The sequence below is a fragment of the Xiphophorus hellerii genome, chromosome 18 (genome assembly GCF_003331165.1).
Source record: "Xiphophorus hellerii strain 12219 chromosome 18, Xiphophorus_hellerii-4.1, whole genome shotgun sequence".
NCBI classification, from domain to species: Eukaryota; Metazoa; Chordata; class Actinopteri; order Cyprinodontiformes; family Poeciliidae; genus Xiphophorus; species Xiphophorus hellerii.
Genome location: NC_045689.1, coordinates 32,365,163 through 32,509,341, shown reverse-complemented (window position 1 = coordinate 32,509,341; position 144,179 = coordinate 32,365,163). Strand labels below are relative to the sequence as shown.

The window sequence follows — 144,179 nt, the reverse complement described above, 5'->3', positions numbered from 1 at the left end:
AGACAAGACTGACATGAGATAGCAACATGTGTGTATGTCCGTGCAGAAGCCCTTTGGAATATTTTTTTTATATAGATTTAGGACTATGATAAAAGAATTCTAGAACATTCAGTAACACTTTACATGAAGGGGTGTGAATAAGACTGACATGACACTGTCATAAATAAAACACCTGTTATGAACATGAAGGACTCTTTGTAATTGTTTATGACTGTTGTCATGAATCCACAGTTGACACCTTTAATGCACCATTGCATTAAAGATGACATTATATACTGAATGACACTTCATGACACTGTCATAAACATTCATGTTCATGTTTATGACAGTGTCATGTCAGTCTTTTGCACAGTCCTTAAAATAAAGTGTTACACAAAATTCTACTAAGTCACACAAATAAAAAGTAAAGCATTTCACATTACTGTACTTTTATTATCATCTCAGCCTGTTATGATCCTGAGGTCTCACTGGGACAACTTATCCTGTCTAAACTAAAAACAAAAATGTGTTTACCAGTCTTTCAAAATGAAAACCAGGCTTACAGCATGAAGGTACAACCAAAAGCAGAGCTGACTGAAACATCAGAATTAATACTCGCCTCCTACTGTGAAAATCTCAAACCAATATTTCATTTAGATTTCTCAGCAAACTCATGTTATATGTTTTGAAAGGAACAGGAGTTTGGAAGAAAGGCCTTGTCCTAGTCCTTGATATAAATACACATATTTTTTGTGTAGACAAAATAGTGGTTAGTTTAAAGAGGAGTATTAGAGGGAGCAAATAGGACAGGAAAAAGAACCTGGGAGAATTCTACTGAGGACAGAGGGATGACTAGGGAGAGGAAGTCCAGGTGACATCATGACTTTTTCTGTCTCACCTAACACTGACATCTCCTGAGCTTGAGGCCGACATAGACAGAGTATCTTCCATCTGTGTTATCTGGGATCAGATAGCAATACATGTGTGTATGTCAGTGCAGAAGGACCTTTGGAATTATGCAATGTATTTACAATGGACCACACTAGAGCATGTGTGTGAGTGTGTGTTTTGTATGCTGTCTTCTCAGATTGGCCACATAAAAACACAGAAGCATTTCTATGTAATTGCACAGGTCTCCGTGTGTATTTGTCTAAGTGTGTCTTTGAAGCCCAAACCCCTTCTACATTGTATTAACATTCATGGAGCCAGCAGGGCATGTCAGAGCCAATAATGACCCCAGAGAGAGGGCTGGGGGATAAGGGAGGGCCACGGAGGTGCCTTGGGGTTTGGGTGTTGAAGGAGGCCGGTGTGGAGCCGCTGCAGCCAAACAAGGAAAGAAATACAAACTGTTCAGGCATAATATTAATGCCAAGAAAGACGACTGTAGAATGAACTGAATAGCCTGGATGCAAGCAGAATAACTCATGGAAGATTTGATCCATGATTATTCAGTCATATTAGTATCTACAGAGTTTGGAAACATACCTTAGAGACTCTATGTTCTTAAGCAGTTTTTCTGTACCTGCTGCCGTCCCTTTGAGTGAGAGCTGCTACTGTAGAAGAATGCTGTTGCCAGTTAAAATGTGTGAATGATCCTTTTCTCGTTTACTTGTGACAATCAGCCTGAAGAGTGATTTTTATCACATGATATTACTGATGATTTTTAGGAGCTGCTGCATATCGTCCTGAATCAACCAACAAGAATAAATCTATTTCATGTTAAAAGCTGCTAAATATTGAAACTGCTTTTTTTTCTCTGATTATTGTTGCAAAAGAAAAAAGCACATTATGTGAAGCTCTTCATACATCATTCAGTTTTTGAGAAGATACTGAATGATGCATCTTCATCAGTATCTTGAATGGAGATACATTAATTCAAAATACTTTCATAATCTTATGAAAGTACATTCATAAGATAAGATTATGCTTCATCCATAAAGTTGATTAAAAGCTGATGATAGCAGAACATGGATAAAGTTGGTAGTTTTGGATTGGATTGGTAAAAATCCTCCTGAAGATTCTAGTGGTACGCACAGACCAATGGAAACTTTAAGTTCCATTCTACCATCCTTACAGCTGAATATTTTAGACACACATTTGACAGCAAAAAGTCATCAACATCTCCTCAAAAAGCAACACATAAACATTCAGTCTGAAGTGATTTATGGCGGTATGAAAAGCAGTCACTGACATATTTCAGTTTAGAAAAGAAATACAAAGCTATTTCTAAAACCTTTAGCCTCAAATGAACCACAAGACGAGAAATCGTGAAATATATTTACCTATCCCAAAAACGGCATACCTACCAAAGCACAGCGACAATTCATCCATAAGTTCACAACGGAACCATACTTCAGGCCTCCAGCCTTGGTTATCATGATTGTTAATTATTAGACAGCAAGAAAGACACTAGATGAGGGAAGAGGCTAAAATTGCTGCTGAAACCTGAAGGCTCATTAAATTAAACCAAAAAGCATCTTTCTGATCCCCAACATTTCTGGAAAAATATTTTGTTTACTGCTTTTAAGTTTTAGTACAATTAAGTTTTACTGACAGACAAAATGTGTCTGTCTTGTTACATCTGGCACAAAACTAACTCAGTATCTCAGAAAAAGAATCATTACCCTAATCATCCTTTTTGGCCAAGGCTCTTCACCCCAAGTTGCCTGTAATCTGTGTATCGGTGTGTAAATGTGTACACATTTGTGAGTGTGAATGCGTGAATGTGTCTCTAGTATAAAGTGGTCAAAAGACTGGCAAGCTTTACATAAATTCAGTCAATAATTGATTGACAGTTCGAGGTGCAAATTGTGTAACTCAATAATTATGTGTAGAAAATTAGAAGTTGATGCATGATTTTAGTGCTGAATGAATTTACTTGAGTGCAAATTACTTGTGATGTTTGTTTTTTGGTTTATCAGAAAAAAGAGCAACCAAGCACAATGACATTTCTGCAAGTTTTACCTGCACAAGGTTATGTTGATGGAGGTTACTGGGTTATTAGGAGCAGATTGGCTGCTACCACCTTTGAGCGAGGAGCATTAGTTAAGGTGGAAAAAGGTACCACCTGAGCATGAGCATGACAGATGTGAGCACAGGGGCTCACAGCAGACTTCAAGCTGGGGCTTGCTGTCTGTCTCTGCAGCTACAGGAAGAGAGAGGAAGTGGGTTGACCTGGGGGTCATCATGACAAAATGGTTAACAACAGTAACAAAGCACTTTGGGTTGCAGGTCAGGGTCATATGGATGAACAAAGAGGAGACTTTTATGTTGCTGTGGATCATTAGAATACAGGTGCTGGGATAAACTGCCACACGGTAATGACTTTAGACTGCTTTAACAAGATGGCGCATTAATCACACTCCAAAAGTCTGCTTGGTGTGATCGTTCTCGTTGCTGCTCTGTGGTAACGGAGGTTGTAGAATTATAAATCCGGTTTAGAGTGCTTTCCCAAAAAAGTGATATTGTCATTCCTATAAGTACAGTGTCTACAAGAATGCCATAAGTAATAAATTCTGATTATTCTCTGAGAGCGGGCTTATCACTGTCACATTCGAAAGATTTTAAATCTCAGCCCAGAAAAAGAACATGCAAGAAAATCTCCTGTGAGCTGCTTCAATTACAACACATCACTGTACTAAACCCTGCTAAACAGCACATTGCCTATGCTCTGGTAGCTTGCAGCACATCCTTAATCTACTTGATGTGTAAGTGCATTCTTGTATGCCTGTATGTCCTTCAGACAAGCTCAGCATGTTGAGCAATAGGAGGCTTTTTGCTGGATTTTTTTATTCAGTAGAAAATGCAGGGAGAGGAAGATCCTGACCTCAGCATCAGTCACTCAGAAACATGGCTGCAGACCTCATCTCCATAGGAATCAATAGACTACAGTAATAATGGCGACCTATGGAGCCAACATCAAAGAAGCCAGTGACCTTTCTGGGTTTAGGGTTGGGGGGCGACTGACAAGCTCACATAAATGTGTGCACAGAATAAATGTTTTGTCAGAGGACAATGCTTGCAAGACACCTTCCAGTTTCTACCAGCAGCGGGTTACAAGAATTTATAGCTACAAGCATGCACAGCCCCCAAATACAAACTTTTAATTAGAAGAGTCCACCTTCTGGTTGACACTATTTTTTTCTCCATAAATTTCAGTTTGTTAATCTGACCATGTTTTTGCATAAAAAGGGAAAAAATGGAGGTGAAAAAGTATTTACCCCCCTTACAGATTTACTCTATTTTCAGTTTTTTTTTTTTTTATCACATTGAAATGTTTCAGATGAAACATGTTTAATTCTTACATAACAATGTAAATACAAGAATCAGGTTCAAATGATGTTCTCAGTTATTAGGTGAAATCCACCCAAATCCCCCTTCATTCTGTGAAAGAGCAATAAAAAATATCATAATCATAAACCTCAACATTTTATAGGAGTGGTACTATGTAAAATTCACTTTTTTGAGCTTCATAGTATGTTATAATATCATTCATTCATCAAAAAACATACCCACGGTGTTGCTGTGATTCTTTCATGCATGTTTGAGAACTTTTTGAATCTCCCATGGCAACCATTTGTGGTGCCTGTCAGGATCTGTGTTTTCTGTGTTCATTTAGAGTTTTTTGTGTCCTTGAGTCTCTTCGTTGTCCTGTCCTCCCCTTGATTGTTCCCAGGTGTGTCTCGTTCTGTGATTACCCTCCCGTGTATTTAACTCCACCTGTGTTCCTTGTTCCTCGTCGGGTCCTCGTCAATTTTTTGTCTATGTCTAGTCTATTCGTTGTCAGTGTGTCCTTGTGCCTGCTGCTCGTTGTTTTGGACTGTGTTGTTCTGGACTTTATTCATTAAATCATCTTATTCATCTTACCTGGGTCCGCTGCGTCTGCCTCACCACTCTCACCACCCACCGCTTCATGACAGCAGGACCCGACCATACCGAACGGTGAGGCTGCTAAGAAAATGGACCCAGCTGGAGTGAGGTTCCCTCCAAGAAGGCAGAGCGGAGGGAGGGGGAGATCTGGCAGGGAGGAGACGGAGCTAACCGAAGCCCTCGCCGACCTGCAGCGGGAGCTATTCCGGGGGACAAGACTGGTGTTGGCACCCCCCGGATATGGCCCCCGTCGATACCTCCGTCCGGGAAGCCAGCGACCTGAGCCGCCGGTGGAGCCGGCCCCTCGTCGCTTTCCGGAGACACCTCCCCCGCTGTCTGCCCGGAGACAGCGACGTGAGCCGCCGGCAGACCCGGCCCCTCGTCGCTTTCCGGAGCCGCTACCTCCGCTGCCAGCTCGGAGACAGCGACGTGAGCCGCCGGTGAACCCGGCCCCTCGTCGCTTTCCGGAGCCGCCACCTCCGCTGCCCGCTCGGAGACAGCGACGTGAGCCGCCGGCAGACCCGGCCCCTCGTCGCTTTCCGGAGCCGCCACCTCCACGGTCAGCCCGGAGACAGCGACGTGAGCCGCCGGTGGACCCGGCCCCTCGTCGCCTTCCGGAGCTGTCACCTCCGCAGCCGTTTCCAAGGCTTCGCTGCGGCTCGCCCCCGCAGCCGGTTCCAAGGCTTCGCTGCGGCTCGCCCCCGCGGCCGGTTCCAAGGCTTCGCTGCGGCTCGCCCCCGCGGCCGGTTCCAAGGCTTCGCTGCGGCTCGCCCCCGCGGCCGGTTCCAAGGCTTCGCTGCGGCTCGCCCCCGCGGCCGGTTCCAAGGCTTCGCTGCGGCTCGCCCCCGCGGCCGGTTCCAAGGCTTCGCTGCGGCTCGCCCCCGCGGCCGGTTCCCAGGCTCCGCTCCGGCTCGCCCCCGCAGCCGGCCCCGAGGCTCCGCTCCGGCTCACCTCCAGCCGGCGCACCCGAGGCCGAATCAGCCGGCGTTCCAGCCGGCGCACCCGAGGCCGAATCAGCCGGCGTTCCAGCCGGCGCACCCGAGACCGAATCAGCCGGCGTTCCAGCCGGCGCACCCGAGGCCGAATCAGCCGGCGTTCCAGCCGGCGCACCTTCCGAGACTCCCAGTGTTCCTTCCGAGACTCCCAGTGTTCCTTCCGAGACTCCCAGTGTTCCTTCCGAGACTCCCAGCGTTCCTTCTGAGACCCAGACTCCCAGCGTTCCTTCCGAGACGACTCAGACTCCCAGCGTTCCTTCCGAGACGACTGAGACTCCCTGTGTTCCTTCCGAGACCCTGACCTTCTGCGTTCCTCCTGAGACCCTGACCTTCTGCGTTCCTCCTGAGACCCTGACCTCCTGCGTTCCTCCTGAGACCCTGACCTCCTGCGTTCCTCCTGAGACCCTGACCTCCTGCGTTCCTCCTGAGACCCTGACCTCCTGCGTTCCTCCTGAGACCCTGACCTCCTGCGTTCCACCCGAGACCGAGACTCCCTGCGTTCCACCCGAGACCGAGACTCCCTGCGTTCCACCCGAGACCGAGACTCCCTGCGTTCCACCCGAGACCGAGACTCCCTGCGTTCCACCCGAGACCGAGACTCCCTGCGTTCCACCCGAGACCGAGACTCCCTGCGTTCCACCCGAGACCGAGACTCCCGGCGTTCCACCCGAGACCGAGACTCCCTGCGTTCCACCCGAGACCGAGACCCCCAGCGTTCCGACCGAGACCCCCTGTGCTCCACCAGAGACCCTGCCTCGGGGGGCTCGTCGTCGCCGTCTGTGGGCGGCCCCCGGGACTCATCGCCACCTCCAGCGCCGCGGACGGCCGCCGGACCGCCTCCGTGGTTCCCGCCTCCAGCGCCGCGGACGGCCGCCGGACCGCCTCCGGACCGCCTCCGTGGTTCCCGCCTCCAGCGCCGCGGACGGCCGCCGGACCGCCTCCGTGGTTCCCGCCTCCAGCGCCGCGGACGGCCGCCGGACCGCCTCCGTGGTTCCCGCCGCCGCGGACGACCGCCGGACCACCTCCGTGGTTCCTGCCTCCTTTGCCTCCGCCCACCCTGTGGGTAGTTTTTTGTTTGTTTATGGACTCTTGGCCCTTCTTGTGTTTCCGCCCACGATGGTGGGTAGTTTTTTGTTTTTCTGGACTCTGGCCCCCCGTCCAGCGCCCCTCCGCCCACCCTTGTTGTGTTTTTGTTTTTTCTGGACTCTGGCCCCCCATCCGGCGCCCCTCCGCCCACCCTTGTTGTGTTTTTTTTTTTTGGGCGTCTGGTAGCCGCCCTTGAGGGGGGGGTACTGTCAGGATCTGTGTTTTCTGTGTTCATTTAGAGTTTTTTGTGTCCTTGAGTCTCTTCGTTGTCCTGTCCTCCCCTTGATTGTTCCCAGGTGTGTCTCGTTCTGTGATTACCCTCCCGTGTATTTAACTCCACCTGTGTTCCTTGTTCCTCGTCGGGTCCTCGTCAATTTTTCGTCTATGTCTAGTCTATTCGTTGTCAGTGTGTCCTTGTGCCTGCTGCTCGTTGTTTTGGACTGTGTTGTTCTGGACTTTATTCATTAAATCATCTTATTCATCTTACCTGGGTCCGCTGCGTCTGCCTCACCACTCTCACCACCCACCGCTTCATGACAGTGCCTAAACGCTTGCTGTCACAAAGCACCGCCCATTTCCACCTCACAGAGCATCTCAGTTGTAAAGGGCATAGTGAGAAGGATTGTTGTGATGAAGTGTCAGAAAGAGAGAGACCCCCCCCCCCCCCCACACACACACACAATTTCACAGTGTCAAATTACAAAACCTAATTTCTTTTGAGTCAAGTTTTACACATATAGCATTTTTATAACAACTAAAGATAGCGTAGTTACTTGATTGTACTATAAGATGGTATGTGACTCATAAATACAAAGTACAGCTCTTTAGGTTCAGCATTTTTTTTCCAACGTGTACTTGAATGGTTTTTAGTTCTCAATTAAAGTCAGGGTTCTGAATCACAGGAAAGCACTATTTGTAGATAAGACAAGCAATTAAATCTTGCTTGAATGTTCACTTTATTCTCAAACTGTTAGGTAAACTAAATATACAGTGAGTCAAGCCTGTCCATTATAGACAAGTATTTTACCATACTGAATCTGTTTTCTCAGGGAACAACATCACTGCAACAGATCATTGTTACTGTTCCTAATTCTTCAGAGAAGAAAGTATTAACAACAAATTTTGCTGAAGGCAAACTAATGCAACCTTAAATGAATTGTCAATTTAGAGATCTACATTCCAATTTACATATTTGGATTTTATTATATATGCTTTTTTAGTAATTTGAGGTTATTGCTCTTAGAAAAGGCGTGCTTGACCCTGGGCCACAGTCAGAACAAATTCATTTGAATTCCTTTCACCCCCCACCCTTTATCTGTATGTGTCCAGTCAAACACATGGATTTGATTTAGGAAAATTGTAAAGGCACATTTTCCTTCCAATCTGTTTTTGGCCAGAGGTACAGAACATTTACAGGTTTTCTTAATTAATTGAATCATACTGAATGTGAACCCCAATTCAATGCATAACCATAGGTGAATTGTATGCATATGTTCTGTGTTATTATGAACATGAATTTATTTACATATCAGTCTACCTTGTTCATTCAGGCCCTACCTATTTTTTGCATTGAAATGTCAGTCTGTGTACCAGCAGTATGTACTGTACAAGTGTTTGCAAGTCCCCAGTAATAGTGTGTAGATATCAAACTGAGCCTCTGACATTTTTCCAGACTCACACATAATTTCCCTCAGAAAGCTGTGGCAAGAACAAAAGAGGACCTGAACACAGCGAGTCCCTATCTCTAGCACATGCCACTGTTAATCAAAGACAATTAAAAAGGGCCCTTCCAGCAAATCCAGCCATGGTGATTTATGCATAAATTACAGGACTCATTTGTATGCAATAGATCATGTTTGTTGGGTGCACTGCCCCATTGAAGCCAGATCAGGCTTTCTCAAAATTACCGAGTGGAGATAACAGCTACAGTGTGTCAGCTGGATGGGTGATTATGGGATGATGGAGGTAGTGGGCGGGTGGCGGTTCAACTTCTCCATGTCATCTAAGACAAATGTTGTTGATGATCTCATAATCTTGGGTGAAAACCTTGAATACATTCTGACATATTTATCAAATAAAACCCAGTGAACCTTTCAGTCTTTTACATGAAGATAGAGTTTTCAACAAAAGCACTTAACAATGCTTAGGAATGGTCCCTCAGTCTATCGACCAGGGATCTCAAATTTTGTGCATATTTTGAACTGCATGTTTTCTGCAGTTCAAAATATGCAGAAAACCTAAAAAGTATTTGTCTAAAATGACCCAAAGCATACAATTAATATGCTGAAAAGCTAAACTTCACTTTAGCTTATCGGATGACGATGAGCAAAAGTGAGAGTTATGCTATGATCGACTGTCAACAAGTGAGAGCATGGTTACCTTGAAAAAATACTTTGATTTTTGATTACTTCTTAAAAAGGTAACTTAGTTTCTTCACTGATTACTTGATTTTAAAGTAACTAAGTTAGATTTCAAGTCATCTTAGTAGTTACATTCAGCAGCTGCCTCAACAAGATGATCATCAGGCCTAGTCAGCAATGTTTAAGGGGAGCATTTCCTCACTTATGCTGTCCAACTAACTTCTTCAACTGTCTTTGATTTACTAGTTTTGCATCAAAATCCAGCTTTCGAATTTTGATTGCAGTTCTTTTGCATCACCTGGTGGGACTTGCTCTGCCGTTTTGACTACCGTGAAGCGACTCCAAATGTTTCTTCAAATATAATGTAGTTAGTGTTTAAGCTAGATAGTTTGTAAGAATATTGCCATTCCCCAGTACAGTACTAAAATATTCTATGCAGTTGTTATACTACAAGAGTTGAAAGATTAAAAATTGACAGTAAAAAGGTTTACAATAACAATATGAGATGCTGATAAAAGATCGTTAGCTGATAAAAAAAAAGCTATGGAATGTTGAAAGATCAAGCCCAGATGGTAAAGGGCGGCTGTAGGATGCTGATAGATGAAGACCAGCTACTAAAGGGAAACATCAGATGATAGTGCTTGAAGGCCCAAAGGACAAGCCAAAATAATAGCTAATGAAATGGAGAGGCAATGAACGATGTAAGCTTGTCCATGAGAAGAGAAGGTTTATTTTTGTTGTTTTCTAAATGCTTATTGTTTGAATGTATTCTTGGGTTAAAACGGGCAGATATTAGAATATTTTTTCTTCTTCTTTCTACTGACTTTCATTTTATTGATTTGTATATTTCCCTCTATTGTATATAATTGTTTTGTTTTTAATGAAATGAATAAATATCAAACCAAGCCAAACCCAGCAGGAGAAAGGAAGCAGATGTGCCAGATGATTTCTGAACAAGAATTAAAAGGAACACCAACCACCACCAGTTAATTGCGATTAGTGTATATGAGTGCTGACCACTGAGCAGATAACATGGAAGGGAGAACTGGGCGAACGTAGAATGAAAATGCTGAGGAAAACCAGGGCCAAGCAGCTGAAGGGAAGCTAGTCTAAGAAAGATGCCTAAGAAAACAAGGAGTAAAAGCTAAAACTAAGTAATGAGGATGGGAAATCACACAAAATGTTTTCAGTTTACCAAATATCTCATTACGCGTGAACAAGGCCTAAGTGTCTCTTGGCTCCGCCCACTTTGCTGGAAATGTACAAAATTTGTCAGGGGTGAGGTTATTCTTTCACAGGTGATTTAGTTACACTTTAAGTGTCTCATCATCATTAATAGAATCTGAACAGTCTGTTGGTATCTTCATTTTCTATACTCTAGACCGTTGGAAATCTTTGAGTCCAGTAGTTTGTTGGAAACTCATTTACTTATTGACCAAAGTAAAGTGAGTGATGATTCACACCAGCCAACAGAGTAATGATGTTCATCAGTTCCTCTGCACACAGTATCATTGACCCACTCTTCAAACGCTTTTACTGCAATGAACTCCATCTTTGCTTATCAGATCCTCATGTGTAATGGTGCTGTAGAAACTGCTGTAGGCTTTTCTAACAGTTGCCTTGGGTCAGCTCTCTTCTCAGACACACAATCATCCACACTGCCTGTTTGGCCTTTATTTCAACACTGAGTCTGTCTCTAACCAGTAAGCCTCTGTGCTCCCCAACAAAAATGTGCTTGCTTTTTTTTTTTTACTTGGTTTTGCATTTAGCTGCCTTCCATCACAATATGCTTTTTTGTTGATATTTAGACTGTTTTCCATTCAATATTGAAGGTTGTATCCTTCTGTGTCCTTGGATTTAATCTGTTAGCAATTTTTCTTCCACTACTGTGATTGCCCTTACTCCTTTATTCTTCAGCCACTCTACAGTACCTTCAGGCTTTATTCACTATTAATTCAGTGAATTCAACAAAGGCAAAAAAGAGAGAAAAACTTCCAGATGCTCTTGGGCAGATATTTCATGATGGCAGTTTGTCCTCAGTGACTGAGGTCTGCCCATCAGACAAAGAAAAAGGGTTGTTGAAACTTTTCTTTTCCAATGTATCCTAGAGATTTCTGTTTCTGATAATTAGTTACACTTTATTTTCACTTTTCAAACTTAAATAAATATGTGACATCAGGATTATAGTTGCCGCTCTCAAATATGTTTTTAAATACTACAGTGTGTCCTTTCAAAGGCAGATTTGCTCCTGAAATTGTATTGCCAGGTAAATCCTCTGTCTGAGATTATGCATGAATTTAGGGTGAATTCAGATACAATTTGTATCATGTTTTATAACCTTTCCACCCAAAGGTTCTAATTTATAAAACACAAACTTGGCTTGAGAATGAGCGGTCTCTCATGACAAATCCGACCCATGCATACCATACATGCTCATTTTACAAATGGATGGCCAGGTGGGGAATTGAAGACACGCTGCCTCATGATTCCTTTAATTACACATCAAACTTTAACCTTAGATCAACTTTATCATAACCATTTAAAGGTGTACTGTTATATGTTTGCACTGGTGAGCCATAATTGAGGACCTTTTAGATAAACAGAAAAGAACTATAAGACAGCCTCAATCCTAAACCAACGTCAGCACACTACTTAAATGTTTTCTCACCATCACAATCCTCTGTCTGATGATCCCCAGGGCAAGACGTACCCTAGTTTCATTTTAAATTATTTTTTAGCACAAATTAAGCATAGATTATGACAATACTGATGTAACATCCGTGAGTAATTCTGCGCTGCTGGAAGAGGTTGCGAATTGGAGGATTAGGATCAGAGATCACCAAGGTCTTCTGGCCCATGATGATGACTGGCTAAGCTGATTTAGACTCCCTAGAGTTGTGGATCTATGTGCTGAACTGGGTCCAGTATTGGAGAGACCAACCCACCAGAACCACACCAACCCTGTCCAATAATAGGTCTTAATCACTCTGGATTAATACAGCACTAATTCGCAGACAGATATGTTTGAATTAATCAAATATTAATTAACTTTCAGCTTGAACCCAAGGAACGACATAATTCTGTAATGCTATACATAAGTTTATGATATCACAGCCAGTATTAAGTGCAATATAGCCTGCCTTCCTGGTGGGCATTATTAACATGACCAATCCATACATCAGATTCCCCTACACTGTGGGAGAACATGAGTGAACATGAGTAGGTCATCAGCTTTAATTCAGTCTATAGGCCTATAGCCTACATAGTTTATGTTTAAGCTAGTACTAATATGTTCATTAGATCAACTAATTTTTGGCATCTGTGATGTAATATCAACCTTTCCAAAGTGTAACCTGCCTGTCCCCCAATGACCACTAGTGATGGACTCCAGCCTCTCCATGCACCCAAATGCATAGCTGGATTACATTACTGGAATGATGAGAAAATCACATGTTTCCAACTTGGTCAAAGAGAATACTGTGCTTAACTGGGGAGTTCTGTCCTTCACTGGTAAAATGGAGCTTCAGGTCCTCGAAACAATAATTTGTTGGAATGTTGCAGTGGGCCTCATAGGCAGAGTGTCTACATCTATGTGATGGTGACTGTCTTTAAACAGGACAATACTGCAGCTCAATTTTGTGCAGACAACAGACTTGTTCTAGGAGAATGACACTCCTAGCTTTGGACCAACCTTCATTTTTGTTTTCTGATCTTAATCACACCGAAAATGTTTTGGGTGTTTGGTAAAGCAGACATGAGTTCCACATCTGTGTGAGCCCAAGAATGAAATGAAATGGAAATAAGATTACATTAACTTTCTTTTTATTCAGTATTTATTGGACAACAGGTTAATATCAGAAAATATTTTTTCTTATGTTAACATTAGAGCTAATCCGTCCATGTGTGGATGCTTTACTTCTTTGCACAAATCATAGATTGTATTCATTGGTCAGTCAGTTAGAATACTTCCAATGAAAAGTGTCCTGGAATTAGCATAATATATGTTGTCATTTAGTAAAGCCAGTGCATGTCCCTCTTCCTCTGATTTGATCAGAAAACACGGTAACTTTGCCTATTTGAGTAAAAAAAGGCGATGTCTGCCATGGAACTATGTCCAGTTTTATATGCCAAAAGAGTACATATTCTGGCTTCAAGATCCAGAAACTTGCAAGTATTTTACACGCTCAATACAATTTGGTAACCGTTATTGGACTTTTAACTGTGACTAAGGTAGGCAAACACCTCTGTAGTTTTTCTTCCTGGCTCCCAGTGCACAGGACCAGCTGCATTTAAAGAATCAATTAAGATGGAGATGGAGAACATTTTCACTGACCTTTCAGAGTGAAAATTAAAAGAGCACCTCTAGCTTGTGGGAAAAACGAGCAGTGGGTAAGAGGTTTCTTTCTGGCTGCTTTTGCCTTTTAAATACACTTATAGTCATTCTTTTGTGGGAATTTGTTTTGAGAGAAATGAATGAGTGGGCCATATGGGTGACATTTACAGAGCTGGCTCTGCAAAGGCAGGTCACGGCTGAGTCGCTTTACTGTACTATGTGGAAAATTAACTGAAGCCTACAGTATTAATATGGGTCACTTTTACAGTCTGCATCACTGGGCATGTCTGGCTAATGTCTTTCAGACAAGCCATCAATATTAACTATGGTTTGTCTGACAGTTAGCTTAGAGGGGTAAATGAACATTTGTGGCCCCTAGAACAGGAAACAGGCAGTAAGACATCTATGTTAACACTCATTAATTCTTTTTGCTAATATTACAATGTATTTACATTGCATCATGTTTTAAGAACAGCATTAACACTTAATAGTCTTTATAATAACCAATCAGTATATTTTACTGTCAAAATCAACAGACAGAACTTAATTTCCATTAAGTGGCAAGAACTCCATGGGTTTAAAAAAACTCTGTAGGGATGACAGAAAATAGAAGCTTAGAACGTAATCAACCCCACCATAAGATCTTACCACTGTCAGAATACCAAGCTACTTTTTGTGCTCTGGGTGATCACAGCCCTCCTGGTGGCAATGGGAAGGTTTACACTATACTATGTACTCTATAGCTGATCTTCCTTCTGAAGCCCCCAAGGAAATCTTTACCATCTATTATTTGGACGATATATTCTAGAATTTAAACATAAATGCTGTAATAGATGAAGTACCTTGCCTTGCTAAGAGTAATTTACCTGTGACTATAAATTCACTTCCCACATTTGAAAAATGGCAAGAATTTAAGTTTTGCATTGTTAGATCTTAAGGTTCTAAGTAGAGCTATAAAATGCAAGAAAAAGAAATGGGAGTCAGACAAAAAAAAAAAAGCAATTTATTGCAAACAAACCTTGAAACTAGAATAGTCTGTTCATCACCCGTAAATTATTGTGCTGCACATTTTTGTGGATCTGCGAGGCTTTTATATGACCCCAGATCTGCATCCCTGTGGTGTCCTGCAGGTCAGGTGTCGGGTTCAGCGGCGCAGACCTTAGCATGCCATGCCAAGGAGTGCATACATCATTACGCTGCAGGTACTAAATACATTTCACATGAAATTATTCAGCACTTTCCATTGTGAACTTGTAAAAACAATAAAAATTATGAAACTTGAGAATCTGAAAAGTATTCCTGCAGACATGGATGTCTCCTATCATGTATATCAGTGTTTCTCAACTTTTCTGTTATTCAGGTCCCTTTTTGTCCCCCACCAAAGAAGATGTGGGCTACTTGCACTGAATATTATTTTATGATTAATATTACTATCATTATTGTTCCTGTTTTGATTTTTATTGTTGTTTCTATATTCATCATCAAAAATCCTTAAAAGAAAAAAAAAACATTACTGAATTATTAGTTTCCCAAAGAACAAAACAGCTATGTGAATAGAAATCATTTTTACAGGTGTGTAATAAAAAAACAGTTGACATTTAACTTAAAATTGGAACAGCAGCCAAAGTGGCAAAAAAATCATTTTCCATGACATTTTCTGATGTTAGATGCTAAATTTTGCACAAAATATGTATGACGTACGTATGTACGACAATACCAGTTTAAACTGAACTATTTGCAAGAAACAGCTTTGGATTTCCCAGGTAATTAGTGCATATCCAGAAAGCAAGCAAAGTCAGTGTTAACTTCAGTCAGGGCAGATTTATGCCTTGTCCTGCTACACTTGGTGCATCATCCTGTCACCGCGGATCATGGGGTGTGACAACACCAACCCTGTGACTCTCCTGTTTGGAGCCCACAGTGGCAGATGGCCAGGCCAGGCTACAGTGAGCAAAGCTCTGTGGGTATGGAGAGAATCCACGGGATACCGGGTTCCACACCTACAAATCCCCAAAAAACACCTACTCTCATACAAGTCAGTGACATTGATGCTCACAGAAGGAAGTTTCACATTATTCTTTGAGAAATAAATAAATAAATATAAGCCTTTAACATGGTTTTATAAAAGGTCTGTAAGTTCTGCATTTTCCCTCAACTGGAATCAGATTTTATAGAGAAATGATGCAATGTTTTAACAGTATTTGAACATGAATTGATATGGATCTAAAGATAAACCTTCCAATCATTTGATTAGTTGATGGTGACTCTGACCTTATGTCAAAATCCCTTACATCTGCACATAACCGTGAAAGATGGGTTTTCTTATGGGCTGGTGTTTGCATCCATCTGCAAAAGTAGCGTTGCTCAGATCCTTAAATGGTTTACATGCAAAACCTTTCCCCATGGACTTTATATATGAAAAAAAGTGACTAACTCCATGAATAACTACAACATCTTTCAGGATCCAAAATTAACAGGATATACTGTAGGCAGTCAGCTGTCAAATTCCAAAACATTGGTCTTACTCTGTTATACATTAGAATAGCTACGTTCAAGTATGTGTTGGTGAAGGATTATCTTCTTTGAGATAAAGTGCAGGCCAACACATGCTCAGGCACACACATTCTGAGAACGAACATACACATGGAGGTTAGAGAGTCTATGCACACTGAGCGCCACCTGTGCCCAGGCATGGAGCGATCGAGGATCGAAGGCCAAAATCCCTCTTCTCCACAGGAGAGAAAGACTGGCACTGGAGGGCAGGTAAACATGGAGAGAGACGAGGCCACCCTGGACCATCATATCAGCTGACATCTCACACATTAACACTTGGATGGGCAGATAGGCTTATTAACACATGCTTCTGTCTGCCGCTACCTACCACACACACACACACGCATGCACGCGCCCACACACAGCTAAATCCGTTTCCACAGAGAGCAGATTTCTGGCCCATCGTTTCTATGCTGTCAGGGTGGAGACATGAAGGTGATGGCAAGTGTACTGAGGCGATCTCAGGATTAGCAACACTATCATGGGTGGGAAATGGTGAGACCAGGAGTTTAGGCTGCTATGTGTGAATGGAGGGAGGGGTGCTTAGTGAAGGGTGGGGTTGGGGGTTTTAAGCTAAAGGTTGATCACCAAGGGGTGGAAAAGCATATGTTAGAGAAAATAGCAATTAGCTCTTGGTGATTTCAAAAGATCAGAATTCCAAACACAACTAGTGGAAAACATCTGTAAAGCAAGCTAGAATTTCTGCACTTTTATTTACAGTAAAACATAATTTGGATGTTTTTCTATCAGGTTTGAATTTTTTTATTTTTTTTTGTATTTAGAAAAAGATGTTTTGACATGAAGAAAAAGCCATTGGTCCAAACTGGGCTGTTAAAGAAGTTACTCATCACAGTCTGTGTGTGTGTGTGTGCGTGTGGGGGGGTGGGTGTGTGTGTGTGGGTGGGTGGGTGTGTTTGTGGGCTTGTGTGTGTGGGTGGGTGTGCGTGTGTGTGTGTGTGTGAGGGCGTTGGTGAATGACTGAATGTAGAGTGAATGCTGTGGGATCCTCTGGACTTAAAGCATTATACATCTACAGGCCATTTACCTTTTACTTTGACTTTGAAATTACATCATTTGTGTTTTTTGTCAATGTCAGTTTATCTATTTAAAAGCTGCGCTGTGGAATTGTTACCAAGTAATGCAAATGAATATTAAATCTTAAAGGAAGTGAACCTGATAAAAATTGGTCACTGGTAGAGATGGGAATTGATAAGAATTTAATGATATTGATTCCATTATCAATCTCACATGTTTCTTCAATTCCTTATCAATTCTCCAATTGATTGAGTTAGGAAATAAACTCTTTAAATTATTTCATTTAAAATATTATCAATGTTGCATTTGATTCAAACAAAATCAAATAAAAAATAAGAATCATCCACAAATAAAATTTTACACAATTCAACTTTCTGCATATCAATAGTTTTTGTGCAGAAAAAATGTTTTTTTATTTTTCATTTTTATGAAAAGCAAGTTTAATACCTGCTTTGAGATTGTTATTTTCAGTGGAAACAGAATACATATTTGAATTTATTGAATATGAATGTACTTGGGGAAAAATATCCAGATGGCTGGTTGAAAATGCATAAAGAAGTCAAAATCATATTAATGAACTATTAGTAAACAACAGATTGAGTAAAACTTTGGGAAATCTTTTGCAAAGTTAGATCTTTTCTACACACTTTATGTCACTCTACATTCCTCAGAATAAAGAACAGAGAAAATGATAGGTACTTTTTCTGATTCCAGCTTGATTATGTTATTGATGAATCTTCTTCACACTATGATCATATTGAATACCATGGGAATCACACCCTGCTTTTATATTCAGACAAGACAGAAGTTGTCTTTGAACCTGTCAGGATCTGTGTTTATTTAGAGTTTTCTGTGTCCTTAGTCTCTTCGTTGTCCTGTCCTCCCCTTGATTGTTCCCAGGTGTGTCTCGTCTCTGTGATTACCCTCCCGTGTATTTAACTCCACCTGTGTTCCTTGTTCCTCGTCGGGTCCTTGTCGAATGTGTGTTCTCTCTTCCGAGTTTCTGTTTTGTTTAGCGGTTGCTACCGGCGTCGAGCCCTGGCTTCAGCTCGGCCGTGCGGCCCGTTCCTAGAGTGTGTTTACCCTTCATTAAAAACATCATATTCATCTTACCTGGGTCTACAGCGTCTGCCTCACCAACCCTCACCACACCTCATGACAGAAGGACCCGACCAGGAAGTACGGTGAGGCACGCGTTTTCTTTTCACCATGGACCCGGAGGAGTTAAAGGAGCTGACGGACATGATCAGGGAGTACGAGGAAGCAATGGCCAAGCCGTACGCTGCCGGCCGACGCCTCAGTTTCGCCATCCGCTTGGGACTCCTGCTGGACTACTGGGTTCCTCGTTTTCCGCACCCGGGGTTGGTGGAGTTGCAGAGGGAGGCAGAGTGGGAGCGTATGGCGGCTCTAGCCGTCATGGCTGGCGAACCTCTGCCTCCCAAGCCGCACAGTTTCTCCGCCAGCCCGGATCATGCTCCAGTTCCGGGACCAGCACCTTCAGCCGGCGCACCCGAGGCCGTTTCTGCCGGCGTTTCAGCCGGCGCACCCGAGGCCGTTTCAGCCGGCGCACCCGAGGCCGTTTCAGCCGGCGCACCCGAGGCCGTTTCTGCCGGCGTTTCAGCCAGCGCACCCGAGGCCGTTTCTGCCGGCGTTCCAGCCGGCGCACCCGAGGCCGTTTCTGCCGGCGTTCCAGCCGGCGCACCCGAGGCCGTTTCTGCCGGCGTTCCAGCCGGCGCACCCGAGGCCGTTTCTGCCGGCGTTCCAGCCGGCGCACCCGAGGCCGAATCAGCCGGCGTTCCAGCCGGCGCACCAGAGACTGAGACTCCCTGTGTTCCTACCGAGACCCCCTGTGTTCCTTCCGAGACCCCCTGCGTTCCTTCCGAGACCCCGACTCTCTGCGTTCCTTCCGAGACCCCGACTCTCTGCGTTCCTTCCGAGACCCCGACTCTCTGCGTTCCTTCCGAGACCCCGACTCTCTGCGTTCCTTCCGAGACCCCGACTTCCAGCGTTCCACCCGAGACCGAGACCCCCAGCGTTCCACCCGAGACCGAGACCCCCTGCGTTCCACCCCAGACCGAGACCCCTTGCGTTCCACCCGAGACCCTGACCCTCTGCGTTCGGACTCTGACCCTCTGCGTTCCTCCTGAGACCCTGGCCCTCTGCGTTCCACCCGAGACCCTGACCCTCTGCGTTCCGACCGAGACCCCCAGTGTTCCACCCGAGACCGAGACCCCCTGTGCTCCGACCGAGACCCCCAGCGTTCCGACCGAGACTCCCAGCGTTCCACCAGAGACCCTGCATCGGGGGGCTCGTCGTCGCCGTCTGTGGGCGGCCCCCGGGGCTCATCATCGCCACCTCCAGGGCCGCGGACGGCCGCTGGACCGCCTCCTGGGGTCCCGCCTCCGTGGTTCCCGCCTCCAGCGCCGTGGACGGCCGCCGGACCGCCTCCGTGGTTCCCGCCTCCAGCGCCGCGGACGGCCGCCGGACCGCCTCCGTGGTTCCCGCCTCCGGGGTTCCCGCCTCCAGCGCCGCGGACGGCCGCCGGACCGCCTCCGTGGTTCCCGCCTCCAGCGCCGCAGACGGCCGCCGGACCGCCTCCGTGGTTCCCGCCTCCAGCGCCGCGGACGGCCGCCGGACCGCCTCCGTGGTTCCCGCCTCCAGCGCCGCGGACGGCCGCCGGACTGCCTCCGTGGTTCCCGCCTCCGTGGTTCCCGCCTCCAGCGCCGCGGACGGCCGCCGGACCGCCTCCGTGGTTCCCGCCTCCAGCGCCGCGGACGACCGCCGGACCGCCTCCGTGGTTCCCGCCGCCGCGGACGACCGCCAGACCACCTCCGTGGTTCCCGCCTCCTTTGCCTCCGCCCACCCTGTGGGTAGTTTTTTGGTTGTTTATGGACTCTTGGCCCTCCCTGTGTTTCCGCCCACAACGGTGGGTTGTTTTTTGTTTTTTCTGAACTCTGGCCCCCCGTCCAGCGCCCCTCCGCCCACCCTTGTTGTGTTTTTGTTTTTTGGGCGTCTGGTAGCCGCCCTTGAGGGGGGGGTACTGTCAGGATCTGTGTTTATTTAGAGTTTTCTGTGTCCTTAGTCTCTTCGTTGTCCTGTCCTCCCCTTGATTGTTCCCAGGTGTGTCTCGTCTCTGTGATTACCCTCCCGTGTATTTAACTCCACCTGTGTTCCTTGTTCCTCGTCGGGTCCTTGTCGAATGTGTGTTCTCTCTTCCGAGTTTCTGTTTTGTTTAGCGGTTGCTACCGGCGTCGAGCCCTGGCTTCAGCTCGGCCGTGCGGCCCGTTCCTAGAGTGTGTTTACCCTTCATTAAAAACATCATATTCATCTTACCTGGGTCTACAGCGTCTGCCTCACCAACCCTCACCACACCTCATGACAGAACCAGTGTGTTTGAAAAATAACTGCTTATTCCGTAATCTGTCTAGAATTAAATTGATGTTTTCTATTAGAGAAAATAACCTTGGTGTTGTGTTTTACCAGGGCATGTCATGCAAATCCCAGTTTAAGGATGTTTCTAGGATTTCCAAAATTCCAGGTATCTTGACCAGAAATTAAAAATAGTCCATGCATTTGTTACTTTGAGGCACGACTGTTGTAATTCTTTATTATCAGGACACCTACAGTATGCAGTTAAAAGCCTACAGCTTACCAAAATGCTACAGCAAGAGAGTGCTCATGTTTTCCATATTTTAACTTTCCTTCATTGGTTCGCTGTTAAATCCAGAACAAAATTCAAAACTTCCCTTCTGGAAACGGAAAGGTTATGATTTCAGAGGCTCAGTTTTATTTGGTTTGCATTTTCTTATCTTTTCAAATATAAGAAGAAAGAAAAAGAATAAGACCCTTCATGTGACTGTGGAGCATCAATGTTTCCACTGACCTGCATGTTGCCTCTAGCAGTTTTTCTGTACAGTATGTCATGCTGACATCAGATGAGTGTCTTATCTCTGAATCCCTCTTCACTTGTATGTTTTGCAGCTGCTTTCCAATTGTGACAACTGATAATGATTGTTGAGCCACATCTGGGATCCATCCAGTAAAAACCATTCAGAGTCAGCTCTTCTGCATCAAAAAAGCGAGAAAGAGAGTCTGCTCTTTTCATGTCTTCTGCTGCTGTTGCCTCTTTAGGTAGAAAAGTAAAATGGTAAACAGCTTGTATAGCGCTTTATCGACCCCAAACAGCTTCACACTACATTCAGCCATTTACAGATTCACACACACACACTGACAGTGGCTAGCTACTACATTGTAGCCACAGCTGCCTTGGTGCAGTTTGATGGAAGCGAGTCTGCCATGCAGCCCTCTGATACCACCAGTATGATACTTCCTCTATGTTACCTTATCATTTGTTTTTCTCCCATTTTATTGTTTGTGCATTTTCCTAAGCAAATAATTTTGAAAGGGGTATTATGTAGAATTGACTTTTTTTTCCACTTTACATCATGTTATGATATTTTTCTCTCATCAAAAACATGCCTTGATTCTTTCGTTTCAGAAATCCTTTAACCTCCTGTGGCAGCCATTTGTAGCTTAACGACTGTGCTGCCTGGTGCCATGAAGCTCCTCCTTGGACCTGCAGTCTCCATCCGAGCTTCAGCCTCACACAAACACCCCAACCCCTCGCCTTCCCAACTCAGCTCTGCCAGACTAGCGGCAGCAGCAACTAGCAAACACTTGGTGGAACTGCACACCTGCTGAGCATGTTGTACGAACTACTTTTCTGTCAAAAACCTAAGAATGTTTTAAGAACCTAGGTATTTAATGTCAAGATTAGAGAAATCAAGAATAGTGTTGAACTTAGAAGACTGTGGCTACCCTACCAACATTAATTCATTACTCAACAGCTCATTTTGATGGTCACAAAATAAACAGTGTTACTACAGAACAAAGGATGCCAGACTGCTGACATACAAGTGGATCTATATGAAGAGAAATCATTCCAGTAGATGAAACAATTGCTACATGCAACAAGATGACAAGAATATTTACATTAAACAAGGAGCAAAGGCAATAAAAACGTAATTTATTATCTAACACAACTGACTATCTAGTTAAAGGGGGTGATAAGTATTTTTTAGGCGCATAATATTATTTTACAGCAAAATAAGATAACTGTTACATTCAGTCGTGAGTTTTCTTTCTTTTCTTTCCCACTAGTTGTCTTTATTCATTGGTACGTTACCAGGAAGAAGTGCAGACTAGAATGGAAAAAAATGCAGCAAATGGATCAGAGTCAGGAACTGAATCAGATAGCTGCATCTAGGACTACAGCCTCCATATACAGGTCTGGAAAACATGAATCTAACAAGCTATGATCATTTAATTGAGGCCAAGACAGTAAGATGACAACTGCAAAAGAAGCCATATCACTTGGTTTGAACTTTGCAAGATATCATTACACACAGAATGGATGGACAATAGCCCAATTCACAAATTTGAGAAAATTAATGCAAGCGACCCTATTCTAAAGAACCCAGTAAAGAGATGCCTTGTGGCTGTGCAGATGTTTAGCAGTGTGGGTGTATATAAGATCTGGGGAAGTGTGTGTTCTGCAAGGCAGCAGCTAAGTGATTAAGGAACTGCTGTGTAGCCTTGTGCCATATTTAGCCGCAGTGGGGTGTCCCATCCCCTGCCATCTCCCTGAGGCCCAGTGCCAGATGTTGGAAGCTGCTGCAGCATGCATTGCAGAGCATATTGGCAGCAGAGTGGCATAGCATGAATTAGTAACGTGGCCCCTCTATCCCACCGCCAGCCCCACCAAGTGCTGCTTATTAACATGGAAAAACAACAAAACACATATTCTTTATAACTTGGTTCACCACATGGATATGATAGTGGCATTTCATTTATGTTTGGGTAGGAATTAATCAATTCTCTGTTTGATCTTCTGAATAGTTTTTAGAATCAAGTGCTATCAGGTGTTTGTTTCAACAGATGTTGTGACGTCCTGACCTTCCAACTTTTACTCACATGTGACATCAGATTTTTCCTGAGCATATTCAGCTGTTTCTACAGGTGAAATAAATGAATAAATGAACACTTTATGCAAAGTGTGTATTAAAATTTTAGACACAACTTGCAAAATGCCAGGTTTTGGTATTATTTATTACCAAATAACATTCATAAGTCTTTCCACTTATATGTAGGACTACATGAATCCCTGTTTTGTAAAACATAAAACTTTCTTGTTTTTCCCAACATATGTAATTGGTTGATTAAGAAGAATTTAATTTACAAAACTGCTAAACTTGTTGAAAATAACTTCATCTGGATCTGAATGGTTACCACAGTTTCCACTTTCCAATACCAAAGTATTGCTGTGCATCATGATATACACATACTGTATATTTATTTATGTCCATTTTTTGATTGTATTATCAACCACGCTCCATTTGAAATGAAAATTTTTAAGGTGTCACTTAATGCTATTTGATAAAAATGTGAGTATGTGTAAACAATTATTAGGCAATATATTTTAAACCTCACTCTAATTTTTATGCATATTTTCAAACTCCAAGCTTATCCTTACTGGATTTAAAAATATCACATACAGTGAGGGAGGGCGTGGTCTATGGTATGTGTTCAACATTACTTTTTTTATTTATATTGTGAATTTGGGTTGCACTATACGTAAATAGTAATATCGAAGTAATAATATCTATAGTAGAATTATTGTTTAACTTGGTTTCATTTTAACATAGTTAGTCAAAGAAGATCAAACATGTGCTGTGTGAGACAACCAAAAAGCACAAACTGCATAAGGTAACCAGACAAAAAGAGCAGCTCTGTTCCTCACCGTCAAATCATTAAATCAGATAAATATTTACTTAAACATATTTATATGGGTATATAAACTAATGTTTACTATTCCCTTCAATTTTTTGTTGTCCTAACAACATTCAAAATGTTGCAAATATTCAATCAAATCATTTTCAGTGGACCCTGCAAGCTTTTTACCCTGTATGCGATTCTGTGAGGGCCATGGGTTAAGAGAGATATTCAAACATTTAGAAGTGATTTATGATGTAATTAAAAAAAGAAAGAATGTAAAGCTCTGTGGAAGTTTTTGAGATTAATGTTCAGTTCAATTGGTTCACATTTGGTTCCTCCTCTTGGTATTGTGAACTCCAGCATTATCACCCAAGTTCTCCTGGACTTTTTTTATTTTTTTAGGCTTAACTGACATTTATTGTTTTAGTCCTTTCTATCAAGTCAAATCTACTCATTTTTAACCTGTCAAATATCCATAAGTATCTCTTAATATCACAACAGTCACAAGAAACAGGAAAGGACCAAAGGTTTTGCTTTTATATTTAAAGAATAGCCCCAGAATTAGATTACCATCTCTGGAGGCAGAGTAAACATTTGCTTTGGCAGATATAGAGAAGCTCAGACAGAGCAAACTCACTGATCACCCTGCAGATGTTGCACTGAAAAGTGTTGCCCAATTAGTCATTCTTTCTCCCTCTGCCAGCTCCCACTTTTTTATTCTCTCTTTCTCTTACTCGAGGACACTCTGCCAGAGGCTGACCAAGATAAAGTTTTGACTGGCAGGAACATTTGTTTTAATCAGGTGTTTGCAGACGCTTCCCTGACCTCCATTAGTTGAAGTTTTAATTGAAATTAACCCCCACTACTACCCCAATTAACCCACGTCCCCCCTGACTGGCACCCGCTCTCATCCCGAGCATCTGTTTCAGGACGGGGGGAACGGGAAGCTGAGGGTAGGGGAGCGATGCCGAGAAGATGGTGTTGTCACCCGAGGAGAGGCAGTATCACATTGAGTGCACTCCGACTGTGCCTGGCATGCAATGAAGCCCCAGGGAGCCTCCTGTCTCTCAGTCTACAACATTCCAGCATGGAGGCTACACATGGCTTAGTTTTGACCAGCAGGAGGTGTGGAAGATAGGTGGAAGGATCAATCCAAACATGGCACAGGATGATGATGTCCCATGGTGGGGCAGTCACTGCAAGGGGACATGGTAAAGCTGTAAAATGAGAGTGTGATGAAGGAGGAGGGAGGCAAGGAAGCAGGTGGTATTTACTGTACAGCCAACTTTCCATCTTAAGCCCTCCTGCAAGAGATAAGAGTGTGTGCTGCCTCTCGGCTTGTGGAAGGGTTAGAGTGAAGAAGCTCAGAGATGAAGGAGTGTGCACAAGCTGAGACTGTACATGCACAAAGTTGAAGGGTGTTTGTTTTGCAATTATCTGTGTCTGTGGTCTACTTGAATTATTGGTTTTCATTAGAAGTATAACCTCTGTAGATGAAAGAATCACATGCAGAGCAGCTGTGAAATTCCCATGCCATTCAGTGTTGTATTTTTAAGATGGTGCAGTTCTAAGACGGTTTCACCATCTTAACTGTTGGGCTCTTCTTAGTTCCAACTTGGTCGTGCATAAACTGTACCTTTTTCAGTACTGCTCCCGCTGCTTTACAAGTATTAATAGGTGCCTTCAGTTGATATTTCAGGTTTATTCCAAAATAGATTAAAGTTTTTCCTCAAAACTCTATGCACAAAGTGAGAATTGTGAAGTTGATTTATAAAACATTTTAATCAACCAAAATAAAAATTTGACCCATATGTTCACAGTCTTTGCCACCATCTACATCGGAGGACTTCAAATCCAGTCCTGCAACTTTCACATGTGAAGCAGACGCATCTAAGCGTTTCAGGACACTGGCCTGGGTTAGAAGGCCTCTAAGCTGGCATTGCCAGTCTTCCTGTATGTACAGTACAGACCAAAAGTTTGGACACACAGTTGTGTCCAAACTTTTGGTCTGTACTGTATGTGCTTGGCTGTTTTCTACCATTGTTTTCTGCAGACTCTAAACGAGTCAGATCAGCCGGGCAGCATTGGTGCCCAGAGATGATTTTTGTAATTTCCTCCCCCCTTACTTTCTTTTCTTGCTGCTGTAGCTAGGCGGGAACAGCTGGTTCCACTCTGACCTTAATGAACAGAGCATAAAGCTGAAAACCTCAGTGGTGCTTGGATCAATTATTGCTATAGTAATGTTTATGGTATATTCTCCTCCTGCTTTAACCTTCACATAATGCAGTCACAGTGATTATAGATAGTTGCTTATTGTTTATCGCTTAACTTCTGCTCCTATCCATCACTAGTACAGAGAAATAACATTGTTGTTAACCTGAATTATAAACATTAATACAGTATCTACATATTATCATATCTGTGGTTCCTCTACATCAGCACTGTTGTGTTTCCACCAATACAACCTCTGGGTTTTTCTAATTGGAATATGGGCTGGATGAATGAACAGGAACTAAAGGTGGGCTCACAATGACCAGCATCCACTTAAAAGGAATCAGTTTCCTTTTTTCACCCATTATAAATGCAGGTTCTCAATGGGACTAATGTCTGTCTAAAGCACATTATGGGCTTAGCATGGACAGGTCAACACAGAGCCGCACAACCAGTACACACAGACTCATACCCAAAGGCAATTTAGAGCAAACAGTTAAACTAACAGTCATGTTTTCATACTGTTGGAGGAAACTTAAGTATACAGAAAGAACCAATACATGAGCAGGTATGCATGACGAGGATTGCATGGCAATTTTCAAGAAGTAGTAAAATCTTGTTTCTTACTGACTATGCTTTTATCTGTCACCAGCTATTAAGCTCGTGAAGTTTAAAATAAATGGGTTAAAACGGTTTGTGAATGAGTGTGATTTTAGTACTACTGAAATATCTGACAGATGAGCAAATATAAGAACTCCACTTTGGACTGATTTTCTGCTTCATGCTACCACCTACTTGTCATTTTATGTCGTCTTCTTTTGCTGCTTTTCTAAGAACCCTGATTGGGTCATTTTGGGTGTTTGTTGTACACTGGGAGTAATGTTTGCAAATGAAAATGTAAGAAAGAGATTATTCAATCATATATCTGGAGACGCTTGAACATCGCTTGAAGTCGGCTGATTAGTGATAACAGAAGCAAGGACAGTTTGTGTGAACATCCTGGGAAGAGAGAGAAAGGCACACACACTGACAGGTTCACAATTTAAGAGATGAACTTACCTGAAGATGCTTTCCCTGTTCTTGGAATGAGTCCCAATCGAGGTTCCCATCACTGCAGCTACAACCATCGAGGAACAAATTACAGTTGGGGATTAGGATTGGGGAGGGGGGACAACCCAGTGTTTTATCAGTGGGGCCATGTTCTGTCTGCCGAGCCGCTTATATTTCAGGTAAACATAATCCAGATTCGACACTAGCGGGGGTAGATTCAATTAAGATACAGAGACAACTTTGTTAATACAGCCGTATCTTAATACCCTGGCCACAGCTTGTAATGAATCTGGGCCCAGGGGCAGGAGCTGGGAGTCAGGGACAGGGAAAGAGTTTGACAGTATTCAGTAGCCATATAGCTGCTGGTATTACAGTTATGGGATGCCCGTGGTGTGCTGTATGGAATGGTAAAGTTAGGAATTTTAACTATTTTTCATGTTTTCTATCCATTTGTTCTTCCTGTATTTCATTGAAGGAGACAAACTGATAACATCTGAAGTTCCACTTCTATAATAATGAGTCTGGGTAGAGATAATTTATTTATAACTGTCTATCATACAGTGCTTGTGTGTTCAGATTATGATGTTAAGAGCGGAAAGTCAAAAAACAGTCCTTTCTATATTTTGCCTGAGTCACAAAGTGTTCTACCATAACTCCCCAAACCATTAGATCAGCTTTTTGCCATAAGAACAATGATAGCTCTAAAAAGTATATTTTCTTCATCTGGTTTTGTATGTTTCTATTTTGAATCAGTGTTGATATGTGTTTTGATTCCCAAGCAAATCATGATTAAGTCTGAGTCCCATTTTATCTCTTGCCACTCACTCACCCCTCTACAGCCCAGGTTGGTGTTAGGATGAAGTGTGAGAGGGTCTCAGTTATTTCTATGGAAACATTATTGTTACAAATACATAACATTTTGATGGAGACACAATTGCATTCAGACTATGAATCTGTATGATGAATCCTGAATGAATCATGAATCATTTAAAATTAGTCTACTCATTGAAAGCCAGCTATTTTAGAATGACCATAAACCAAGTAGTTCCACAAAATAAAAAAAATAAGTGCCAAAGGATGGAGGTGTAGGAGAGCGCAAGAGTGCTAGTGGTAAGAAATTACCTAGGAAATGATATTGAAGCATAGAACTAATTGGAAAAAAAAAAGCTTTCTCATGTACTATTCTTTAAAGTTGATCGCTGGGTTTGCAAATGTCATCAGGAATTCTGTTCCAGCCCATCAAAGTAATTACTCAATTGTCATATTGATGAGGAAATGTTTTTAAAATTCAAAACTCTTACTCTGATTTTAAGTGTGGCTTACCGAATCACCAGTCCTTGGTCAGTATCAGCTAAGAGAGAGTGAATAGTCAGCAGAACCAGAGCACATCTCATCCTTCTAGATGTTAATATTTATTGACAGGAATAGGCTGGTTTTAGAACATTAGAAAGGAGATTGGAAAAAGAGGGTTCTTTGGGCTTAAACCCTAGGACGTCACACTGACTCAAAATCTTATTCAGATGATGTGCTGTGAGATTCTTGCCCTTGAAGAAAAGGAATTAGTGTGTATTGCTGTGTAAGTCAAATGACAAATTGAGATACGGAACAATGGTAATCATGGAGGTAGGAGGATAGAGGTAAAGGAAGGACAGGAAGGAAGTGTCTGAAAACTGTTTGCTTCTGTAAACTTGTTTCTGCATTCATATGTGGGCAGCTCTTTGCATGAGAAAATAAGGGCAGAAAAAGGGAAAGCAAAACTTCACGCAGTGAGAGATGATGCAAAAAGCACTGACTGGGACAAAAGTGTTACCACAAGCCCAAACATACAGTCCCCGCTTTGATCCAGATCAAAGTGGATTGAAAAAGTAAAGTTCCATGCAGTCTACCATGGAAGGTCAGTTCGGTAACCATATTTTGTGTGTTAAGATGAGCCCAAATTCCACTCATGCGTATGTTTTACTGGTAAATCAGGCCTGGATGGTTCTGAATTTAGTTTTGCAATCTTGTAAAGTAAAATGCCTGAGAAAACTGCTGTGTATGTGTTACTCCTCTCGAGTTTAATCAAGGCTTAACGCAGTTCTTGGTTTCTACAGCCATTTATTGTGGACACGTCTTACAAAGTCCCCAAAAATGCCGTCAGAACTAAAAACAAAAGGTAACACAAACCCAAATCAGTTCACAATAAATGGAGTATTTACATAAATAAAAGATACAAATAAACAAAACCGTACCTCATTAGCCGCATTGACTCCAGAGGAATAAAGTTTCAGCTTCTTGAGCTTGAATGCCCCATGTGGCTCTAAGTGCACCAGCTAATGTTTTCCCGGGCAACACATGGTCCGCGGAACAAAATAAAAGGTCCCCCCACATTTGAATGTACACTTAACCGAACTTAATGAGCATCAACACAAATTTACTAAAACTACCACACATATTAAACTTGATGTTTAATATTAAATAAACTTTAACTACTGCCACCTTAAACCAAACATCAAAACAATAAACCAGATGCAGTTCTCTTGACAGCAGCTGGAAACTCTACAGGGGGAATATATACTTAAATTCAATTTGTAGCAATGATCGGAGCTCATGGGATTCAATTCAATTCAGATCAATTCAAAAATACTTTATTTATCCCAAAGGGAAATTAAATGTTATTGTAACTCATATTAATTCAGATTCTTCAAAGAGTTATTCTAGATAGTGATGGCTGTTGGCAGGAAAAATATCTGTTGTAGCAGTCTGTATTACAGCAAACCTGAAGAAGCCTCTGATGATGACGCTCTCACCAACAGACTCAGAAGATCTGCATCAAACCTTGAAGGATCTTAGCTTTCTCCAGTCTGGTCTGTTTCTTCTCACTGTTGCATCTCCAGTCAAGTCTGTTGTGCAAATGAACACTAAGGTATTGAAATTCTTCAAACACCTCCACTTCTTCTCCCATGATGAAAATATGATTGGATTTGAAAATGATTTGAAAAAGGAAGTGTATTTTTGTTTTTTCATTTTTTGTTTCAAACTGCATAAAACAAACTGCCTGAATGTACATGGACCTTTCTGATTATATTAGAAAATTGTTTTTATATTAAATGAAATTTCACTGTGGAGAGACTGACACAAAGCAAAAGCTGTGACTAGAAAGTTTTATTTGTGATTAGAAAGTTTTTTTTGACATGAATGAATTAGTGTTTTTATGCAGAAGATGTAGGCGCTGTGAATTGCAATAAGCTTTGATGAGCAGCTTAGGATGAGGATCAGAGATGTCCTCCCTCTAGGTCCCAGACACTGGTGGTGGAAGCCGAAGAGAGGATGGAAGCCTGAAGGAGCCAGGAGAACAAGGGTGGAGAAAGGGTGGAGGTGGGTTGAAGCTCGACTGGTGGAGCCCTTTAATGGGAGGCTTGTTTGATGATTGGCTATGATAAGGTGTAATCTGATGGTGATAGGCTGCAGTAGACGTGCATGATGCAGCAACTGGATGATGCAGGTGAGCCTCAAGCTTCTTCAGCCTGAAGTTTGAATTTATGCCTTGGCTTCATTTTTCAAATTTCATTGCTTATATTCTTTAATATACTGTATATACAGTACAGACCAAAAGTTTGGACACACAGTTGTGCCCAAACTTTTGGTCTGTACTGTATATATATATATATATATATATATATATATATATATATATATATATATATATATACACTTTTGGTCTGTACTGTATATATATATATATATATATATATATATATATATATATATATATATATATGTACTGTACACACACAGTACAGTACATATATATATATGTACTGTACTGTATATATATATATATATATATATATATATATATATATATATATATATATATATATATATAAACTTTTGGTCTGTACTGTATATATATATATATATATATATATATATATATATATATATATATATATATATATATATATATACACAGTACAGACCAAAAGTTTGGACACACACACACACACCCCCACACACACACACACACACACATACAGTACAGACCAAAAGTTTGGACACACCTTTTAATTCAATGAGTTTCCTTTATTTTCATGACTATTGACATTGTAGATTCACACTGAAGGAATCAAAACTATGAATAACACATGTGGAAATATGCACTAAACAAAAAAGTGTAAAACAACTGAAAATACCCCTTATATTCTAGTTTCTTCAAAGTAGCAACCTTTTGCTGGGATTACTGCTTTGCACACACTCTGCATTTTCTTGATGAGCTTCAAGAGGTAGTCACCTGAAATGGTTTTCACTTCATAGGTGTGCCCTGTCAGGTTAATAAGTGGGATTTATTGCCTTATAAATAGTCATGAAGATAAAGAAAACCCATTGAATTAGAAAGGTGTGTCCAAACTTTTGGTCTGTACTGTATATATATATATATATATATATATATATATATATATATATATATATATATATAACTGAAAGGTTTTACTTGCAGTTTTACATAGATTTGACAGAGCCAATCTATGTAAAATTGAACATCATTTCTAAGATGGTTGGATAAAACAACTGTTGAGAAATACTAGTTTTTTTATGCCAGATGCCATGAACAAGATCAGGAATAGGATAAAAACGTTAGCTGATTGGTGTAAAATTTTTATGTTGCAAAGAAATTCTCATTTAGCATTAAGTAATGTATTTACGCTATCATTTAAATACAGTCGTTGTTTACTATTACTTAATATTTTATTATTCACATTCTGAGTGAATAACACAATCCCAATAAAACAATATAAAAAAAACCATCAATCAACCTGTTACACCACCATTCTCTGCTCACCACCACTGCCATGTCCTGGTGGAAGAAGCACAAGTTCTTTGATTAGGCCATTTTTAGCACTGATCTCATGAAAAATGGAACCCAAATTTTTGCATCCCCAAAATAGTAATACATATCGAACTGATTATTAGCACCAAGCAAATTGACCAGTATATAGGGCAATATGGATTTTATTAGTACCGATAGATTAACAAATTTGTATATATAAAGGTATTGTTGACATACAGGTGTATATAGTTTTGAGACATTTCTTTTCCAGGGAGGTCTATGATAACCTTGGAAGGACAATGTTGCACTTTACTCTGCAAAATTCCAACAACATGGCTGTACAGTACAGTACATGGGAAAGCATCACCCATGTGGATATATTCTCCAAACATTCCTTAAGAAATTCCCACTACGCTGAACTTCTCCATTTAGAAGAGGAATTTTCCCACGTTTTGTTGTCAAAATCCAATCATAACAAACCACATTCGTCCTCTCTGGCACAGCCCATTTTTCAACACTTTTATGGAAGACAATAAACACAAATTATTAAGGCTATTTGTAAAAAAAAAAAGAAGAAAAACAGGCATCAGACTCCAATCTAACTAGTTGAGGTCACATGTGGACTCAGTTAAAGTTGGTCAGGTACTGAATTCCTCCACCTACAAAATTCATAACAAATCAGCCTCTCACCCCATTTCCTATGCCCCCACCCAATCCCTTCTCAAACTGCTTGCATTCTGTAATCCGACAGATTAATGGCAGAGCATGAAATGTGGCGTTTACATCGACAAAAGTTAAACGTTGTCGGGAAGGAGGGGCCTGCAGGCTTTGCCGCACGGATTACGTCCTGTGAAACCCCCTTAATGCCAGTATAATTTGTTAGAGGTGCCAATTTGCTGTATGCGCACTCTCTCTGGCCCACTTTGTATTCCTCCTCCCCCAAAACCAAAGCCGACTTTACAGCAACACTTCAGAGGAGGATCTAAAGTTTGAAGAAGCAGCGGTATGCACTGGGAGGAGAGACAAAGATGCTTTCTGGGATCACTACCTCTTCCGAGCTTAAGCTCACAGTGCTAATGCCATTCCAGATTCCATGTTACATCTGGATTTGCATAATATATTCTCTGAGTCAAAGACACTACAGGTGCATGGAAAAAATGAAATCTGGTTCAACGTGTATTTGTTGGGTCACCTTCAACAGCATTTTAAAGGCCCTCACAAAAATAACCAATGTTTCTTTGGAAGGTGAGGTTAGCCCCAAACCGGATGCACATGACCACCATAAAAAACAATCTGCTAGTATACTTTCACACAAAAATGTTAGGCTTCCAGTTAACTAAATTAAAATTTTTATTAAATTTTTAAGGAAATAGTTTAGGGAATCCCATGTGTGCACATAAATGTGGTATATCACCCTGTCCAAACTCTGAGGGGTTCATTTGGAATTGAATCCTGTTGCTGTTCAGGAAAAGCGAGATAATAAATGTAAGACAAAGTGAACCAAAAAGTAAAAGTGATATGTTATTTACAGATGTTAATCTGATCTGTTTTATTTATTTTTTATTCCTTGCACAGCATCTGTGTACAAATGTATAAAATGATGTTATGCTCTATTGTTCTCCAGAGTCCTTTTCAGCACTGCTCAATTCATCACACCTGTACCTGCTGGATAACTCACTGCCTCACCTGCTGCTCAGTCCGAGAAGCTTCATGTTTACGCAGTCTTAAATGTGAACCTGTTGTAACTGCAAGAAAATGTCCAGGCAACGTTGTCAGCTTTCAGAAGCAAACAATGAAAGGAAACCAAATGATCTGAAGATGTAAGATGTTTCTGCATTTGCCACCCAATCAGACTCATTGTTTTAAACTAGCCTGATATAAAAGACGCGGCATGTGCTGGCGCACACAGCTAAAGTGAGTTTCCATTACAATTACTTAACAGCTCTAGTGGGTGCAGTTGTCATATCATGGAAGCCTCAAAGTCCAAAAAGTAGCTGGACTTTTTTTGTATGCAACACAAATACAATGCAACACAACAATGGAAGACATAGAAGCTGTGATAAACATTATGCTCTTTCTGTGACTTGTCCTCAGAACCCAAAAAGGGGAAACACAAGATTCACTGATAGCAGTAAGAAGAAACTTTCTGGAGAAAATATTTCAAATGGTGGATCAAATTCCTGTAAGAGAGTCCCTGTCTTGATGCAACCAGTGACTCCAACCTGGGTCAATCAGTGACTCCTGACAGTCTTCTGACGTTGCATTTTCGGCCCACTTGGCATGCTCAGTGCCCAAGTGAAGCAGGTTCTAAAAAAGTGGTTGGGTAACCATTCCTAATGAAAAACCCTTATAATTGAGTCGAAAGTTGAGCTGAGTAGGCGCTTGTTGAAAAGGATCATTAGATTAAAAGAACTACTTTTACATGACGAAGACGAGCAGATAGTGTGCACCATTGATGGCTGTTCCACCAGAAGACTATTTTACTCAAATTGGAGCAGATCTAATCAAACCAAACTCTTTTAGTCCTGTCCTTTGCTCACCACATTTCGCTTCAGTACTGCCCATAATTCATGGGGAGGAAGAGAAGGGAAGTAGGAGGGCGGGAGGAGTTTGCTCTTTAGCATCATTCAAAGGACGTTTCCAAACTATCGCTCAAAATGACAAAGGCAAAAATGGGGGGGCAAAAAAAAATGGGGGAATGAAGGGGGGGTTGGTAGCTTGGAACAATCATACTCATTCACACCTCTAGTGCCAATCCCTTCATCCCCACAACCTCCCCCTCCCTCCCCCCTGAGTCCTCCAATTAATCGCAGTGAAAACATGTCTGATTGAATCTTTTCAAGCAAATCCTCAGGCTTGGGCTTTTGTTGGTCCACTCTTTGTCAACATCTATTAAAACAGACCTTTAATGCACCCGCCCTGGCCATCTTCCTTTTGAAATATGGAGGGAACAGACAGGAGTTGGTGCAGAAAAAAGAAAGAGTGAGAGAAAAGAAAAAGAGAAGCACACGGCAAGGAGGGAAGGATGGAGGACAAAAACCTCCAGTGTTCACTGATCCCACCGTCTGCAACTTTAATCAACTGTATGCTAGACCGCTCCTCTTCCTCCTTCTCTGTCTTTCAGCCTGACTCATTGTCTCTCTGTCGTGCTCTCTCTGTCTCACGTTCTCTCTTCCTCTATCTGCCTAATAATGGGCTGTTTTTAATGCAGGAGGCGAGCTCCACATCAATCATTCGCCCCAGTTTTCACTGCTCCCCACCACCAACACCACCACCATTGCTGCCTCCACCTCCTCCCCATCCTCCGCTGCAATAAATATGCAAATGAGCCAGAGCCAGTCATTGGTAATTTCAAGCTTGGCTCAGTAGTGTTAAAAAAGGACACAAATGTATTAATTGCTGGCGGCCGGAGGAATCCCATTTTCTCTGGGCATTGGTTACAAAATTGGTATGAGAAGCTTTTTTAAGATATGGTTGACTGTATATGCATGTGTAACTAGGAGATGGAGAATGATAAATATAGGATTGGAGATGTCACTTTCAGGTAACTTCTGTGGTCATCATCAGTGATGCATGTGAATACATCTGATGGCGTAGGCTAGCTTCTGTTGGATTGACCGAAATGACATTTTAAAAAAAATATTCTGTAAGCCCCAAGATACCACAGAATACAGAAATAATCAATGAAAAAGGAATGTGCAAGCTTGAAACACAGCTGGCGTGCTTAATGTAAGATTATGTAGCATGGAGACCTGATTACCCACAACAGATCTTAAACACACCCTGCTGTGACTCTAGGAACATCTGTATGTCTGTGATTGGCTGTGTAGATTCAGGAAACCCCAAATGGGCATAGAGAAGATTTATAAAGTTAAGAGTAGGAACTGAATTTTATTAAATTTCAATATACAAAATGATTACCCATATTCAAGATTTTATTTTGATGTTTCAAGCAATTGCTGCTAATAGTACAACATGTGGAACATATCCATATCTATGGATATATCATAATGAGGTTAATGAGGACATTAACCAAGAATGTCAATCTGACTTCCTTTAAAAAATCAGAAATAACTTAGACTTTCGCTAGATAAACTGGAATCACACATGGAAACTTTTGTAAATATTTTGCTGAGAAAATTCTTTATATATGTCAGAGGACTGAAACCAGAATATTTGAATAATAGTCTCATATTAATGAAAATATGTGTGCAAAAAGGCATTTAGTTATCTTGATTTAGGAGATTTTATATCACAATGGTCTTACCATAGAGCTTCTACTTTAAAAATCAAAGGTATGGCAAACATAAAAGAAGTTTCAGGCAACCAACCTTATATTTCTTAAGTGTACATATCTTATCTACCTGTTTTATTTCAATCTGGAGAGACTCAGACGGAGATGAGAAGACAATTAGAAGAGTTTATTGACAAACAGAATTTAAAGTCTTTGGCGCTCGGGCCCCGGCTGGGGATAACGGTTATCGCAGCGTTAGCGATGAGTTTCAGATGAGCATCCCCGATGCTGTTAGGAAGGTCATCCCCCCAGGGCCCGGCACTGGTGGTGGAGGTTGAAGAAGGGTGCGGGCCTCAGGACCGGGCGAATGGAGGAGAAGGGGTGGTGGTGGGTTGAGCTCGGCTGGAGAGCGAAGGACGCCATGAATGAAGGTCCTTATCAGCTGGGACTTGGTCGATGATTGGACGTGACGTGGCTTGGTCCGGCGTTGATAGGTCGACGATTGTGGGCAGGTCGCTTCAATTAACGGGTCCCGGCGGGGATAAAAGAGTCTTCCAGTTTGAATTTGCGCCTAGGCTTCATTTCAATCTGGAGAGACTCAGACGGAGATGAGAAGACAATTAGAAGAGTTTATTGACAAACAGAATTTAAAGTCTTTGGCGCTCGGGCCCCGGCTGGGGATAACGGTTATCGCAGCGTTAGCGATGAGTTTCAGATGAGCATCCCCGATGCTGTTAGGAACGTCATCCCCCAAAAAAGAGGCCGAGGCCGGGGCCGAGGCCGTGAATATAAGGCATAGAGTAAAAAGGGGAAAGAAGTTGCGCTGACTTTGGCTACCGAGTTAATAACGTAAAGGAAGTGACGTGACGCTAAAGGAGAGGGAGAGTAGGACGGGAAAGTGAAGACCAGCTGGGAATGCTGCAGGGCAAGAGATGGAAGAATACACAAAACACAGGGCATGGGGACGTGGTGTGAGAGCCGGCTGGGAATATGGCAGTACGAGGGAGGAAGGGATGTTGGAAGGTGACGGCCGGCTGAGGACACAACGGGGCATAGAGTAGCAGAACGCAGGGTACGGGGATGCTGGAGGATAAGCCGGCTGGAAATGCTGCAGGGCTAGTGGAATGGATGTGGGCGGGCGATAGCCGGCTGGGGACACGGCAGGGCATGATGATAGGAAAGCCGGCAGGGAATGCGTGGGGCAAGAATGAAGGGATAGAAGCAGGGCTAAGAAGAGGGGATGCTGGTTTAAAAAACGCCAGCATTAACTAATGCAGGGTATAGGATGGATGGAGCAGGGCATATGATGAGGGGATGCTGGTTTGAAAAACGCCAGCATTAACTAATGCAGGGTATAGGATGGAGGGATCAGGGCATATGATGAGGGGATGCTGGTTTGAAAAACGCCAGCATTAACTAATGCAGGGTATAGGATGGAGGGAGCAGGGCATATGATGAGGGGATGCTGGTTTGAAAAACGCCAGCATTAACTAATGCAGGGTATAGGATGGAGGGAGCAGGGCATATGGTGAGGGGATGCTGGTTTGAAAAACGCCAGCATTAACTAAAGCAGGGTATAGGATGGAGGGAGCAGGGCATATATGAGGGGATGCTGGTTTGAAAAACGCCAGCATTAACTAAAGCAGGGTATAGGATAGAGGGAGCAGGGCTTAAGATAGAGGGACGCGTTAAATAGAGGAGATGGAGCGGGAAATAGGATACGGGGCAGCTGGCTAGAAAAAGAAGCCAGCTGGTAGCGGCAGGGCTTAGGAGGTAACGATGACATGGAAGGGACCAGCAGAGGAAGGAACAGGACAAGAGATGAGGGGCAGCTGGTTAGAAAAAGAAGCAAGCTGGAAGCGCAGCAAAGCATTAGAGGAGAGAGGCAGATGGCTGAAGGACAGCTGGGAATGGTTCGAGGCATAGGGAGAAGTGCCGCTGGGAGAAGAGTGATCACTATGGGTGAGCGGGGACACAGCGGGGCAAGGGAAGGTGGAATGCTGATGGGTGAAGGCGAGTAGAGGTGAAATAATGATACTATGGAGTGATATTACTGATAGAGAATGAGATCCCCCCAAAAAGAGCTGAGGCCGGGGCCGAAGCTCAGAATTAGAGGCAGGAGGAGCTAGGCTAACTAGGGGCTTACGGGCTATGTCTCGAGGAGTAATTAGAAGATGATTGCAGAGATAGAGGTAAGAGACAAGAAGATGGTAGATGAAGGTGAACAAAGGTAAAGTGGATGCTATGAAAAGATATGTTAGCTGGTGGAAGGAAGCTAGCTGTGAGATAGCAAAAGAGGATGGGAGAATGAATAGACTAGAGTGAGAAAATAACTGCCTGCTACTGAAGGTGGGATGCTGATGCTAGGATCAGACTCAGAGGGTGACGTTAGAGGAAACGGGCGAAAGACAAAATCATTCTAGAATGAACCTGAAAATAAAAGTGTGAAGGACGATGGGGGGAAGGACATGCATCACGTTTGCTGCATAAGAGTGTGCACTTTTGCCTGAGGTTGACCAACCACCACCAGTGGATCGTGCAGTGCTCGTCTGGCACTGAGGGAAGCTGCGAACACGGTGGAGAGATACTCATTACGTGAAAAGAATACTGAAGATGAACTGGGGATTTTTATATATATATGCCCATATATAAATTATGTAAAATTTTTTGCACTTATTGGAATAAAGAACAACGACTCGCCAGATCTAGATCATCATCCATGTGTTTATCTTCAGTTACATTGGTTACTGCCACGCGACTTCGCGGGTCTTTCCGACAAATCAATCGAACGCTGCAGCTGATCAGAAATGCTACTGATCGCGTTCTCGCTAAAAACCAGGGAGATGGAGCATGACACGCCAGTTTTCAGATCCCGACACTGGCTCCCTGTTGCCCAAAGAATTGACTTTGAAATACCGTTGTTAGTTTGCAAATCACTGAACGACTTGGCACCACAAAACAATGAGGATCTGCCGTAAAGCAACAACCTCCCAGGCTCATGAGGTCTTTCGGTTTGAGCCGCTCTACGACCCTGGGACCAGGCCAGAAAGAGAAGGAGCATTCAGCATCTAAACCCCGCGGATTGGAGCAACTCCCGGGAGACCTTAAAACAGCTGAAACACGACTTTGATTAATCTTGACTAAAACCCGCCTGTTTAGAATGTATTGGAAACATGCTCAATTACAAAGTTAATGATGGAACTTGACTTGATATCATATTTTGTTTGTTGCTTCCCTATGCATGACTTTGGTTCTTGAGCTGTTATGATATAAAAGCACTTGCGCTGAAGACACCTTGCTGCTAAAAAGCTTTGTTGAGTGAGATCTTTAAATACTACAGCAGCCACAAGCATCCGGTAAGGGATGAGAGGAGAGATTTCTGGTTCGAAATTTATTAAATAGAGCTGAGAGTGGTCTACGAGAAATACAGAAGATGAGACGAATGAAGCTATTATTTTCACTCGCTATGGAGTTAATTGTTTTTTTTTGTTTTTTTTGTACCAGCAGATGGCAGCGAGACGACAAATAAACCGCAAAAACGTTATCGTGATGATAACTCTTTAGATTGTCATACCTGAATTTAAGTTGCTCGGATATACGAATCCTGCTTGAACACGGAGAAAACTTACTTTTATTCGTTGACCCGCTCCCGGTCTCTTGAACAAACAGCTCTGAACGGCCTCTAACGATTACTTCATAACGCTGAACGTGAGCTCTTACGACAACGGCTGATGCAGCTTGAGAGTACGAGGAACCAATCAAGGTAAATGTGAATCGGACGGTTTCCTGAGCTCTTAAAGCGCATTTATGTTAATCCATTTACGACATGCTATACGATAGGAATTTGATTGATTGATTTGGCTGGCTAGTTGAAAAGTGCCGTGCGACTACTTGACTTGGACCCAGGCGATGATGAGGGGGTTTGGTTCCTTTATAAAAAGCCGTGGCTTCAGGGCGGCTTGTAAGTGCTGATGGCCGTGTTAACGAATCCGTAAGGGAAACCGGAGGGTGCTTTATGATGATTAGTTCAGAAGCGAGATGGAACGAACGCATCTGGGCCTGGAACCTGAGTGAGCTAGAGAACAAGCTGAGTGAACCAGGAAGTGGCAGGATAATCTGAGAAAAATGGTATGCAGATTTCAGATGAGAGATGAAGCGTAAAAGCACTGGACGGGACATGAGCTTGAAATATGAGAAAATGGAACAGCTTGCTTATTAGCGGAGAACCGCCCTGGCTCAGGATACAATTTAACGGGTAGGGCGAAATGAATCTACGAGGCTGAACATGTACCACAACATCGGTAGCCTGCAGGCTACTTGTCAACGAGCTTAAGGTATTACTAGAGTCGACTTTCAGCTATCTGTATTACTAGAGTCGACTTTCAGCTATCTGTATTACTAGAGTCGACTTTCAGCTATCTGTATTACTAGAGTCGACTTTTAGCTAACTGAATTACTAGAGTCGACTTTTAGCTAACTGAATTACTAGAGTCACCTTTTAGCTAACTGAATTACTAGAGTCACCTTTTAGCTAACTGAATTACTAGAGTCACCTTTTAGCTAACTGAATTACTAGAGTCACCTTTTAGCTAACTGAATTACTAGAGTCACCTTTTAGCTAACTGAATTACTAGAGTCACTTTTTAGCTAACTGAATTGCTAGTCACGTTTTGGCCATCTGTAGTACTAGAGTCGCCTTTTAGCTAACTGAAGTGCTAGAGTCGCCTTTTAGCTATCTGTATTTATGAGAGTGAACTTTTAGCTATGATTGCCTGTATCAAACGGCCCTATTCGCCTCAGTCGGTTGGTTTGGGGAAACATTTGCACGGTTCTTTGCGTTTGCTGATTGTTGCCGAGGTTCTAACGCGCCTGCGCTCTCCTTCGCTGCCCTCTGGGTAACCCAGCGCGAGCGTCTCAGCACTCATGATGCGTTTAAAGGCGGCTTGGAGAAAAAGGCCACGACATGAAAACATCAGATAAGCAGTTTTAACTGTGAAAAAGAGCGAGAACACATGCATGGGAAGTACGGAAGCCCCCAATGTAACTAATTGATGTAAGAATGATGAAGTTTGGAACGCAGCCTGAAAGGCGCATGCGAGTAGGGCCTGCGAGTTCAGGAAGGGGATAAACTAATAAAGTTCCTACGTTTTGTCGCGTTGTAAAGAGTGAATGAGGCACGTGAAGGCTACATCTTACCCCCGAAGCCCGAGGCGGGCGTGGCGTGGGAAGTCCGATGGGAGGTGCTGACGGGCGGGCTGACAGCGGCCATGCAGATTTGAGCCAAAGCCGGGAACCAGTGGGAAGGCGGTGCGATGAACGCTGGCGGTGGAAAGGAAGATGGTGGACGATGAGCTGGGAGGAAACGGCAGCGTAGATCGAAGCAGCGAGACGTTGCGGCCCGGCCGGGGCGGAGAAAGGCTGCCAGGGGATGTATGCAACGTAGACGGTGGGATTATGTGTCCACTTGCCAGAGACAGATCGTGAAGCGGGTGGCATAGGAGCGAGGGCTGGTAGATCCCAGATCGGCGAGAGAGCGGCGGGAGAAGCTGTCTGGAATGAATGAGGCCTGGACCGTAAGGAACTCTTCTTCCATCGAGGAGCGTCTGAAGGAAAAGAAGGCGCCGAGCCCGCGGCTAAGCGGCTTTTGTGACTGACATTAGAGGTGGAAGGACGAGCAATGACGACGAAAAGGATCTGGTGAGATAGCTGACTGAGAGCTGAGGCGTGCAGCTGAACAGGTTGAGCTCGGCTGGAGAGCGAAGGACGCCATGAATGAAGGTCCTTATCAGCTGGGACTTGGTCGATGATTGGACGTGACGTGGCTTGGTCCGGCGTTGATAGGTCGACGATTGTGGGCAGGTCGCTTCAATTAACGGGTCCCGGCGGGGATAAAAGAGTCTTCCAGTTTGAATTTGCGCCTAGGCTTCATATCTAATGTATTTTCGTAGGACATAATTTTACTTTTACTCTTTGTAAAAAGCTTTATTTGAAGAAAAATGGGCCTTTAAATATAGTTTCAAATTCACGCTCATAGTCACAATTTCATAGTCCAAATTAAAATAAACTAAATCTAAATTATATTGTCATGAAAAAGATTCCATAAGCACACACGTTTCCTTAATCTTGAGTGAAGAAAGTGAAAACTGTCACAGAATTTTCCCTTTTGGTAATATGATATAAGGAGACTCTACTTTTAGACATTTGTAAGTTTTAAAATCTAGGCCACAAAAATGTTATGATCAGGCAAAGATACAGGCATCCACACAGACGTAAAGAAACACAAGCGCACCCACACAGGTGCAACTTGTCATGGACTAAACTCCAGTATTGGTGCTTGTCAATGCCAAGATGGTGGTTACTAAAAAGGTACAATATGCCTATATACTGTATGTGCATATTTATTCATAATGTGCTTTTGAATGCATTGTTGTGACGTCTATTGTACTCTATGCCTGCCTGTTTGCTTGTTTGTACTCTACAGTGATTATGTTTGCCCTGCCACAAACTCAAAGAACAGCAAATGAATCTTCCTTTAGTGGCATCAGTGCGAGACAACCTCATCCACAAGTCTCTCACACACACATTGTATTCACACATACACACACCCCGACTCTCTCTCAAACACACACACACAGTGCAATAATACTAAAAATAATAAATCGACACATGTACAAGATGGTGTCCAAGGAATCTCATCTCTCCATAAATTAATACTGTATACTTTTGCCACCACACAGTCTAATTAATTCTTGTGCTGTTACACAAAAGGAAATGTCGAGTGACAAATGGGCACAGGACTTGAAAGCTGCCAGATCTGCAAAACATTTTCTACCCCAATTTATAAGCAATTTCACTGTAAATCATGGAGCAGAACTGGCTACTTTGGAAAGCAGGACAACATGGTAAGCAGAATAATGAGGGGCAGGGTAGGACTGGAAGGAGGGATGAGGAAATGGAGAAAAATACACGGAAATTACAAATGAAATATTAACCATTCCATTACAATGTTAAACCAAATTTATTAATGTTGGTGAAATATAACTGGTGCCATGTTGAGATCTTAAGTACTAAATTCAGAAGGGTAGTGACATTCTCGGGATCCTAACAGATTTAGTTAACTTATATGAAGCCTTTTATTTAGGAGTTTACTTTATGATTGAGAAATACTAGGAACCATGGAGTGAAGAGTGGAAATTGGAACAAATAGATTTTAAGATGAAAAGAATTACTATAAAAGTCAGAACAAATTAATTTGGCTGACTTTAGAGCACAATTCAAACCACATATTCACATAAATTGAATTAAAGGACACAAACATTTTTTCTGTCTGTCAGAAGTTAATTCAGACCAAACTAATTTGTATTTCTAAATGCTAGAAACCTTACTAGGCATTTTTTGGTAACACTTTATTTGACGGGTTGTGAATAAGAATGTCATAACACCATCATAAACATGGCACAACACCCATCATGAACATGAGTAAGTCTTCATGAGTATTTATGACTGTTGTCATAAAGTGTCATTTGGTAAATCATGACACTTTTAATACAAAGTTGTTATTATTCAAAATGTCAAAATGTTAAACTTTAGCTTTAATAAAATAAAGCTACATAATTTTTAAAGTTTAATCAGTAATACTTTTATAACAAATTTATGTCAGATCATGATTTCTTGGTTAATGTCAAGTTGTCATAACAAAGACATTTTGAATGAAGATGGAATTAATTTGTTTTTAAGCCAAATGTTTACCACATCCATTTGCTTTCCTATGACCTAGAAATAGGTCATTTACCTTTTTCTAGGAAATAGGTAAATGAGTAATTTAAAGCATCATAGAACAACAAGTATATTCACCCTGAAATAGAAAAATTCATGTTCTGATATTGGAGAAAATGTGTCTGTGTGTGTGTACTCTCCCCTGCTCTCATCCACAACGAAGGTCTCAGATTGTGGCTGAACAATGAAAATTAAAGATGTAAAATGTACAAAAGAATTTATACATGTAAAAATAAACAGACAATTCAACACAAGTTGTAACCAGCCGAAACATTTTACTGTTCAAGCTTAAAACAAAGTCAAAATTTAATACAACTTAAAAAGAAATATAAGGAGGTCATTTTCACAAGATATAGAAATATGCGTGAGAGATAGCAGTAAGGTGTATATGTAAATTGAGGCTAACCCATATGAGTGTGTGGAGGTATGGATGCATATATTTATGTATTTATATGTAAACACAGATAAAATGGAAGGTTAATTAACCTGTTTATTTTTTTTTTTTTTTATTATTTAATCATTATGGTCCATCTGAAAATATTGTATGAGTTTTTGTGGTAGTTTATGAGCTTCTCACTTCCTCCTACTCCTTTACGAACATGTTAAGATTATTGTGATACAAAAATATGTGTCTTTTACATCCTTTGGTCATGTTATTATACTGCTATAATGTTCAAAATTAATAAATAAGTAATTATAATAAATAAGATCATTATGAAAAAGTATTATGAGGGGCGTGCCGTGGTGGAGTAGGGGATAGCGCGACCCATGTTTGGAGGCCTTGAGTTCTCGACGAGGCCGTCGCGGGTTCAACTCCCGGACCCGAGAATATTTGCTGCATGTCTTTCCTCTTCTCTTTCCCCATTTCCTGTCACCCTACTTTCATATAAGGGACACTAGAGCCCACAAAAGACCCCCTGGAAGGGTAAAAAAAAAAAGGAAAAAGTATTATGAGTATAAGTTTGTTTGGAACTAAAATATGCAGGGCAGTGGTGCCTGAGGACCAGCATCAAGAGACTCTCAACCAGGAGCTGTCAGACTTCACAGAGAAGACGAGGCCTACAGAGCCCAATGATGACAGCCTGATTGGATCTCTGGGTGGAAGGGACAAAAAGGATTACCAAAAACAATAGTCAGAAAACAGTTCTGGGTCATGCACATTCAACATCCAAAAAGAGCAGGAGAATCCAGAATCCAGAATCTAATAGCTGGGTCAAACTCCAGGCGAAGGTTCAAAAGGCCATGGGACAAAAAAGATTTACCAGCAAAGCAAAGGCACGGGCTGTGGTCAAAGGTCAGGCAGGGATGACTAACAGGATCATGAACTTGAAGGAAGGCTCGAAGGCTGCCTCTGACGACAGACGATGTCGCACTAAGCTTGAGGGTGTGACACAAATAGAGACCTGGCAGGTGGAGGCAATCAGTCAGATCAAATCCAGATGAGGGAAAATGGGCAGGGAGAAGTCAATGACAAGCCAGGAGAAAAAGCATGAGCAGGCACAGATGTAATGTGTTGGTGCCTACTTAATGTCTGTGCCAGGGGTTCAATACCAATCACGTAAAGTAGATCAGGTAACGGACAACCACAGACACCACAGTTTGATTTTACTGCTTTAGTTAGATATCAGATAAGGTTAAATCTGCTGGTGATATCCTGATGCAGCAGCCTCACTCAAGATGCAAACTATTCAGGGAAATTCCTTTTTTTGCAGTACCTGGAAAAGGTACTATTGTGAAACCATATCAAAATTTTTATAAACTTTTGATATGTTAGACAAGTTCACATATTTATTACAAATGTTACGATGCTCTGACAGAATAATATGAGACAGATGATCTGTGAAAAGCTTAAGCTCCTGTGCCTCCTACCTGGAGTCCTTTTGCCATCTGGAGAAATAAACCACTCCTGGTCAAAAACAACCAATGAGAGCCAAGAGGAGGGTCTTAGTGCTGTCAATCATCCTCATGTTTGTGCTGCTCATACCCTTCCCCTTGCTCTTTGCTATGCTACAGTTAGTTTCCCACACTGGAGCCTTTCTTGACTCCTCAGGCTAGTTATCGCATGTCCACAAACAATAACAGATAAACAGTTTTCTTGTGACAGTAAATGTTTTCTCTGCTATTATGGCCAAAGTTGTCAGTACTTTCTGATGTTGAAGGCTGAGGTCCTTCAACATCTGCCAGACCTTGTTAAGGATATTTTATGAATCTGTGGCTGCCAGTGCCATCCTGTATGCTGTGGTGTGATAGGGCATCAGACTGAAGACGGAGGACACCAACAGACCAAACAGACAGAGCCACAAGGCCAGCAACGTTGTTGGACTGAAGCTGGACAGTGGTGTCAGACAGAAGGATCCTGTTTAAGATGCAGGACGTCTTGGACAACGAGTCTCATCCACTTCATGACATGCTGGCCATATACAGCAACAACATGCACCACAGAGCGCCACACAAAATCATTCCTGCTTGTAGCCATCAGAATTTACAATGTCCAACTGTGAGTGATTTAGATCTTAAATGTAATTTTCTCTGTACTCATTTATAGATTATTTTTATAGATTAAAATATAATATATTTTCATCTGCATGCTTGTTATTTTATTTATTTATTTATATTCAGTCATAAGTTACTTGCATCACACTTTTCAAACCTTGTCAACTAATAAGCAATTTCCCCTTGGGGATCAATAAAGTATATTCTGCTCTATTCTATTAGCACATTGTGCAGAGTGTACATAAATGTCTTAAAACTTTTGACATTCTGAGATCTTTAGCAAATGAATTACTTAGTGTTTTTAAAGATTTTTGCCAACCAGGATCACTCCCGGACAGATTTAGAGTAAGGATAGTGACTCTTCTTCACAAAGGCAAACACCAGACTGGTTCTGTTCTGGGGATTGTTCTGGAGCCTGTAGAGACGATTGTGCAACAAATGATTCTTCTTCAAATTGAGAACTTTACAGACACTCTGAGCATCCTCTTGATCAGTCTGTCAAACAACAGAGTGTCTTAAGTCACATGCTTTTTCAGATCTGCTGTAATTCTGACTGCTACAACAGATGCTTCCTGGCCACACTCTTTAACATCTACAATATATCTTTGAAGAAGCATAATTGATTGCCAAAATTCCACATACCTTTGACAAGAAAAAGGTATTTCAAATAGAAATAAAATGAATTCAAGTGAAGTAAATTGAACTGCTTTCATGTCCTGTCATCCCCTTACATTCTGTGGTGAGAAAAAGAAGAAAAAATGTATTTGTTGATTACATTTCAAAGGAATGACCATGGCAGTCTTGTTGGTGGCAGCTTCACACTGCTTTACTACTACTGTATTTAGTCTTAACAACATGGAGTTGACATTAACATTGGCATTGCAAGGTTGTGCTAATGTTGTGATGGAAAGCAACTCCTAATGCTGGTGGAAAGCTCCCTTTGACTGAGCATTGATTTTCACTTCACCACTCGGGACTGATTGAGGCCAATGCAAATAACAGGAATGTGATGGACAAGGACTGAACTACTTAATCTGAGCTTGAAACATGGTTGCATGCTTCTCAACACACTGAGACCCTTTATCAATGTCTGTTGACCTATGGGCCAATTTGAATGTGACTAAGAGTCTCAGCTGATGTGACAGTGACTGAAGAGGCCCATTGGAACCTATAGTTCAATGACTCATTAAGGAGGAGGTTACAAGCTATGTTTCCTGCATTTCATACAGCTAGGCCTTTAAAAAGACTAATTGGAGTGTAAATGTGTCCTTTCTCTGGCATCTGTTTTCTTTGTTCTTGTCTTGTCAGTGAAATCTTCATACATGCCATCAGTCATTTAGCTAATGACTGATAGTTCAAATTTGATGGTACATTTTGTGACACATTAAACTAAATAAGTTGGCAATAGTATCAATATGTTCAAAACTGAAAGAATATGCTGTAAGAAAAATGTTTCTCATAGCAGAACAGGTGGAATAAGTGGAGTTTTGTATCAATCAGTATGAGCATCCTTCTCACATAGTGTGCTTATGATTTTGCTCACTAAATACATTTTTATTAACAAGTGAATCAGAAAACTTGTAGTTTTTGGGGGATGGTGTCAGTAAAGGATGAGAAGTGAATTTCCAACATTGTAGAATCTGTGTGACATTCAAAGCTCCACCTCTGCTGATCGTCTTCTGCTCTTGACAATGGGATGCTCCTGATTCAACTAACAAGATCCTCTCTACAGACAGCGCTGGGCGTAACATTGTTCAGGAGACATTGACCACTCTCCCTGCTGAGTTGTTTGTTTGCACTTTTAAAACACTTTTTTACTTTAACAGTTGGGGTGTTAAAGTTGTTGGGGTGGTTTATCTGCTTGGACACAGTCAACACCAATGTTCACGTGTCACTTCAGCAACACATGCATTGCATGAACCATACAGTTGTGGTACAAAATCCTGCAATGTTCTCCACTGTTGCCAGCAGACTCCTAAAGCAGCACACTGAAGCCACATTTCTGATCTCTGCCCATGTCTTCATTAAAGTAATGGAGACAAAATTTTAATCATGTCTCAAGGTTTTTCACTCTACCACCTTCACCCAGTATGTACCTGCCATATCTTAGACAATAAAACTCTGGATGTACTGTATGCTAAAAAAAGAGCCTTGCAGCTGATCACCTCTATCTGCTCTGTGGGGCTCAAATCACAAATCAGTTGGTTCATCTTCAACTTGTGTAGAAATGGCCTTCTACACGGAAAATCAGTTCATCATTTTAAAAATCTATTTGTCAGTTCTTCTGCAGAGTGAGTCAACTTTAGTGATTATAAATCTCAGGAAAATGTAGGTAAACATTACAAAAATGCTCAGCAGTCTGGGATGTGACAGTGTCTGAAATACCTAGAACTCTTCCATGGACAATAAAATTTGGGGCAGCAAAGAAATTCAGTTTATTCTGTTCTTTTTGATGATTACGACTTGAGCCTTCAGATTATATTCTTATATTTAAAGTGAAGAAGAAGACATTACAGCTAAGTTTAAATTGAGGGGAAAGAGAACCACAGACTGCCGAGACTGTGCAACCTAGACTGTGCATGCACATCAATGACAAGAATGAGTCTAAGTGTCAGACATAGGAACTTAGAATGGAATCAGCCTTTATTGTCCCACAGAGGAGAAATTCAGGTGAAACAGCTGCATCCAGATATTTTGGTTCACACATAAGATTTTTACAAGTAGCCACAAAGAAATTTCTAAAAAAGGGAAGCATTTTTTTTTTAACTTGAGTACAAAAATAGATCTTTTTGTTTTTGCAGTGGTGGGGTGTAAAAGGTAGAAGTCAGTTTTTCAGCCTCACCTATACCTACCAGCTACAGTGCAGTGTTTTCATGTGGTTGAAAGACATGAGATTTGTTTGTGCAGAAGCTCAGACCTCAAAAACACCAGATTAACTTTTATGAGACGCAGGCAAGAGAAGGGACCCTAAACCATGTCCTATCTTCTAACAATGATTAATGACTGCCAACTGTCATGCATGCATCAAGAACAGAGCCATACATCATGCAATAAGTACAGCTGGCAAATACTGACAAGTACACTGAAGCCACGCCACAGCGTAGACCTAACAGCACGTTTGACTGTTCACTATGTCTAGATTTAATATTCAAGTACATGTGTTGGAAAAATGCAATATGCAATGTACAATTTTGACAAATAGAAAGAAAAGTCAACATGTGCTTGGGTGCACAGACAACGGCAAGCGCACACGCTTACACACACACACACACACACACACACCTCTGTTCTTGTATAATCCGTCATCTTGCCTATGGTTTTAATTCCTGTTAACTGCATGGTTGCATGCCACTGCATCGTTCATTCTAATGGAATTGAATAACAGAGTTGCTTGATTGCACTCATACAGGCCTGCTTTAATTGGAATAAATGTTTTTTTTTCTTTTCCTTGGAATTTTCCGGTCATATTCTCAAACTAAGTTTTAAGGCTTTGTATTAATTTACATAAATGTGGAACATAGAAGAAATATGAAGAAATGTAAGGTCCCAATGAATGGACATTTAGCATACAGCACATTTTGAATCTATGTATTTTATGATCCCTTCCAAGTGACATACAGGATGTAATAATGACACAATTACAATGTATTTTTTATGTTTTGTATTATCTACTTAGCATATTGGCTACAGTATGTTTTTTTTAAACTTTTATAGCATAATTAAGATTTTGTTTTTTAACAAAGCCTTGTTTGATTTTGCTATTTAACCCTCCATTGCAGGTCAAATTGACCCAATTTAAAGTTTAAAATTTTTTTAAAAATAGTTGAAAGTATTTTCTCTGCATGAAACTTTTTCTATTTGTCTTACGAGGTGCACTCTTCATATAAATTGAAAATGGTTCATTTTACACATTCGCACCACCCCCTGCGTCTACATGTTACATAGGTAATGTTCGGGTCAATTTGACCCGGCAGTCAAGTTACATGATAAAAATGGTTAAAAAATGTCCAATTCTATATGTTTCTTTGAAACTATGAGACATATTTCTCTACACCCACACACACACGCACACCCCCACACCACACCACACCCCTACATGCATACGTGCACGCACACAAGCCTACTTTCTCACTATTCTCTTTATTTCACTAAGAAACTGCGAGAAAGCAGGTGTTCATACAACTTTTGATGGAAACCTTTTCTGTTCCCGTGGGCAAACTCCACCCACACTGAGTGGACACTCAGCAGAAGAGGAAGGCTGGGAGGGGGGTATAAATACTCTCTGCAAGGGAGTCCTAAACACATTACACACTGAAGGTACATGTCACTGTCAGAGGTCAGGAAATGAGCTGCAGGAAAAAAAAGATGACAGCCCTGGAAGCGCTGGAACTTCTTGTTGATCATGACAGTGAAATAGAAGAGGAGGTGTCTGAAGTTGAAGACAGTATTGAGATCAATTCTGAGTCTGATGATTCTGATTATGAACCAATTGATGAAAATGATAGTCATGTTTCTCCAAGCAAGACATTCATGTCAAAAAATGGTGAAACACAGTGGTCTTCATCTCCAAGTAAGCACCTAGGAAAACAGTGTGCAGAAAATATAATAAAGAGAGTGCCAGGGCCTACTAGGATGGCAGTAACTTGCTTCACATACAGTACAGACCAAAAGTTTGGACACACCTTCTCATTGAATTCAATGAGAAAATGTGTCCAAACTTTTGGTCTGTACTGTACATCAAGTCAGTCTTTGAGCTACACATGCCTAGAGCAATACAGAAAATCATTCTTTGAATGACAAATCTAGAAGGAAGGCGAATTTTTGGAGAGAACTGGAAGGAGCGGGATTAAATGCATTTACATGCATATTTGGGGTCCTCATTCTGACCGGAGTTTACAAGTCAAACGATGAATCAACAGCAAGTCTATGGGATGCAAAGACAGGCAGGGCAATATTTCGGGCCACAATGTCTCTGGAGACTTTTCAGATTTTCTCCAGAGTAATCCGATTTTTACAATCTAGAGACAAGAGCTGTCAGACGGGAAACAGACAAACTAGCAGTGTGGGACAAGTGGGTTGAGCAACTTCCACTGTTCTATAACCTAGGGCCTAATGTCACAGTGGATGAAAGGCCTGTGGCATTCAGCGGTCGCTGCTCATTTAGGCAATATATACCTTCCAAGCCAGCTAAACATGGCATAAAAATCTGGGCAGCATGTGATGCAAAAACCAGTTATGTTTAGAACATGCAGGTTTACACTGGAAAGCCAGCTGGCAGAGCTCCAGAAAAAAATCAAGGTACAAGGGTTGTGCTTGACATGTTAAATGGTCTCAGAACATAACCTGTAACAATTTTTTCACAAGCTATATAACTTGGGTCAAGAACTTCTAAAAAGAAAGCTCACAATGGATGGGACAGTTCAAAAGAACAGAGCTGAACTCCCAGCTGAGCTACTGGTGACAAAGAACAGGGACCCTAAATCATCAATGTTTGCCTTTACAGACAATACAGCCGTGGTGTCTTTTTGCCCTAAAAAGGGGAAAAATGTTCTGCTCATGAGCACTTTGCATAAAAATGCTGAAATCAGCACATGAGAGGACCATAAACCAACTATGATCCTTGACTACAATGCTACCAAAGGCAGGGTGGACAATTTGGACAAGGTCACAGGGTCATACAGCACCAAGCAAATGACTGGCCACTGGTCATCTTTTACAACATCATTGATGTATCAGCATACAACACATTTGTCATTTGGATGGAAATCTTTCCGGAGTGGAATGTGTCAAAGCTGTACAAGAGGCACATTTTTCTTAGAGGAGCTGGACAAGGCCCTTGTGGTACCACATATACAACGAAGACAGCATATGCCAAGGACCCCAGCTACTGCAGCTGTAGTAAAGGAGATCCAGGAGAGGACTACAGCCAGTGCATCAGTGCGTGAGGTAAGTAAAAGTGTGTGTTTGTGCGAGAGCATGTTATGTGTGTCTTAGGAGCATCAGAAAACATAGTAAACATTTTATTCTTCTTTCTAGGTTGCTACTGGAGGAAAAAAGAAGAGGAAGAGGTGCCAGGTTTACAAGCCACCTGATGATGTCAAAATGAGCATGACTTGTGTGAAATGTGCAAAATTCATTTGCACAGAGCACAGTCTGATGACATGTCCTTCATGTGCAGTGTAGATGACAAAACTAAAGCATCTAGTTCATTTACATATATTCATTTTTGTGGTATTTCTGATTTTATTCATTGCATGGCGTTTACTATCACAACATGATGACATATTACTTGTGAGCTGTGGAGATTCACAGACATACATGCACTGTGTTCATGTTCCTAAGACTTTATTTTGTTGTTTTGTTCATTTCTGGTTCAAAAAACAGTGGCTGAATAAAGTTTACTTTCTAAATAAATCTTCATGACTCATTTGTCTTGATTTTAATCAGCGGGTCAATTTGACCCAGAACAGAATATGTGTCTCAAGTTCAATTGTAAAGATCATCCCTTGGAAAAAAAAAAAGTAATATAAATTGTTTTACAAAAACTCAATTTGAAGGATAATTATTGTTTTTTGTGTGTAGGATTTTTCAGTGGACATAAAAAATGTGAATCAATTCTTTTTTTACATGTGATTAAATCACATTTACATTTCTTTTACGTAAAAAATGTAAGTCACATTTTTTATGTCCAAATGAGTAAACTGTCATCATGGATCCTTTATTTATGAGAAATAAAAAAACATCATTGCACAAATATTGATTGAAATGTTTAGTATTGGAGTTAATAATCAGATACAAAAATGTTAAAACTGATAAAAACCATACCAGTTTTTATCCAAGGTAAAGCTATTGTTACTATTGACTCTCTAGGAAGTCAAACGTTCTTGCTCAGGTTTATAAAAAGTTTATGTCATGAAATTTTTTTACCATTTTAATTTAATACAGTATTTTTGTCACTGTATACCCAATACATTCTTTGACCTGTAGATAGGATAATTTAATTAAAATTTAAAAACTTGATCAGCCGTTCTGATCCAACAGAACGGCTGTTTGAAATTATTATTATCATTCTTATTTTTTATTTTAGAACAAAAAATTATGATAACCTAATCTACTAACTGATAATATTAGTTGATAACACATGACAGAGGCTGCAAGGCAGGTGACATGTCTTGCCCAAAGACACAACGACAGAGGCAGGTGGAGCGGGAGTTGAACCGGCAACAATGCACTAAATGCTCATCAGCTGGCACATTGACAACCAGGACAGATTAGTGTGCAAATGCAATATCCACTCTCCACCAAGTGAATTAATTATCTAATGATTTTAAATTTGTTAGGCACATGAGGTTTGAGTTGCAAATCTCTATTTAATCCAGGTATTCCCCCCTCAGGATAAGCAAAGGATTGCTGTAATTAGCTTCATGGCTTTGTGTGATGGGTACTGTAACATGGCGCCAAACACCTGAAGGTGAAGTTATTGTGGGTTTGGATAACAAAGGCTTTCTGAAGAGGTTCTATGTAGCTACACTCTCAAAGACACACAGATAATATGACAACAGAGAATCCAAAGAAAATAACAAGAAAAAAAGCTATTTGCTCAAGTGTCAGAAGCAAATTACATTTTAAATATCATCTTTGAGTTTTTTATTTTTATTTTTATGTAAACAGATGGGCTTAACCAACACATGAAAACACTAACATAAACTTGCACACATACAGGTCGTTTATGTGCAGAACTAAAGTGTGAAATCTATGTTATTCCTCTCACCTGTAAAATGAGACACCAAGTTGTAGCAAAGTACTAGAATTCTCAGCTATTTCTAAAATCTACTATTTGGGACCATTACAGTGAAAGAAAGGCAGAACAAACCAAAGCTTTATGTTGTATCAGCAATCAGCTGCATCATTCGATCTGCATAAACAGTTATACAGAAACTTAATAAATGTAATACAAAAGCAAACAAAAGAATAATAGTAAATATGCATGAATCTAATGTTATATAATGAGTTTATTAATTGACAAAATCACAGCACAATTCCAGATATCTCTATACTGGCTACTTTTTTGTTGGCTAAAACTATTAATGAGATAATATTATCATCAGATAATATGGCATAATGCTTTCAGTTTTATTGTTGATCTTAAAGCAAAGAAGAAGATGTAGTAAAGTTTAGAGCAATGGGTCATCACAAAGCTTGGTTGTGTGTGGACAGCAAGTGACCCACGCCTGTAATAAGCAGCTGTCGTCTTGCAGGAAGGATGTTGTGGCATTTTTCTGTAGAACATATCTATGTTACAGAGCACACAGCTTTAATTAAACACGTAATTAGAATTTGAGTTGAGCACTAAAGCCTCCATTTGTGGGTTGTGCTTTACCTCTGCGCCACCACAGCACCACATTTCTGTTTAGACCATGTCTTTATTTTTTATTGTCTGATATGTTGCCATTTTAGTTCATCCCTTGTGTTAGTTAATATATTCGTATTGGGCTTTGGATGTGTTTCTTTAGATTAGTTTTTATTCCTGTTTGCTGTTTATATCAGGGTTCAGTTCCTTCACCCTTGTTCATTTTCTTTCCTTCACTTGACCCTCATCCTAACATTCTGCTCCCCTTCCAGTTGTTTCTCATTTTGCCTTTGCTCCTGCCTGCTCCCTTCCATAGGTGCCCCCAGTAATCTCTGATTAGTCCCTCTTGTTCTTTGTTCTTGTTGTTTCTTGTTCAGTGAAGAAAGATGCAGGGTGTGAGGGATTTACCCCCCTCAACAGGTGTTGTTGTTTTTTGTGCTTCCTGTATTGTTGCTTTATTTAATATTTTGTTTTGATCATCCTCTCTTTCCTTTGAGGTCATGTGTTGCCATGGAGGCGCGCCCATGAGCAGTGATGCCTAGGACCTGGTGTTTCCAATTTACCTTACTGGGAAGGTCCATTGTTTGAGAAGGAGGAGAGATGTTTGTTTAATTTTTTGTTTGGTCTCAGCTTATTTTTGTTTTTGTTAAATTGTTAGTTGTAATTCTGTAAATATTTGTTTAGGAATATTGTTTAGCACAAATGTTTGTTCTTTCGTTTACCTGGAAATGTAATTGTTGTCTCCGCCCCTTAATTAGTCCTGGCCATGCTTTAAAAGCCAGGTGGTTTGAATCAGAGGGGTGGCTCCCTCTTGTTTGGAATGTTTGTCAGTTTGAAAATGGTAGTGTAATGTAAAGAACTGATAAAGAAAAGATTTAGAGCTCTATAATGGCTGGACTTTGTCTGATTTTGGATCGCAAACCAACACAGGGACAACAAGAAACCAAGTAGAAATTTGCTCTGTAATATGGATTATGACCATAAATCATCAAAGGAAAGACTAACTTTATGTTTTTAGCTTGATTAAATTAGTCTTATTTTTTCAATTCACCGGCTGCTGGTTCAGTCAATTTTACATGTAGAACAATGATGCTGTGGCTAAGATGGTGGTTCCTGAGCAGAGCTGCACATGTGGGTACAGCATTATGTACAAACATGTGGCTAGCACTGCTTTGAGTAGTAGCCTCATGCCGTCATTGTAAGTCACACAAAGTTTCTGCAGGCTGATTTTTTTATATCATTGACACAGATGGACAGTGTATAGTGGAGTACAAAAAGCTTGAAGCGTGAAGATAGTCCAGTAGAGCTATCTTCACAGAGGATGAACACATACCAAACTTTTTGATCAGAATATTAGCTTGTGCATACATCATATGATACTGTCACGATCATCAGACAGGTTATCATTTATGTAATGTCCCAAATATTTAACTTTGTAGCATATGTTGAGAACAGTACCAGATAAACAGAAGTCAAGGGTTATCAGATGCTTTTCTGCCTTACTTCCAACAATCATAATATTGCTTTTCTTAGCATTATATTTAATGCTAAAAACACAACCATATTGGGAGCAGACCCTTAGTAATTGTTCAAGGCCAGAACTATATGGGCATAATGCAAAATTATTTCAGCAATATTTTAGGACTGCAAATATAGATTTTTAAGAAGCTGGTATTTTCTCTTTTGGTGTGAGGGTCACCACAGTAGATCTACTTTCACAATACATTTCTTCTTGTTTAATTCAATAAAACAGGAATTAAATGGCAAAAAGTATTATGCCATTTGTACACAAGACAAAGAAGAGCATGTCAAAGCAAATATTGTTTTTGTAAGCAATTTTGCATAATCGTTGGGTGGTTAATACAGCAAAGTACATTTCCTTTCAACTATAAAAGACAAGATACGCACAAATGCAAAAAGCAGCTTGAGTAAATTATGAACAGATTTTGCACTCAACTGTGTATTCCATATAATATCATGATGAGAAATTGCCAGTGCAATCATACACAAACAACTCATTGAGAAAACCCTTGCCTTGAGCAAAAAACACAGCAGTTGGTCTCCAATATGTGAATGACAAATGACTATAACTCAGTGGGTCAGATGGTGCAGACACACTCCATGCTCTGTGCTAATCAGGCCAACCTACAGACCTCAGATACCATCAGGACATCCTCCAGGGGGAAATTAGTACTTTCCACTTTGCTAAACGAGTATACTTTCCTCCCTGGGTGAATGTATTGTTTGCTCTATGGGTAATTTCCTTATGTAAATTGTACCACAGTGAGTCACATACCAATTATAAGGAAAACATTCAGTTTCATACTGACACTGAGAAGCAAATCAAAGGCACATTTACAAACATTTTTCTCAAAGTGGAGCTCAATATTCTACATGCTGTGACCGATTCAACCATCAAGGTATGAGGTGAGGCGTGTATGAAAACTGGTGTTAGTTAAGGCCAAAGACATCAAACTGAAGACTGTGAAGTAAAGTAGTTAGGAAGAAGTTGTTTGTTTCAAATGTGTTCTGGAGCCTTACAAGGATTTTCTCCTTCAAAAACAGTTGAGTTTATGCTAAATGTGAGTGTGAGCTCATGAGAGCGTAGCCTTTGCGTACCCTCTGGGATGCCAGTTGGCCCCACATATCACCTGTTAATTGTGCTTTCTCTTGGTATTTGTAAATTGGATTTTCCAATTATAAAGTCAGAAAAACAGTAAGAACGCCCCCTGAAGTCAGAATTTCAACTGGGAGATTTGAAGCTAACCGAGATTAGTATCCAATATTACGGCGCGAATGAAAGAACTGGTCAAAGTTCCCAACATAAACTATTTATTAGCACTTCTGACAATTTCTTTCTCATTAAACCACTGGTACATGTAGTGCTTCAAACTATTTGTGAACATGCTCCTTTTAGTTGAGTAGTAGAAAGAAATATATTAGTATTGGCTTGTTTTGCAAACAGTTGTTAGAGCCAAAACAAATAGAGAATTCCACAGTTTTGCAGTGTAGATCTGGAATAATATTACCTTTGAATTGATACAAAATTCAGGGCTCCTCCATGGTCAGAAAGAAAGAATAGTCAGAGACAATGGAGAGAGATATTTTGAGAGCAGTCAAGGGGATAGAATCTCCAGTGAAGATGTATAAGAGAGGGATTGTGAAAGAGCCAGGAAGTGGCAAATATCAAGCCAAATCAGCCTGACGTCAGTCCACACCAGCAATTTCCGAGCAAGACTCTAATGTTTCAGGAGAGGTGTTTTAGGGAATATCATTGGGTATTGTATGTGCCCAATATAGTAGAAATATATTTCATTAATACAAATGAAATATATTGATCAGTGTTCCATTTATTACTAATTAAAGGCAACTTTAAACAGGTGGGTTTTAGCCCTGACTTTAAGGAACTCGGTGTTTCGGCTCTTTTGCAGTATTCCAGATTTGTGGTGCATAAAAGCAGGCAGGGCAGGCGAAGTGTCTTGCCCAAGGAAATAATGAGGGAGTCGGACAGAGCGGGCTTGAACAAGTAAGCCACCAATTACCACCGTTGCCACCATCGGCTGACACGGATTGCGGCAGAAATACAATTCAGGGGAATAGATCTGATGAAAAATGTAATCAGATTTACACAACTATCTGTGACAAGACAGACGTTTGAGATGGACATGGAGTCTATCCAGACCCTCAAAGCACTACACAGGAAATTGTCCTGTATTCACACCAACAACCACTGAAGAGTTCTACAGAATTGAATTCTTCAAACCATTCAATGCAGTTGATGTACAACTGGCAGAATGTTGGCCAGCACAACTTCCATATTTTCAGTAAGCTAGAAAGGGTGTTTATTTTTGGAAATGTACAGCATGTTGTCAGTGGTTAAACAACATTAATCAACTGGAGGAACAGCTGGCAATGTTTAAGTCAAAGTGTCCTTGCAACACAGTTATGGAAGCAGCAGAGACACAGATATACGCTGCCAGAGGTCTGTGCTCTATTCACACAATTAGGTGTTGGTCAGGCTACTTCTTGTTGTGCCATGCTCTTCAGCTCAGGCTGAAAGATATTTTAGTGCTTTAAAAAAAGTTAAGACATGGTTTTGCTCTTCCATGAAACAGTAACGTTTGAACAATGTAGCTGTTTGCCACGTTCACCAAGATCGACTTGATCAGATAGACATGACCAGAGATTTGCCATGTTTGGTGTCTGTATTTGACAGAAGGCAGCAGATTTCTGGACAAAGGAAGCTTTGTCCAGTTTATGCAGGAAGAACTTGTTTCATCTTTTCCTTAGATTTTAAATGCCTAACTATTGAAGGGAAAACATTAAAGGAGAAATGTGATGTTAGGGAGAACAAACGTAAGTAACAGGTTTTCTATAAAGTAAAATTGGGACGTTCTGTGTTTAGGGAAGGTAAACAATGGGGAAATGGAGAATGATGTCTTTCCAAGCCTATTGTTAAGAATAAGGGGATAAAAGTTATGTAGTGGTAAAAATTGTGGTGGCACCAAAGTTGAAAACAATCTGTAGATGTGTAAACTGAAAAAAATAATGTATTTCGTGTTATCACACACAACATTGCATGATATCATGGCAGTTTTTTTCTCATGAGTATACCTACAACTAACTCAGAAATAAATTCTCTATTGGTGCATGCTAACATTGCACCTCTTCATTTTGTGAAGACACACTATGTACTTGATTTGAAATATGGCATCTGTGTGATGTCATATTTCAGTCATATTAAAGTTGAATTTACTTTGTTTCTTTGGAAAGTGCCTTGAGATGATGTTCAATGTGAATTGGTGCTAAAGAAATAAACATGAATTGAAGAGGTACAGAAAGATCCCACACAACACTTTCAGTTCAAAGAACTGCAAAAACAGTTATACTTTAGAACTGGAAGAATAAAAATACTTTCTAGAAATGTCTGTTCATTCTAAAAACCACCAAAAACCACGTTGTCCTCCCTTCATACTCACTGGGTTGGAGTCCTCTTTGTTGGATGGATTCTGAAGCTCCGACGGAAGCAATGCACACAGAAGCAATGCACTTTTTTGTCCCTGTTGCACAAACTTCTCAGGTGGCTCTGGAAGTGAGCACCTACACTATCAGCTGCTTTGTGTTCCAGCCACATGGGTAGCAGAAGAAACACCACGGCAACAAAATTGTATATATGGACGTATCGCCTGTCGAGTCAGTGGTACAGGGACATTATGCTAGTCTGCAATCTGGATCATCATAATTGGGCTGACATGATGCATTTATTTTGGGGCAAATTCAAATTCAGGTTTGTTGTGTTTAGAGACTCGCTTTAATCAACACAACGCAGCAACTCAAGAACTACTTCCTCCCTTTTCATGAGTCTAAAACATACACACAGCAGGGTGTCTCGCTCATAGCAATCACCTTCATAATAATAGTCTACATTTACTTCACCAGTCAGAAATCAAATACTGACAGCCACCAGTGGTGCTTTTTGAGAGACTTTCTGTTAAATATTGAGATCTTGTAATTTGCTTCCCCATCAACAGAAACTACAATGACATATTTGTATTTGCTTATATCGACAGTTGAGGTGATAATTAAATTAGTTGATATTCACCACATGGTAAGTAGTCTGGAAGCACTTTGGTTTTTTGATTGTTTTGTAGCAGGGGACTTTGAAACTCTGATTAGTTTAACTTTCTGGATACACTGTGAATTTGGGTCTAACTATCTCATTGTAGGCCAGGCTACATCAAATATATAGGCATATACACATAAAATGCTGTAATTTCACCTTTATCAAGACATGCTATCTGTTACTCTCTTCTCTGACTTTGCTAAGAAGAACAAAATAAATAGCATCTGGTCTGTAGAACCATCTACCACAGCAGTAAATATAGTTGTTCTCTAACTAACTTTATCAATTGGTCATGTCATTGCAGAAGGATTTTGGTCCAGTCTTCTTTCCCCAAGATTTTGCAGATTTGGATGTCAGCTCAGCACTTCAGTATTTCAGTCTTACTGGAGTCTAGACTTTGCTAGAGCTGCTGCAATGGTTTGTTGATGCTGCCTACTGCAAAGCCAACAAATGGCCCAAAGCTCTCGCCTAATTAGAAGTGGTCACACTTGCAGAAGATAAGCTCATTCACAGCCTTTAATCATCAACACCTGCTTGATATGTTCTGTTAAGCCCAGTAGAAGCAGACTGGGTGTGCCTAAGCGTTTCTAAACAAAGCACCTTTTTTAAATAAAGATTGACTGTTTTTGTTAACTTGAGGTTAGATTTGAGTTATTTCTCAACCTTGTAAAAATCAGCTGTCATATTACGTCACATGCAAAGCCTGACAATTAAAGGTGGCTGTGCCTTTTTTTCACAGACTGTTTTTGATAGCTTCTATTTTTCTTGAACGCATTCCCCAACTTGTAGACTTTAATATCATCTCAGCATCTCCCAGCAAGAAAAATCTAATCAATGGTTCCTGCATACATGCTTCACAAATAATCACACCTGATAAGGGAAACTTTGTTGCTTCCAAAATCTATATGTTTTTATCCCTGATTATTCCTAAACTATTCCTGTAAAACAGGAGTTGTTATTGAAGCTTCCAAACTAACAGATCATCACCTGAGGTCACCTTATTGGTCTACAACATGACTGAGTATCAGCGAGTCGTTGACAGTTAAACCAGGAAAATGTGGCTCAGAGATCAACCAACCTCCTCCATTCATTAACAGGTTTTTCCCATTTCTACCCAAGAAATTGCTTCCTCCAACATGTATCATTTGTTTTCTCAAAACGAGGCTCTGTGCCATGCTCTTGTGTGCAAACACTACAATCACTCTGAGTGGAGGGGGCGCTTCCAGCTGAGCCACTCTGCATTTAAAGCTAGCAGCCAAATGCTTCTCATTCGAAAAGCGGCTCTGCAAAAAAAAACCTCTCAGTTTGAATGCAAAAGTCTTAGTGTTCACCCGCTGGGTCTGTCTTCCTATTGGCACAATATTTTGGCCCCCATTGTAGCCTAAAGTAAACCATTTTGTACCATCCCTCCCTTCGCTCCTCAAAGCATTTATCCCCATGTCAGTTCCCCTCATCATAAACCAGCACATACAGTGGAATTATTTTGGTTCCCAGTGGGTGTGTGGGCTATTTAAACGTCCTGACTCAGAGATTTAAAATGTCATTTAAAACCCATTCACTGCTGTTAAGGCCTGCTTTATTTAATTTTTTTTTCAGTGTGAGACTACAAGGTCAGTTTCCACCAACAGCTGATGAGCGATCAATACAAGATTTGAATTTAAAGAGCCAGGGTCCCGGGGAGGGAGCAGGAGGGGGGGGGGAGGTCAGTTGCTGGTGCAAGGTGTAACCACGAAAAGGGTGGGGGTTGTGAAGTAAGCCTAGGGGCTAAACACAGACCTATATCCCTCTAGCCACCCTTCATCCCCACCTTCCACTCCACCTCCCTAAGCTTGGTTAACTCTCAAGACCATGATTAATTCATGGTGGATTACAGTCTGGAGGCAGGGGAGAAAACTGGGATTGCAAATGGTCCTGGCTGCATGCACAGGGTTAGGGAGATAAAGACTTCCCCAAATTCATGCCACAATCCGGCCGCCTGACTTGCTTTTGCTACATATATGAATTTTTTTTTTCTCAACCCTCCTGCAAAAGATCACGACAGAGTGTTTGGGTTTCTTGATTACTATGGCATCTATTTTCACCCCAAAAATACGTCCGTAAAAATCCCCCCGAGCCACCGTAATGCGCTGCACGAACAGAGAGCTGCAAGGAATTATAACCCACGCATAGCAAGCAGGAGAGCTGTGGTCACGGCAATTTCCACATTGTCCTTCACAGTTACACAGCTAACTGCTTATACTTACTGGACGACCTCAAGGAAGTAAATGGAAGAATGTGAGAGCGGTGCCAACGCAGTAGAGAAGAATCTGCATCAACTTAAGTTGTGGAGTTACTCCCCCTTGTGTTTGCCACAAATGATTTCTTCTGCTTGGAAAAAATTTAAAATCAGCTAAAAAATATTTGCAAGAACCGGTGCAACAACTTCCAAGCTGGAAGATTAGCATCACAAATCTCCCTACAATACACACATCTCCACTTCCCCATCAGACACAGGCTTCTGCATTCTCATTTTTTTCCCATCATTTTGCAGTACAAGCTATGTTCTTTACACTGAAGTGTTTTTGAATCCCTCTAATCAGAGCTGAGAAGTGTTTGCCACCATGCCTGCAAAGGCCAGTTATTTCAGACATAAGCTGAATGCTTACATCAATTTATGCATGAAAAGCATCTATAATGAAATAAGAGATGTTGACCAAGAGGACTCCACTGATCTAACAGTGAACATCTGCATCGGCTCTGCTGTCTATATAGTAATGTGACAATAAAGTGAGGGAAAACTACTCCTGAGAAAATACCTAAAAAGGCATTCTGTATGTTTTCTAGTTTATTAGCAATACAATTCTGTCAACATGTTGAATTTATACAGTGAATGGTCTAATATGCACTGGAGGTCACATAAGCTTCGGTTTATTGAAACAATAAAAGACATATCATGAGGGCTTCATACTCAAAGAGATGTAGCAACTGACAGCTGCATATTTGACCATCAATTTTTAATAGTTTGGATTTTTCTTCTTTGATGACACAAAAATAAAACCTAAATATGTTTATATTAACACTGCATTGTCAGCAGACTAAAAATAATTCAAAGTCAATTTCTCCTCTTTAACACTTAGAATTTGTCCAAACACAAACCGTGACAAGTGCAAAGCACTTTAACAGTATTTGTGCTACAATTTAAAATTTGGCAAATGTCTACTTTTCTTTAGTTTTTATTGTACTTTTCCCCCCCATTTTTCTGTAAACAACATCTTGTACAAACTAGCACAGTGAAGCACAACCCCAGCAAATGGATTTTTATCTCCATACAATATAAATGAAATCAATACAAAAGTTTGGTTGGTTGCTTGGAACATTTTTATAATGATCAAGAGGTTCTAAAACGTGTCGAGACTTCTGGACTCCTGAATTTCTTAGATTACGTAAACAGTTGACTGTTTGAAGTCCTACTTAGAACCCCAGTAGAGTATTTTTAGAAGGTAGACTTCATTTCAATATTTCAAGTTCATCTCCATTTTAAATAAAGGGCTTGCAGTCCACTGGGGTGTTGAACTGGTTTTACTGCATTTTGAAGGCAGTAGTCCTCAGATTTGGTGGAATTAGTGAAATTAAAACAAACACAGAGGCCTTTTGCAGTGAATAAACTGAAGTGTTCCCTGGCCTTCAGCAATGCTTTGTGAAAAGATCAGTATGGCAGAGCCTTGAGAGGCCGAGAGGTCTTAGGAGTGTGTGAATATGCAGGGACCCAATCAGAGTGCCTCTGACACAGTCTGAATGCCACTTAGGCAGGTCAGCGACCCTCAGTCCCTTCCTTCTCTCTGTAAAGCTATCCAAGTCTTTGACAGTAGCAAAACATGTTTTCATGTCTGAGACCTACAACAGAAGTTTTCTCAAAAACGGCTGTGTTGTTTGTCTCTTTTTCAACGCACTTGTAAGTGTGAAGGGATTTGGTTGCAGGGGGCCACTGACAGGAAACAGCAGGGGCAACAGGGCATCCTGTGGGTCCAAATAAAGCAGGACGGGGGCTGTTTATCAGTCCTGGCCAGTTACTTTTTTTTTCTTTTGTAAATAAGGTTTTCTGGATGATGTAGTATGGGTGATGGATTAAACAAAAAAAAAGCCATTAAACCACCCACACACATACAATAATGAACACCATGTTTTTAGCACAATTTTATGAGTCATCAGTTTTTCAAGAAAAAAAAATATGAATAAAATGAGAAAATGCAACATAAATAAATAAATATATTTAAAAAAAAACAGTCTATAAAGTTGCCCCTAACCCTGTCATTTTCCTGGACTCTACTCTGAGGGTCCACAACAACATCCTCCATCTGTGAATGTCTGGCTTTTAGTCCTCTGTGCCAGAAAGCTACCACACAGTGCCCTCGTTCATTTCTGAGGCTTGGTGAGACAGGTGGTTGTTGTATCCGCTGCCATTCAGTGACAGTGAGGTAAAGGGCGGACTAGGGCCAAACACTTCAGAAGAGATGCTGTGCAAGGGCCCCGGGATTCCAGGCTCTGGGCTGGGAGAGTCCCCTGGGTGGTGAGACATGATATCAGAGAAGCGTTGTACGTCACTGGAAGGGTGGTGGCCTGGCAGGGGGTGGTCCATACCCCCGAGAGGGGTGCCTGTGGGGCCCGAGGAGGGGACGAAGGGTAGATCAACTGGTGTCTGGGCCTGTGACGATGGAGGGCCCTGAGGGAAAAAGTCGTAGTTCCCTCCCGGGCCGTAGTACTCACTTTGATAATCTACAGATCCAAGAGCAGAGAATAATAAAAATCAGCATCAGCTCTGATTGAGAACAATGTGAGAGCAGAAATGAGTCCAGGAAGCCTGAGAAACTTATTGAACAGACATCGCCTGATTTGTATGAAAGACAGAGAGGGAGAGACCCTCGCTATGCTGCATTAGTCACAGACCATGTTATACTTAAATCAAAACTGCAATTGGGTGGAGAGAACGTAGTGAGAAAATTAATTAAAATGGGGGCCATTTCATCAGTGGTTCTACCTACTGAGATTAACTTTTTTTTTAACTCAAAAGAATAATATTACAGACCCCTTTTTTCAGCAAGAAGAAAAGAGAAAATTATCTGATACTTCAGAGCTCTAGAAATAAAAAGAAGCTATTTTTATCAAATAGTTCTGCTGTAAATGAGCTTTTCTTCTCAGCCTGTGTATACTGTAAGTTAACTTCCCTGGAATAAAACAGATGTTTTTATTTTCAAATAAACTTTCTAGTGCTAATGCACAGGTCTTGTTAAAATAATAAAAGCAGGAAATCGTTTCAATATTTTGGATCTGGTTGTTTGAAATATCATTTGTAAGGGATATACAGTTTAATTTAAAGTTCTTTTGTGAATACAGTTGTAGACACGGTTACCCAGTTGCATTTTGATGTCTATTTTCTTTGTACAGAGCAAAAAATAACAAAAAGGAATCTACAGAACATTTAATGAAAAAAACAACAATTTCCTAGCATTTGATTAAGAACCGCTTGACTAAAACTTCGATTGTAAAATGTATCCACATTTGATCAGATTCACTAAATGACATATCAGTTTTGCTTTGCACCTAATCCGTACCTCCATAATAGGAGAAGGGCCCGTTGGGGATGAGCTCACCAGGCTCCAGTCGGTCCACTAACGTCCTCATCCGCCTCGGGCTCCGGAAGAACGCGTGCCTCCGCGCGCCTAACGCGCTCAGCTGCTTCATACGCCTCTCTTTGGAACGCCGGTTCTGGAACCAGACCTGCACGTGAACACGAAGATACATCCGTTACGTCCCGCCACAAGGCTGCTGCTGCTGCTGCTGCTGCTGCTGCTGCTGCTGCTGCTGCTGCATGGCATCATTTTGGTTTTAGGTCAATATTTTGTGCAAGAGATTGAAATGGGGGGACGGAGGGGTGCGGAGAGGTTCATGTGAATAATATATCTAATCGACCATAACTTTGATTTTTTTATATATATATTTTTTGTAAATATGTTGCGCAAATAATCGTCAGTGTGCAAATATGTCCTCATTGAAAGTAAAGAGTAAACAAGCTTGGTGTTTGCTTTGGCACCTGCTCCGCCGCGGCTCCACTATCTGCGCTCTTTGTGTGTTTTGCAGCATGCGTGATGATCTGATACATTAAATCCTCGAGGCTCTGCGGTGATGGGGACTGCGGCCAATTATCCGCACAGGACTCAGAGTCACATCTAACCTGCCTAATGATCTTTTAACCCCCCATTTACTCCGACTGAAGGCGACAGCGGGGGGACTTCAAATCTCCAATTAATACTTAATAGGAGGGTTGTTACCGATATATTACTGGGTTATCATTTTATAATCTATAGAGCAGCTTCCTTTAATTATGCTTCACCCTGCACACCTACTCCGGATCCCTCGTGCTTCCACATATTACAAAACCGTTTTATTACTTTATACTCTCAGCAAAGCCCTGTAAGCTCCCAATGCCTACCTCGCAATATTCTAATAATAATAATAATAATAATAATAATAATATTTTCCTTTTTTAATTCATGAATGTAAAACTTAAAATAATCGTACAATGCCTTGCTTTAGTGTACTTTGCGGCTGCCTACAGATAAATTATGATTATTACAATAATATTGCTAATTATCTGTCGGCCCTTGTGTAACTCCGGGTTATGAGGAGACAGTCTTGAAGACTCTTGAAACAGATTTGCGCTTTTCCACTTGGCTGGAGAGGCTCCCAGCATGGCTAAACGTGGTTGCAAAGCGTGATGGCTGCGCTGTGCCAGAACTCCCAGCGCTCCCAGCAGCCGGCACCAGTTGGCGGCTTTCACCCCGTTGCGCGGGGCCAACAAACAGAAACCTCCCCTATAAATTAGCCCATTTCCAAATGGAACTGACTATTTGAGCCAATGTTCAGTTCTAATGAGTTCAACGTGAGCGCGGTGTTTGCAGGGAGGAGGTCTCTCTTAACGAGGGGTGAAGGAGGTGAGAGGTCTGCGGAGGAGAGGAGAGGAGAGGAGAGGAGAGGAGAGGAGAGGAGAGGAGAGGAGAGGAGAGGAGAGGAGAGGAGAGGAGAGGAGAGGGCCCCTCCGGGATAAGTCCTGTCCCACCATCGCAGACTGGTAGCTTGGCAAAGATTCTTTTTTTAATAAAATGCAATCTGTTACTTCACACCTATTAGGCTTATCGCTGCCTGACACCATTTAGAGACGAGAAGGTGTGAGGGTCACCTCTGTTCACGTTCAGGTGGCCCGTCAGTGTGGTGTTCAGTATGTTTAGGAACAATTAGAAATCCTGAATTTATTTATTTATTTTTAACACAAATACCCTGACGCTCCTCTCACCTGGATGACCCTCATGTTGAGGCCGGTCTCCTGAGCCAGCTGCTCCCGGATGTGTCGTGTGGGTTTCGGGGTGGCAGCGAACGCCGCCTTCAGGGTCTCGAGCTGCTTGGCCTTAATAGTGGTCCGAGGGCCGCGCCGCTTTCCGCCCAGGTTCTGGTCGTCGTTCTCGTTGTTGACCGTCTCCTTGTCGGAGAGGGCCGCCATCTCCGTGTCTTTTAGGACAACGTCGTCCTGGAGCTGGTCCTGAGAGTCCGGAGATAAACTGGGATCGCTGCATGCCGTCACTATAGTGGAAACGGGACAGGACGGGACGGGAGGACGTCCACGCCGTTCATTACTGGGGACTGTCACTGGTGACATACTGGTCAGTTGATGGTGGCTGACCAGAGATCCCTGGGACAAACACGCAACCTTACAGCAGATTGCAAAGAAGGTCTTCTAAATGACCAAACGACTGTCTGTTTTTACACTGTTAACAAACTGTTTTTATAGCAAGAATACGAAGAATTTTAATTTAAACATCTGACATCAGGTTTTCTGATCACCTCATAAATACCCAAACAGATCCAGACACCAAAAACACTGAGCTGCGGATAAAAACCACCACCAATAATAATAATAATAATAATAATAATAATAATAATAATAATAATAATAATAATAATAATAGCGGTAGAGTCAACAACTCTCCGGGGTTATTTGGGCGTCGTCTAATTCCTGGTCCTTCACATAAAAACGTTAATGTGAAGCTCAACTCATCATCATCATTTACTGCAATTCAAATCCACATTCTTTCATTCATTCATTCATTCATTTGCGTAAAAAATGTGCGCACGCACATGCAGACACAAACATGCACGCGCCCACGACAGCCACCTTACCTGAGAGGAGGTTCGTGTCTTTTACACTCATGTTACTGAGGTAATCGTCCTTACAAACAAATTTGTTCTCGTCTATGATGTAGAGCTCTTCGCCAGTGGAGAGCTGCTTATTGCACATCATGCAGGTGAAACAGTTGAGGTGGAACACTTTGCTTCGGGCCCTCCGGACCAGGTCGTTCGGAGAAATTCCCTGCGAGCAGCCGCCACATTTGGTACCGAACCGCCTGAAGAAAGAGAAACAACCAAGTGTGGTTAGAGCCGCAGTTAATTACTCGTTTTTCTTTCCTTTTTTGTTTTTTTGTTTTTGTTTTAACTGTTTAAAATTTTGACACGTTGGTGAATGCTGGAGGTTTTACGAGGGCTGATTAAATGCAATTAATGTCAACACTTTTGTGTCCACACACATCCTTTACCTAAAAAAATCAAATGAAATGAAAATAAATGAAATGAAATAAAGCTAAAACTGAGAAAATGTGCTAATGAAGTTATTGTCGGCGGAACAGAAATTATTATAATTTCAGGATGTTTTTAAGTGGATATAAAATTGTGATTTTGTACGTGGGCCTTTAAAAAAATGGTTCCTATAGAACTCAGTCAACCAAGACAAAAGGAATGTGGTATAAACGAACCCGCTAATATTCAGAGAACTACTATTTAATCACTATTTATCAATAATTAAATGCAATCTTATGCACAATTTATCTCTCACCTCTAACCGTACTTCTACTTCTATTATTATTATTATTATTATTATTATTATTATTATTATTATTATTATTATTATTATTAATATTACTAATAATAAACATAATAATAGTTATAATAATAACTATTGTCATCACTACCAATAATATCAACATTACTATTAATAATAGTAGTAGTAATAATATTTGAACAATAGTTTATTTTTAACGCCATTGCATCGTCTTTTCATCGTTTTCTTTAATTTTCAACTATCTTTAAATCTTCCCACATGTTGAAAGCTGCCTTCTCTCCTGCATCACTTCTTCTTCGCATCCTTCAGTAAAGTGGTGTTTTCCTTTAACGCTGACTTGCTCTGAATAAATGGACACGTTAGTTCAAAAGGATGATAAAGGGGAAACAGCCAAAGCTCTCCCCGTTCAACTTTGTATATTGGCTGCTGTGGATGTTGACAAAGCGTCTGGTTGTTTTGTCTGTGGACTTGATCTTCTCGACCACTTCACTATTCAAATCCACTTATCACGTCCTCCTCAGTCGGACTGGGCAAACAGCGCGGGCCAGCGGGCTGACCCAGCCCGGGTTTGATCCTCGATGTTAGAAAAAATACACCCAGGTGTGATTTCCTCGCTTCCCCCAACAAACCGCCCCCTGTTTTCACGCTTCACCTTGCTGAGAGAGAAGCGCACACGCGTTGGATGTTCGTCCTGTCCTTTTGTTTTTGTTTCCCATTGAATTCCGAATAAGCTTTTAATTAATCACACGCTAATCAAAGCCCGTTGTCTCCAGGTGCTGAGTGCGACTTTGTCGTTTTTGAGTAAAATGATCTGACAAATACACTCTGCTTTAAAAAACAACATATCTGATAGGTTTAATGCTGTTATTTGAGTTGATCTTTACTCCCTTTCTATTCTTATTTTATTTCAACCTACTTGTCCTTTTTTTGTTCGTTCGTTTTTTTTTTTGTTTGTTTTTTGGACACCATTTTTAATGTATGTCCAGAAAAAATAAAAATACTCTACATACATATAAAAACTTTTAAATATTCCTATTAATATTTAAAATTTAGACCGTTTCAATTGACTTTAGGGACATCTTTTACTATTTCTGCTGAATCTGAATTTTCTGAATTAATATCCATAGTGTATCTGTTCCTGTTCCTGTTTTCCTGCCGTTTCAAAACAAGAACTGCTCCCACTAAAAACAAACTGGTGCCGGTGAGTTTCTCCAGCGTCACCCCCAGGCTTACCTAAAAAAGTCGTTTTTGCAGTACAGTCTCCCCTCTCTAGAAAAACACTTCTCGGTCAGATTACATTTGCACTCGCAGCACTGCACGCACTTGACGTGCCAGGCTCTGTCTAGCACGTTGAGCAGGAAGCGGTCCAGGATAGGCCTCTCGCAGCCGGCGCAGTGGACCATGGCTTCGGCTGGGCTCGCGGCAATCCCCCACGAGCGACGCGCACGCACAAACCCAATCACCGGCGCAGGCCGAGCATTGACCGAGTGTTTGAGTTCTGCCTCTGCTGATTCCGCCTCCAGCTCCGGGGTCAGTGTTCGCGGAGAGGCCAGTCGATCAGCTGTCACTACAGATCTCTCCCCGTATGCGTAAAAAAAACCCAGGCTCCGTCTGAAGAGGAAATACAAGAGCAGATGGCGCCGAAGGTCCTCAGTGGTATGAAACAACTGGGGAATCAGTCCCGTTAGTGGGCCCGAGGCAAAAATTCTGAATTCAGATCTGATACAGATGATGGGCTCAGGAGGCAGCTTGTTCTTCCCGGCGATCTTGGAGGCGACGCATCGGTCAGCAGGCGGAGCGGCCGCCGGTCAGGAGCACAGGCACGTTTAACAAACCGCTGTCAGATCATAGTTTTCACACAGTCATTCGGTTGGTTTTTACGTGGCAGCGTATCCAGTCCTTCAAAGGAGAAGCAAGAAACAAAAAGAAGCCAAAAAGAAAAAAAAGAAAAAAAAAAGATTTTATCAAAGAGTGTTTTCCCCTCCGGCTCTGCGGGCTGATCCTGAAGCTGTGCTGCCAGCGGCGCGATGCTGGGATGCCCACCTCAGTCTCCGGTACGGTGCGTGTGCCGGGATGCGCTGGGGTCTCCGGTTCACTGTCTTGCTCCTAAAGCTCCAACACCAGCCTTATTCCCGTCCTCCTGACGTCAGGTGGCGGCCGGACCAATCAGCGCGGAGCCACGCGAGGAGCCATCAAACCTCCCCATCAAAACCCAGCAAGTGCTCTGCCTGCTATTTATGCCGCACACTCAGGACACCAATTGTCAAAAAATTTCCCCTGCAAAGTGTCATATGTTAGAGAGGGCGTCTGCAGGAGGCGGCGGCGGCGGAGGCGGCGGCGCAGGGCGAGCGGCGCTGAGGGAGACTGTTGCTGCAGAGCAGAGCTGTCTTCTGGGCATGACGAGGAGGAATCCTAGCAGGTACACGCGCACACTTCTCCTCGGGATAAACAGGCTCGAGGCGCAGATTGCAGGCGCGTGCGCTCTCTGTTTAGTTTTGGTCGGTGTTGGCGTGTGAGAGCATCCCGAAGGCCCGACGCGGCGGAGCGTCGCCGCTGCACTCTAAACTGTTTGGACTCATCTAAATATTTCCTCTCACAGCAGGAGGCTGCGCACTGCCGAGGATGTAGATGATAGCACTATGATGATGATGGTGATGGTGATGATGTCTCGTGCCCGGTGATGGCGCGCGCAGCCCTCCCATTTTCTCTCGTGGAAGTGAAAGACTGAAAGGCTCGAAAGTTGACAGCTCTTCCAGGCAATTCTTTACGGGAACTCAATCCACTTCCACCGCAGCGCGGGCCGCCCCGCACAGATAAGTCTCGTCGTTTGTTTTTGCGGTTGCAAACACTCCTGATATTTGATTTGCTTAATAGAAGGGGAAAAAAAAGTTGCGGTGAAGTTTTGGCTTCAAGATGACAGAGATATAACAAGAAAGAGGTTGGAAGTTTTTTTTTCTTCTTCTTTTATGTTTAAAAAACAAACAAACAAAAAAAAAAAACTTTGCTCACTTATCGCGTTGGCTATTGCGGTTTATGTTTATTTGCGTGTTCGTTTGCACACTTTTCGCTGAAGAATTGCGCATGTGTTGTGGAGGAAAGCCGCCGCAAACTCCCATGTATCTGCGCTGCTTCTCATGCAACAGTCCAGCTGACCGCTCCCCCCTCCCCCGGATCTCCCAACCAACCAACACCACCTCCCCCCGAGGAGAACCCCTTCAAGAGGACGTGAGTTCAGGTCACTGGTTCTAAAGGAGAGAGAGAGAGAGAGAGAGAGAGAGAGAGAGAGAGAGAGAGAGAAAGAGAGAGAGAGAGAGAGAGAGAGAGAGAGAGAGAGAGAGAGAGAGAGAGAGAGAGAGAGCATAATGTAAACAGATTTGCTTTAGCTTTCTTTCTTTCTTTCTTTCTTTCTTTCTTTCTTTCTTCCTCCTCCCTCATAGACCTCATACGGAGGAAAAATCAGAAACGGGAAACTTCACTGGATGAGATTCTCCAAAGAAGCGGTGGGAAAACTGCACATCTTGTGGACTACAGAGCTTGACTCTGTTACCACTAAATCCCGGTTGGCACAGACAGAAAAATGACAACCCCCCCCCCCCCCCCCCCCCCCCCCCCCCCCCGATCTTAACCCAGCATGTAAACAACAAAATGTTGTTACTTCCATGTGCGGAAGATGCACTGATAGTGTGTCAGTAGGGATAATCTGTGCCTGATTTAGAAAAAGCTAAGAGGGAAGAAGAACTAGAAGCTGCAGCTAGGCGCGGATTAATCCACGGATGGAAAAGAAGAGAAAAAAAAATCAAAATAAACTATAAGCTTTAACATATCTCTGCTTCCCTCCAGCCAGAGACACTATTAAATGAAGGGGGGAAATGGTTTGAACCTCACCGATGTAATCCTTTGCTTGGAACAGATTTTTATTCGCACTTTCCTTCTGATGCAGGCGCAAATTGTAAATTGGAATCATTGCGCTGCCGCCTCTGGGCCCAGTTTAAAGAAAACAAAACTTCTCTCTCTCTCTCTCTCTCTGTTGTTTTCAGCCTCTCGCTTTAATCTCGGAATGGTTTGACACAGATCGAGCAACAGATTGAGATGACAGAATACTTACTAAAGGGAAGGAAAAGGAAATCTGAAATATGTTAACTGATTTCCATTACAAGAATATTTTAAAAAAGAAAAATCTGAATAGATGTATGTTTTTTTCTGTCGTTCTCTCTAATCACAAACTAATTCTAGACTCCTCCATTAATAGCAGGTACCGGCTCCTATCAGAGCAGCCCGGGAGATTTGGGGTTTATGAAGTGCAGACCAGTGAGCGACTCCACTGCGAGATAATTCATCTGAGATAATGAAAGAGGCCGTGGAGATGCATGCAATCATTCACTGTAATCACGGCTCGTTTATTTGTCTCTCCTCTCCTCTGCAGTCTCAGCTCGGAGTCGCCGGTGTCGCCACGCCACGCATGACGGACACGGCCCAAGGAAGGAGAGGACAAAACAAGGTTCAGTCCTGAACCGAGCAGGTGATTAGCTGCGTTGTGTGAGGAAGTTGAAGGCCTAGCCAAAGCCCAGAGCGAGACACAGAGCAGAACCACGGCTGAAGCAGCCGCTCTAGGCCGGGCTACCGAGGGGGGGAGACTCCGGGGTTAGAGAGAAATGATCATCCGGGACTGGAGCTGTGGTCAGCTGAGAGTACCGGGGGAGAGGAGGGAGGCAGAGGGGTCCACCGGGCCGCTCCCCATTTCTGCTCATATCGATTTCTGCTCCTCTCTTTTCATTCATTTTCTTTTTCTTTTGCTTTCTTTTATTTCCTTCTCTTTTCTTCAAATATTTCGCCCAGGGAAACAAAGAGAAATAAAGGATTTTACCCGAAACGGACATTGATTTCTGACGTTTTCCCTGCTTCAGACTCTGGTCTGGGCCTTGGAAATGTTTGGGATTTTGTTTATGTATTTATTAATTTTGTCCACGGATCAAAAGTCATTCACACTGACTGAAAGGAACCAGCAACGATAAGATCTAATGGGCTTTTTTCACAAATTGCACGCCGCCTAAGAAGTTCCGCTAAGGGCTTTAAACTGAACTGGGCGGAAGTGGCGCAGTTTAACGGAGTGTTTCCTTTTCCGTTGCACCATGCAACACGGTGAGATGTTGGCGGTGTAACCCACGTGTGACGGGTTACCCGGGTCAGTGCGTGGGCTGAGACAAGCCCACACCCACTCCAGCACGCCGTCAGCCCCAAAACATATTCCGATGTGAACTCAGCGCAGATTATTGAACCAGCAACAAACTCTGAGCAAACATTTTTCCAGGCTCCCCAACTCCGCTGCGGCCTGTGCTGAGAGAAATCCGATGGGATTTATAGATCATCTCCCTACAGCTGTCGCTTCTCAGCCGGTCAACCCCTGCTGACCCCCCGCCTCCACTATAGATCGACCTCAGCATCGCAAACGCTCCAATACTCGGAGGTTCGATCAGACCCAGAACCATCAGCAGGCAGAGCCTCCGCTGCAGCCCGTTTTAATCGGGGTGTGTTTGTGGGGGAAAGTGAGGGTGGGGGGTGTAGGGGTGTCGTGTAATACATAATGTATTAGTGGCTCTGAGCTCGGGAACAGGAACCCACCGCGAGACTCTGAGGTCAGTCGGAGAAAAGGGCGCGATCAACATCTCGTTTCCTCCTCTAGGGGGCGAATTCGGTCCGGACAAAGAAAGGGGCGCACAGGCCGTGACACTTTTTATTTTGAAATTATGTTTTCATTTTTATTGTGTGGCCTCCAAACTGAAGCATCGTTGATTCTCTGTGAAGGATTTAGTAAAGAAAAATCACAGAGGATCGATGATGATCTACAATGTTCTATTTTAGGAAGCTTTTATAGTTAATATTACAATCCCAATTATAATCTTAAAAATGTTTCTATTATTATTATTATTATTATTATTATTATTATTATTATTATTATTGCTGTTGTTGTTGTTGTTGTTGCCATCATCATCATCGTTATTACTTTATTTGTCTATGTTGAATGAAAAGCTTTTTTTCTATCCCGTAATAGGTTATATTAATAAAAAGAAATAGAACATTGGTTTTCCTTGATTAGTTCGAAAAAAAGAGAGTTTTCTGTGAAGATGCTGCAGAATCAGCCTCACTGAGAGATTATCCTGCACACTGGGCCTAGAGCAGCCTGTAAAGCAGTTCCCCTAGTTTAGATTAATGGTACTGCGCGATTATTCTGCAGTCGGGGTGAAAGGGCTGGGATCACTAATGATTATAATATAATGTGTGGCGATAACCACTCCCTTTGAGATATTATCGCCCGCTGGCCAATGCTCAGGGGACGAGCTGCATGGCTGCAGAGCGCCTGATAGCTGCTGCCGCTCCGGCTGCTGCTGCAGCGGATTTTCAGAAATGAGGGGGGAAAAGCGTGGAAAGCGGGAGTGCTGGCTGCTGATACATGCATTAAAATATGGAGAGGAGAAAGCTGGGCGCTCATTTATTGGCCCTTTTTGTTTCCCTTGTCTGTTTCCTGGAAATTATAACGCCATAAAGATTTATATATATTTAATGCAAGAACACCCTGGACCTTTCAAATCACAGCAGGGATTTTAACCAGAACAGCACGTTCTTATTGTTTTTAAGTGCAGCAATCTTCCAGGGATTTAATTGCTCCCAGAATGCAACATTTAGGGCATTAAAGGGCTCGTGGCTGCGAGAAGAAAAATGCTAAATGAAAACGTTGTTTCGAAAAAAAAAGAAATGTTCCCAACGATTGTTTGTTTGCTGGAGAAACTGAAATGATAGATATGTTTTCATTCAAATGACGAGGACAGAATAGTTTCATCATTTGAGGCCTTCAAACAGCCCACGTGAGATTTGGTTTCACCTTTTTGCAAAATTCATTGTATTCTCTTTAGCTTCAGTTGAATTCTACCCCACTCACTATAAATCTCATGCCTACACTTCATCTCCGTGGTGCCGTTTAAGAGACAAATAAAAGTAATATTAATAATAATCGTAATAATAAAAAAAGAAGCATTATCTAATGATAATTTCTCTTCTCTAATAACAGCTGATGGATTTTAAAAAGCAATCGTGGACATGCTGGGAGCTCTGATGCCGTAAACTCTTGTGGAACATCTCGGAAGGCCTGAGAATTAATATTAAATCTGGGGAAATTATGAAAGTTTCTCCTAATACTCCTCCTTCGTACAGCTACAAATATGAATTGAATTTTCTCTCTCCATAGTCAATAAAATCAAAAGTCAAAAAAATCAGACAGGACCCTGAAAGCAGCTTGGCGTTAGTAATGCAGCGCACAACTTTTCTAAAGCCGATTAGGCAGAAAATCCAGAATAATTATCAGAATTAGCTGATCAATAGTCTAAGAAACGAATCAGAGTGTGCTTGGGAGGGAGCGGGAGGACTGTGGAAGGAAAGCTGAAGTGGCTGATCCTGCTGCGGTGCTCGCACAGCAGCCGCTCCCGCTATCCATCTTCACCGGAGCCTTTGTGTGCGCAAAAACCGAAGGAGCGCAGAAGGTAAAGCCCAGCGTCAGAGCCGCGGCTTTCTTTTTTATATCCAATAGATCAGGAGGCAGACAAAGCTTTATTTTCGCCAGGAGAGAGATATTTTACCTCTGCCTTACGGTTTTATGTTGGAGAGGTGTCAGCCGCTGGAAATGGATGGCTAATGCATAGGCAAAGCGCTGCTCGCCTCGGCATGCTGCACGTCAGAGGGGGGCTGCGGCAAAGAGCTGCGGGGATTTAGGGCCCCTGGGGGCCCAGCACGGGGTGACGGAGCAACAGGGGCGACGGAATCGACAGAAGCCTCCTCGGCTGTACCGATAGAGCTCATAATGAAAGAACGCAGGCATTAGACAAGAGCTGACCCACACTGATTCTGTCCCAGTGTTTGTGCATAACCATGTGAAACACACAGAAGCCTATCCATCTGCAGCACTAGATTACCATATAAAATATGTGGAGTAGAATCTATATTTTTTAGAGAAGGTAAAGCATGTAGAACTGAAAAGTGTTCTTCCCTGTGGAGAAGCTAACTTCAACATATACTCAGCACCAACATGATGAGCCATGTTTAAATGAAGTTTTTCCCTGAAGTCACGAGTGAGTGATTTAAAAACCTCTTTTGATTTCCTAATAGAACTGTAGTTCTTTACGTAATCTGCTACTTTATTCCACTGGCTTCATGACTGTAATGAAAACAGCGGAATGCCCGAAAGGCAAATTATAAAAAATTTGGAGTGCAATTAGAAACTGAGGCAGTTGTAGAGGAGCTTACAGAACTAACAGGATGGTAACATTTGACATTCATACTTAGATTGGAAAAAGAAAATGGAACATTAAAAATGGCTCCTTATGACGGATTTTTAGACTGATTTACAGGGAAACTGTAAATCTGTAACTGCCCAACAGTTAAAGAGGAAAAAGTGTTATGAAAAAAACATTTTGAACATACAGAAGACTTTATTTGGTGGGAACATTTCGATTGGAGTTTTATCTGCAATAATTACTCAGGATGAGACCTGTTTGTGGTCACATGCTATTTATTTACTTATTTGTGTTTTGGAGTTAAAGGAGAAATTTTAAGATACTTTAGTGTTAAAAAAAACAAACAGGTAATGACCAATCCACAGGGACAATAATGGGCTGTTTCATTTTCACCTCCTAGAGTCAAGTTTATTTGTCATCAGGATAAATTTGGTCTTTGTTGAATGCCCAGCAAAGACCATAGGTTTAGTGCAAAGGGTTTCCTGTGACCTAAACTTACTTTAACATATTTTAAGAATGAACCCCCCCTCCACCCCCCCACAAAAAAACCCAAATAAAAAACAATACTTCCAATAAGTCAAGTATTCAGAATATTTTTCTGAAGTCAAAATTATTCAGAAACTCTGTGTTGGCTGATTCCTCTGTGAAACCTCTTCTACATCTCTACATAGTTTTATAGGCTAGTTGTTATAAGCTCATCCTCTGTTAACTCACTTACATAAATGCAGTTTCCTCGCTATATGCAGCAAAGAGGTAACAAGATTTACAATACTGCTGGAAACAGACGGCCTCCCTGTCATATTTCTCTCCTATGCTAAATAGAAATCTTAAGACATAATTGGAATTTACAGCATACCTGAATAACTGCATATAAATAAGCACACATTTCATCAGGGGGTTCAGTGACACTGTTTGGTGGCATAAAAAACGCTGCATATATTATAATACGCAGCAAATAATCTTATTTTGCTGCAGCCCCTTGCTACATGCTTGGGATTCCATCCAAATTACAGAGGATTCAAACAAGCGTTTTCAATTGATTAAACCTATATGGGCAACATTTCATTTTAATGGGACAATTTATTTCTGGGAAGAGATTATCAAGGGCTGCTGGAAACCATGGCAGTGTGTAAATCTGACACTGTTTATTTCATTTAAAGTCAGGCAGCCTCTTTCAGCTCTTTCCTCCTTCGTCTGAGTGCAGGAGGGGGATTTCAGGTGTCACCAAGGCCTCATCTTCCTCACCTTCCTCACCTTCCTCTGTAGTTACCAGACAAACAAGCTCATTGACTTTGGCCCGGTGTCCCAGAAAAATTCTCAGATTCTCATCACCTTTATGAGTCTGCATTCTCTTTCTGAATTTGGAGGAGGAAGAAGCAAATCCTCTGGATGGGATTGGCAGTCATGCCCCCGGGCTCACGGTCAGACAATCACAGGATGGAAAGTGGCCGTCGACAGCCTGACCCCCCCCGTCCTCCACACACACACACACACACCCTGTTGAGGCCGCTCAGTGGATTTAGAGATAATGACATCGGCGCCCGCATTAAGATTCATATTCACCATCTCTCCACACGACCCTGTTTTCCTTTTGTCCCAGACCTGTGTCAAACACCTGCCAGTCTTATCGTGTCTCTGGTAATAATCAAAGCAGGGCAAAAACTGTAATGCACATCCTCAGAAGTCTGTCTGCTGCAGGCAAACCGGTCAGATTTTAAACTATTTTAGTTTCTTTTTCTTTCTTTTTTTCGAATTCAGATAGAAATTTACCCACACAGCATAAAAAGAGGACTGCATGTTAGAACAGCTTTTGTTCTTTTAGCCTGCAGCAAGAAGGCCGGCAGTCTTTCTGCTCTTAGGCTGCGTCCTCTCCCCAAGCATGAGTGTGTTCTCCCCAGTTAATCCAGCTTCCTCCGGAACATGACTGTCAGGTTAATTGGTCTCTCTCTAAAAATTGTTCTTAAGTGTGTGTGTGTGTGGGTGTGTGTGTGTGTGTTCGGAGGGAGGGGTATGGTTGTGTTTCCTGGTGTTGCACTGACCACCTGTCCACGGTGTAGATACCGATAATATCTGATATGATGATAACCTCTTTTCTTCCTGTCTGACATTAAATCAGTCTAAGCCTTTGGCTGTTTTTACTGAGGATTACCAAACCTATTTCTGCTAAACAATAGAATATAGAAAGAGAAAAAAAAAATTCAAATTTTCTCAGAAATGTACACACATTACCGTTAAGGTGTGTGTTTGGCTTGCTTGCCTTTTGGCCCACAGTATCAGTGTAACTGGGTCATGTTTCTACCAGGCCCAGTTTCTCACACACATTTGTTCAGTTCTGCTCAAAGGTTTTCTGTTTTTGTGGTGTCCACACGAGAAAACATGAACATTAGTGTCCTTAAGCCATGTTGTAACTGACTTGGTTCTGTTTAAGGTTATTGTCTATTTTGAAAGACCCATTTGCACCCAAAGCTTTAAGTTTCTAGAAGATGTCTTGTGATACTGCTCTAATATTTTGACCTAATGTTCTTTCCTCATGTTCCTGTCGATTTTGTGAAGTGTACCAGTCCCTCCTTTAGAAAAGCAGCCCCACAACATGATGCTGCCACCCCCTTGAGACTTACAAACTTCCCTCATTTTAGTAAAGAAATTAAGATCATTAGGGCCAAGCACTTGAATTTAAACTTCATCTGACCAAAGATATGACACCAGAATTATTGTCTTTTCAACTCTTTCTAGAATTGGATGTTTATAATCACAGATACTGACACTATTACCAGACCCTTAACGCTGTGTTTTAGTTTTGTTTTTGGGTTGAAAATTTCCTGTGAATCGGCAGTGACTTCTAGGACACAGATCTTCTTCAACTGTAGTTGGACATTCTCTTGCTGTTTATATTTAGATCTAATTGTTTGAATGTGTGAATGTAGCAGTTTCAAGAATCAGAAAATGCACCCAAAGACACGCAGAGGTTCACAGGTCCCCTCTTAGTATCTTGGCTGATTCCATAAAATATTTCCTTGGCGCCACAAAACAAGCTGTGTTTGAGAACTTGCCTTAAAATAAACCCACAGGTGGGCCTACATTTAACTTAAAGGATGTGAATCAACCTTACAAGGGAATGAGATTATTATTTACGCTTTCCCAAAATGTTTAAATGGTTAGTACAGGTATATCAAACTCATTATTTTTTCAGACCACATTATAAATGTCAAAGGACATTGGCAGAATGCAGAGAAAGAACTACTAATTAGCAAACTGTTGAAGTATATATTTATCTCTATTTGATCTGTACTTCTTAAAATTAAATTGTTTTAAAGATCTTTTGAAATTGATGTAATTTGGCACTATCCAAATAACAACTACTATGATTTGACTGATAAAATAATATTTAAGAACAGTTAGAGTTCAGAGGGCCACAGAAATAATCATGGCAGCCACGTTTGGCCTGCAGGCCTTGAGTTTGACACATGTGGTTTAGTACAGCAGTGCATGTAAAATTCTGAATTCAAAGAAAATGATAAGATGTGTCTTAAAAAACTATTTTTCTTAATATTGTGGGACGTAAAAAGACTGCTTCTAATCCTAAATGAACTAAAGCAGAAAAGATTTAATCTGATTTAATTCAGAGATTAAGATAACTGAACATGTTCTTTTCCACAGTGTAAGTAAATATCTGGTTTCAACTGCAGACTCAACCTGTTTTCACTCCGCTGTAGATCATTTAAATCACTTAATGTTTTGTAAAGGTTAAACTCAGACATGTTATGTTGAAGGAGACAATGCTAATCACAGAACTGATATGACATCAGAACACAAACAGACAAAAAGCCCTTTTATACTTTTCATGGAGCAAAAACAGTCTTTGCTCAAACTAACCCGACCGCTGCACTGCTGTGACACAGACAGGAACACAGAAAACCCTAGCTGGCTCCCCTGCTGGCTCACAGAGCTGGAACTGTGGGAGGGAGGCCAAATTGTTTGTCTCTCCTTGTGTCAAGGCTCTGCAGCGGGGATGAGAGCACGGGAAAAGCATATCCGTCTCCGGCGTCTGGCTGATGACTTCATCAGGTAAGAGCAACAGGGAGCTGAACGGTGAGCGAGCTTGAATGTCTATGTATGTGCGTGAGCAAGTGTGAGTGTATTACGGCTCAGTGCTAAAAATCTGAATGGTTTTTATTAACACAGTACACACCCGGACACCAAAGTCCTGAATTGTCTTAATAAAGGCGCTCATGTTTTATCTCTCCATCGCTACATTAGTAAGGTGCAGGCTCAGCACTTTGAACGATGCGACGTAGTGAATCTACTTGAACTACATTAGAAAAGGAAAATGGCCTCACTGAAAACCACAATCCTTGCTGTAAACTCATTACTTTTATGTAACATAAAACCACAGAGTTCTCAGAGAAAACCCACACAAGCACACAGAGACCCACTCACACTCAGCTTCGAAATAAAAGTAAATCAGCACAGCAGAGTGACGGCCACGCCTCTCTATCAGGAGCTCAGCCCCTGCATTTGCCTTCACCTTAAAGTTTAAGGTAAATTTATGTACCCTTAGCGTTCAGAAGTTATTTTCTGCCTTTAAAATGATTTATATAAAAAAAAAACGCCCCACAGAAGTTACTTCAAGAACCATTTCTCTACTGTACAAGGTGCTATTCCGAGAGCTGGAACTTTACAAACTGAAATGACAACCTGTTAGTTTGTAAAGTATATACTGTAAAGGAGCTTAATATTTTATTATATACTTTTAATAATCAAAACCACTCACCTACATGTTTGACACCTAGAATGTATGGTCAGGTTTGGACATTAACAGGCACACATGAAGACCAGAAGGACATTGTAAATGATTCCTTTTGCAAGAAGCTGTTATGTCTAGATTGGGACCTTATAAGTGGTGACATCACAACGGTGTACCAGACAGTGTGTGGCGTGTCTGTCAATGTGAGTGAAGGTCACCAGACACACAGGGTGCCGTGCAGACTCATAAGACCACACTGCCCGCTTTTGGAGGATTAAAGGGGGTCACACATTTGGTTTGCATTAGGCTGAGTGGTCAAATACTACAATCAATCACTATTATGGGCACACTCATGTCAGTGATCCAAGATAGAAACTAACGGGTACATCATAGCACCCATATGTGATGTCATCTAATTTTTAAAAGTTTATTTTCAGATATTTTATAAAGAAATTGAACCCTCTACGTGGTTCCACATAGAAACATTTACCAGTTTCTAAAATTACTTCAATCTAAGCTCAGATTTACAATATTAAATAATAAGTTACAATAGTTGATCAGTAATCAAACATAAAGGCAAAATGTAAATAACAGTGAAAAACAAAATCCACAACATGACTTAGTAGCTTGTAGAGTCGCAGTAACTTTCCAAGGTCGACTTCTGCATGAATATTTGCTCATTTTTCTATGAAACACATTGTTTCATTGGTTGCAAGAACCGGTTCTGGCCCAGCTTTAGCTTCACTAATGATGACCTCACATTTAACTGTGCAATAGTATAATGAGGAGTTTATGGTTTTCTCACTGACTAACACTAACCCAAATCATCAGCCCTCCACTACCATGTTTATCAGTTGGAGCAGTGTTCGGTTTTCTGCTTGGTGCATAACAGCTGATCACCTTGGTCATGTCTGTCCAAATGACGGTTTAGATCCATTCAGGCAAAAGTTGCAAACCAAAGCAGCCAATCATCAAAGATATACTGGTGTTTTTCCAGTTGCACATTCTGACCTTGGGGAAGACTTGGCAGAACATCTACCCTTGAGAAAATTGTCAAGCATTTTAAAGTTTTTTTTTCATACTGAATGCTGGTTGTCATGGACTTGGTATTGTTTGGTATTGTTTGGAAGTGACGTCATCATCTGATTTCTTCACCCTCAGACCCCAATAGATGGGGAGTTGATTCTCTATGGTCATTGCTAATGTATTTCCTTCCAGGTCTTTTAGAAAGAAAGAACTTCCTTTACAAGTTCAAGTGGTGGCATGTATAAACCTTTCCTGGGTTCTAAAACAATTTAATCTTAGATACACAACAGGGGAGGCCAAACATAGACCTCAAGACGACTTCCTGCCATCCTGCAACTTTTAGGTGCATTCCTGCTCCACCATACCTCAATCAAATGAATGGCTCAATGTCAGGCTGATGAGGGGATTCAGTCATTTGATTACGGTGTGTTGGAGCAAGAATTCATTTAAAAGTTGCAGAATTGTATCAATCGGTGACCGGACAAGGTCTGACTTACAACATTACACAAGAAATTCCAGACTGTTATTGAAGATGAAACAAATATGAAGGCAAAATGGAAATATGTTACAGCTGATGTTCTTTTCTTTCCGGACATCATATTGATCACTCTACGTATGTTCGAGAGCAATAAACTGTTCATAGAATCTTTTTTTAGGTTCTGAGACTTGCTGATGTTCTATTCAAGTGCATTTCATGAGCAGCGTCTGACTGCTAATTTTTATTTTAAAACCTACAGAAGCAGTCAGGTTGTGCTTAATTTTTCCCATTTTTTCCTATTTTGCCATGATTTTTTTTTTTTACTAAGAGAAGACTTTGTACACCTATGGTGAGATTGAAATTATTTCAGACTCTTAATTTATTTACTGCATTCTGATATAGTTAAACCTGGAGTTAAAATAGGTGTACTTTCTTTTTATTGCCATGTGCAAATGTTGGCGGGATAGTTATGCCACTGCATGGAAAACGCTTCTTCACTCCTGACTCTGCACTCCTGATAAGTTGAAAAGGCTAAAAGGTCACAACCTTAGAGGGGAATGTTTTACAATGACATGGCCAGGGAGGTCTAATTGGGCTCCACTGGAGCATGCTGCTGGCGACTTCACACCCAGCCAGGGAGGAGGAGAGAGACACCCAGAGCAAAACCCGGTGAGAAAGAGGAAGGGGAAGAAGAATGGCAATGCAGGTTTGTGTGTGGTGAGGTTCATCGACCACTGATATGGAAGGGTGGAGGAAGGGGCTGTAAATAAGTCTTCAGGGTAGATGGATGGTCAGCAGTAGTTTCAGAGAGCGTCATCCTCCCTCGTCTTCCTTTTAGGAAATCCAGCAAAGAATCAAGATGAAGGCAGAGGAGCTCTCTGATGTTTATCTGAGATTTTTCTTTCACACCAAACCCTGAAGCCACAAAATGCTCAGACTGCATATATTTTAGACAAAGACCTGCTCAATGCAAATATTATCCATATGTATAAAACATATTCCAGGAACTTCATCAAAATTCTAAATGAATTTCTTGTGTGTCTCAATCAAGTTTTGTTCAGACAATTTCCGCTTTAGTGAGTGAGAAGAAACAGATTTATCAGCCATTTTTAATCTTTTAAATATTTAGAAAACCAAGTATTCTTTTTTTCACTGACATTTTGCTGACTTCACATTTTAAATTATTGGTTTTTCTGATGCATCATTTTAATATTGAATTGTTTTTTTTGTTTTTTTTTTGCTATTTCATGTTTTGTACATCAAAAAAATATAATTTGAAAATAAAATTTTAGCATCTGGAAATATTGGTTCAGTCAACTGTATCCTCCTACACAGCAACCATTGGAGAACATTAAAACTTATGTTCATGGAGTGTATTATAAATTAATAAGTCAAAATATGTTTAGATGAGGCTCATTGTCAGATTGAAATTGATATTTTAAATGATTTAACATTATAATATTTAATGCTGTGTTCTCATTTGTAAGCAGAACATGTTTAACAATTAGAAAGGCTTGGAAACTTCAGTCTGTGTGGAATTAAACTATATAATATGTGAACTGGGTTACTGAAACACACTTTTCAGTAATACTCAAATGTATTAAATATCATTATCATGTACATAGATTCAGTAAATTCATAAGATCTGTGACTGAGAGTTTCTGTTTGTCCTGCACAAGAACTAAAATCAAATCTGTTAGTGAGCTGAGCTCCTTCAGCCTGAGACTCTCGTTTTAAATGCTGGAAATCCAGGAGAAACATTCACAGCCACTGTTCAAGTCAGCTTTTTTATTTATTATTTATTTTTTACTGCATAGTGAATAAACCAGCTGAGCTAAACAATATCAATATTTATTAAGTAATTAATTAATTTAGTTAAATAATAGATATTTAAATATTTAAATATTTACTTAATTTCAAGTTCAAAAATTCTGATTAAATTCTACACCAAATAAATGAAATTAGATTTGATGAAAATCTTATAGTCAGTTTTTTTTTTGGTTTTTTTTTCAGAGTAGCCAAACTTTTGAGTTGATTCTGATAGTTATGAAAATCTGAAGAAATGGAAAACACTGAAGGAGGAGGGCAGGTTTAGTAAATATATATATTTTTAAAATATTTCTAACACATTCATTAAACATACTATACATGCATTTTACTCAATTAAGGGGAATTCCTGCTATAGTGTATGAAGCATTCCGTACTTCATATTTGCACTAAACGTTGGCTGTAGCATGTACAGAAAGAAGAACATCATGTGGTATGCATGATACCACATGATGTTCTTCTTTCTGATAAGTACAGTCATGAAACACACCTCGTCTATTCTGGAGTTTAAATACAGAAACGAATCTTCATCTGCTCGGAAAATGATTCAGGGCTATCAGAAACAGGTTATATTTTAAAGGGGAGTCTATTAGATCACATGCAAAAATAAAGGTGAAATAATAAAAAGCAGTACAGAAAACTACACACATCACTCAACATGTCATTATTCATTTACCGGTGAAGCTGAAATTATAACATCTGTAAGAAATTAAGAAAACTAGAGTAAACAAGGTTAAAAAAAGCTGCCACTGACAAATGATGGAAAGTTTTATTTCCTGCTTTGGTTACATAAAGAGCTAACTTCAGATTTTTTTTTTTTTACATAGTTTTGTGTCTCATAAACCAAGCTGCTGTGGATCTTTTTTTATTTCTACTAAATTGATTTTTCTTTCTGAAAATACATTTTACACAGCAAATTGTATTTGACTATTTGATATATATTAAACACAGAACACAGCAAAAACCTTTTCCTGCAAGAGGAAAATAGTGCGTGATAGCGAGCACACAGCCTTACCTTCAACAATAACTCACCACATATTATAAATTGGCTTGTATTACACAAATTAATCTCACACTTGGCAGTTCATCGATCTGCTGTTTCAGTGTTGCTTATTTGCAATCATGGAGTTCATTAATGGAGAAAATTATCTTAGCAACCCCAAGGTGCTTCAGCTGGGGAGGAGAGTGTTAAACAAGCTGCAGGGGAGGGAGCAGTGGCTACATTTGCATGGAGTTTACTGGAACAGACTCCCCTATGGGGCATAGGTGGGAGAGTTAGCAGCATGCAGCTCTCAGCCCAGCACTCTAATAAATCATGTAATCCCTGATACTGGAAGACAAACATGAGAGCAGATCTAATCAGGACTTGGCAAGATCCTTTTATCTGGGCCCATCTCTGCTTGGTCACACACAGTACACAGTCCCGCGCTCCGCATATGACAAATACTGAGGCCTCTGATAGTCAGTGATGAATGAGAGCTGGCAGGGACAGGGGACAGGGGACAGGGGACATGGGACAGGGCTGCAGGGCCACTGCTGCAAACACAGCCAGCCTGGATATCTGGACTGCAAAGTAAATAGCTAAAAAATATTTTGTTTTAAGAGCCTTTCTGATCTTTAATGCTCTTAATTTATGATTGTTACAGAAGTTCTGTGCTGATGCCATTGTTAGGACCTAAAAGATTCACTCACTAAGGAATATATCAGTATTTTTACATTTACATCTAAAGGACGTCTGTCTACTGTCTACTCTTTCCTAAAAAGAGTGTTTGCTCTGACTCATAACCTTAATTTTGAGTCCACAAAGTTATTGTTCAGTTATGAACACAATGAGATGGGTATAGAGACTAGACCTCCTCCCCCCTACACACACACGCCTACACGCCCACACACACGCCAACACTCCATGCTGTTGAATGGGCGATCTGATTATTATACCTGTGGATTTTTCTGTGGAATGTAGCTTCAAGTGAGCTTAACTAAAACATTCTAAACAAAATGCCGTTTGCTGAAGCTGACATACCTCAGCATAGTGCTACTTAACACTTTACTAGCTTTGTTTGCAGTAAGTCAATAAAGAAGTGGCATTCATTTTTTGATTGGCTGTACCCCCAAGAGCAGAAAAAAAAATTTGAAGAACATTGGAAGCTATCTTAGCATAATCACAGGTCCTGTATTATTATATTAAGATATATTACATGTTTGAACTATTAAAATAGCCAGATAGAGGCATTTTTAAAGGGGATCTCAAGTATTCACTGATTTTTGCTACTCATGGCTGGTTGTGGTCCCTATCAGGTGTCCACTATAAATGTTATTATTTTAACAATGAAACTTAGTTTTTCATCCTGCGAATGTTACTATGTTAACATTTGCAAAGGATCCTGTGTTAAAGAATGTAATTGATCATAATGTAGAAAAAAACATTTTTAATTAGGTTAATTGCAGGGTCTTTAATTAATCAACAATTAGTCATATTTTAAGAGAAAACTATACAATGACAAAATAAGCAACATTTTCGATACAAAAACCATTTTTGCTGTTAAAGTGTTGATTAAATCAATATATAATCTATGTATTTAAAAACGATAATTTACCATCATTTATTGTTCTGTTATTTAGGTCATTCAACCATCAGAATAGTGCAAAGGGCCATTCTACCCATTTAGCTTTCAAATGTTTCAGGAACCTGATCATTCATGTAAATGTGGACCGTGGACGCTGACGTTAGCGTTGGAGACGTCTGTGCTGCTGCATCATGTTTAGCATTGAGATGCTATCTTATGCTTGAAGAGCTTTGCTGCTAGGCCTACCTATAGCACAACCTGAACACAACGTGTTCAATTTGTGCTTCAAAAAAGCAGTCCTAACCGATCGTTTTATTGAAATCAATCACCAGTGGGACAAGAGAAGCACTTTTGCCGTCCATTGCTGCTGTATGCAGAGGTTGTTTGCCCATCAGATTTAAGGGTATAACAGAAATAATCAAATACTACACCAAAAAAATGAATTGAGTTAAAAAAAAATGTTTGAGTTAAAATCTATGTAACCATCTAATTAAAATTAATGTGTTAAAGTCTAGAAGTATTAAGACAATTTTTTATAGAAATAAACATTTTTATATCTTTATATTGACATCAAAACTATTTTATATTGACACTTAATACTTGCTCACTAAGCGTATTCCTTATAAGAGCTTCCTACCATATATATAGATACATTGCACAGACATACACATACTGGCAGAATCAAGCAAACTTTAAAGACGTGTTTCCGTCTATCAGAGAGTATGATATGTCTTGAAAGTCATCATCAAAAGTGAAAATTGACCTCAGCGGGCATCTATACCTGCATCAGTGTGTGGAATCAGAGGAGCTCATATCACTGATAGACCACCTTTATGATTCTAGGTTCACACACGTTTCAAAGCTCAGCTGAACTGGATCTCCATTTGTAAATATTTCCTGTTAGTTACAGGAACAGGACTGGATAGGTTTCCTCATGCTCCCTGTGACACCACGGCCCACCATGAATCAAACACACTGCCAATTCACAGGGGAACCATCACTGGGAAAATATAGCAGCTCCCGGCTTACTTTGTATTGTAATAGATGCATTGTGCAGCTAAAGAATAACCCAATCTGTATTCAAGCAGAATGAACAAAGAAGGGAGCAGTAGAACGAGTCGGGTGCAGATTCGAAGGGAAAGTGGTATAATTAGAAAGAGATGGGATTGAGGGAGGTGCAGTTGCTCTAGATGTGAAATCTAATTTCTATATAATGTCATTTAAATCCTGTGATCCGGGAATTGTATTTGAACTTGGATTATCGGAATCATCAGCCCATGAATGCCTAAGATCCCTGCGACTGTTTGTATGTGGGTGTGTGTGTGTGGGGGTGCGTGTGTCTGTGTAATGCGTATGTGGGGGTGTGTGGGCGTATGTAGGTATGTGTATGTGTGTTGGGGGAAACAGAGGAAGGGGATTTAGCATTCCCCAAGTTCACAAGTTGCAAGCTTTTTCGGGATGATTATGACGGTGGAAAGAGAAGATGAAATCCATTTCAAAGTTGAATAAAAAGACAGAGTGATGAAATGAACGGCTTGAATCACGAACAGAAAGGAAAGCTGCAGTAAGAGTGAAATAAATAGGTTTGGTTATTTCTGGTAGGATCACTTATGGCTTTGAACAATAATGGAATAAATGCTTTTTCGATTTTTATTTTACTTAATGAAGATATGGATGCACAAAAGTAATGGAAAATTAAAAGTTGCAGTATGGTCACTCCTGGGGAAGTTTTCATCTTCACTGAACATTTCCCATTCTGTTTCACTTTGAATTTAAATGTTTCTTTATGTGACCGACCAGTAAAAAGTGAACAAATATACTTTTACATATATTTTACAAATAAAAATCTGAACAGCTGCCTGCATTTGTATAAAGCCCAATTTAGTATGATACTCTAAAATAACAATGTGCCCCGTTTTCCTGGTTTTAGTGAGAACTCCAGCAGCAGCGTTCTGGATCTGCTGATTGACTTTTTAGTTACTGGACACTGTTGCAGTAATCAATGTGACTAAAGAGAAACTCATTCCACTTCTTGACACTGGGAAACATTGTGATGACTTCATCCTACTCCTACTTTGTGAACATCAACAGTTCTGTTTCTCAAGTCTAAACTGAATTCTTTTGCTTTTGGCATGAGGCTTTCTCAAGTGACAGCTCAAACCCTGAATGACAATTTTATGCTGTGTGTGAAGAGTAGGACAGCACCTTAGTTTTACCTTGAATGACTGATTGATTGATTGATTGATTGATTGATTGATTGATTGATTGATTGATTGATTGATTACAAACTGATTACACAGAGAAAGAACATGATTTCATTACAGTTATTTGTGGCTAAATAAAAAGGTCAGTTCTTAAAGTCTTAAGGGGGTTGATAATGGTAATTTTGGGTTTTTTTTAAAGAAGGTTATTTCTATGTGCAAAGTAAATTGGTGTAAACATCCAAAATAAAAACTAGGATGTTCAGAAACACTGTATTGAAACACATAGGCAAGCACTTCTTGTGACCTCATCGTTTCTCTGTTGTGAAGGACCCGCAGGAAAAGGCAGCAGCCTCAGTCCCTCCACACCCAGCTGACAATGCAACCAAAGAAGCTCTCAGAGGAGCTTACAGGTGTGCTACATTGTCTTTCCTCTGTGACAGCTCTGAAAGGAGAACATGCTACTCACTGTGGTGAGTCTGATTCTAGTGGCGTTATCGACCAACTCCCCAGTGTAATTTCCAGACACAGAGGTAAAGGCAAACACAGGTAAAAACTGAATCTTTATCTCCACAAAGCAGCTGACAGCAGGGAGAGTTCTCCTTTTCCTCCGCCCCCTCTGCTCAATACTGGCTACGTATCCAGCTGGACCTACCTGCTTAGATTTGTTAGTTGAAGTGACCACACAGATGTGAAGAAAGCAGAGAAAGAAATTCTAGATCTAGCAGTGATGATAGATGAAGAAGCATTTAAAAAAAATTCATTTGAAAAAATACACAGCACATGCAAGACAATACAACCAAGACTTCTATGTTTTATGAATTTTAAAAGCTAGCACTGTTGCCTTGCAGCATGAAGGTCCTGGGTAAAATCCCAGCCTGAGATCCTTCTGCATGGAGTTGGCATGAACTCCTTGTGCATGCCTGGGTTCTCTCCTGGTGCTCCAGCTTCCCCCCTTCCAAAAACATAACTGTTAAGTTAACTGGTCTCTAAATTGTCCTCAGGTGTGAGTGTGTTCATACATGGTTGTTGGTCCTGCACGTTTACATGGGTTTAGAAAATGAATTGATAAACTGTATGTATGTATTCAGAGCATCCAGAAAGTATTCACAGCACTTCACCTTTTCAACATGTATGTTATGTTACATCCTTATTCCAAACTGTAATAAATTAATTTCTCTCCTCAGAATTCACATCAGAGTTTTTTCTTTGCCTCATCAGACCAGAGTCTTGTTTGTCCTAAACTGCAGAGACTTTCCAAATCAATCCAAACAGCTGAACGTAGCACAGCCAGACTCCATTTAAGATGCAGAAACTTCTCAAGGATGGTCAGTGGAATCAGCTCAATAACATGTTTTATGGCACAGGCTGCAAATACTAATATGATAAATTTGTAAATATCTCAAAAACTATTTTTCCACATTGCCATAATGGGATATTTTTAAGTGAAATTCTGAGGAAAAGATTAATGTAATACAATTTGGAATACGACTGTAAAAATAAAATATGGAAAAATTGAATCTCTGTGAATAGCTTCAATTCAGAGCTTCTCTACAGATCCACTGTATGGATGTATGTATATGCACAGATATGTGTATATACTTGGATTTTTTTAATTTTGTTTGGGAGTGTCATCTTCCCCTTTTTCCCTTTAACTCCCCTTTTTACACTTTTCTCACTGCTTTTTCTCTTTATAATGGTTCCAACATGACCACCTGGATGTGTTAACAACATGTTTGCTATCAATTCTTTAATCAGATATTGTCAGCCATTCAACTGGAGGTATAGTCCACTAACCCCCCTCTTGTAGACCACCATTGTGTGTATCTGAGCTTTTGGGACATCATATGTGGAAAAAAAAGAAATGAGTAATATTTAAAAGGAGAAAAAACAGAAAAATAAAATTCAACTTTATACTGAGTGCCCAAATACACACATTCCTTTTGCAACCAAAAGCAAGAAGTTACACAGAGTTGGCATATTTTCATAACTAATATGTCAGCGTTAAAACATTCAAAAATGTTTTAATGCTAGTAAATGGTGCTTTATATTGCCTAAGTATTTCCTAACTAGGATAAAGACTTCAAATAATTGAAGTTTGAAGATTCAGACCAAAATATATACATAAAAAATAAAACAGACATAGACCAACTGATCTTTGGTCTATGTCAGAGGTAAATTAAATATTTTTTAAATATTTTTTAGTATAGTTTTTCTCTCCATTTGCAGTATCTATACTCCTCAACATTTCTCTTTGTACATCAGCCCTTGTGAAACCGAAAAACAAATAAATAAGAAAGGAAACTGCCAATATCGCAGCCTGTTATGCCATAATGCTTTTCTCTGATTTGTTAAGCTTCCTAGATCACTCCTTATGTGCATGTATCCCTTCAGCCCTCACACCCCACCTTTTCTTTATCACACAACAAAGGCGGCAGATGATGTTTTCAGCTGCAAAACCCCCTGGAATGCCACCTTCCATCCAGCCCCTGATTCTTGAGTGGTAAGTATGCTGAAGCTGCTCACCGTCTCCTGCAGCTAAACCTTGGAGACTAAGACGGGTATCTGCTAAATACCACATACACACAGACAGAGACAGACGCCTGTCAATGCAGCATCAACACAGCGACTAACTCAAGATTATGTTCCGCCCTGTGCTGGGAGGTTTTCTACCTTTACGGCTGTTAGTGGGGGTTTGGGCAATGGTGAAAGTGGCAAAGAATGACATAAAAGGAACATAATCTGCATCTATTCATGATTAAAGGAAGCATGGAAAGTTGCAGATGTAACTGTTGGGTTCCTCTGTGAAACCTCGCCAGTGCTGGATGGATAATTGAAGTCTGGGGTTTTTCAAAAAGACACACATAGTGGGAAGTTATAATACCCAGGTGGAATGAAAGGATGTATGTATGTGTGCCAAAACACTCCAGACAGTGCTTCAGGTCTCTTCACCAGCTAAGCACTGACAGCACACAATGTTCTTTGTGGATTTCACCTTTCCCTGGTAGTCCTACAGTCCAGACACAAAGGAGCTGGGAGAAACACAAAAAAGTCTTACTTACTTGTTTAGGATGCCAAGTCTAGACCTATGAATTAAAACATGCTTTTCAACATCTGAATTTTTGAAAGGACAGACAGTCGGGTAAAATTTCACTTAAGTGCATGCAAAAAAAAGGAAAACATAAAAGTACAAAGTAGATCATCTAAAATGTATTAAAGGTAAAATTTCCATCACTGCACTCAAGTAGTTGCTGGAGGTTTGTTTTCTGCAGTCCACAAAGGATAGAAAGGAATATTGACCTCAAACACTATTTCAAATTAAAGTGCAGGTGAAACTTTAATTTCACCTGCAATGTTTACTTGCTCATTGCAGTTTGTGTACTTTTTTTTTTAAGTTCAATATACAGACACATTACACATTTTTTAAGTAAAGTCATCCTACTCAGCTGAACATCCCTTGGTTTGACAGCACAATATTTCTATTTCTGACAACTTACCATATTTTGTCACATACATGTTCATACATACGTATATATACACTACTGCTCTGAAGTCTGGCATCACCCAAAAATTATGTTTTTCCAAAAACCCTGCTTTTTAATCATCAAATTAAAATGCAAAATGAATAGAAAATATACTCAAAACATTGATAAGGTTAGAATTAATTAATTGTTATTAAATCATAATTTTCTCCTTCAAACTTTGCTCATATCAGTTAGCCATCCATTTGCATTCCAAACTTTGGCATTCTAGCTGTCAATTTGTTGAGACAATCCGAGGAAACTTTACCCCCCTACTTCCTGAAGCACTTCCTACTGGTTGGATTGGCTTAATGGACACTTCTTACACAGCATGAGCTGAGCCGCATTTTACACACACAAGTACTAGCTGAGCAGGAGCACGTTGTAATTGATCAGAATGTAGAAATCACAAGATGAGGAGGACCAAACAGAGGAAGAGGACAGAGTTGGTCACAGAAGCTGGTGTTTTGCTGTTGCTGCATGATATACATCAGGATGCTCAAGTCCAGTCCTCCACAGCTACTGTCCTGCAACTTTTATCTGAAAGTTGCAGATAAAAGTTGCACTGGACGACTGGACTTGAGCATCCCTGATACACATTTTTTGAAGTAGTTATGAGTTTTATCATATCACAAACAGATTGTTTTTAGTTAATAGGGAAATTACAAGATATTTAGGCCAACATGTTTCACCAATCATGGATGTTGTCAAAGGCTTAATGGAGGAGCATTATTGTAATGACATACTGACAGCAGAGTGTTGGAAAGAGCAGGATCTTTTAAAGAGTCAGAGGCCCAATTTCAAGACATCAAATTTCAAAGCCAACTTTCCTTTAAGTCACGCTTAATATATACATCATTTATATCACAAATAAAGATTACATAGTTATTTGTTTGTGATATGAAATGACATTATATATGACAAATATATGCCCCTCTTAAAAATCCCCCCCCCCAAAAATAATAATAATAATTAAAAAAAACAATAAAATAAAATATATATATATATATAAAAAGTTAGGAAAATATGAATTCATATCAAGTTTGGATATCATTCTATTTTTTAAATTTGATTTAAAAATTCACAAGATTTACTAAATATAACATTGCGTGTCGCATTGATAAGGGTAGCTGGTAACACACTCTGAATAGCATGGTGAGATGCTGTGGATGCTTGGATGAGTTCTGTTTACTTCCTACCTTCTTTCTTCTTTACATCTTTTCATTTCCTGGCAATTTTCCCTGTGTGAGATTACGCTACACACTCCACACAGCTGGTGGTTTAGACCAAAACAAGATGTGCCATCAACTGAATTTCAATTAATACACCTGCAGGATTTTCTTCACTTGATAGAATGGTCTATAAAACAAACTGGTTGAGCAGCTTGAGCTAAAAATAGAAGACATGTTGAGGACGGGAAGTGGAAGTGAAGAGGTCTTTAAGGGGTATTTTGTTTAAGATGGAATATATTTACGTTGCATCTGGTCTGTTACAACACATGCTGCTATTGTTAATGTTAATTGGCAGCATTTTACACACACAAGTACTAGCCCACATAAGGAAAACATGGGGCTTGTGCACATTTAGCAACACAAGGGAATCTGGGCAGCAGCCTCCATATACACACCGTTTGTTTTGGACTCATTGCTGTCTCATTTACATGTGTTAATTGCAGCTAATTGGTTCTAATTAGATGAACAGGAAACCCTGTGGGACCACTCATATCTTTAATTTGAAGTAAATATCATTAATTAACATATGCTAATTTCAAGCCAATTAACATTGATTAAGAGATGCCAGCAACAAGGGGAGAAACGATACCTTCTATCAAAAATTAATAATGACTCAGCAAGAAGGCAGAGTGTAAGCATCATGTTGAAGGTCAGGGTGTGTTGGCCTGAGTCTTTATTTGACCACATACCTTGGGCTCAGGTCCCACCACCCTGCATGCACTCACCCTATGACCACTACCACAGTAGCCACTCCAGCCATGCTCATCCAACCCAAAGCTTGTGCCATGTACTATTCTTTGTGCACACCATCTGCCAGTCCCCCAGCGCCCTCAGTACCTGCCATACCTACTGCAGTTTCCGCTACACTTGGCTCCGGTAATCATAAGCAACGACCTCCTGCATTTGACATCTTTACTGTGCACAGCGTTAGTCATTCCTGCCATATTCACCAAAACTGCCATGACTGCACACCATACACTAACTGTCGGGTCAGCCGGCGCGCTTGTCATTCCAGGGCCAGCCTGTACTGAATCAGAGCGCTATTGCTCCCTGGCTTCCACCTACTGTGCTTTCTCTGTGGTACACCTGCACAGGAAGCAGACCCACTGGCTCTGCAGACAGAGGGCATGTGTCTGCCTGGCAGTTCAACAGCAGAGATTAGAGGGCTCACTGCTGGGAGAGAGAAGCAGGGAGAAGGAGGATGGAAGTGAATGATGGAGGGAGACAGAAGGAGGGAGACAGTGGTGATAGTGAGAGTAAGAGACACATTGAAATCAGGGTCAGACTCTAGTGTTCACTGCTTTAGATGTAGGGATGTGTCTGATAAGATCGTAAAGTAGACCACTGAATATAGCTATTGGTACAGCTATTTATTTGTGTTTATGTATCAAAATAGTATGTAGTTATTGAAATATGAGACTATAATTGATCGACTGTGAATTCTAACAACAAAGGAAATTTCCAAAGAGAATTAGTGTTCAGACAGAGCTGAGGTCACCAGAAATATTGTCAGTCTTTCTCTGAAGTGCAAAACCAAACATTTTCATGCATCATTTGTTTGTATGTACTTGTCAATAGAGGTAAAGGTAATTTTATTTATATAGCACATTTTCAGAAACAAGGCAATACAAAGTGCTTTGCAGGAATTAAAAGGAAATATAAACAAAATAACAAACCAAAGGAAAAAGCAAAAGAAGAAAAAGAATCTAATGTTGATCTAATGTTGAAGTATGTAAACTAGGTGCTCCTGTTCAGGGTTGCTAGATAAGTATTCTCTGGTCTAATTCCAATATTCCAATATTAAAAATTGGAAGAAAGAAAAGTAAAAAGTAGAAGTTACCTGTAAATGAGGTTCAATCTGCTGCAGTAAAACTGATAAGGGAGCCTGTTCTGTGGTCCAAAATCTGTGGGATTTGAATTTGGACTTCTGGAGATGCAACTCTTACATCTCTGCTTTTGCTCATGGGAAATATTTTGACACACAGCTGTTGTTTGGCTAGTCTGAATGTAACAAACTGTTCTCAAGCTGGCATCTGAATGTCTTGGTGTTTGAAAAGTAATCATGAACTAAATAGTTTTTATTGCAAGAGAAAGAAGGCAAAAAATCATTGAAGATTAACTTGAAAATCTATGCAACTCATTCTTAGAATAGAGTGAATTGACACCTTTCACAAAGACAAAAGATCATTGTTAGAAAAGACGGTTCATATTATCTTCATAGAAAGTTGATTGTAAGAAAAAATGTGGATCAGCAGTAAGAATAGCCAAAGACTTGAGAGGATTTTCAAGGAAAATCTATTAAGAATTTGTCAGCTCTAAGAGACCAAGCAAAGTAGATGAGATGAAGACCAGAATCAGCTTCTGGTCCAGAGGAACAAGTGGCCTAAGGCTCCCTACTTAGGCCACTTGCTCGTGAGCAAGGAGCTTAGGAACTCCCTACTCATGTATGTCTTGGAAAACATCCATCCAGCCATTCATCTTCTTCCACTTATTCAGAGACAGGTTGCGAGGGTAAATAGGGATGGCCTACTTAGGCTTCCTACTTACTCTCTACTTTGTAGCCTAAGTAGGGAGCCTACTTACAGCATCCCTATTTGGGCTGCTGACTCCACAACCTGACTCTGGATAAGCGGAAGAAGATGAATTGATGGATGGATGGATGGATGGATGGATGGATGGATGGACGGACGGACGGACGGACGGACGGACGGACGGACGGACGGACGGACGGACGGACGGATGGGTGTTTTCCACTGCCTCTTTCTGTGATTATCTGTGATCCCTCAGTTACTTGCGTGTTCCCCAGGCTTTGCTCCTTTCCCCATCTTCCTTCTGTTTTGCTGCCGTTTATGTAAGTTTTCAGTTGTCCCTATTAAAGAAGAATTTGTTATTTAAAGAATTTTGTTAGAGAACATTATCACACAAACAGCATCATAAAGACACAGCAACACACCCCAGTGGCCAGGGATAAAGTTGTAGAAAAGCTTAAAGCACTCAGGTTATAAAACAATATCCCAAACCTTGACCATCTCCAGAAGATCTGTAAGCACAACATTAAAGAACGGACCAAAAAGAACAACTGCATACCTATGAAGACTACACTGAGTGCAGGTAATGGGAATAGTAATCAGAGGAGCAGCCAAGAGGTCCATGGGAGCTGTGGAGAAGCTACAAAGATACACAACTCAAGTGGCGCTATCTGTTAACAGGCCAACTATTCAACATGCTTGCTCCTCTTATATTACTTGCACTTGGATTTGGGCTGAATTAGTTTTTGAAGTACGGACAATAAACTTTATGGGTTTTGTTTTCTACATTCTTGATCAAAGCAAACCATTAAAAACCTCAAATAATTTGGCTGAACTCATGCAACCACACTTTTTACTACCTGGAAGAATTCTTAAAAGTGACAATTTCTTTCCCTAAAACTGTGGATGAGTGAGAGAGAGAGAGAGAGAGAGAGAGAGAGAGAGAGAGAGAGAGAGAGAGAGAGAGAGACTCATGCCACATGGGAAGACCATTCCTGGGTTTATCCAGGAATCAAAAAGCATGTTTGTGTGGGAAAACATGATATAATTCAATTTTCCCCAAATGGGTAAATGTAGCCCCAAAAATCCATTTAAAAATTCTTGAATTCATTCTTGGCAGAACCTGTGAAAGTTCTTGGATGCAACAAAAAGAAAAATCCCAGAGTTGAGAAATCTTGAGAGTAAATCCAAATTTTGAAAACCCAAACCTTTGGCTTGTGGGTTGGCCTTGACGTCACTGCAGATCTCCAGTCTGGTTGAACCTCAAGTTTTCTCTCAAAACTCTGATGGTTTCAAGATCTCTTCTCCTGATGTGTGTCTCCGGTGCATAACCCTGAATTTTTCCAAGTGCTTCTGCTTTATGCTTTTGGGGCTCAATGTCTATGTGACTCTTTGCATGAACTGTTGATATTAGCCATCTTCCCCAAGAGGGGAAGAGTCCACCTGCAGTGCAGTTTTCTGTACTCTGTTCAAAACAACAAGCCACATCTGAGTCATCTCCTGTCCTTTATCTTTCCAAGTAATAAATTTTAGCCATTTGTAATCAAAGCATCATTTAAATCACATAGATTGTACATCCTCACCCCATTAATATCTTTGATCAACAATATTCATTGTTGATATTTGTAATGATTCAGTTCCTCACAGTTAATAGAAATAATCTTTCCATTGACTGCTTACAATTCTAAGTGCTCAAATATATACAGCTTTGATTAAGCTTTCCAACATTACATGTTTTCTATGATTACAACTTCTTATGATTAGCCACCTAAGAAAAAAGAAAAAAAATATTGCAAAATTCTTAAAACAAAACAGCTTAGAAAAACCTGATTGCTAAGATGAAAGTCACATCCTGTTAGTTTTACATGCTTCTTTGTATTATGAATTTTAATGGTCAACTTCTGAAGTCCTAGTCATGGACTTGAATGTATCGAATCTCAGTTATTTCGACACGCTGTGTATTCTTCTATATTAGTTAGTTGGACTCTCCTAGTATCGGTCCCACTAATCACCTACCTAGCATATGTTGCTCAAGCATTCAGTCATTTCTTGTCAGCTCTTTTGGTTGTCCTATGTTCATAAACAGTTTTCCCATTTTGTGTTCCTTGTTTGAGGTCTTCTTTCCTTCCAACCTAAGTAATTTTTTGATTCTCTTCAAAATAAGTCACTAAAATCATAAAGTTGTCCGCATCCTGTGTGTTCTTGGGTCTAACTACACCAGAATTCTCAAAAAGTATGAGTCAGTAGAGCTCGTCAGAATGGATGGAGCTAAAAACCAAATAACTGGGGAAGGAAAACACTTAAAATGTACGTTCATAGACACACTTAGTCCAGTCTATACTGTAAACGTGAAACCTTCAGTCTCTAAATATGTAAAACTCATACAGACACATCCCAAAACGCTTACAGTAGTAATTATAATAAGCCATGTTCTACAAAACATTGACTCAGACTGCTGTATAATAATTCATGCACTTTGTAAAAAGTGCTAAAAACATTATTATTTTTCCTTTATTTGTTTATGCACTCCTTTCTGTTGGTCCATTAGAAAAAAATCCCAATAAAATAAATTGAAAGAAAATGAAATATGACTGAAATGAGTAAAAAGGCAAAAAGGTTTAATGGGGATAGATAACATGTTTTTGCAAGGCACAGTTTAGCAGACATGTTCGTTCAATCAAATCTGTTAAAAAATAAGCATTTAGATGAAATATTTTAATTCATCTCAAAGCAGTCCATTGTTCTGCTTCACCTCCATAACTGTATTGACACAGCAGGCTGCTAGAGAAGTCTACATGTGTTTGGCCATAGTGATCGAGGTGTGAATGTGTGTCAGATGGTTCAGTGGGTAACCTGGCAGACAGCAACGTAGCGGTGCCCACACCTACAGGGAGCACGGCACATGAACTCACATTCTTCTAGCTTTTTACTAGCAAATGATAAGTTGTGAGGCAGTTTTTTCTAAGCCACTGTCACTGTGGTTAATAATGTGGTGCTGAGGTCAACCGTGCATGAGCTGACTGTAGAAAAAATGTTACAAAAACATATTCCTATATTAACTATAACCATTGTCAGACTGAGTATAATTGTATAAGATAATATCTTAATGCCATCAATATTTTTGATGATGCATTAAATATTTCTTCTGTTTCTTAAATACAAACATTGACTGAGACTTGATGAATATGATGAAATGGTTGAACTCAGCAACAGACAAAACTGGAAACAGCAGCTAAACACATATGAACTCTGTTTACTAACTGGGTGACTTTATAAAGAACTGGTTACACCGGATTTAATTTAGGGATGTCAGAGTAAAAGAGGCTGGGCACAAACACTTTTCATATTTTTATTTGTAAAAAAATACAAATTGGAAAACAGTGCATCATTTTATGTCCACTACATCATTATGAACTACTCTGTGATTGTCTATCACCTATAATTAAGCCCAAAATTATTTATACTTCTGGCAAATATAGATATTTGGTGTGGAATAAATGTTGTGTGGAATGACCCATTCAGAGTCCCTCATTGGTCCAGCAGAGTGATTATCCGTACTGGACCTCTGTTCCTTAAAGGCTGAATGCCAGTGTCACAGTCCCCACCTGGAATGTATTGCCACAAGCCCAACATCACGTCGAGAAGTAATGAATATTTAGCACAATTCTTAATGATATTGACAAAAAATTTCTCTGAGAAACAGAAAGATTTAAAATGTGTTTTCAAAAAATTGCTAGATACTTTCAGAGAACACTTTATTCTACAATTTCAGCATTGTATCTTTATACTTTTTATATGTATATATCACTTAGAACCATTTTGTCATTCCCATGACAACAGTGGTGTGTCAGGTACTGTGGACAATCCCTACACCACCATTACCCATGTGTGTTTTTTGTATTCATGCTAAAGTGATGAGGTCAAACAAGGTGGCATAAAATCGTGTGGGGGTGAGCGGGTGTGTGTGTGGGGGTGTGTGTGGGTGTGTGTGTGTGCTGGCTTGCATACCTAGGAAGGGTCACTGGGTAGGGGCTCCCCAGCATTTTGTTATGGCACACTTGACAAAACAAAGACAACTCACTTTTCTGGTCCTCTGCCACATTCTGTATTCAGGAACAAGTCGGGGCTATAGCTGCAAGGATCCGATAACACCTCCTCTGTGCCTTTCTCTCTCTATGGTGTTGTGGAGGAGGTGCAGGGTTGGGAGGGGTGTCTCTTCATTCCAGACAGACCAAGCCATTCGAATGCAAAGCCTCAGCTGCCACAAATCCACCGTTCGTGCCCCCCGCTTCTCCGACTACCACCCCTCTATTATTTGGCCAGATTTCACGGCTATTTTTGGATGGGTCGGTTAAGCCGTCCAAGGATCTCCACTGAAGATAAGTCATCAAAACACTGCATTGCCCCATGTGGCCATTAACATAAAAATTAAAGAATTATACTCCAAGAAAATAGGCAGTGAATAAATGAATGAATAAATAAATTAATACATCCTTCTCCACAGTGAAAGCTGTGTACTCTTTTTTATTTCCTATTGTTGGACAAAATTGATGCTCTGAATGAGCACCCTTCTTTCTTAACTAGTAACTCACTAGACATAAATGGAAGGAAAATATGGGTTTTTACATTGTGATACACAAATACATATTTATATTGCTAGGTATTGGTATAATTGCTCTTATTCCACACGCTTATAAAAATGTAATCAACAGCAGGAAGCAAAGTGAAAACTGAGTAAAGAGATCTGATGGAATGCTTTCATATACGACCCAGTGTATGTGATGAGCAGCCGATTTGAAGTTTTAAGTTTTTCTAAGTGCTTCTTTTACAAATAAATCCATCATGTGGAATGTGTCAAGTTATGATATCATCTGTGTCTGCCACATTGAACAATACTCCAACATAATTAGGTTTTGTTTAGCTGTAGATTTTGGTATTTTATGGATATTTCATTTTGGTTTCTAAAATAGGACTCATTAAAATAATGTCTTTCCATTGTGGATGTTCATTAACTAAAAAACAAAGAGACAATTATGTTGAAGGCTGTCCAACATTAGGCTTTGGGGTTTCCCACTGCATAGAGTGTTTAACAACCGTGTGAGGAACCTTTTGAGGGACATTCCAAGAACAGATGGCATTGCGTGCAGTAAGGCTGCTTGAACCAGTTTCCTCAAAATAAATGAATGAATAAATATTAAAAATGCAAAAATAAAAAGTTTCTTTGAGAATTCTAAGAAAAATTAGTGTTCATGAAGCTTTAGAAAGGACTAGAAAAGGAAGTTGCTACAGGAAAGATGGTTAGGCTTCCACAAATTTAGGAACAGAAAGAAATTGTTTGCTGTTGTATGATGTGATGCTATAGCACAAAACCAAGAATTGAGGTTGATACTGACTTTTAAACACTGAACAATAATAAAATACAGCAAGGGTCGGCAACTCTAGACCTCAAGGTCTGGTGTCCTGCAACTATTAAATGTCTTCCTGGTCCAAAACACTTGAATCAAATGGTTGAATTATGTCCTCAGTGTTGTCAAGTTATTCAGAGTCCTGCTAATGACCTGATTTTTTGACTCGGGTGTAACTCAGTAGTTGCTCTTTAGCGAAATGCTAAAAGAACAGAGAAAAAGAGAAGTGACTGTGTACCAGTGATGGCAACGCAGATCTGGTGATGTGAAACCATAAAGTTTTCTTGGAAGCTAAATCCTGAACATTAGCCACCATAGCTAACTGTCCTGACAGCAAACATCTAAGAGCTCTCAGACAGACTCAACAAATAGTTCTGTATTTACAAAAGAGGAGAAAATTGAGTCAGCTATGATGCAAAATGTCACAGATGAGTGACTAGACCCCTTTTGGCTTTTGGGGGCATTATTTTTTAATTTGACCAACTCAATGTCTAGAGAAAGGAATTGATAGGGAATGATAATAAAGTTCGTAGTTATGATTTGATTTTGTTTGCCGAAGTTTTTTGTCAGGTGTAGAAAGAAGACCTTATCCATGGGTTTAACTGCCTTCTTATCTTTGAATGATTCATTGGTGGTTTTTACGTGGCTTAGCAAACACAAAGCCTCTTCCTTCAAAAGCTTTAGTTTGAAGCGATTAGACAGCAACAAGACAATTCCTTGAGAGAAAAAATCTAAAAAAAAAAAAAAGAAAAATATTGTTTATGATCTAGAATTACAGATTTGTCTCGCTTAAACAAAATTATAAAAAAGGAGCCTTTCATATTATTTCATACATATTACTGAGCTTAAAATGCAGACAATTGATCCTAAATAATTTAATAACCACAGCATGAAAAGAATTACTCTTAATGCCATTTATATTTATAGAATCAATGTCTGAATTGGCTCTACTTGCTGGTTTGGGATCTGTGTTATGTCTGGACTCCTACAATTTGCAAGGAAATTATTTTGCAATTCACAATTAGCATCTATTTGGACAAGAATTCAACTATGGCAGCCAATGCACCACTTCCCTAAAGAGGCATCACAATCACTTGGGTTCAAGGGAGCTAAATATAGTGATGTTGTGGCCTTTGAGTCTTCCACCGTTATCAGGAAGTCTGTGCGACCCCTAACCCTTTGCCAGGGTCCATAAAGATCATGTTCTGAGTTAGTGGCATCAGCAGACCTATCTCCAAGAGGCCTTAATCAGTGCCAGTCCAGAAGCAGCCACCATGGTCATCAAAGCAGCCTGCACCTCTGTGGTCCAGCCTTCCTGAGCAAAAGTGGGGCGGCTTAGCCCCCCACATAATCCCTATTGACTGCCTCCGCTTTGTCTGCCAATTCTCAGCATTGGATTTGTCTCACTCGATGATGCGCTCCACTCCACTTCTCTCACATTAATCCATACTGTTATTACTTTTCAATACACTAATTATTGCCCCAGCTACCCTCCCTCTAGGCCAAACAGCCCATCTTTACTTCCAATGTTGCTCCTACATGGTCACATATTTTAAACCAACAGAAAAAATTGACCAAATGAGTGAGGAGCTACTGGCCAAAGGCCAAGGATGACAGTGATGCCGCTAATACTATCCTTTAGCTGCTGACAAATCATCTGTCAGCTGTAAAGTGAGTGTGAAACACAATGTGTAATACAGAGCTGGTTGTGACAGCATGTGGACATTGTCTTCACTATACGAACCGACAAGCATGCTTTGAGAGAGAAGTCTATCTGTGGATCTTAACAGTTAAAACCGTATAAAAAACGTTCTGTGTCATGATGTGGGGAATATTGTCTTTACACACTTTTGGCTCCTTAGCACCATTGGTGTATTGGTACCAGCATGAATATTGTTGCTGACCATGTCCATCCTTTTATAAACACAGTGTGTCCACTGTCTAATGGCTTCTTCCTGCAGGTAGTTCCCCATGCTGCAAAGCTCAGATCATCTCAAATGGGTTTGTTGAATATGATGAGGAGTTCACAGTAACCCAGCGGCTTCCACAGTTAATAGACTCAAATCTGTAGCAAGTGTGAGATACTATCACATCAGTATGAGCCAAAATTTGTTGTAGAACTTGTAGATTCTATGCCATGAAGAGCTAAGAAATTTCAGAAGGCAATAGTGTGTTAACTGCCATGAGGACACCAGAGTCCTCAGGGACCCGTTGACTTCCATGTAAGTGTTTTTGGGGTGACAGTTAATTAAACATGACACTAGCAAGGTGTCCCTAAAAATCCCTGAGGTGAGAATGAGCAGGTGAGCTTGGTTGTTTTATATTAGGTATTAATCCTGTGAAGACGTAGCACAACACTATGTACCACTGGAGGCTGAAAGACAGATATGTGTACAAGCGGTATTAAGATGGGACTAAACATTAATTGTGAATGTTTGGTCAATGAGACTGTCAGGAATCTGGGGTTCTTGTGCCTCTGAGGCATTTTATTCCCCCAAAGGTTTCCACTAGAGGGCAGCACTGAGCAGTGTGCCACCACACACTTACGCATAATTAGCTATTAACTGAAGAATAAGAGGAGCTGGCTGCTGGTTATTTGACTCCTGAGTGCTAACCTAAGCAGTACCTCTAGTTCTCTGTTGTTTTTGTACAAACGTCCTGCCTTGTTCCCTTTCTTGAGGAAACCTCACTAAAGAGTTCATGGATCCCTCTGTGCTGTCTCCTGGAGTGCAATAACCCTCTGTATCAGAAACATCTGGACTGGCAACCTCAATCCTCCTCTCACTCTCCATCCAACCATCTAATCTGTCCATCCTACAATGCACCACCTGCCCAATGCCCTGGCTTCCACCATTTATCGCTCCCAGTAAGACCAACTCCCCTTCCTATTCTCATAATTCATTACTACATTCAACAACACTCACCTCTCACCCTCTTCCTCCCAGTTTTCCGGTCCCCGATCACCAGGAACTTCCTGGATCTAGATCATCAGACAAAACATTATTCAATTTCAGTAAAACTGTAACCATTCATCCCATTTATCTCCGGAGAGCATTCCTGCATCTGACTCAGAAAACAACTGGCGAAAATATTTGTAACAGTATTGACACAGGATTGTAGCAACACGACCACAAATTGTACAATATTTATTCATGACAAATTAAAACAAAGAAAATCCAGACAAATCAGTAACTTGATCAATATTTATGGCAGTAACTTTTAATTCTCAGTCAAGTACATTTGGGTAACAATGCAATGGTCAAGTGTCCACCTACCATTAAATATTGACATCCAGCAAAAGTTAAACATAGCTTTGATGTGAGTTTTTTTTTAATCAAACTTTGCCTTGGTAGTAAAAATAAGCTCAGTTCTTCTGACTTTCCCCTGTTGGGTTGTGATTTGCTGGTAGCGGCATACTGTCCAGGTTGGAAACAGGACAGTCACTTATGTAGAACTATACCTTTCCTTAATGTCTTTTATTTGGAATCAACTGATACTGAAATTAAAGTGAAATTCGCTTTCTCCATGTGTGAATCTTCTCAAGCTCTACTGGAGCTTTTAGAGTCAAACTATAAGGACTGGACTCACTGGTTCTGACAAAACTCCTCGGAAGGTGTGTTCAGTAACCTACATGTGTGAGCGCCTTTTTCTGTTAAGTCTTCTGATTACACTATAAATGTCCAGGGAGGTCTGCAGGGCTCTGACCAGGTTTACCTGTTTCCCAAAGCTCAGATTGTGCCCAGGCCTCCAGGATAGGCTGTCCATCTGCCACTGATCCCAGATGAGTTCTGTTAAGCAGCTTTGCAATGGACCCAGCAGTAGCTGCTACCAAAAATCTGACCCAGCTCTCAGTAGTGTGTGTGGTGGTAAAGTGTGTCTGTATAGCTGCTTTCATATGTGCTCAGTAAAGTTTGAATTTTAGTGCTCTATATACAAGTATACACACACATGTCTATACTTTCCATTAAAAAAAAAAAAAAACACCTGTGTGTTTCAGAATGTCCCTCCTGGTAAGGCATATTTTTCCAGTAAGAAAATGTTGTTCTTAAGAAGATGTGCTGTTTTCAGATTAAGTGTTAGGTATAGGACTGATGTGTGGAATGTGTTTAAGTTAGGTTTAGAGTTAGACATCTACTGGTTTAGGGTAAAGGTCAGGGTTAGGATATCGAAATTGATGAAAAATTAATGGAAGTCAATGCAACGTCCCTGTGAAAATGTAATTATGTGTGTGTACTTTATCAGCTATCCTATTTAGGATCATTTCTGGCATATTTAGTAACCATCTTCAGACCAATGTGATTTTGGGGGCCTAAACTACATTCTAGTACATTGAACCCCCTAGTGTAGTATAGAGTCAGGAGGTGAGCTTAGAGGTATGGAGTGAATTAAGTTTTGGTTAAAGTTAAGGTGAGGTACTGGTTAGGGAAAGGGAAAACATGTAGGTGAGGTATAAATGCAGTTACTAAAAAGAATCAAAGTCAAAGCAAATATGGATAGAAATACAAATGTGTGTGTGTGCGCGCGCGTATGGGCGTGTACAGGGGTGTGCGGGGGTGTGTGAAAGTGAGAGTACTGGGGGAGCCAAGGTGCAGTGGAGCAGATAGCTGAGCTCTATGCATACTAAAACCAACATAGCCACCGGCAGCTCAGATAGAGCTGGGGGGTTGCTGAAAGGGGAAAAGGTCTATGGGTGGTATGTGTTAGTAGCACTGAGATGATGGGTGTTGTTTGTGCCATTTTTTTTCAAGTGTGTGTGTGAATGAGTGTGTGTCAGGGTGTACAGGTAGGGGGCTTCTGAAGGGAGAGGGAAAGGAGGGAACAACATGGCCCCCTAGGGAACCTCTTCCTTATCTAACCTCTTGCTTCAGTATATCTGATTACAGACAACCATGAGGACACAGGCAGAGAGATAGAGAGAATGACTAAAAATGAAACAAATTAGAGAGAATGTTGAGCTGAGTGATGTTGAAGATGTTGCAGTATGTTTTTTTTTTAACCTTATTATGTAAGGTTTATGCATATTTATAGATATACCTTAACTCTCAACATCAGGCTTTCATTGATTTTGTGAAACCTTTTCCCTTAAAAGCTTGAATCTTTACAGAAAAAAAGGCTAATAGAATTTTTTTTAAGCTTTTTGAAATACTTTTTTCCTTTTTTCTTAAGACTTTATCTTACAATGACATTTTTTTTGTTTTGGGTACCATCTGTTTTATGATTAGGGAAAATGAAAGATACAGACCAAAGTTACTGATAAGATGAGGGCTGACATGAAACAGTTTAGCACAGTTGCACAGTTCAGTGCTGCAATTTCATAACTGTTTTTAATTTGTGTGCAAAAATGAGTTGGTAAAAATCTTTCCCAGAAATGTTCATTGATTTTTTTTTCTCACCTGTACCATTTTAACACATCACATCTGATGTGATATGTTAAAATGGACAACTGGATAAATATATTATATATGCCCAGTTATTATATTCCCTGTGCATATTGTAGTTGGTAGATTATACTTTGTGTGAAATCTGGCACTAGCCAAGTTAACAGCTGAGAATGTTAGATCGGGTTAAAACTGCTGAGTAATCCACCTTGGGAGTTTACTATCACATCAGTCATTAAATAAAATGATGTGAACAAGTCCTGGTAGAAAATGTATTTTTGTCTGTAAAGCTACAGACTTAGCAGATGAGTCTGCTAAGCATCAGCAAACTCATCTCAAGCTGGCAGGACATCGGCCCCTGAGGACTGGAGCTGGATACCTATCCCTTAGGAACAGATTTGGGATTTTCACATTTTTCACAGAACATTTGCTTTCAAGTTTGGAACTTTGACACTTAAAGACTTTTAGTCACTTTATGTGACAACACTCGAGAAGACAAACCTTGGCTTTGACTTCTCTTTTTTATGATTTTTTTTTTTTTACCTACATATGACAAATCAGGTAATTTATGAAGGCAGAATGTTAAAACAAAAAGAAAGAGAGAATTTTTTTGTTAACACAGTTTAAAGACAATTTTCACTAAATATAAAGCCTCACAAAGAAATAAATTTTTCTTGAACTTTTCCACATTTTCTCATGCTAGAATCAAACTTCTATAATTTTGGTTTTGGTAAAAACTGACCTAAAGTATCACACAAAGAGGGAATGTTGCTGTCCCAATGAATGAACAGGCTGCGCAAGACGAGCATGGATAAGAGACGCAATCCTCCTAACTGTGGAGGAGCTGCAGAGATCAGTAGAACTGCCAACTGATCATGACTTGTAAAACTACAAGTCATGCACTCCATGTATCCTTCTGGCACTTTAACATTAATGGAAGACTGGCAAGAGCAATGCTAATGTTGAAGTGAAGAACATACGAGGTTACAAAGTGAAACTCCTTTTGATCTACATCCAAATAGTCTTTCTATTAGACTATTTCTATTAGACAACTAGCACTGTGCATCACCATCATCCCACAGGAAAACATGGCAGTGGCAGTATCATTCTGTGGAGACTAATGTTTTCAGGAATGCAAAGCCACTTCTGTAATGTACTTGGCTCAGCTGGATTTTATTTTGAGTCAGAAGTTATCTGACTATTGCATGATGAGAAAAAGAAAACATGAAAGTCATGTGTCATTTTTCCTTTAACTTCAAATTCATGTACTGTTTTCTGTTGGACTGCCACATAAAATTCAGATAAACTGTATCGAAATTTGAGTTCATGCTAAGGGCTATGTTTACTACTGAAGGCACTATATGGGTTTACATTTTGTAGTACAGTAAATGAAATATGTGACTTTCTCTGGAATGATATTCTGCTGACGTTTTGTTATTTTGGAACCATCTTTTACAGACTAGGGGGAAAAAACACTGTCACGTCTTTGATGTGCTGCCAACATCTCTGACAATATTCATCCAGATCTTTTCTGGAATATTATTATTGCTGGGTACACACTGAGCATTTGAATATGATCCAAATCCAATTAACCAAGAAAGTAGGCATATGAACCCAAAAATGGAAATGAATGTTTGCCATGCAAATACAAATTGGCTTAGAGGAGAACATGATTGTACAAAGGATTCAAAAACAGATGACAAAATGGGAAAGACAAATAAAATATGATCTAGAAAGTAGAGTTATGTCAGGCTGCATAGAAAATTAACACTCCTATGTGTACTGCCATGTGGTTTGTTCTAGTTTTGTGATGATTAAATGTGATTTAAAAATACTGAGAAGTAGTAATCTTTTATTTCCACAGTCACCCCCGCTTCCCATCTGGGTTTAGTCTGGTCTCATCATTTGCACCCTGAGGGTAATGGAGAGTATGTGTGTCTACATTTCCATCAGCATGCGCATGTGTATGTATAATACAAAATGGTAAGGTCTTCAGGTCTTGCAAACGAGTGTCTGTACAAAAGAGCATAAGGCGGGGTGTGTGAGTCTGAGTGTGTGTCTGGGGGTGGGGCCGGGGGAATCCTCGTCAGTGAGAAAGCCCAGGGGACGGCCGGCGCTCCTCAGCCTCCTCATGATGATTGATGCTGGCGGGCCCCACACGCCCCTGCCGTCCAGCTAAATTAAAAGCCTATTTTGTAAAGTTGTAAAGAGAACAGAATGGTTGGTTTGGAGGATGTGAGCGTGCGTGTGCGTGTGTGTGTGTGTGTCTGGGTCACAGCCGGGTCCCTCTCCAGTGTCTTTAGTATCATCAACCCCTCAGAGGATAACCAGAAGGGGCTAGCTTCCGTGCCTGATGCCCTCTCTTTCAAGTCTCCAGTCTCATTCCCACACAAACAGGGAGGCAAGCTTTTACAGAACCTGTAAAAAGTATTCACTCCTTTCATCATTTTTACAGCTTTTACAAATTAATCATAAGCAACAAAACTTGGCTTTTTGGACAAAAAAAATCTACAAAAATTAAACCTTTAATGTCAAAATAAAAATACATTTTTCCAAAATAACAGATAGATGGATTGCATAATTATCCAACCCCTTTAAGAGACCGAACCAGGTCTCTTAAAGGTCTGGTTTGGAATGGAGGTGTGCAGTGAGTGATCGTAGTTTAAAGACATTTGGTACTGGTTCATCAGTACTCCTGGTTAACATTACAGCATGAAGACTAAAGGACATATAGAGATGCAAATCAATCTCTAAGATTCTGAACAACCCATGGAGATCAATTGTCATCAAGAAACAGGAGGAGCATGTCACATATAAATCTGTCTGGATCAGGCTCTTCTTACAACCTGAGAGACTATCCAAGGAGACTGGTGGGAGAGGACCCCAGGTAACCATGACAATGCTGAAGGAGTTCCAAGCTTCAGCAGCAGAGAGACTCTGCAGATGGCAACTGTTGCCTGGGTTCTTCACCACTCAGAGCTTTATGGGACAGTAGGAAGTCACTGAGTCAATGAGGAAGTCACTGACACGCCATGTTTGGTGGACACCAAACCCTGCACATCACCATAAACACACCATCACACCACCATGCTGTGGGGATGCTTACCCGCAGCAGGACCTGGAAGGTTTGTAAAGGCAGAAGGTCAAATGAAAGCAGCAGAATCTAGAAAAAATCCTGGAGCACATTTTGTTTCCATCTGCTGGAGAACTACGGCTCAGAGAACATTTACTTTCCAGCAGGACAATGACCCAAAGCTTCCGGCTAATGCTACAAGAGATAGTTTAAAGGCAACAGGGTGGATGTTCTGGAGGGGTCTAGCCAAAGCCTGCTTAAGGGCTGTTCACCACTGATGTGGTGGGATGGAGGAAAACTTTTTCTTCCATACTTTTTAGGTACTTTATTTTGTTTTATCTTTTTTTTCTGGCCAAAATGTTCAAATGTTACATTAAGATGATGAATCATTCTCTGATTCTTCTGATAATGCATTTTAAGCTTGAAGTTACTCTCCCTTTTTTTGTGCGTCATTTGCAAATCATTTGTCATCAATGTAAAATTAATAGACAAGCAAGAACAATCACACACAGCCATGAACAGACGTGCAATGCTTCACTGCTTCATGTCCCCAAGCCCTACTCCCTTCTTCCCCCAACTGCACGCACACACACACGCACACACACGCCTTCATGTTGCACCCCAATGAGCCTGGGCTATTGCTGACTTTGCCCCCACCACCTAAGCCCCCCCCCCCCCTTCCCCTCTGCTGCTGTTGGCAGCTAGAAGCGAGGGGAGTGACAGCCCTCCATGAAAATAGACTGGACACACACACACACACCCACGCACACGAACACATGCATATTATGTCTTTCTATCTTTACAAGGACTTTAAATTGACTTCAATTCATTTTTCGTTCTTGTCTACAGCCCAACCTTGAGCCTAACCATTACCAGTACATGCCTAACTTTAAACCTAATCACTAACCCTACACCAGCACTTCCTCTGGTGGGGCCCAGGCTTTGTGCCCCATAATGAACAGTGGGTCCTCACAAAAATGAATATTTGTTGGAAAAATGGTCCTTACAACGTATTAAATACAAGATCACACACATAAACACACACACACATAAAGGTCAGGTCTGTGTCATCTGGGTTGTGGAGGCCTGCTGAGCTGCCCCGCCTGTGTATTGTGCTAAACTGTTCTGTGGTGTGCATTCGTGTGTGCATTCGTGTGGGCAGGGGTGTGTGTGTGTGTGTGTAGTGTCACCATCACTGTAGAACAGTAACTATTTCAACTGGACCAGATAGATCCATCATTGACCTTATTAAAATTTCCATCATCATCAGTTTGTATCATCTTCATATTGTGTATTTGGTTCAAAAGGATTTCTTTCATCATGACAAAAACTGTCTCAATATTCACCAGATGCGATGTGAGCATTCATTTGCTCCTGCTCCGTGTCTGATATGTGAAGCATGGACTCACTGCAGCGCTCGTGTAAAGTATGTAAGTGGTGTTCCATCAAAGGCCTCTTCCTGAGAAAATACTGAGACAATCAGCAGCTCAGCAGGATCAACAGCAGTTGGTGATATTATCAAGCTGTGCCGCACAGATCAGGCCACCACAAGCCTGCAGTCAATGGGTCCAAATCAGTTCTCACAACATATGATGCTACTGATAGACATTTTTTCTCTATTTCTTTTAGTTTTCTTTCTATTTCTTGAACAGACGTGATGTGGCTTTTGCAACACAAGTACCTACAGGTGGAAATCTGCTTCATGTGGACATGCTAACACCAGCTTTGCAGGCGTCTGTATGAACTTGTCATCTTGTGTATAAACAGGGCTCTTAATTTTCCATGAACCTGCTTGGCTTCATTCATGTCCATTACAGTTGAGTACCACATCAATCTGACTGGGGATGTCATAGTAACGTGGTCCAAAAAGTAATGTTACCTGATTTATGTGCTGTACATTATTGTCTTGCTCACTCTGTCTTTTCTCATCAGCCACCAAGCACAAAAATGTCTCCACCTCATTGTTGGTCCATGGTGTGGATTGTAGTAGGGCTATTTTCCTTAAAACTCCAAACATGCTTAGTTTATGGTCTGAGTTTTTAGAAATAGCGGATTTAATGGAGGCACACCATAGACAATCAGCAACCTTCAGTATTTAGTCACTGCATTTTTATTCACTTGGCTTGTTTGGAACTTGGGAGTACACATACTAAAAAAGGAGCTGGTATCAAGTACCAGTACCTAATGGAAAACCTTAAAAACCGAGTCGAGTTGACCTGAATTACACAGGTCAATTTGAAAAGGGGTTCAACACCAAGATAAATCCTGCTTTCCCATTTAATGTTTTGTTTGTAGTTGCAAGCTAGAACCATGACCTGCTTTATAATTGTGCAGACCATGTCACTTTGTAGGAGTATATCTGCTTGAATAGTCAGTGGGAAAAGCAGGTACCTTCTCTTTGATACTCATTGCTTGTCCTGCCTTGGCAGCTTAGCCAACGGAGTGTTGTTGGTCTGGTTACATCATGGTGTCAGAGGCAGGTTTGTTCAACAAAGTGAGTCAGGATGTACCACAGCTGACTTTGTTCCATTAATGGCAGGTGGTCCACCACCACTACCACCATGACCTGAAGGTACCACTTAGGTTCAAGGTCCATGCACTGTACTGGGAGACACCATGCAGGACAATGGGTGGGTGATGTCAATGATGTGGACATATTTAAACCATCAACCTTTTATAGCATTACTTTATGTGGTTGTTCTTATCGACGAATGTTCTAGTTCAGATTTGCTCTCATTCATTTAACGGATTCCTCAGTGATGTCAGGGCCAACATCCCACTGGTTGAATAATCTCATCTCAGGATCTTGCAGTCTGAAGCGACTAATATGATTGAAAGTCATATTAAGGAGTCAGGGAGATGTTGTCCCACAGCATCACACTTCCTCCACCAAAAAGATTTTCGGCATTGGTAGGGAGTAATTGGCACATTTGTATTCGCAGTGAAACCCATATGACCAACTCTGCAGTTCAACAGATAAACACATATATAAATATACGTGTGTGGCAGCAATGAAAGTTTATAGCTCATCATTCACCAGGGTTATGGGCTTCCTGCAAATTGCCTGCATACACCTAACAGAAACATAAGGAGTGTGTTTCTGTTAGGTGTGTGTCCTCAGTGTGTGCATTTATACCCTATTTACTGTATCTCTATATACAGTAAATATAGAAACATCTCAACATAAAGATAACTGAGGGGGTTTTAGTTAGCAAATATAATCAAGCATCTTTATTTCTTTATTGTTCAATTTTCTTAAATCATCTTTAGAAAAAAATAAAATCAAACAACAAAAAAGCAGAATCTACCCTATTCAAGATAACTTGTAATATGAGTAATATAAATAGGGCCCTAGTTCTGAAATAAGTTCCCAGTTGTCTGTGTTTGTGTGTGTCATGGCAGAACTGTCCAGAAAGACACAAGGCAGGACGGTTTTGGTTGCGCCGAGTGGAACGGTCTATCCTGTCATCCTGTCAACCCTCCCACTTACCCTCTCTCTCTGGGCCAGGGCCGGTCTGGGGGCCATTGTATCACCAACAGATGGGACTCTCACAAAAAGAGCCTTTGGTTTGGCAGGCTGGTCTCCTGCACACCCGATTAAACCTTAATGGCAAAGTTAGAATTGATACACCACGTCTGTTGTGACTTCAATTAGTGCAAGACAGCCTGTGGAAAAGACAGGGCATCAGAGAGGTGAAGCACTGAGTGGGGTCCCACAGTCATTCACCTGGGCTTCTACCAGTTATGTGGGAATGGTTCTCTGTCATGTTTGGTGATACAAGAATATCAAGGACCTGGGAAAATACTTTTTGGTCCAAAAAAAGGAAATAAGCAGAAGAAAAGCATCTTTCTCATTTTTAGTCAAAATCTTGATCTTAACCTTGAGGTTTTTTTCCCTGATGATTGTAATTTACATACAAATTTTGACTGATTTAGTCACTTCAGTGAACAAATTTCCAGCAATAGGATTATATGTGTCAAATAATTATTTGCTAAATGTAAGCTCCTAAAAACCAACAGCTCAGTCTTTCCATAGCAGCACATAAATCACATGATGGATTGATTGCTTTATTCAACAGACTCATGGTCCACATACAGGGGTTGGACAATGAAACTGAAACACCTCTCATTTTAGTGTGGGAGGTTTCATGGCTAAATTGGACCAGCCTGGTGGCCAATCTTCATTAATTGCACATTGAACCAATAAGAGCAGAGTGTGAAGGTCCAATTAGCAGGGTAAGAGCCCAGTTTTGCTCAAAATATTGCAATGCACACAACATTATGGGTGACATACCAGAGTTCAAAAGAGGACAAATTGTTAGTGCACGTCTTGCTGGCGCATCTGTGACCAAGACAGCAAGTCTTTGTGATGTATCAAGAGCCACGGTATCCAGGGTAATGTCAGCATACCACCAAGAAGGACGAACCACATCCAACAGGATTAACTGTGGACGCAAGAGGAAGCTGTCTGAAAGGGATGTTCGAGTGCTAACCCGGATTGTATCCAAAAACCATAAAACCACGGCTGCCCAAATCACGGCAGAATTAAATGTGCACCTCAACTCTCCTGTTTCCACCAAAACTGTCCGTCGGGAGCTCCACAGGGTCAATATACACGGCCGGGCTGCTATAGCCAAACCTTTGGTCACTCGTGCCAATGCCAAACGTTGGTTTCAATGGTGCAAGGAGCGCAAATCTTGGGCTGTGGACAATGTGAAACATGTATTGTTCTCTGATGAGTCCACCTTTACTGTTTCCCCCACATCCGGGAGAGTTACGGTGTGGAGAAGCCCCAAAGAAGCGTACCACCCAGACTGTTGCATGCCCAGAGTGAAGCATGGGGGTGGATCAGTGATGGTTTGGGCTGCCATATCATGGCATTCCCTTGGCCCCATACTTGTGCTAGATGGGCGCGTCACTGCCAAGGACTACCGAACCATTCTGGTTCAAACATTGTATCCTGAAGGAGGTGCCGTGTATCAGGATGACAATGCACCAATACACACAGCAAGACTGGTGAAAGATTGGTTTGATGAACATGAAAGTGAAGTTGAACATCTCCCATGGCCTGCACAGTCACCAGATCTAAATATTATTGAGCCGCTTTGGGGTGTTTTGGAGGAGCGAGCCAGGAAACATTTTCCTCCACCAGCATCACGTCGTGACCTGGCCACTATCCTGCAAGAAGAATGGCTTAAAATCCCACTGACCACTGTGCAGGACTTGTATATGTCATTCCCAAGACGAATTGACGCTGTATTGGCCGCAAAAGGAGGCCCTACACCATACTAATAAGTTATTGTGGTCTAAAACCAGGTGTTTCAGTTTCATTGTCCAACCCCTGTAGACATTAAAACAACAAAGACATGAAACACAACAACACATAAAAATCTTCTAAAAGACATGCCTACCAATGTTTCCACAAAGACCACTGGTAACGTAGAACACTGACAGAAGGATGTCAGGATGTGTCAGCATTGCAATAAGACTTGGACCTGCACAAATGATACATAGACTTATATATAAAATTTCTCATGAGAAATTTAATATATAATTCCAAATTATGTACCAAATTTGATATATGAGAATATCATGAGTGCCTGATATTCTCAGGCACTCATGAGAATATCTAATTCCTCCTGAGTGCCTGGAATGTTCTGACATGTGCATCACAAAATATCTCACTTGCAGTACTGAACATATTTTAGTAAAGGCAGAGATTAGGTGTTGGTGATGAAGAAAAAGCAGCACCAGAGCCACTGTGGCTAAGATACAGGAGTAAAAAACTGAAGCCTTGATTTGATGGTAACTGATCTGACTGGTTTGAGGTTCTCAGGTAAAAATCTCTGCATAATTTTACAGCAGAACTCATTTAAACATTTTGAGAAAGTAAAAACCTTCTACAGCATTCTGATGAGTTTTAGCTTGAGCTCACGGAGACTTTCTGAGTGAGCAGGACAAACCTAAACATTCCCAAAGACAAGGATAAATTGAGGTACAAGGAGAAGATTGTGAGGACGCAACAAAGCTAGAAGCATTTACATAAGGTTCAGACTGCAGTGAGACTGGTTTTACTTCTAATGTGATATCTGGTTTCCTTCAATGGTAACTCTTGGTCTGAACCATGAATATTTCACAATGAAACTCAAACTCTGTTCAATTTCATTTTAATGTTGTTTTTTTATACATAAAATACATAAAAAAAGATATGATTCAGATTGTATGAAGACTTTGTCAAGAAAATGTGATGCTATAGTGAAACAAGGCAACCTTCCTCGTTCCACGGTGGAAATGTGAGATTTGGATGTGGAGAAGGGTCGGGCACTGGTCCAGTGTAATCCCTCTCAGTAACAATGCACTTCCTAAACAGTCTGATTTCACACTCAGCAAACAGGCAACGACTGATTCCAGCATGCAGCTGTGAGATGTGTGGGCTCTTCATGGAAAATAAGCTTGAAATCATAATGAGGAGCAGAGATAACACATAACCACACATGCTGCTTTTACCTAAAGGGATTGTTGTGATCGGGAGGAGAAGCATAGAACAAATTAATGCAGGGATGCGCTGTAACATTCTCTAACTGATTGAAATAAAACTGCAGTTATTATTTTTGAACTGAAAGAGGAACAATCTAGGGTCAGCACCCAGAAACTCATCCATGTGTTTATCTTTAGTCACATTGATTACTGTAGCAGCATCTTCACAGTTGAAGCTGATCCAGTACGCTGCTGCTGGTGTTCTGACTAAATCCAGGAAGATAGAGAATGTCACCCAGTTCTAAAGTCCTTCCAATGTTCTCCCTGTAGTTCAGAGTATAGATTTTAAAATACTGTTGTTAGTTTATAAATCACTGAACGGTTTATCACCACAATACATTAAAGATCTGCTGTTGTTGTATCAACCTTCCAGATCTCTCAGGTCTAATGATTCGGGTCTGCTCTGCATCACCAGAACCAGAACCAAACATGAAGAAGCAGCATTCAGTTACTGCTCTAATCTGGAGCAAACTTTCAGAAAACTGCAAAGATGCTGAAATCTTGAGTTCCTATATATCAAAGCCAAAAGCATATTTGTTTACTTGGCTTGGGAACATCATTAACTGTCTCCTGTTTAAACTGTTATCTCTTACTTTGCAATTACAATGTAATGTCTTTTTTGTTGGTTTGTTGCTTCCATTTCTTTCCAATTATGTAAACACTTTGAATTGCCTTGTTGCTGACACTGTGCTGAACAAATAAACCTATTTGATTTGACCTAAAAGCTTTACCTGAAAAAAGTCAAATGAACGAATGCTTAAATATCTATCCAACTTTTTTTGATAAGCCTAAAAGTTACATTATCAGGTAGGCGTAAAGTCACGTGTGCCAGAGATATTTCTGCAAAAAATTGCAAATAAATTGTCACAATTTTACACAGTAAATAGAATGGGAAATATATCATTCAGATTTTCATACCAGTATCAAAATGCAGAAGACAACAGTACATTACCAAAGAAGTAATTGCCTTTATTTTTAATTTCTTAAAATCTCATATTTATTTGTTTTTTTGATTGCTGAAAAAATGTGACTTTATTGGCACAAATCTAATTTCATACCCACTGACAAGCACACAGAGAGATTGCTAGGGGCAACTAGGAATGGGGGTTCAGCTGTTCATTTACCAGTTCATGCGTGAGCATGTGTGTGAAATACAAGGAGCTTGAATTTGATAGGACAGACAAGCGGCTGTCTGTGATTAAGAATAAATAAGCCAATAAATATTCAATCAGGACAGGAGGAGGCATGATTAAAGGAACTGGGAAGCTGAGATGAGAAGAGGTCAACTTAGTCTAGTTTGGGAAGTGCATAAAAGACAGAAATCACACAACAAATCTCTTTTTGATGTCATCATCTGTTCATGTTGCACCAGATAATGATTTAAGAATGATAGTCAAACATTGTTTCATCCTAACACTGCTATGGATCAAAGATTTGACCATGTGTTCAAAGCCCTGTAGCACAAATGGAAACATCTTTACCCTTAACAACTGGAGCTCAGGCACATCAGCTCTCATTTACATACATGCTCAATTACAGATGGCTGAATGTGTTATTGGTGCAATCTATGAAATATGCTTTTATATAATAGCTGAAAATTCCATCTGAAGTTCAATATTTTTCAGTCAGTAACAGTTGTGACTTCTAAGTCAAAAATTTAAATACCAAATACAATTCTTCAATTAGAGAAGGGATTCATCCATATAGACACGCTGACATATTTATGGAACAACAAATTATATTGTAAGATATGAGATACACGTAAGATACATGCATTGTAAGATACATGATTTTATGGATGTTGTCTTCCAGCAACATTTCATTCTAACTTTATTCTTAATAAATTATACTTAATACTGCTAAGTAGGAGAATTGTTGTTTTGTTTTTTTAGCACTGACATGTTAATCAGACAAAAAAAAAGTCAAATCTTTTTTTCAGTAATCATACATAAGCACTTCCAGGCTGCCTGACAAACAATGCTCTTCAGTGTGAGTGTTGTTACTTAGTGAAGACAGCTCACACTAAGAGGCAGTTCAGCTATTTCAAAATAAACTTTTTTTCTGACAAATAAATTTGCTGTTCATTCAGGCTTTGAGTACTAAACTTAAAACAGATAACAGGATGGCCAAACAAACTGCAGCAAAGTTTCTCTCTTTCATCCTTCTGAGTTTTCAGCATCGGTCTGTTTTGAAACACAAAGAATTCTCAGAGTTAAAATAAGGATCACGTTGTATCTTAACATGACTAATTAATTACTGCTAAGAGGATAAAAAAAACAATTTTGGCTGGTATTGTATAATATCTTAAAATTTAATGAAGAAAAATTGGACACAGCTAAACTCAGCATGTCAAAAGCTTTTCCTGATGTTGAGCTCAGGCAATTGGCTCTGAATGGAAAACTTTTCATTTAATACAGTAAATGTTTCCCTAGTTTAATAAAATCTTCATAATTCAATTCACATCAACCACTGGACAGAGCAGAGTATGAAATTATGATGCACAGCTAAGTAAAAGGTCTATGTGAGATAATGGGTGACATCTGTATTCATAGGAATGCCTTTGTATTCTTGATCATAAATGCTTCACAGTTTCACAGTAAGTGAATATCATAGTTCTTTATAAGGAATCAAAAGGTCAACAGGAATGAGGACACTTCCTGGTCCTCACTTTTTTGCAGTTGTACTGAACTCTGCTAGTTAGGTTTAGAGAGATGGTGTCAATTAGGTTTGGTTAAGGTTAGGGTTAGGACTTTACTAGCATTTGTTTTTTGGTTAGGACAAATATCTATGCTAGGCTTATATGTAGTTACTAAAATGAATGGAAGAATATACAAAGTCTTCAGTTTGTATTGAAGTACAAAGATATGCATGCATGTGTCTGTAAAAATGGTAGTAACTGTTGTGCACTGGTCAAATATACACTCCACAGTGGGAGTATTGGCAAAAATGAACCAATAGGACACAAAAGCAGACAGTAAGATGTATGTACTAGACTGGAAAAAAAACACACTGTAATTGATCACTCAGTGTGGTTTGTGTGGTATTTCAGCAAATGTTCAGGATATTAGCTGACTTTGTCCCATTCTGTCTGTGTATTTTTACCTCAATATGCTATACCTGTTTGCTTGATATAACACAACTATGGGTCTGACTTTTTGTATGCATGCGATTAGATTATATTAGATTATATTAGATTATATTAGATTAGATTAGATTAGATTAGATTAGATTAGATTTATTGTCATTGCACAGTAAGCAGAACAACAAAATTAATAGTCCAGCTCTGTTTAGGGCATTTATAAACAAACAGTCAAAATACAGAAAACTAGACAGAAGTATGATATATGATCTGGTATGTGCCAGAGCTGCTCCTGCTCAGAATTGCTTCAGTCCCTATAGAGATGAGTTATCAGTGAAGATACATATGGAAGACCCGTTTGCCTTCACACAGTCTTGTACATCCCCATGTAGGGAAGGGAGCAAAAAATTCTTATCAGGGGTCTTTCATCTTCCTCACTATTCTGTCCTTCCCTCGCTTTCCTCACTGTATCTGTCTAGTCTTGGAGATATGGTAATCACTGTGTAAGTATATCCTGTCAAATAATTACCATATATTGAGTTCTGCTCATCTTGGCATAATTTTTTTCTACCGCACAATAGTGTTTGCTCTTTCACTTCACAGAAAGCAGCGAACAGAGGGGACCGACGTGAGACAAGCTTATCATTGTGTTGATGATCAAGAAGTTCAATGCACAGATCGTTTGAAGGTATGAACTATTTTAGGTTTAAGTGATTGTTGCTTAAGCCTAACATTTACTGTTGTCACTGTCTTTGTTGAATTCTCTGAAATGCATAGTGTGCTCATGACTGCAAGCAAGTACATATTAACAAAATTATGTAAAGACAGCTGAACTGTATTTCAGCTCAGTCTGATTTACCATATCTGATGATGTCAGTGATGGGATGTAGTGTATTGAGAATCCAAATGTGTTTTTTTTTTCTTTTGGCCCATTAGTTAAAAAATACAGACATTCCACAAAAAACTTATGATTTGTCTGCAGTTTTCCCAGAAAATATTCATATTATCTTGTTTGGATTAGGTAGTGAGCCTAGATTTTGTTAGTAACAGTCTCTAGAGTTTTATTTCTTTCGTCCCCACCAGGTCATTATTGTAATTAAGAATTAGAGATAAGGATGACCAAACAACAACTAAAATATCATCATCATCATCATCATCATCATCATCATCATCATTGTCATCATTCTTCATCAATACAATGTATAAAATATATTGAGTGCTGAGCTCCTCCCAGTAGGAAGCCAGTACGTCCTTCAGGTAACAGTCAGGTGACATTCTAATCTACCAGACTGATAAATGCAGAGTCAAAGAAGGCTCTTCATGGCTCTCAATGCAGCCTCACAATGAACATGCTACAGCTGGGATTTTCAATCAGTCTACTTCCTCTACTCCATCTGATGATACTGATAGCCTCCACTCTGTACATCAGCAATCTGGTTGAGGGTTTTCCAGTGTTAGTTTGAGCCCCTAACCCATCAGTGCACATACATGCCATTTTTTATCCCCAGGACTCTGTGATGTGTGTGTGTCAGCAACACTATCCTTCCAGGGACTCGGATCTCTCTAAAGAGGCATCCATCTCTTGGGGTCTTTTGTGTTGGGAGGAGCATCCAAGGTCACCAGCTGAAAGACCTCCCTTTGTGCTCTTGTGTGTGTTGCCTCCATCTAGTGACTCAGGATCCTTGGCCTATTAATTGACCTGACAATGATAAAGGAAATGGAAGTGGATGCTATTTGTCTCTAATGCACCCACACTCATATTATCCCAAAGACAAATGGGTGCCGTTTTCCCACTTGAGCTGCTCTAATTTTTTAAACCCCCCTCTCAGGATGTGTAGGGACAGGGTGTAAGTGGGACATTATGTGGGCATATATGAGCCAATGTTATTTGTGTCGAGCAGAGATTTCCAAAGTGGGAGGTCAAGACCCTGTTGTGAATTGTATACAGTTTAAAGAAAACACAATTGCTGATAAAACATGTTGCCAATTTGTGATCAATGTGAACACACAGTATTAAGTTCTGCATGGTGGTTTCAGCACATCTACTCCGTAGAAGAGGTTTCTGGGCATGAAGTTTTGCTTGGCCCAAGCCTTAGTGCAAACAGTTTTAGTGTTTTCCCCCTACATGTGTGGGGTTTCTTCCTTTACTATCATGTATCCCACACTGAAAAGACATAAATGTCACATTGACTGGTCTCTGTAAACTCCCATCAGGTGTGGGTGTGTGTTTGTTGTTCCTGTTGTCCTGACACATCCAACATGTACTCCACTCCACCTGTATACTATGTATTTGCTTGTGAAGGAAAGTGAAAGAACATTTATTGTTGAAAGTCATCGCCTGATGTCAACTGAATGCTTGAAGCTAACTACTTGGTGATGAGACTGTGAAGGTCTCTGCTATATTTATCTCTAAAATGGACTATTGTTAACAGTGTCTCAGATAAGTGACCTCACACGTGACATGACAAAGTCCAGGTGTATTTACACAAACCCCTAACAAATATATATTATTTGATACATTGCCTGGCCAAAAAAAAAAGTCAACCCCTGGATTTAAGCAAATAGGTATAAGGCTCCTACTGGATAATTACTGCATGGGAGATTATGTCTCAGATGGCAACAAGTTATTTAACCCCAACTGGTGCAATGAGTTGCTTCTCATTTCTTAATCAACCATGTGGAAAAGACACATCCTATGGTGTGTCAGTCTGTTTGATAAGGGTCAAATCATTGGCATGCATCAAACAGAAAAAAACTAAGGAGATTGCAGAAAGTACTAAAACTGGGTCAAGAACTGTCCAACACCTTATTGAAAACTAGGAGAAAGTTCTTCTTCGAGGAAGAAATGTGGCCGGAAAAAATTCTGTGTGATCACAATCGGCGATCACTTAACGTCTGAAATCAAATCAAAGAAAAAAAAACAAAAAAACAATAGAATTCCAGGCGCTGTTTATAGTCAAAGTAAGAGCATTTCCACAAGCACAATGTGAAGGGAACTCTTGGGACTGGGACTGAACAGCTATGTAGCCTTAAGAAAACCACTAATTGTTGAGGCTAACCAGAAAAAAAGGCTTTCGTTTGCTAAGGAACATAAAGATTGACTCTGGAGCAATGGAAGGAGGTCATATGGTCTGATAAGTCCAGATTTACCCAGAGTTCCAGAGTAATGGGTGCATCAGGTGGTCAAACAAAATATTAGAGTGTGTAACCGTTTTTTTGTTTGCAACCTTTTTTTGACCAGGCAGTGTGTTTTTGTTGTTGTAGATCCATTAACTTATTTCTGATTATGTTTAATAATCAAATAAAGTCTTCATAAGCATACAGTGCATTGGTCTCCATTTTGTACACCCCTATTTTTGACCTTATCATCTGAATTGCAGCGTAAGTTTTGAAATCCTAGCAGACAGGAGTGGCACTTAGTGTGGTCTTTTACTCCAGCAGACAATCTACTTCAAGGTCCAGAGATGATTTTTCAGATATCTTGGACATAACAAGTAGTTGTTTGAGCTAATGCTGCTTTTCTATTATCTTGAAGCAGTCTGTCCATTCTCCTTTAGCCTTTTACATCAACAAGGCATTTCTGTCCACCCAACTGAAACTCAATGGATGTTTTCGCATTTTTCATAAATTCTCTGTAAAACCAATTGAGTGTGAAAATCTCAGTTGCATGACTTTGTGTTATTGTGTTTGTTATGATGTAAAGCACTTTGAAATGCCTTGCTTCTGAAATGTGCTATACAAATCAAATTTGATTGATTGATTTGACTGATTGATTAAGCAGTTTCTGAAATACGTAAACCAGTCGTTCTGCCACTAAACAACCACACCTCGCAGTCAGAGCTATGTAGTTCCTCTTATCTCCTCTCTTCCGCTTTACACATAAGTTGTCTTCACCACATCAAAATGGCTAATTTTATAGATGTACCTATTAAAGTGGACAGGGAGTTTATGTGTAGAGCCAAACCACCAAGGTCCTCCCGACCCTCACAGAGGGAATGGATTGTTTTCTAACAAAATAAAAGCAATATAAATAATGAACATAAACAATACCAACAAACCTAAGAAATTCAAGTAGTAAAAAGAAAGCAACACACAAAAAAACAGTAGTCAAAATACAAAAAAGTATATTAAAAAATACATAAATAAAAAAAATAAGAATAATATAATATAGAATAATATAATATATATTTAGTAATATAGAATATTACTAAGATGTTGACAGCACAGATAACGTTTTTAGGTGTTTTTTTTATTTTTTATATGGTGCAGACTTAGACTACATGTAGTGATGTTGGGTTTGCCTTTAAAAACTAATTTGCCTTAATTGTTTAGCATTGATTAATTTGATCATTTTCAGGCGAATTAAGAAAATATATAGTAAATATCAAATATTTGGGATATAAAAAAAATCTACTCTAGCTGACTGCGATGAGATGGATTCAGTTGTGTTGCATCTTCGCCATGAGCTCTGGTGCCGGTCATGACCCGAAGTGTTTGGGGCCCGACCTCCATCACCCATACCCCATTGCTCAATGCTCATTGCTAGACTCTTTGTCTCATTTGAATATATTGATTGGACCATCTGTAAACCATTTATCTCCTTCAAAAGACCGTTAAAGTACCCCCCTCCACTTCTGAGCCCACCCACCACTGTTTCCCTGACAGGGAATAAACATGCACACAAAGCAGGAACCACACACACGCCCCCACGCACACCCCTACACACACACACACCCTCAGACATGCACATAGAAAGAGAGACTGACAATGAGAGAAAGACTGAGAGAGTCAGACACATGTCTTGGCTGAATAAGTGGACATTATATCTTAAAAATATTGAATTCTTTCCTAAAACAGAACCTTGACACAAAGCATGAAAAGCAGACGGACCTGAGAACCCAAAATGTAAACTCAGGTCTATAGCTGAGCTCAATCTCCAGGCTGTTGTAGCCATTTAATGATTCATTTAGTGTTTCTGAAAGTCTCACAATTAAAGAAACTAATCACAGCGTTTATGTGGTGAATGCCTCCTTCAAATAATCTGCTTAGCTGGCCCTACATTCATGGCATAATGTGTGTGTCTGCAGGGGTGTGTGTGTGTGTTTGTACCTATAGACTTGTGGCATGTGAGGGCTGCTATCATAAACTGCACCCTGATGTTGCAGAAGCACAGTTCTAGTACATCTGCAAGCTCCAGATATTCCTTGGACAGTGTAGTTGTCGGTAGAGTGAATGCATCATCATGCATTCTGAATTATTTCTGAATTTTAGAGCTGTAAAGTACTGCATCCTGAAATTGGACTGCTGCCCTCGGTAAAGTAAAGACCCTCTCATGTACAAACAAAATTTTCACTTCAACGCTAACATCAGACATGCTTTAGTTTGAGCTTGGCATCTTTTCTAACCTCTTTGTTCTTGCTTTTGTCTACCTCCTTCATTCAAATGTGTTACCTCTGCAGACAAACTGTTGGTGGGCATCCGTTTGCAAGACCAAGCAAGAGAGAAGCAGCATTAGAGTGGTGAGATGAAGAAAGGGGGTAGATAGAGAACAGAGGTGTGAAAAAAAATCAGGAGAGCCAAGGAAGCATGCAGTAGAACAAGCTGGGGATAATACGCAGCACAGAAAAGAAAAGCAGAAAGGAAAAATAAATGATAACAAATATGTCCTATCTCCTTCAACATGAGCACATTCAGCTGGCACTGTGGTGTGGTTTGTGGATCCTGCAGACTGCAAGTTAACATTTAAAACGTCTCTGCTCCGGCAAGGTGAAGGGTGGCGGTTGCTATCCAGCAGAGACGTTGCCTCTGTGTTGAAGTACAGGGCACGGGCAGATGGTGGAAAATTGGCAACTGCACTTGAACCATACGGAGCATATGCACATGGGAGAGTTTGCAAAGACCCAGGGCATGGGGTGTGAGCTGAGGACCAGCCCCTGTTGAGGTTGGCAAAAAACACAAGGCGGTAACATTGGCACAACTTACAGACAACACAATGCCCATGAAGAAGGCATACTGTTACCTCTACCGTTAAGTTAGAAGGCCCAGGAACCAGCAAGTTTTAATTGGTATTACAGAAAAAGTTTTGTATTTATATTTGATGAGAGCAGGCACTGTTCTAAAACTATAGGTATTATTGAGACTCAGCAGGATGAGAGTTTCACTGTTTAAATAATTTCTAGTAACCAGTAATGATGCTGTGATGATTTGTATCCAGTTTGTCTTTTCACAGTAGTGAAGAATGACAACTCCTTATCAAAGAGCATCAGAAGTGTCCCTGAAGTTTACCACCGAAATAAAAGTTTGATTCAAAGAAAGGCAACTGCTTCAGAATATAAAGAAAATTGTGATGATTTTTTGTGACATTAGGAAGAAATTCAAGGGCAAAAGTTGTGGATTTAAATGAAGCCTCTTGTGGGCCACTTTAAACCATTTTAAAGCCACATCCAACAATGTATCATGTTTACAAAATTATTTTCACAATAACAATTTTATGGTCAGATTTATTTCTGCAGGCTGTTCAACTTTGTATTTGCAAATATCTTTTACTGAAACTCAATGTGCTTTGACACCTTTATGGCTCCAAAGTTTAAAAATTACCGGAGGGAAATGGTGCCACCGGCTCCCCTCATTAATACACATTACTTGGTTTCATTCATTTGCATTAGATGTATTAAAATATGGATGTATTTTTCCTTATACAAGGAAAAACCTTGTATAAGAAAGTCAGAATAACCTGAAGAGGACTGCAGTAGTTTTGAATATGCAGCTGCTTTAACATTCTACCCCAGCCAATCAACAACTCAGAAAAAAGTTAACCTTTGCACCACCAGTGATTCATACAGAGGCTGTTGAGAAATGATGGCCTGGTGGTGGCATGGCCTGTGTTGAAGTTTTAAATCATCTGATTTCATCCAATTACCGAAGCGCCAGCTATCTAATGAAGCTTACAGGAAATGGTGTGCACTTTAAACAGCCGTTATCCTCTGTGAAGAGAGAAGTGCTGAGCTGAACCACATCTTTGACAGCAATAAAATATTTTTTCCTATTACTGATATTGATAATGCTTCTCAATATTTGGAAGCATTATCAACACAGACTGAACGGCTTTGTTCACTCCCTCTGCTGCTGTCAACAGTCTACAATTCTAACAAGAGCGCAGAAAATCTACATCATCATTCCTAACCAATCCTTCTGTTCTCTGATTGACCTGTTTGAAATTCTACTGCAGAAATCAAGGTCAATGGGAGAAATCCCAGATGGAGCACTGAAGGGAGGTGAGAATCCAGGCTACACCAATGCTCTGGATTTAACTGAACAAAAGTAAGTGGAAATATGTGTTTCATGTGTTTTACTTTTATGGTTTTTCTTCTGAGGTTCCTAAGCATCAGTTGTTCTTCTGTAGATGGGAATGATTTGACCAACTGGCATTATGAGCTGAACTTGTGTTATGTCTAGGACAGAATCAGGATGTAGTATTTGACAAAATTTCAATAAACATGTATTACTGGATTGATTTGTTTCCATATTTCTATATATACTCAACACTAAACTCAAAATGCATTTGCTACAAAATACAACAACACAAACAAGAGAAAGAAGCATTGCAGTATGGACCAAAGGAGGGATGGTATTATCCTTCAAGAGGTTCTTTGTCAGACAGGTGGACAGCAGTGTTGACCGGTGGAAAGACTCCTTCATCACCAGTCAGATGAGATGGAGAATAAAACTTTCTCTGTTGCAAAGTTCACACAGGTAAGATTGTGGTGTTGGAGGATTCATGGTCTCTCTAAGGAACTTTTTGTTTTGTAAGAGTTTTTCTTGCAAATACGAGATCATGGTAATGGGCTGGAATCAGCATCAGTAATTTTCATAATTTGGGTCAAAGATCTGTTAGAACTTGACAGGCTCTTCAGATTCTCCATCTCACTAAATGACATTGTTAGGCTCTTGAAGACCTTCTAAGAAAATTTAAAGTCATCATCTTACTGAACTTGAACTTGAACCTGTGATGGCTGTGTGCATGGACTGAACAATTTATCCCTACGTCACTGCCGCGCCTGGCTCAAGGTACTTTTTAAAAAAAAATCATTTTGATTTGATTGATTCCAATGGATCCCAGTTATAAAACAACACCTGAAAGTCAGTTGATTATTCAAAGGAGTTCAAAAATGAAAAATAGAATAATAAAACATGTTTTTACCTCTCCTATAAAAAATGACCGAGAACTACACATTTCTGCAAAGTCAATATAAGCAACTAAGTGAAAAGCAACTAGGATTCTGCTGTGCTCCAGAAGCATCCTTTTTTTCACATTCCTACACTTGCCTTTAAAATTGTTTATCCAAAATGTTGGGATTATAATAATGAGCCTCATTCCAATAAGTTTTTTATAGGTAACGTAATACATTGTGGACTTTTTGACAGAACAATGTCCGACATCTCTGCAGTGTTTGCTCTGAAATGTCTTTTTTCCAAACCCTACTTTGTTCTCACTTTTGTTATTGTAATTATAAACTTGACTTTATGAGCAGTTATTAATGATGTTAACATTATGTAAGAGTTCCAAGTTTTGTGCCAAAACTTGGAACTTTTGTGTCAAGTTTTAATACCTGATATGGAATCTGTACTGTACTAAAACCAAGAACACAGAGAACTGATAGCCATGTTCTGCTTTTGGTTTGGCGTCAGTCAAAGTGCAGCCTCTTCACAGGACCTGCTGAATCCGGACAGTGATGTACAAGTGTATTTCAAGTAGCTGTGTCTGTTTACCAATCAATCTACTCCACTCTGAGGAGCTGGATTCCACGTGTCATTATGACTCCTGCTCGGTGCCATAAAGCGGAGTTGGACAGTGCTGATAGCAAAGATTGATATGGATGGTCCTGATCGGAGTTAGACAGATGTATTGCCATACATCTTCCAGAACACAGGCCTGTCATCTTCCTACTGGTGCAGAGGCTTTGTCAAAGAAATATGCACACGAGACGCTCAGAGCACAAGCATGGAGACCAGCATGCCATGACTAGATATGTACTCAGAAACATCCACTCAGATTTACAGAGACCTCTATCTGTGCCTCACCCCATCTCCCTATCACAAGTCTGTCATACCTTCCTAATACATAAAAACATAACTCCCCTCTCTCTTTGCCTCTGTCTCTCTCTCTTTCTCTCTCTCTTTCTCAGTCCTTTCTTTCCTTGACGCGTCTGGACACCACTCTGTGGCCACAAATCGTTTAGTTGGATGGATGAGTGTCTCCAGCCCATTCATCATATACCTTATCCAGCACCACTGTTTTTATATCAGGCAGCAGTGAAACTGACAGCTGATGGTCCTCACTCTCCCTTGCTGCATTCTCTTCTTTTTGCCCTCCACCCCTCAGTGTTTTTTCTCATTTCTTTTTTCTCATTCCCCAGTGGCCCTGCTAGCTTGTATACCTAACGGTGGGCATGTTCGTGGCTGTTCATGCACGCTTCTTTCTCACCTCCGTCTCTCCCCCCCTCCAGCACAGATCCTGCTTCTCCACCTTCCATTCTTCCCATCCTGCCCTCCCCTCGCTCATCTGACTCCCCTCATGTCTCTCTCCATCTATCTCTCTCCTGTGCACCATTGGGACAAGAGTGGCACCTTCAGAGCGCGCTGTAAAAAGGCCCTATAAAAAGCTCCAACACAGGGAAGAAAGGGTAATGATGAAATTTAACTGCTCCTCTTGGTGCACCTGGGGTCTGGCACACAACACACACACACACGCACACACCCACAGTGTGTTGATGTGCGGATATCTGAGACTGTGTGTGTTTGCCTGTGTGTTTGCTGAGCAGGAGGCCTGGGCACTGAACCGGAACTGGCCTGCTGGGGGGGTCAATGTCACAGCACAGCCATGAGAGTTATCGCATTTTAAAGACGCATTGAAGATTTTGTGGGGGAACTCATTTATACCGACATAAAAATGGAAGGTGGCAAGGGAAGTTTAAAATCTGAAAAGGAAGAGAGTGGAACAACAGGAGCAAAATCCAGTGGGCAGCAGGTATGATGGCCTAACTGGCCTTTGCAGTGTGATATACAGTAGATGTTAACCCCTTATGGAGGCTGGGAGTTAAAAGAAAAGCAGACCTAGGGTAAAATTTGTCCGGACTGCAAGTACAGAAAGCAAGGTTTTTTACTGCTGTATGCCTTCATCATGTCTATAAAATCCATAATATAGATTCAGACTTACCGAGCTGTAAAAGTGATTTAAGAAGTCTGTTGTCTGAATCTTCTCTATTGACACTGTAGTATGAGCATATGGATAGAATATGTGAAATATGTTATGGTAAAAATCTTATTACCTCTTAGATCTGGGTCTCTGCTTGGTCAGAACCGTTTTCAGTTCACTTCCTGGCCAAGAAAGCAGCTTTCCATCTTTGTGCTCAGATTCTGGCCCACTGGCCTTCTCTGCTTTCCCCACAGTTTTCCTGCCTCCCACCTGCCTTTGGCTGGACCGCCAGCGTGGAGAATCAGCCTTTGATGGGCTTCTGGAGGGGTGTAGGAGGGGACTGCCGGGCTTGTTGAGAGGATGAAAGCCCAGGGAGCGGCAGCATGCCCTGACTGACAGGGCCAGGCCCGTATCCCAGGCCTGACTCCAAACCTTTAGCAAATAAAAGGCTGCATTAACAGGCCTGCAGAGTGTGATCATGCATTTCTGCCTCTTTCAGGTCTTTAATAAGCTTTCATATTTCCTGTGAAGATCCATCCATGATAATATTTATCCATGTACTTCGTACGGTGACTCTCAAAGGTGTGAACAACCCTGTTAAAATGACACATTTGTTTTACTTAAAAATGTACATATAATTTCAAAACGAAGCATTTTCCGATCAAATTTTCTCATTCAGTCTTCTGGTTAGAAATCTGTAAGGAACACATCTCATGACTGATACCCTCATAATCTCTCTGCAAGTTATGACAGAGAGACAATTTCTGCCATAGTTTGCAGAAACTATGGCAGAAATTTCTACAAATTATGGATGCATCCTTAATTGCATCCTTCAATTAAGGATGCAAATTCCAAATTCAGTACATTCCAAGATGGCGCCAGTGTATTCGGCACGCCGTCCGTCTCGCTCTCTCTACTTTGTTATTTTTACTCTTTTTGCACATTTATGCTGTTATGGTTCTGGTGGCTTAATTGTTTACGACCGTCAAGCACTTCTGGACATTAAAACTTCGGTAGATCTACAATTTGGATATGGTCCGGGTCCGAGAAACCGAGGTTTCCAGTTCCTCACTGACATCCCTAATGAGCTGCTGAGTTTTCCACATCTGATTCCGGAAAGGCGTTTCCGTCGAAGACGTGGTAAACGTGGAGGACTGGCGGTGAGGATTAAAGCCTATTGTTACCTCGACTGGGATGGTGTCCTGGTTTCCTGAACGTCGGACGCCGCTGGATTCGCCCCGTTGTTCCGGGGCTGTGCTGCTCTCGGAAGGACGCGGTGGAGTTTTTCTATCATCGACGGTTTCAGGATCAAAAGAGGAATGTGGATTATGGAAACCTCAGGCGGTTGAACTATGTTACGTCTTCAACTTGTGTTTCTGCACCATCAACCATCCGCCTGGCTTTGCTTAATGCTAGGTCTTTAGCTAATAAGACCTTCGTGCTACACGACCTGTTTACTTCTCGGGATTTGGATTTTTTATTCATCACAGAAACTTGGCTACAAGAAGGTCAGTTGTTCCCGTTTTCTGAACTTCTACCTCTGAACTGTGCTTTTATAAATAAAGGATGAAACAAGTTAGCTGTCATTAAATCAAGTTTTTATCACCTGCGGATTTTAGCAAAAGTTAAATCTTATTTTGGTTTTAAGGACTTTGAAGGACTTATCCATGCCTTCATTACATCTCGTTTGGATTATTGCAATTCATTATATAGAGGCCTGGATAAATCACAGATGCAGCGACTTCAAATCATCCAGAACGCAGCAGCACGACTTCTTACAGGAACCAGGAAGCGTGACCATATAAGGCCCATACTGGCCTCTTTACACTGGCTGCCTGTTTTTTATCGAATAGATTTTAAGATTCTTTTATTAACTTATAAAGTTTTAAATGGATTAGCTCCCCCTTATCTTCGGGACCTTTTAAAATTTCAGTCTGTGTCCAGAACCCTACGATCAAATAATCAGCTTTTACTGACAGTTCCTCGGACCCGACTTAAGAGGAAAGAAGATCGGGCTTTTTCTGTTGTTGGTCCTCTTCTATGGAACAATCTTCCTTTCCAAATTAGATCTGCCCACAGCCTGGATCATTTTAAATCGCTTCTTAAAACTCATTTTTATTCCTTAGCATTTAATTAAACTAGTGTTTTGATACTCTGTTTTTATTCATTTGTGTTATTGTCATTCTTGTACAGCACTTTGGTGCAGTTTTATGCCTGTTTTAAAGTGCTATATAAATAAATTTGACATTGACATTGACAAATAAGTAAATGTGGGAAAATGTATTTTCAGTTCATCAGATTCAGTACAGTTGATGACTGAAGACACTGAAACAGAAAAGGTGCTTCAACAAAGTCTTAGTTTAAAGTTGTGCATATCTTTGGAACCGGATTATTGCAGCTTTTCCTTTTTTAGATGTGATTTGTTTGTTTCCCTGTTAAATTCTACATGGCATGTAACAAAGTATACAGTATATACAACATGTTCAATAAATCAAAATACACTGGACCCCAACCTGTGGAACAGAACTCCAAATTATTTGAGGAAAATTTGCTTATTCACTCATTTTTTTCAAATGGCTAATCTAAAATATGTAAAATGAAATGGACCTTTGGAATCTAAAAAACCTCAGTGCAATGCTACTTGACACATTGTTGGCTGGTTTGTGCCTGGCAGCTAATCCAGGAGCAGCATTTCTTTCCCTTGGTGCCGATTGGTTGTACTTCCAAGAGACGAAATAAAGAATACTGTTAATGTTAGCTTCTGCAGTAGTTCAAGATCGAAATCAAATCAGTTTTTATTTGTACAGCACCTTTCAGCAACAAGGCATTTCAAAGTGCTCAAAGATGGCTTCCATTGTGCCTACTGCTGTATATTGTATAAATGTTCCATCCATAGAGTATGTGGTACTTAAGCTGTTAAAATAGACACTTATAATTGTTTTCAGAGGGAGTCTCAGTTATTGAAGGATTTTAGCCACAAATACTGGGGGTTCATTGTATTTCTGAAAGTTTCATTTATTCCCATTCACTAACAGAAATTCACTAGATTAATTTTGCACAGTCTGCACACTGATGTTTTCAAATATTTATTTCTATCAATTAGGATGCTTTTCTTCTGATAGCGAAAGAAAACACATTTATTTCGCTGTAAGAATATTACATCTGATCAACAACAACAAAAAAAAAACAATTTTTATTGCAGAAATGTGGGCTTCATGAAAAGTATGTTTAACACCTCCTTAAATGTACTCCCTGAAAATCGAGCCTCATTGGAACGCAGATTCTAATTTATTAAGTATGACCGTATATGTAAAATGGTTTTAAATGATTTATCACTAAAACATTTTAACAAGGCTGTGTAATTTTGAGAGCCATTCCAGACCTCATGTTAGATATACTGCAGCTATGCATTCATCACAGTCATTCCTGTTTTCTTCATTTGGTAATAATTGCCCCAAAACACTCAACGCCTGTTGATAACAATCTTCCCTATGATACAATTACCCAGAATGACCTGCTTCCTCTAAATCTCTAGGAGAAAAAAACAACCTGCTTATTTTGGTAATACTTTTGTTTAAAAGAAATAAAAATAAGGCTCACAGTAAAAACAGAGAGCACCATCTGTTTCATTGTAGAAGCCCACAAGGCCTTAAATTCAATTTTGTTGAAAGGAAACAGACAAAAATCTTTAGCCCAAAACTTTGAAAATGTGTTTGTAAAGGTAAAGGTAAGAAATTGTGTACACAAAAATGTCTTGAAGAAATACAAAGCACACAGCTTGCCTTGGCCCATCACTGTGACCTGGGATGGCCTTCCATGTCCACCAGGAGGTTTGGACTTTGGAACACTTTAATTTATAAGGCCATGTGATTTAATCACATAGAGAAGCATTGATTCTTACTCTTGGAGTTCAAATGATCATTTCTTGCTCTCTGTTCGATTTGCCCACAAAGGACCTTTGTTTATTTGACTTTGTTGACATGGAACAAGTTGCAGACAGGCTGAAAATAAACTGAACATTTTTCATTGAGCACCTTTAAGTCCAGACTGGAAATGTTTTTCACAGTTGTATGGCATTTTAATCATGTAATTCAATTGGAATTGTTGTGTAACTTTTGCTGCCTCTTGGTCAGGACTTCCATCAAAAAAGAAGTTCTCTATCTCAATGGGAATTTCTTGATTAAATATACGTTAATGAAAAAAAAAAAAGCAAGGACAAAAGAAAGAAACTCACCTAGGAAGACTTTTAACATGCCACTCAGTTCATCCCAGTATGAACTGACTGGGATGAACAAATAGAAACAAAGTCTGTCTGAACTGAAACCGCCTTCGATAAGGACAACCAGCTGACTTTTTTTTTATCAAGTCTCTGCTGTTGCTACAAATAAATTCAGTTTTTGTGGCTGCAATTCAATATGGCTGTGGGCGCTACCAACTGCATTCAGTAATTTAACCTCTGTGTTAATGCAGCTCAGAAAACATGAATAAAAAACAGTATGATGAAGACCAAGAAACACAGCAGACAAGTCAGAGAGAAAGCTATGGAGAGGTATACTGGTGGGTTATGTCATAAAACAATATCCCAAGCTTTGATGGATGATTGTAAACAGAAATAGTATGACAACCTGCAGCGCAAACCTAGAAGAGCATGGCCATTCATCTAAATAAAGTGGCTAAGCAAGGAGAGTATTAAACAAAGAGGAGGTCAAGGGGCTTGATGAGTCAACTTTATTTCTGACCTTATTTATTTTTGTCTCTTTGGTTGTCATTAAAACCTGCTGAACATTTCATGTCAACAGCACCTTCAGAAATATGTTTAGTATGACACTTTGTGTCATGTCCGATGCTTATTTCACCCTCAACAAATACTTTTGCCAAGCACTGCACACTGGCCCTCAAAAACCACTTGTGGAACTGGATACAGATTTATTCTGGATATTTGTTTCATATACTGGGCCAAAACCAGATCTTATCTTCATCTGCCAAATTACCCCATGTCTCAGTAAACACTTACAGGATGAAGAATGTCTGTCCTGTCAGAGTACAATCCTATGAAAATTGTGCCATGCATAAATTACCAACACTTCCTGCAAAACAGCTTATTGCTAAAAGGATTAGAGTGACACACATGTAAACAGCACAAACAGCCTAATCCTCATTAGCACTGCTGAAGGTCCCTCTGATGCAGTGCTGGGGAGGCAGAAGGGCATCTAGCCAGGAAGGATTGTGACACGCAGAAACTCATTTAGCTGCTAAAGCAGAAGGAACAGAACTCCGTAGCGTAGAAAGACTCTCATGCAGGTCCACTAAGACTGTGTGTGTGCGTGTGTGTGGTTTCCCAACGTGAGAATGATCGATAGAGGGACTGCTTGTGAGTAAAGGCTGGAGCTCCACGAGAGGAAGAGTGGCAGTAAACACCGACTGTCGGCCAACAGTGCTGGAACAATTCTCGGGTCCCCTCTTGTTTTTTGGATCTGACATTTCCAGTGTAATAACAGATAAATAGAAAGGGCTTGTCAGGCCACAAAAGCAAACAGCTTGGTCTTGCCAAAGGGAGCAGAGGGAGTCTATGTTGGAGGGCGTGCATATGGATCTGTGCATGTGGAGAGAGGAGCGATGGAGAGAAAGAGCTAATGGCTGACATCTGGTATCGGCCTCCCCCATCTGAGTCCTACAGTGCAGCCCCATACTGTCATGCTGAATGATAAAGCTGAGGGATTGCCTCTCAATCGGCATACTTTCAAATTCCGAGGCCTGTGCTGGAGGCATGGGTAGCAAAACCTCTTTCAGCCATTCACCACTTAATGTGCCAATTTGTTTTCCTGTGTGTTCAAAGGAAGAATATATCACCATATTCTATGGCTGTGGGCAAGCACTAATAAAATGCTCTTTTGCTGAAATTCACTTAATTGGCCACAGTGGAGACAGTGAGCTGAAGGAGGAAGAGGAGTGCTGCCCTCTGCCAAGGCAATTTGCACATGTTCACCAGGATCCTGCCTGTCTGTTCGGTTCAGCTCAGCCTCAAACACTCCACTACCAGCCGCCAATGAAACTATTGAGACTTAACCAGTGCAAGTGTAATCCATTTGAACACAAGGGCTTTATTGTATGACTCCCGTCCCCTGAGTGGAAACATCAACTGTTGGTTAACAGGGAGAATTTCGTCATCCAGGTAATGCTGATGACATTGAGCAATTTTCAGAGATTTTAAAGTCAACTAATTTCAATCCTAGTCATTTTTGAAATTGGCCTTTATATTGAGTTTAAAACATAAATTTCATTATTTTGCTTATGCAGTTATTCACAGCCCTGGCAGATTTAGGTTTAAAGTTTTTTTTATTTATTTTATTTTATCCAAAACATTTCTTCTGACTGGAAGCAATATTAACATTTTGAAGTGACCGAGACAGAGACACAACTTGAAACTGATAGTGGATCTGAAGGAAGCTAAAGATTAGGGTGATGGAATAGAGGCCTTCCCAGCTCAATCACTAACTAGAGCTGACCAAATGTAAACAGTTAAAATACCAGAAAAAAAAAAACGTACAAAAAGAAGATCAGCAGCTATCAGAGAGGTTTGAGTGCTGTAACGTAAATAAAGACATTCAACTGACTAGAAGGGTAGAAAAAATTGGTTAAAATACCAATTCTTTATCACAAATATCACAAATAAAAACAATAAAACACATAAAAGCAGACACTTTTTTCAAACTTACACTATTACATATCTTCTGAGATAAGCATCTAATTTTTTTTCAGAAGCAATCTTGGTTCAAAGGAAATTCTAACAAATCTACAGTCTGTCAAGGCCTTATTGTTTTTTATTCTGCATATTATATTGGAACTCTTTTTTTCCATAGATTTAGATATTTAGTCAGTTTGGCATGTAAACATCTTTTATTGTATTGCCTCCTTATTTATTAATTTGTTGATTGTTTTTGTTTAGTTTTATAATTTTTTCTAATTAGTTTAAAGAATCTTTACAATGTTTGCATTTACTTATTTTTATGATTTTGTTCTCTGTTTTAGTGTAGATGTGGAGTTTTATTTCATTGTGTTTCTACCACAACATGACCACATTATAACTGACACAATATTTTGAAGCTTCAGTTTGACAAAGCAAGTTATAAACTTGCCACAAGAACTGAGTCTAACTAGGAAAAAAAACTACACTAAATGTTTTCTGCGGCATTTCTGACAAGATTTTCTGAAAATCTTAATTTGGTGGAACGGATTTAAGACTTTTTAACATGTTGACCTGCACACAGTAAGTGTGAATGATGTCCAATCCAGGAAATAGCTGTCCTCCACAGGATGTGTCCTCCATCACCGTTTTATATAAGAATGCCCTTAAAAACAGGCTCATCTTCACGTTTACAGATGACATTGTTATAGTCGGTCTGCGGCAGAAGGGAGATTCAACGTAGACCTGCTACTGTATGAAGTGGCATGAGGAACATGACCAGCGGCTGATAATCTGTTAAGCAAAGGAAAAGGTTGAATGCTTCAGAAAAACTCGCTGCCATGCTGTCCCAACAACTACTGGAGGATCTCCGGTGGAAAAGGTGGACCATTACATTTAGGGACAATCCTCTCAACTTCAACCAACCGTCTGTTCAGCCTTGCTAAAACAGCCAGTAAAACAATTAGCTGGTATCTGGAACATGCAGATTGTGAAAACCACCAAGACTATCCTTGCCAGCAAAGACCATCCCCTTTAAGAGGAAATTCTCTTTTCTGGATCAAAGGTACAGTTACCCATCTATTAGGTTAAATCAGTACAAACATTATTTTGTCCCCAGCACCATATGAGCTCCTAAACATTTTAAAATGTTCTAAAATCTACCGTATTTGGTTAAAATCGATTAACGGTTTTATTGTTTGTTATTTAAAATACTATTTTGTTGACTAAACTGAAGCTGTACCTAAAAAAAAGAAAGTTTTTCAAAGCAATAGAGATAAGAAATAACAGACGGTCTGTAAGTTTAAGATTTTTTTTCTTGTAGAAACAATTTTTGGGACTTTTGTGGCTAAAAATAACAGTTTAAACACAAGGGTTTCTGTGAAAAATGTATTTTAAATCGAAATTGTGAACATGACATGCAACATTTTAGTTCAATGGTGCAGTGACAGAAGGTGCAAAGAAATTTGAAACAGAGAAATCATTGGGGATGTTCATTTTACAGGCTTGATAATACTTTACATTTTTTTCACTTGATAATTTTCTGCAATCCAAAAAGCATAATTTGCAACATAAATTCAGCCATCAGCTTAGAGTTTTTGTTGGCAGAAATCACTCACTTTAACTGGTGGGAGATGAGACAAAAAGGAAATGACAAAGCAGACGATCGGTGTGGATGAGGAAGAGGTGAGGCGGGATCTTAAGGAGGAAAGGATGGGTTAAAAATAGCTAATGCTTTGGCTCCTCTCCCTGCTCCTGTTCTGAGCCAAAGCCAATGGATTTTTACCAGGGGATGCTCTCCAGCATCTGGCCGCACACTAATTACTCAAGGTTTTGTTCAGGAAATTATCTCCATGTCCATAGCTGCATTTCATAGCAAATTAGCCGTGGAAATTCCAAAAACTAATAAATAAAGCTAAAACTGTTCATTGGAGTGTCTGTGATTGTCTTGCTCACTTTCTTTATCCTCCTCCCTTGTGCTGAAGGAAACCACAGGCTTATTTCCTTTATATGGGAATCCTTTCCACCCTTAAAGAGAGACAAACGTGGGCTTTGTTTAGGTCGTGCTGTGAGGTAGTGATAAGCTGTCAGTATTGATGCCAGAATGTGTAAATAGAATTCTTAGGACATACAAGACGAGCTATTGTTTCTACGTATGAGCATGGAGGAATTAACATGGGAAAAACAGGCTTTTCAGGCTGAGAACAGGTTAAAAAAAAAAGAATCTCACAAAGATGTACAACACAACATGTATTTGAACCAATCGAAAAATAAACTCAGACCACAATGTGAGTCTCAGACGACAATTTGTAAAAATCAGAAAACTAAACATTTATCAACATATCAAACAGTTAGTTGCACAATGATCACCCAAAATAATAATTAAAGAATATTAATAAAAGGCACAACGACGTTAGCAAGTCACTTGCTTTACTGATTACAGCTCTGTGAGTCTTCCTGAAAGATTTTGTCTGTTTTTACATTCTGGTCCAAAGTTTCAGACAAAAGATTTCAGATCATCAAACAAGTTTTGATATTAGAATAAACATAATCTGACTAAATACAAAATGAAGTCTTCTAATAATTATTTTATTTCTCAAGGGGAAAACTATTGAAACTAACGTGAACCTATGCAGAGAAAGTAATCATCCAGTGAAATCTGTTATTTTGCTTTACTTGCTAATAAATCTTTTTAATCACTGTGGAGAATTTTTGGTCAACTCTGTTTTACTGAGTTGTTTTAATTCAGCCACACACAGACGGGGTTTTGAGCTGGAGCAGACAGTTTTGGGTCATAAATAAACCGGTCAGAAAAAAGCAAACCTGTTAGGCCTCGGACTCAAATCGCCACATTAGCATTTCATATTTATTCTTTAATATCTATAAGCAATGATATTTTAATATTTTAGCATTTATTCAACAATGCAAGAAATTGTGGGCTGCTTCACATTATTTTGAAAATTAACATATTGTAATATTTGCCCAATTAGCGATATACAGTACAGACCAAAAGTTTGGACCTTTGGTCTGTACTGTAAATAGGCAATCAAGGCCCAAAGAAAAGTCGTGGAAAGACATTCAAACCTTTTCATGTAAAATTTCCAAAGGAGTCAAAGAAAGTTCTTTACATAGGAAACTTTTTTCTTCTTCTCTGTTCGCTCACAAAAGTTTCACATTCACATGCACTACTTTTACATTCCGAACTGGTTCGTTCGTGCATCATATTAAATAACCAAGGTATTTCTGCTACTGTAAAAGGTTTTTCCATGTGTGTCAATATCTCCTTAGTGAGATATCTGAAGTTTATTATCTTTTTCCTTAGAATACACATGAATACACATGCACCACAAAAATATGTGCAAAATGCAAAAGCAAAACTGGTCCATCATGGGCTTTCCATCCCCTCTAATACGTAAACAGAAACCTTCCTACGGGAAGGAACAGAACCCTTGACTGATGTCCGACCCAGGCGTCTCTCTGTCAACAGCAGTTGAACACAGAAGCTTTGGGTTTTCACTGTACCAGCCCCCACCTCTTGGACAAAGTTCAGCGTAGGCCCACTGAGTGATTTTAAAGTTCTTTATTACACCAGCTTCCATCTGGATCACCACGATCACCGTGAAAACTAGAAACACACATGCAAACATTCAGATAAAAGAACATGAGCTCATAATACAAATAAAACAAAACGTACCTCATTGCTTTAATCAGGGGAATGTGATGCATAAATCTTAGTTTCTTTAGAGCAACAAACAAACATCTGAAATCCTGCTGACAGTAGTTGTTTTCCAGTTGTTCATGTTAGCACTAATTACTGCCAGTTTTTACAAGGCCCACCTTTCTGCATCCTGAAAAAAGAACCTTATCCAAAACCACAAATGTCATTAAATCAAGGAACATATATATATATATATAAATCCAAACGGTGTAAATCAAAACAGAAAAACATCAATGATTAATCATTTACAATCTGTTACAGTAGAGAAGGGATTCTAAAGACAAAATCTAAAGCAAATAGCTAATCCACCCATGTTCTGATTGAGAGATAGATAGTTATTCAAACACTACAACTGCTGAGTACAGTCATAAAAAAGTATTGCATTTTTTAGTCCTTATTTAAACTCAGAAATATTTACCAAATTTAATGGCACCAGACTAAAAACAACTCACATCTAAGCATTCACAAGGCCAGATAGAGACAATTATCCTTCCTGTCTGTTCCATGACTACATTGCTGTGCATGAATGTATAAAACGCTGGAGGACGGGTCATCAGTTAGTGACAGTATGTGGGTCAGACCAGTCTGCAGGGTGGGCGGCAAGACCACTCAGGCCCTGACACACCCAGAGGATGAGCAGAGAATATGTGTGTGTGTGTGTGCATGTGTGTATGTTGTAAGTGGTTTGGTGTTCAGGAGATGTATTGAGGTGCTATACCCAAATGACAAGCATACTGGTCTTATGGAAAGGCACAATTAATGACCCGTGCCAACATTACAGGATGAAAAATCCCCACTGTCCGAAAAGCGCCTGCCCAGCCTGGCAAGTGGAATTCTTCATTAAGCCTGGCAACAAAGATGTGAGAGTGAGCGCATGTGAGTGGGAAGAACTCCTGATTTCATGTGTGGTGGAAATTATTTACTTTAATAATTGCATTGTGGTATTAATTATAAATAAACAGATTTATGAAGTATCAAGGATGTCCTGATCAAGTCCCAGGTATTATGTTCTTGTCTCAAACATGGCATTCTGAAGTGGTCTGTGTCAGACATCCCACTCCCACTGCTCGTCTCTGATCTACTGAAGGTGATTCTCAGTGGGACCCGGGGCCACGCTGTGTGCTGTTGGATTTGAACAATCACGGCCAAATTCTGTGCGTAATTTAAAAATCAGTGATCATCCAGAGTTCCTGCTTTGGATCAAAGTCCATTTGAACCTTTACAGTGACTTTCACAGCGACAGACAGACTGCAGCAGGTCTCTGTCTGTCGGGGTCACGTAGCTAGCTCTGTTGATCTAAGATATCTAATCACATCTCCTGATGTAGAAGAGAGAATTGGAAACGTTTACTTTTACTTCAGGAGAACATTTATTAATTCTCTAAATGTTCTAAATCCTGTAGAAGGTCAACATGATGACCCTTCTCCAACAGTCTGGGGGCAATAGACAGGGCACACCTGGGGGGTCTGACCCCATCACTGCTGCAGATAACAGATTTATAAAAGGTAACTTAAAATGAATTGCTTCAGTTAATACAGCTGGAAACTAGAGATCAGGTGTAGTTATGGACTCTGACCTGGACCTTGAGAGCCAAATGAAGACAGTTACAAAGTCGGCCTTCTATCACCTGAAGAACATTTCCAGGATTAGAGGACTAATTTCTCATCAAGATCTAGAGAAACTCATTCATGTGTTCATCTTTAGTTGCATTGATTACTGCAGCAGCGTCTTCACAGGTCTGTCTACAAAAATCAATCCTCCAGCTGCAGCTGATCCAGAACGCTGCTGCTAAATCCAGGAAGATAGAGAACGTCACCCAATTCTAGAGTCCTTCCACTGAGAGAATAGACTGTAAAATATATTGACCAACATTCTTATGTGTAACGACGGCACTTGGAAAAACATGTTTACTGGTTTTCTCCTTTGTAGACTGTGTTCTATGACTTTGTATTTTGTGTTTTTATGATGCAAAGAACTTTGAACTGGCTTGTTGTGGAAACGTATGATACAAATATGCCTGACTGATTCATTCATTCATTTGAACACCGAGCAGCAGTATTAATAAATAAACTGATACAGAGCCAGATCATCTTCTTTATTTCTTTAAATTAAATTAGTTCTGCTCCAGTATCAATAAGAACTACAACATCTGAACTATCAGTCCAGAAACATTCACCCAGTGAATATGAAATACGTCAAGCTGGAAGTATAGAAGCTGCTCTCAAAATATTTATGATTATAGAAATGTATTA

General features: G+C 40.4%; 1 protein-coding gene and 1 long non-coding RNA gene across 4 annotated transcripts; one reads left to right on the top strand and one right to left on the bottom strand.

The window, feature by feature from the left end:
* Nucleotides 1-63,340: 63,340 nt before the first annotated feature.
* On the bottom strand, nt 63,341-71,542 carry lhx1a (LIM homeobox 1a). 2 transcript variants are annotated; one of them, XM_032545380.1, is made up of 5 exons: nt 70,688-71,542; nt 68,740-68,963; nt 67,859-68,142; nt 66,159-66,285; nt 63,341-65,283 (listed from the first exon to the last, which is right to left on the bottom strand). In XM_032545380.1, the coding sequence occupies exons 1-5, from the start codon at nt 70,855-70,857 to the stop codon at nt 64,904-64,906; spliced, it is 1,185 nt and encodes a 394-aa protein (XP_032401271.1). In that variant the 5' UTR covers nt 70,858-71,542; the 3' UTR covers nt 63,341-64,903. The 2 variants fall into 2 exon arrangements, with proteins under 2 accessions (XP_032401271.1, XP_032401270.1); XM_032545379.1 differs by having other exon boundaries at nt 66,120-66,285; nt 70,688-71,537.
* A 212-nt stretch (nt 71,543-71,754) lies between these two features.
* On the top strand, nt 71,755-124,261 carry LOC116707798 (uncharacterized). 2 transcript variants are annotated; one of them, XR_004336570.1, is made up of 7 exons: nt 71,755-71,873; nt 72,054-72,679; nt 72,892-72,954; nt 73,878-73,973; nt 81,732-81,801; nt 121,936-122,020; nt 122,841-124,261. It is a non-coding gene; the product is annotated as an uncharacterized LOC116707798 (long non-coding RNA). The 2 variants fall into 2 exon arrangements; XR_004336569.1 differs by lacking the exons at nt 71,755-71,873; nt 121,936-122,020; nt 122,841-124,261 and adding an exon at nt 91,277-91,287 and having other exon boundaries at nt 72,474-72,679.
* Nucleotides 124,262-144,179: the final 19,918 nt, after the last annotated feature.

Excerpts from the sequence above, each read along its gene's own strand:
- lhx1a (XM_032545379.1), bottom strand. The coding sequence starts at position 70,857 with ATGGTCCACTGCGCCGGCTGCGAGAGGCCTATCCTGGACCGCTTCCTG. Across the intron at positions 66,286-67,858 it reads TCAACATGAGGGTCATCCAG|GTCTGGTTCCAGAACCGGCG; the intron begins GTGAGAGGAGCG and ends GTTCACGTGCAG. Across the intron at positions 65,284-66,119 it reads GCCCTTCTCCTATTATGGAG|ATTATCAAAGTGAGTACTAC; the intron begins GTACGGATTAGG and ends TTGGATCTGTAG.